General features: G+C 37.1%; 3 protein-coding genes across 3 annotated transcripts; 2 read left to right on the plus strand and 1 right to left on the minus strand.

Annotated features, from left to right (window-relative positions):
* Positions 1 to 37,196: 37,196 nt before the first annotated feature.
* Positions 37,197 to 111,938, minus strand: LOC129248712 (zinc finger protein Elbow). The gene is made up of 2 exons (XM_054888339.1): positions 111,840 to 111,938; positions 37,197 to 39,412 (listed from the first exon to the last, which is right to left on the minus strand). Exons 1-2 carry the CDS (start codon positions 111,936 to 111,938, stop codon positions 37,820 to 37,822), a joined length of 1,692 nt encoding a protein of 563 aa, XP_054744314.1. The 3' UTR covers positions 37,197 to 37,819.
* A 3,587-nt stretch (positions 111,939 to 115,525) lies between these two features.
* Positions 115,526 to 116,293, plus strand: LOC129248713 (histidine-rich glycoprotein-like). The gene is made up of 2 exons (XM_054888340.1): positions 115,526 to 116,096; positions 116,148 to 116,293. Exons 1-2 carry the CDS (start codon positions 115,526 to 115,528, stop codon positions 116,291 to 116,293), a joined length of 717 nt encoding a protein of 238 aa, XP_054744315.1.
* A 4,253-nt stretch (positions 116,294 to 120,546) lies between these two features.
* LOC129248714 (histidine-rich glycoprotein-like) lies at positions 120,547 to 121,376 on the plus strand. Its single transcript, XM_054888341.1, has 3 exons — positions 120,547 to 120,558; positions 120,633 to 121,179; positions 121,231 to 121,376. The coding sequence occupies exons 1-3, from the start codon at positions 120,547 to 120,549 to the stop codon at positions 121,374 to 121,376; spliced, it is 705 nt and encodes a 234-aa protein (XP_054744316.1).
* The last annotated feature ends 22,803 nt before the right edge of the window (positions 121,377 to 144,179 follow it).

A 144,179-nucleotide genomic window follows, 5' to 3' on the forward strand; every position in this document is an offset into this window, starting at 1 on the left:
GACAAATATACTATAATATTGCCTAACTTCCTCAATAAAACCTCCTCCTCTACCAAAATATGTTTCCTCAGATGCTTGTTTCTCTTGGATCCAGCTAGACCTGAGTTGATTGACTATATAACTAGATCAAAGCTTGACGGTAAAGTTGGCTTTAGCGTCTACTGTAGGAAGCCAAAGGTAGGCGTTGCAACTCGTTTTCCTAATTCTTCTTCTTAATTGGCGCTATAAGCGCTTGCACGATTTTGGCCGAGTTTAACAAAGCGCGCCAGTCGTTTCTTTCTAGTGCTAACCGGCGCTAGTTGGACACACCAAGTGAAGCCAAGTCCTTCTCCACCTGATCTTTCCAACGCAGAGAAGGGTTTTCCTCTTCCTCTGCTACCACCAGCTGGTACCGCATCGAATACTTTCACAACAGGAGCGTTTGTATCCATTCGGACAACATGACCCAGCCAACGTAGTCGCTACATCTCTATTCGCTGTGCTATGTCTATGTCGTCGTAAAGCTCATACAGCTCATCGTTCCATCGCCTGCGATATTCGCCGCTGCCAACGTGCAAAGGTCCAAAAATCTTACGCAGAATGTTTCTCTCAAACACTCCAAGGGTCGCTTCATCGGATGTTGTCATCGTCCAAGCTTCTGCGCCATACGTTAGGACGGGCATGATGAGAGTCTTGTAGAGTGTTAGTTTTGTTCGTCGAGAGTGGACTTTACTGCTCAGTTGCCTACTTAGTCCAAAGTAGCACTTGTTGGCTCGTTTCCCTAATTAGTAGCTGTCTGGATAGGCAAAAATTTGACTACCTTTTGAGAAGTCTTTATTTATATCTTTCTTTATCTTTATAGCCAAGCGTCGATTAAATCTCTTGGTGCGATTATCCCTAATTAAAACATTATTTCGAAATGCCGGGCATCTCTTAACGAGGTGGTGGAACATTTCCGCATCCACTTGATATCGGTGCCAGGGTATAGTGTCATACAAGGAAAAGAATATATATATAGTATAAAAATGGCGCTTAAATCCTTGAAGTCATCGTCCAAGAATTTTTGCGCTCGATCGGTGGTGCTCCGAACAATCTTTATTGGGTGTTTGGTCGCCTTCCTTCTCCTATTTTTGGTGTTAGCCTTGATGTTGTTCCACAAATGGAGGGTCCTACAGTTTTAAGCCTACTCCGGTCGGAAAATAGTTTTTTGTGAGGGACTTTTTCGTGGTAGAAATACACTGGGTGGTCTTCCATTGTCTGCCGAGGCGCGTTTTCTATTATTTGGTGTTTCATGCTCGGAGTTTCGAACCTGTGTACTTCCCTCCCTATACACGCACAATTCAATTTAGCTACGAAGGCTTGTAGTACCAATTCGTCCTTCAAATCTAATCGTTAAATATTTTTATGTTGATATTTATATAAGGTGATTTAAAATGAGTCAAACTATCGGAAGATATATAATTTAAATGACGTCATATGGCGATAATATTTGACATTTGTGAACAAGACAGCTGCAGTATACAAAGAGGCAATTCGCGCTTTATTATTGTACTTTATTATAAGGGGTTTTCCATTAACGTTTTTTTATGGCCGGAATTGGATGGTAATGAAACGTTGTCCAGCGTTTATTTTCAACAAGATGGCGCTACGTGCCACACAAGCAACGAAACCATTGATCTTCTATGGGAGAAGTTTCCGGACCATGTTATCTCTCGAAGAGGTGATCAAAATTGGCCACCGAGATCGTATGATTTAACACCTTGTGACTTTTTTCTTTTTGGGGCCACGTGTAAGAGAAGGTGTACGCCAACAGCCCAGGGTCGATTCAAGACCTCAAAGATGGAATTCGTGAGTCTATCGAGGACATAGGGCAAACACTTTGCAATTTGGTTATGGAAAATTTCATGAAAATGATATTGTGCTGTAAGCGTGGTAGTTGTGGTCAATTGCCTGATATTATTTTCAACTATTAACGGCATACCTTCCTCTTTATAATGAAATAAACATCCGATGATTTATATACAAAAAAAAAATTTTTCTTTGAATAGCAAAATAACTCCTCTTATTAAAAAACGCTTTATTTTATGGTCAAAAAACAAGGATTTGCATACTTAAAATAATTTTTTTATTTCTTTTATTTTATTCTTAAAAAAATTGCCGAAAAGTTACCGAGGCTTATACAGTGGTCTATAAGGGTCTTAGAAGAAGATTGTAACAGCTACTAAATTGTAGAAAATTTTTGATTGATTTGTTTTTATGATACGGTGCTAACTATGGTGAAAAATGTATTTTTGGCAAAAAGGTTTTCAAAAGTTGAATTATACTCGGATACAATTTTGGGGATGCGATAGCCAAAAGTACATCACCTCTATCCAACGTCTGCAAAACAAAATTCTGCGGAGCTATTAAACGAGTCATACTACATACATGTATAAGGAGTAACGACCTTCAGCGTGATCTTGGCACACCAAGTGTGACTGAAGTAACGAAGCAATTTGCCATAGCTGACAAACAGTGATCAAAAAATCATATAAACGGTGTAGCATCCAGCTTTATTCGGCTAAATTCTTCTCGAAGACCTTATGGTCCTTATGGAGAGCGACTAGCGATTATATTGTAAAATGTTTCTTAAAACAAGTTAGATTATCAAAATGAAAATTGTTTATTAGTATCCTTTAATATATCCTAGGTGCAATTTCTAAAAACAAGTTGAATAATGAATTACGAATGCACTTGCCACCATCTACATCTGCCCTTTCTTAACGAAATCGGATAATTTTACTTTCATTGGACATCAAAGGTAAAAAAATCGTTCAGTTACTATGTAAATTTTGTGCTATACAGATTTGGCTTTGGAATTTGACAGAAGTAGAATATTCGCGATTATCCGATGTTCAGTTTTCCAATGGCATTTTTTTTTATATAATAAAATCTAATAAATCCATAAGCTGAATTTTTGCTTCCACGCATTCACGCAGATCACAATCGAAATGTTCATGTAAAGCAGAGGTTTGTAGTATTTTCGATATAAAACGCAAGAACACAGTGTTACATGCAAACATAAGGACGCCGGGGGCAGCACCATTCAATGAGCATACAGAGCTGGCCAAATAACTGGAATAAATGAAAGCAAAATTGTGCGGAAAAAAGAAGTCAATAACATTGGCATGTCAACATAGAAGTGCACGGCTTTGGTGCCCGTTATGATAAACAAAATGTTGTTAGTTGGTGACGTTGTTGATATGCCGACTGACGTTTATGGTGTTGCTGTTGGCAGTTGCTGATGTAATTGGCGACAAGCAACCACAGTGACCGAGAACGAAAATTATTCGCAGCAACATTGGCTTATAGAGATGAAGACTGCTACTACATAGTAACTCTCTAAGTTGTGGCGACTCCTTAGTTTGTGAAAAATGTGCTACTTGTTGTACGAGCCGTACGGGTTTTGTGGCAATAGACTACGTCGTCATTAAATATGCATAAGAGAAAGACATTATAAATAAATTTGCGTTCATTCGTCGCGTTTCACGATTGCTACGCTTTGTGCTTTCGTTGCAGTTTTGCATTTAGATTGAAACCAAACCAGACAAAATGAATTGCCAGGCAGAAGGTGGTATGACACATGCGCCAAGGTGGCCGTGGCTTATGGTTAGCGGTTGCTCTGTGGTTGTGTGCGAAGGATAAGTGGCGTCGTGCAGTCGTGCTAAACCGGCAGGCGTGGCAATCAAATGAGCAACGACGGTAATAACAAGCACCAGCACCACCAACTAAAACAAAAACAGTTAGATTAAAAGTAAGCGCAACAGCATAACAGTATTTATCACTATACCATTCTCGACAGGTTTCAAAAACTTTTTTTTAATATCATTTCCTATCTGCATAATTTCCAATAGTTGTTCAATGTCATTTATATTTCAGAACAGTCAATTGTACTTCAGAATGCGTTTGATATATTTTAGAAAGTGCGAAATGTACTACTATATTAGGATTTTTCAAGATTATATTGGTCAAATCCAAGCACGCAGTCAGGAAGACCATTGTACTACCCTCGGATAGATTACAGTGGAAGGAATAGATTGACAGGATAGATTTTATATGGATGGTAAGACTGGTCCGGAAGATAAGTCGGTATACACTTTATCCATACTCAGAACATCGCACCCCAATAGCCTAAGTCTGATTCTAGAAAACGCCGGACAGCTACAGAGAAAACCCTCTGCAGTGTCCTCATTCTCATGGCTGGATGCCTACCCTCGTCAATGGTTCCCATTACAGCCATATGCGAACCATAGGCGTTGTGCACTGTGATTGCACCCATCAGCACTCTCAGATCCTTTCTACTAAGTTTTAGGAGAAAGGTCGTTATTTTCCTGTTTGGTTCTTTTACAAATCACTTGGCTACTCTGCTGGAGTCCAACTCAGACCAATGACTTCTATGAGTACACCTCAGGAAGTCATCAATCCATAGTTGGATCGATGCAGTCGGTGCAGAATTGAATTCGAGGAAGGGTTCAGGGCCTAGTGGTATGCTTGTTGAGCTTTCATTAGTCAGTTTATCAGTAAACTCGTTTCCTGCAATACCTCAATGTACAGGCACCCAAACGAAGAAAACTTTCTTGAACAGTGTAGTTTTGTCTTTTATTCAGCGACAAATTTCGAAGAACAGCGTGGATTAGCAAGGTCTCTTAGTGCAGCTTGACTGTCACTACAAATTTTAATACTACTGCCACTCCACTTTTTATCAATTAGCCAGTATTCTACATTAAAGTTGGCATGGACTTCCTGTAGCGTTGGAGTACATACTTAGTGTCTTCAGCTAAGTACCCTCCAGATCCGCTACCATCAGTGGTTTAAGGGCCGTCGGTATAGAAAGTGTGCTGAAATCCTCTTAATAAGTGCTTTAGACGTAACCGTTCATCTCTATCTGGAATCAAAACATTATACTTCGTACCGAAGCTAACATAAGGCATTCGGTTTTTTTAAGATAGTACAAAAAGAATAACAATGTATGGTAACTATTAAACGATTTAAAGTAGAGGGCAATTTAGGTTCTAGTTTCTTTTTAACAGGGGTCGGTTGGGAGGACAAATATAAGAAAATATGACATCCATACCAAACCTGATCTTAAAAAGGCGATATTTGAAGAGCGGCACAAAATTAGTCCAGAATACACAAAACAATTGGTTGACTCGATTTCACGTAGACTTCCAGCTGTACTTGATAATAAAGGATACCCAACAAAGTACTAAATATCTTAAAGCATTAAAAATTATAAATAAATAGTTGCTCTTTTTTAACTGCATAATTTAAGCTGCGGCGTGAATTCTCTGTGTGGTTTCATTTTTGCGTTACAATGAAATGAGTGAACACTTTTTTGTATTTTATATTCAGATTGTATCTGCATCAAATAAGGTGTGAGTGACTGAATGTATGATAAGTAGATGGGATACTATTTACTGAAATGAGTTCGATTCTGCTCGAGAACCGCATAATGACAACTAAAATGCACCACAATAATGTTGGTTCTGTGAAAACGCATGACACCGCAAATTGTTTTCATTTTCGGTCATTATACTTGGCCAACACGGCCCGGAATAAAACAATTTGCTGAAAATTTTCAGCTATAGAACTTGAAAATATCAGTATAGGATTGTCTGGCCAGTTAAATAGCAAATATTGCTACAGGGTTTGATTGAAAAGTAATGAGCCTTCCCGCGCGGAGCGTCTGCCAAGCGATCAACCGAATCGGCTGGTAGGTGAAAATGATCATTGGACCTTCCCCTTCCACTAGAAACCGGTCCCAGTTCCTGGCAACAACGGTGCAGTCAACATCGCTCCGCGCGTGAAAGCTGTTTTAAAAGTGTGTTAGGATTTTGCAGTGGCGAAAATGCAGCGATCATTGGAGCAACCATGCTGATCATCTATTTCGACTCTCGAAGCATCGCCCACAAGGAGTTTGTACCTCCAGAAAGCACTGTAAATGCGGCATTTTACAAAGAAGTGCTCCTTCAGCTGAAAAACCGCGTCGCCCGGGTTCGACTCGACCTCGTCAACAATTGGACCTTTCATCACGACAATGCGCCGGCGCACACCGCCTTCCTCTGCACCTCTGCATTGGCCAAGATGGGAGTTCCGGTGCTTCCCCACCCTCCCTACAGCCCAGACCTGTCCCCTCCGGACTTCTTCTTGTTCCCGCGCCTGAAAAGAAAGCTGAAGGGGAGGCGTTTCGACTCCATCCAGGCGATCCAAAAAACTGTGACAGCCGAATTGAACGCGATTCTGGCGGATGAGTTTAAAAAATGTTTCCTGCAGTGGAAGGACCGCTGCCAGCGGTGTATTGACGCTCAAGGGTTCTATTTTGAAGAATATTAGTTGTATAAGCCAAAAGGTTGAATAAAAGAGGAGAAAAAAAAGTAAGCTAACTTCTAAATTATAATTTTATGCGACACTCTGTCAAATGCCTTAGAGAAATCTGTATAGATGCAATCGTTTTGATGTCATTCGACGACGAGACACACAGAATTTACTAAACACAGCAAGATTGGTAGCTATAGAACAAGCAGAGACAAATCCATGTTGTGCAGCATTGATTAATGACTTGACCGCAAAATAAATCTTGTATTTTCAATGGATGTCAATGCATTCAAAAAGTTTTACCACTTTTGATGGTAGTAAAAATCCATTCATAAACGAAAATACCAAAGGATAAGGTATTATTGAAGATAATCTCAAGAGGCATTGCTAAAGCCGGGCAGTTGTGAGCAAAATATTTGAGAGCGCCTCAGCATCTGTTTGCGACGGAAGTTTAAGGGAAAGCATCCCATTGGGAAGACATTACCATGAATGAAATTACCATGATGAAATCTGTCATGTGAAAATTTTGAAAAGGAGATATTTCAAAAGAAAAGTATTCAATCAGAAAGAATTTCTATAATTAGCATGCTTTGGACCCTCAAAGATGTTAATCATTATTTTTGCATATTTAGAATGGCTGATGTTCTGCAATTACACGTCCAAATTTCAAGCCAATCAGAGTAAAGCTGAGTTATAGTACTTCTAGTGGAAGGCTGTATGTCAAAGTTTCAGGCCAATCAGAGCAAAGTTGAGGGAGTTATATATATAGCATTTTAACCGCATTTTGGATGCTCTTCGGAGTCTTCGAAGCATATACCAACGCTGGTGCCCAAATAACTAAGTCACTTTAAACTTTAAAACATTCGTAATATTTTTCATGCTAAATTTTGTTCGCTAATTTTTTATAAAAACATTAAAAATCAACCAAAACTTCATCAAGTTCCTCACTTGGTGCAATATTCACAAAAATTTAATAAATTCAAAAAAAATTTAAATTTTCAACATTTTAAGTATATACAACAGACGATGAAAATGTCTTCATTCACATAATATGTTATAACTTCTACAATTTTTCGTCGATTCAGACAAACTTAGGCTTAAAATGTAGGTGTCGGTATAAAAAAATTTTTTGTTCCAGAAAAAAGTTAATAAACTTTGATAATTTAGTAAAAAACGTCAAAAATGCCTTTGTTTTAACTTTCAACAGCTGTTTGGGAAAACTACGACTTCCATTGACACGAATTATATATTGTCATGTAGGTTATATGTGTGCCTTTCGAAATTTATGCACTTCTAAGAAATGCGCGCCATATCTTTTCGAGATTGCAGGTAATAACTGCACTATTGCACAAAAAACAGTTTTTTTGGGAATATCTCGGAAACCGTTATTTGAAAAAAAAAAAATAAAAGTCATTTTTGGGGCCAGCGACCACACTTTTTGGTCGAGGACCATTTTTGAAACAGAAAATTTGTAAACTAGTGTTATTTGTCATGCTTTAAGTAATTTAATAAAAATTCGTTATTTTCTTTTCTTTAAATGGTAATTTTAGTGCTTTTTTATATCCAAACCTAGGCAACACTGCAGTTGCGAGAGAGAGAGAGAGAGATTTGGCTGCTTGTAGGAGAAGAAGAAGAACAAACTTGCAAAAAAAAAAATGAAAAAGCAAAGAAGCAAAAAGCAAAATGCCCTACACAAATAACACAATACGATTTATCGCAAATACCAACAATAATCGACATCGCCGACAATGGGACAAGATTATAAAAAAGTAAAGGTGAATTGAACTGAGTGAATTATTGAACTAAAACTAAAATATGAAATTTTAATTAAAAAAGGCTAGAAAAATGTCAGGAAAAAATAACTACAACAACGGTGCTAGAGAAACAGAAAAAAAAACAATGCTAAATCATGTTACGAGAAAGGTAAGCTGGTCACACTGACAACCAATTATGCACAGGTGACGTCATGAAAATCAGCTGATATTGTCAAATTTGCTGAGAGCACAGTAGTCGTACCACGATCGGCGCCTTGTTCCCTTCATTGTGTGTTTTGGCTCAGCAGTTGAGTTTTAGCATTGAGAGTCGGCAACAATTATCGTGCGATTCTGCAGGTGGGCTCCTTACGCCATTTTTCATTCACTGCAATTTTCTCAAAAACAAGTTGCTTACAAATCTGTAAATGTATGCCTATGTTATTGTAAATGAACTCATCAGTAAGCTTGACTCGCTAGTTCATCGGTCCTGCAGCTCCCCTCGATGTCGCAATGGCCAGCAACCCATGTCTCTTTTTGGTGAAATGACTCAGCGGCATCGTTAAGAGATGTGCAGCATTTCATGGCTGCTTTAGAGGTTGTTGACTATTTTGTGAGCGATTTTTTTCCTTCATCGGTCAGCTTGGTGCTCAGTCTAACTACTTCATCGGCATTGCAGTACCCCCTCACACGATTGAGGAGAAATATTTTAATTTATTTTTGGGTAAAATTTGTTTTTCAGAGTCGTCAAATAAAAATATAAATGGTTTTGCCCCATAATACAATATAATTATGTTCTAAGAAAAGTGATGCTAAAAGATTCTCTTCTCTCGATGGTAGTTGTAAATTAAAACCTATTCTACTTCGACAAGTCATACTTTTGGAGCCCGCAGAGGATTTATTGTTAAATACTGATGGGATGCCAGCGCAATATGTTCGAGATGACAACAATGTTTTTTAACTTTTTCCTTAGTTCATTTTATAATGAAGATTTTACTTTTGTTCCTTTTGGAACTATTTTCCATTTTGATATTTTCTACAAAAATATTTTTTCACCAAATTGCCACTGATATCATACTTTTATATATTTTTCATTTCCACTACGTATGATTGGCTTAGATGGTATCAAATGCTGCACTTTTTCTTATGTTGTAGATTTCTGTATCACGTTATTGTCTACTGGGAGGCATGCGCTACCCAAAAAATATATCGACACAGCATACACGCTTCGACTATCTCGGTTACTACTGCATGCCGCACTCATCATTGGCCTCTCAGCGTTGCTAACACCGCCACCGCTACTATCAAGTTTCGTGGCATGTGGCAAACTTGCGATTCGTAGTGTGATGTCAGGGTTTTTTTGCCACCTGAAGCCACACAAAATTTTGTCAACCACAGACGAGTGAGCGTGAATTTACATTTTCACGCTTTTCTTATTAATTCAGCGCTATGTTTTATGTTTTATGTATTATTTATTGGATTTGTTATTGTTGTTTCACTTCTTTATAATTGTTTTATGCACGTTAGGGTAAAATCTTTTATTTTGTGTTATGAATTTGGCATTTTGCATGTTGTCAACAATCTGCAGTCAAACTGCCTTCCAGGCAGCCAGGCAGGTAGAGCGAAGTGTCGGCTCGTTGGCCACCGTTTGCTCGCTACCACCACATTTCGTGTTGCGAATTAATAAATGCCACGATTTTGCGTGCTTCCAGCCACGTTTCCATACAACGTAAATACATTTTTACATACAAACATACATACACACATACTATATGTGTATGAAAACGTTATGTTACTTCAGCTTGAACGTATGATTGCAGACTTTTCTTTATTTAGTTTTTTTGCTTTTTTCACCTGAAAGACAGATGTTGTTGATGCTAATCTGTGTGGCATTTGCTGTATGGCGTTCGTATGCAACGACCAATGTGGCCAACAGTCGCGAATTCGCGGCGGCGACCAGTTAACATTATCAGTTGAAACCATCTTAACGAAAGCAAACACCATTACTTTCCAGCCTACATACGATACATAAGTATGTAGTACGTATGTGTGTGTGTCTATACATGTATAGCGACGTTGAGCCAACTATCGTATGTACGCGCGTACATACATATGTACAAGTATATCATACGATTTATGCCACAACACGGAGCCTAGTGACGGTCAGCATATTAATTGCAGCACTAATATGTATGTAAAATGGTTATGTGTTGAAATTAAGGTGTGACTTAAATAATGTTCCTTATTAGCATTCATATTAATATTTTTATTCATGTCAATATTTCATTCGTGTTATTTTATACTTTCCACTTGAATGTTTGTAATTTGAGCGTGTTACTGATGGGATCTTTGGTTAAGTTCGGATCGGATTAGAGATACAAGTACATGCATGCATGTATAAGTGTAGTATGTGGTCGCATGAAAATGCTGTACGATCTGAAATTCTAAATACATACAAATGAATCTTCGTAAACATATACGTAATATATACGCGTATTTTAGAATAACTTAAAAGGAGCAATTTCTTAAGAAATAATCTAATTGACAACGGAAAAAATTCCGTACACTGCTGATATCCATGCCTGAAATAATTCAGGAGAGTAATGCGTGTTTGCAGGTAAAGCAAATCTCCGAGTACCTGTCTGAAAAAGAATTATAAAGTTATTGGAACTTTCATTTGTAGCATAGCGCACATATCAAGTTCGAGGAAAGTTTCGGTCAAATACTCACCAATATACTTTTACAGGGTCCGGCACTCGAAGTGTAACCAATTAAAAAGGCCATACAATTAGTTAGGAAAATTACTTTTATTCAGTTCAAAGTAAAAAATGTGTGAAAATAATACAAAATTAAGAATCAATTTGCTTTTGCTCGATATGATCACCTTTTGCCTCGACTATGGCCTTGAGACGGTCCAGAAACGAATCGCAAGCTGCCCGAATGTGACTTGCAGGTATTTTGGCCCACTCGCCGACAATAACTTCTTTTAGCGCCTCAAGACTGGTGAATCTTTTAGTGGGGACCTTGCTTTTACAAACTGCCCAAAGAGAATACTCCATGAGATTCGCGTCTGGTGAATTTGAGAGCCATTGTGTGGACGTTATGAAGTTCGAAACGTCGCTTTTTAGCCAATCTTGGTTCACTTGAGCTTTGTGAGACGGTGTCGAGTCCTGTTGAAACGTCCCCTTAATGAATAATGCCCTGATGAGTATCCAATCCACTGCTTCTTTGAAGGCAGCTATTCGAGAGGATTAGATTTATGGTTGGTGGAAAGTTACGTAAAGAAAATATATCTTTTGCAACTTCAAAAGCAGCTGTGAATAATTCAATAAGTCAAAGTATATTAAGGTATTCAAGTGAGCCCAAGCTCAAGCGAAGTAAAGATTCTAGCTCATCTTCCTTAACTTAACTGAGGTGCCAGTTACAGAGCTTTCTCTTACTTGTATAATGTTGTACGATATATACGATAATTGATACGTGCATCCTTTGTTGGGTGTTTGCCCGATCTTTTTCTCGAATTTATAGTGCGCTTCTTGATTTTGTTCCACAAATGCAATGACCTATTCCTTTATCCCATCTCCGAATGACAGATGGTTTTTTATGAGAAACTTTTTCATTGCAGAAACACATCAGAGGTGTACCATATTCTGACGAGGGCAACTGTTGTTAGAAATCGCTTTTACATCATTTGCATTTTTTAGTGCCCACAGTGGGTTTGGGGTAAGTACAAAAGCTTGGACTACAGGCAAAATATTTCATATAACCTTAAGACAAGAGACCCACTGATTCCAAGAAAGCCAATCAGTTATTCCATTTAAAGCTGCCAAATTATATTAACTTTTTGCCAGGGAAATTCATCAAACGAAAATATCTATTAATGTATTAACTGTACTCGCCCACGCCCTGCTCTGGCTCAGACTAAGTTTTATTACTATAATATTATTATTTTGTTGCAATCATAAGACCCATTGTGCCTCCATCCAAGATACAAATAATATTATATTTTTATAATTCCCGTGACAATTCTCAAGTTGTGCAAATACAAGCCAATCTTTAAAGCGTTTTCGGTTGTAAGAGCCCCAAAAATCTCTAAGTGCTTCAAACCCGGTTAATTGCGCCAAAAAATTTAGTTAATATCTTGTTCCTCTTATTTTGTCAGAGTGCATAGTGAGCCCTTGCCCAAGCCGCAGAAGGGCGCCAGACCTCCATATGTAAAATGATAGTTGATGCTTCCTTCATTGTCAGATTGCCAGCAATGCCATTTAATTCAATAATTGGTTCTCCCACTAATTTATTGGCCACGTCAATCTCGCAGTGTGCTAAGATTTCTAAGGTACTCAATCATCAGTTTAGATCTCTAGATCTCTTAGCCGAAAGTGTGTAGATGTCATCATTTGATATCGAACTATTATTGAAAAAAATCATATCACTTGGCGAATTTCTAAATGTTTTTAGTTGTTTTTGTATTACAATATACTCTTCTTTTAGACTTTTCAGTTAATCTCTATATATACTATACATTAGAGAAAGGTACATTTTTTTCGTAACATGTTTTTTTTAAGTTAGGGTTACTTAAATATAAAATAACAGTTGTTATTAAAGTGGGACACCTGCTCAAACATTGTGTTGAATTAAGTTATTTCTAAACACGCTTCGTTTCATTTCCGTCTTAAAATGTCGCAGTAGTTAAGTACTATTTTTAGATTGGCGGCAATGCTATATCAAAAAAGTTAATTGATGCTCAGCTGATTAATTTTTGGAAATTAAAATTTAGTCAGCGTGACTCGACAGTACTCGTCATTCACTCTAACGGCAGTTGCAGAGTTATTTTTTTTTTTCAAAGCAAATTTCCTGAATTTTGAAGCGTTGTTCTGGCATTGAATAATTCATGATGGCTTACAAAGCCTTACTAAATAGATATGTCAAAACAGCATTATCAGCTATCAAACCATAGTTATCGATATCGATAGTTCTCATTCAGCTAAAAAGTAGCTGATATATAGATTTTCATTATAACTTTTTTATGCCTTCGCTGGGAAATCGCATGTAGGTATGTATGTATATTTTGGACAAAAATCATATTTTCGTATAATGGCAAAAATGCCAAAACCAGTCATGAGTCTCGAACTGAACGGTGAATCGTACTTCAGCATGCTCTGGGTAAATGTTTTTTTTTAGAATTTCTTTTTTCTTATGGATGTTCAGGGCCATTTTAATACACGCATAGATACATATGTACAAACGACATTAATTTTTATTCCAGTTGAAAATAAAAAATTTAACAACAAAGGATAAACACCGGCTTACGTTGATATCGTTAAAAAACTAAATTTTACTCAAATGATTTGGTTGCAAGGCAAATTTTTCCTGTATTGAATTTTAAATTGATATATTTTTTTGGTTCATATCAAAGTGAGGGCTGAAAAGACGCCTATTGCATGCAGTAAATAAATCTTACTATGTTAGTTCCGACTCTCAGTTAATTTAAGGATTTAATGATTGCTGCAAACAGAACATTAGTGAAGGCAAAGAAGGTACTACCAACTCTTTTATTCCTGGTTCAAACTCTGGCCTACTTGCATCAACATTATTATTAAGTTTTTTATCATGATCGTAAAAGTGATTCATGGATCAAAATATCAAATCCTACGTCAAATGCCTGGAAAGCGGACATCGTTTGAGGTGTCTCATTCGATCTATAATAATCTAGTGAGCTTAGAGATGTGTGTGGGGTCGAAGTTTCTCATGACACAATCCGCACAATTATACTTCACGAGTTGGTCTCTGCACCGCATATCAAAAATCGGTTATCTTTCGCTAGAACGTACCAACCTTAGCCAGATAGCTACTGAGATGATGTGATATTCTGCATTGAGACTAAACTGATGTAAACTTTCAGTCATGGTGTAGGATGCATATCCAGCAGGGGAATGGGTGATTTGATGTTTATAGAAGATAAGGTGCATATTCCATATTTGAATATTCTGCAACGCCATATAACAAATAATGCAATAAAATTCGACTTCATGGTTGACAACAAACCTCAGTTTGAATTCTACCAGGACAACAATCCAAAAAATACAACTGACCATGTAAGAAAGTGGCTTTTTTATTGCAGTAAAGTATTGGATACACAGCTCAAAGCTTGGTAAGATTTAGGGATATATTTGAAGAAAAAAGTTCAAAAAAACACTGAAAAGGTTGAGCAGAGTTGAAAAAGTTATTTTAGAGCAATGGCACAAGATACCCCAGGAGTACGATGCTCAAAAATTGATTCGTATTATAAGAAGTAGACTACGAAACCATAAAAAAATACACATTTTCTTAAGTAATATGTCTGAATTTCAATAGATTAGTAGATGTCAAAACACTTCCTTGACCAACTGTACATAATAATGTACAGCCTAATTACTTAGTTCATATAGGTTTCTAAAGATCACGATTTGCTTACATAATATCTAAGTGTAGTGCAGATTTCGAGGAAACGGGTGTATCTCCGCGATACCTGACTAACATACAATTATGTTGCGTCCAAGCACATTCTTCTCCACCATTTCGTAAAGAGATTAATGAAAAAGATGAGCTGATTAGACAGGAAAGAGAGGTTTCTCTGGCCTTCTCTTGGAAAAATGTGCCCCGAGTCAACTCAGGGAGCATTTACCTTCTTCTTTCTGGCGAAACTAGAGCCGGAGGTGCTTGAGTGAGCTTACATGTTTTATCACTCACTTCTTAACTACTTTCCATATCCACACCCCAAAGAACGAATTAGAATCACCTTCAGAGGGGCCCTCTCCTTGGGACAACCATCCAATCTATTATAATTTAGCCTAAGCTTCGCGGCAATATTTAAATTAAAATAATACTTTTCTAGTACTACTCGGTATTTTACATTCTATCCTCTAATTTATTACTAAAAGCCGAGCCCATTTGCATGCAAAATACGAACACCAATCCAACAGCCAGTGATTTAATCCATGCAACGGCAAGCACACGCTGTCAAATGCAACTGACAGTGTCAAACTGCCGGTAAATACTCACATTCATATTGCGAGCGTCGGGTCATTATTTATTTCTGTATAATGGAAAAATAAGCGCAATACAGCAGGAAGCGCTGACAGGCGACAAAAGCATACATCACTTCGTGTCGCTGAATGGACGGCTGCAATCCAACGATAAAAAAGAAGTGTCGAAACCACCCACTGCTTGAACTTTGCATAAACAAAAGCCGCAGAAGAGATAAGGGAGGGTGTTGGTGGAAAGCGAACATGATAAGCAGACATATTCGAAGGTGAAAAAAACTCAAAAAACAGAAAATGAGCCATTGCATTGCAAAATACACTGCATATGTACCTTGCCACAAGTCACATGGAACATTTGTATTGACACAAGTGAGATGTAGACATGCAGCGTTTTTTCAGTCATGCAAAAGTCAAAGCAAATCAAAGAATAAAAACGCATCTAGCATTAAATGCACGCTCAATGAACTTTTTGATTGACACAAACGTGCAACTGACTTTATGCAACGGGCAGCACATAACCTGCACCCTTTGCTTATTAAAATGTCATAAGCAGCCAATGCGGTAGTTCGGGCAATTAAAAAAATGTTTACTTTAGTGGAAGTTGGTGTATGTTGTACCCACATATAGGCATACAAATCAAGGCAAAAAAAATAAGCAGAAAAGCGTGGAAAATGTGTAAAAAATTAATTTGTGAAGCGTGCAAATTTTTTTAAGAAATATGCGTTGCTGCTGGCGTTGCCTTCAAGAGCTGATAAATATGTTGCACAGTGCAACATATTACAGTTATTTGCAAAACAATTTGATTTGATTTTTTTTTTAACAATAGTATGTACTCCGTTGAAACAACAAACAAAATGTACGTAAGTATGAGGTGTTTCATAATTGAAACCCTTCAGCTGTTTGCATTTCTCGAATTGCGTGTAATTCACGGGCGTTGTAATGGCGCCCAAATACATACACTTGCGCTCACATAATTAAGGCACTATTTTGAATATAAATTTTCCTTTCACTTAATTAATTCTTAGTACAGGTGGCACTAATAGGTTTTAAATTTAAAGTGTCTCCTAATCGCTGAGCGATAACTTCTTTATTCGTGCGAGTTATTTAGTCACTATGTGGCAGTGGGCGGGGAACAGCGTGCGTCCGCACTCAAAACATATTTAGAGACCATTAATTTCTGTGCAATTGCGCATCGCAAATTTTGTTCACATTACAATATTCGACGTTTACGTGATGCCCCAAGTGAAGATTTGATTTGTTCATGGGTGCGAAGGTTCCGGGAAACAAGTTCAGTGGTAAACAGCCCATGACTGAGGCTAAGCTGGACATCGAGAACAAATGGAAATATTGAGTTCGTCGCTAAAAGTTTGCACGATAATCCACGTTAGTCTGAGCGCAAGAGCGCGGTTGCCCTGGAGCTTTCTCAAACTATTGGGCATGAAACATTGAGGATCTTAAACTTCAACGCTTCAAAATTCAAATCGCGCAGGCGATTAAGTGTAACGATTACAATTTTCGTGAAAATTGTTCATGAAATATTGAGGAATGATCTTAGACTTCAACCCTCCAACATTTAAATCGCATAAGAGTTCCAGTCAAACGATTACAATGTTCGCAAAAATTTCTGCTGGATTTCGTGCACACTATTTTTTGGGGTGATGAAGCCATTGCCATTTAAATGGAAATGTAAGTGTAAAATCGCCATTACTGGTCACTTAGAGCTCACTGTTAAAATATCAACAGTCACCTTACAGTACCAACATTTGTTTGGATGGTTTGGTGTGAATTATCAAGCAGTGAAATAATTGGACCAACTTTTTTTTAAATCGTCGAGGTCAATCAATTTCTGTGGACGGTGTATCTTATAGCCGCTTACTGAACGACTACATATATTCTGCCAATAATGAGAAATGAGGGAGCTTCAATACACACACATGGTTTCAGCAAGATGGTGCCACGCCCAAAGAGACCATGGCTATACTGCGTAATTCTTCCCTAACAAACTGATAAACCGTTTCGGTGACAACTTCTGGCAACCCAGGTCACCCGATCTTACACCCAGACTTTTTTATGTGGGGGCATCCGAAAAGTAAAGTATATGAAACAAACCCAGTGAATATCTCAGCACTAAAAGGAAGTATAGGTCGCGAGATTAATGGCATCGCGATAGCACTTCTCCAGCGAGTAGTTCGGAGACCAGATTCCAAGAGTGTATACGACATAATGTTCAACATTTAGATTAAATAATATTTAAAAAATAAAATCGCACTTAATATATTATTCTAATTGCTATTGAAATACATTTTTATCATAAGTAACTCTTTTTTAATTTCACTTTCATCTTCTAAATCTGCCACCGGACATCCTGAATTAGTTTTGTTTTAGAATCTGTAATCTAATATTCTTTTGAGAATTAATAGTTGAGGCCTGGAACTCGGAAAACTTCTTTGCATAACGATGACATTGGGTGAATGTACCAAAACCCCTAAAGATTTTAACTCCAAGAGGTAAACTTTTTCAAGCTAGACGACGATGACAACATCCGATGAGGCGTCCTTGGAGAGTTTGAGAGAAAGATTCTGCAGAAGATTTTTGGACTTCTGCACGTTGGTAACGGCGAGTATCATAGCGATGGAACAATGAGCTGTATGAGCTTTGCGGCTACATAGTGCAGGGGCATCCAGCGGCTGCGTTGACAGGGTCATGTCGCCTGAATGGATATAAACGCCCCGGCTCTGAAAGTATTCGATGAAGGACCAGCTGGAGGCAGGAAGAGAACTGTTTTAGCAGCAAGAAGGCGAGGTATACAAGGGCCATCAAGGGCTGAAGATAATTTGAGTGATCTATTAAACTATGAAGGGAATTCCAGTTCAGTTGTGTACGGGAAATATTAATTTTTGGAATCTATACAAGTTTGCCAAAATATCTGTGTGAAATAAATGTTGTTCAACACTTGAGTTAGAACAAAATATTTGGATACTTTTGTTTTTTTTGAAGTGAAAACTTGTTTAAAATCGTTGGGAGTGATTTGAGACTCGATGAAAAGAAAAAGCGACACTACGAAGCGTTATATGTTGATATACGTATATGTGTGTGGCTGCGTACTGCTGAGCCACGCTAGTATAGTGAGTATTGTAGGATGTATACTACACTGCCTATTACTTGCTTAGACCAAGCGTCCTACGAATGTTTGTGTGTATGTTAGTACGTCTGTGTAATATACGCGTTACGACGCTCATAATAGCAACCGCGTGTGCTGTATTGCGTCCGTATTTTTATATTAGTAAATATTTTCATTTTTAACCTTCATGTTGCTCTATCCATTGCTGCTTCCTTGCAGTTCTTTAGATGAAGCTGTTCCAGGTCTTCTTTCACTTCATCTATCAACCTCGATCTTGGTCCTCCTCAAGCTTTATTTGTATATACATTCGCCTCCAGAATATTACTTCGTACTCTTGAACTGCCCATTCTTATAAAGTGGCCTAGCCATTGTATTCGTTGCTCTTTAATTAAACGTACTAACATACATGTTCGCCTTTAATAAGTTCGTCCAGTTCATCATTCTATCGTATACGCCCATCGACTTATTCAATTCTGACTGTGCCACATATTTTTCTTAGAACTTTCCTTTGAAATGTTTGCAGTTTTTTCTTATCTTTTTCATCAACGTCCATGTTTCAGCTCCATTACACAGCACCGGTCGAACTATGGTTTTACAAGGTGGCGCAAAAGTAACCTTGCGATGTTTTTTGGCTGTAATTTAAAAAAAAAATCAAAAACTTTGATTCTTCTTGTGGATTATTTTTATTTGGTCTTTCAATTTTTTTTACATCAAGTCGAGAATATGATGTCATGTAAATGGCCGCCGCCACAGTTTATTGCCATTTGAGCCCTTTTTATGGCATTTTCCATCACTTTGGCCAAATCTTCCGGCGATAGGTCCTCACATTCTTGATGGATATTGTCTTTAAGAGCTGCAAGAGTCTGAGGCTTGTTGACATAAACCCGCGACTTCAAAAAGTCCCACAAAAAGAAGTCTGGAGCGGTCACATCAGGCGATCTTGCTTGAAAAATCATCTTCCTCTTAGTGGTGATTAAGGATGGCTTGAGCGTATGTTAGACGCGATTGGCGGTCAGCAGCTAACAGCTGATGTACCGTCAGGACTGTATAGCGAGCAGTTCTGCCTTATCACTCCTGAGCGTTTAATTTGACAGCAACCTTTCTAGGGGGCTGAAGTCTATCGAATATTTAGGAAATTCCTCTACGCTTAGCCTACATTAAGGCGCATTAGCTCACCAAAAGCTATTTTCATACCTGTCATGACAGGCGCTCCTGTCTCTAAGATATTGAATAGTCAATAAATAAGCGCCTTTACTTATATACTGCTATAATACATGTGCACATACATATGCAAACAAATAGACACACACAATTAAATGCTTTTCCATTCTATTCCAACCCAATGCTGCTGACTCATTGCTACACGGCAGAGACTATCGAGACATTTGATAATATAGAAAAACTGAAACCACCTTAAAAATTGATGAAAAGAAAAATGGTGGGTAATGTGGCCCAGGGTATTCGGGTAAAGTGGGCCACTAGATAAAATCACCGAAAACAATTCTAAGAGTTCATGATAAGTTAATGAATTTATTCATATATATTTTTTAAATTTAATTAATGACCAAGAGACTATTTGAAAAAAAAAGATTAAACTTAGGTAAATACAAATCCACATTCTGTATAGCAGATGGTGGAAATTTGTGTTTCTCATACTATTGCTCAAGTAAATCGAAAAACTTCTTTTCATTTTCCTTTGTGAAACCCATTGCTATATAAAAAGACGTCCCGTTGGAAAGCGAAAACTAAACTAATTTTTTGTGCCTGCGCAGGAATCCATGCAGCCAACCTTTCCCTGCACATTTAAGGACCGAAAATTTGTTTGGCACTTTATTTCTTTCCACCATTTGAAACGCCAGGGAACGAATATCGTGTCTTGTGAGGCCGCAAAGTTTTGATTCCATTTCTAATGTATATTTTACAAGGCCTTTTTCTGTGGCTTCGTCCAGTATTGGCTTACGTCCAGGTGGGGTTTTTAAAAGCAGGCAAGGGTTGCATTACTCCTTGCCATTCTTTGCATTGTAAAACGCGGCACAAAAAAAGTCTTTGATGCAAAAAGTGTGCCCATCTCCTCATTCCTAACATCTACAATGGCTTTTTGCATCATACCTGAGTCCCGTTTCCTTATGTTTCCATTTGGCTAGTCTAAATATGTATAGTTGTGAAATACATAACAGGAAAATTAATGAGAATTAGGAAAGTACTAAGGGAGTAATGTGGGCTACGAGTACACAATTCCCGACGCTGACTAGACTACTTACAAGAAAAAAGTATTACAAACTTTTGTTTAAATAATGTAAAAAGAGTTTCTTACCGCATTAAAAAATGCTAATAGTTTAATAATTCTATCTGAACTTTCATACTCCAAAAATAATTACTTGCTAAAAAATACCATTAATATTACAATTCATAAAACATTTTGATCAACTGCTCATCAGCAAAGAGTCCAATTCAAAAGGCGAGCAGCGTAAAACATCCGTTGTATGAATTTTGAAGTTCATAAGCAATCTTTCTAGTGCATGTTCGTTGTTATGAAAAATACAGACGTTGACCACATTACCCGAATATCCCACAATACCCGATCTTACTCTACTATCATTCATTTTGTTGTCATCGCTTAGAAAGCCATTTACTCGGCAATATTTATTTATTTTATTAATTTTTCTTTTCTTCAACAGACATTATAGATGCGATTATTTGTGTTAAATTATTTGATTGTAATAATTTTCAGTAAATTTGTTCGCTTCTCATACCACTGTAGGAATTTGTAGCAGTTTTAAAGTGCAATTCATGTGCATATTAATTTTTCTACTGCAAAGACCTCACAAATCGTTTGTCACTAATTGCAATTCGCACTTGGTAAGGCACCAACATGAACCACTCACTTGCCTCTTCTCAGTGTATCCCTTCAGAACACTTATAATCGCAACCCCTAGCACAGGCGGCCCCAGTCGCTGCCACCGCCACCTTGCGTTGCTGCCACATGACATTTTTGCAATTAGTCAAGCGTATTGCATGCATTTGCTGCACGGTTGCATTAATGTGATTTGCGATGGCGCGATTGTCACGCCACGCATATGTTGCTGATGGTGTTACTGATGTGGTTGGTTGCCACGCATTCGCACATTGCTACTTTGAAATATTGTTGAGCATTGCATTGCAAGTTGTTGATGACTCTTGTTGTTATTGCTACCATTGTTGCTGTTGTTGTCCTATCAACAGAGCGTGTATTTTAGTTGTTGCCTTGGGACTTACTAACATTTATCGTTAGCTGTGACATGGCAATATTTCCTGTAAGCAGTACACAAGTGCTGAAGGTAAGTAAATACCTGATATTAGTGGTTGTAAATAAACATTCGGATGTATTGGAATGTTTGTACCACGTTGGTAACTGTTGCAAGATTTTACAGACGACGGTGCTGAAATGTTAACGCACTGTGGTGTAACTAATCTAAGCGCATGCAGCGCATTAATTTGCAGCCAAGAAAATCTCGAGTGCCATATATGTGCCTTTCGAATTCAATGGAGGGTCAAATAGTTTTTTAGCCCCTAAGCAATGATCTATCCAATAAAATGACAACTGCATGCACAATTTTCGAAAGCGAAATATAATTTCTTGCCTAAGTTTGAGTGGAGAAGGTATTTCTCTATTAATTGTTTAAAACGACCCATTCCAGAGATACCATAACAAAGATTTTTTGATATGAAACTCCAGAATTCTTATTGGAACAAAACCAAATTAGAGAACCAAGGAGTAACCGATGCACTACTAACAGGCTTTTAAATAGTGACCCAAAAATGCTGTACTCAACTATGATTTAGCAATTTCAAGATATCTTTTAGGAATTAAGAGAATTATATACAAATTACTACCGGGACGCTGAACTGATGAAGCCCACTTTAAGATCACTTACCCCAAATTTCGCTCATCGTCCCAAGAGACAGGTTTCTCATGCACTAATGGATAAATTAAAGTCGACATTTTCACGATTGAATATTCCTATTCCCGTGAAACAACGGAGCAGCTCAAGTTCCGAACATATTACAGTCGCAAGTGTTTCAATCAAATCAATCGATCCCACAGACTAAATTGTGGCGAATTTCGAGTAAAAATTCTTATAAGATTAAACCAGTTCAATAAGTGAAGCCTCGCGATCATTTTCCGATACTTCTCGTTTATTGAAACCTCATTTAGTATCAAGCGAAAATGGCAGTTTTACTTCCTAAAAACTTTAAAAAAGATTCAAAATTTCCAATTAATGCACATGGTAGCCGGTGCAGCCGGATGGGCAGGTTCTTGACAACCATTCGGTAACGCCCGAGCTCGAAACCTCGAGCATGAAACACCAATAATAGAAAAAGTTTTTTTCTAATAGCGGTCGCCTCTCGACAGGCTATATCAGGCTATCTGCTCATAAAAAATCACCTGTATTTCGAAAGCGGCTCTGCAGGTCTTCCATCTATGGAACAACGTCAAGACGCACTCCAAAAATTGGAGTTCCTGCTCGGTCAAAGGATGTAAGTCCAATTTTATATTATTTTTATAATGTATCCACATATCCACACTATATATGGAAACGACGTTACTAAAAAAGATTAGATTAGTGATAGATTAAGTTCTTGTAAGACTCTGAGTTTTTTATCACTTAAGCTCTTGTTTCCCATATTTGTAAATAAATATGAGCTAATCTGTTCACTGGGTCAACACATGGACTCACAAATGTGAGTCAGCCATGCAGATTTTGCTTTATAATCACTGCTATATTGGGTGACCTAAAAAGTTCGGCCACATACAGCCAATAGATGAAGCCAAAGAAATAAGGAGTCTCTTGCAATGAATCTAAATTTAAACTAAATACATACATAAATGGACAAGGTTTATTTTCAACAAGACGGCGCTACGTGGCACACAAGCAACGTGACTATTATGCTTTTACGGGAAGCCCAGGGTCGATTCAAGACCTCAAAGATGGAATTGGTGAGGCTATCAAGGACATAAGGCAGCCATTTTGCAATTCGGTTATGGAAATTTTCATAAATAGGATATTGTCTTGTAAGCGTGGTCGTGGTGGTCATTTGCCTTACGTTATTTCCCACTATTAACGGCATACCTTCCTCTTTATAATGAAATAAACATCCGATCATTTATATTAAAAAATAGCATTTTCTTTGAATATCAAAATAACACCTCTTATTGGAGAACCCTTTATTTATCACCATCCTCGTTTCGGTAGATGGCACTTACGAGGATTGCCATTTATATTTTACGCATTTGACCATCTAGTGTGGTGTGATGAGCTGTATTTCGATATTTTTATAGAATTTTTATAGCGTAAATTTACATATAACATCTTCACTCCTTTTGTTTTACTCCTTCATTTGTTCTTTTACAATGGAATTAACTCGTGAAAATATTCGTGCGATGATTTATTATGATTTTCGAGTAGATACGAGTAATCGAGGCAGCAGTGCATTGATCAACTTACTTCGACTTTTGGCATTGAATCACCACACTTAGCCTCTGTGAAGCACTGTTACAACGAGTTCCAACGTGGTCGTCGATCCTTGCAGGATGAATCTCTTGAGGCCGTCCAAAAACGGTTGTTGTGCAAGAAACAATCGATGCTGTGCGTCCACGGATAACGTAAAATCGTCATGTGACATATCTTGAGGTAGATGCATTCTTGGGCATTAGCAGCGTACATTGACGATTGCCCAAATGCACCCATGTTGAAGAAATTCAGCATTCAAAGCAAACAATCGACAGTATGGGTGTTCCAAGGTGAGCTTAATCCAACAAAAGTTGTTCGCGGAAAAGTATCTCCAAGCAAATGATCACCTGCTTTTTCGGAAAATCTGGGCATGTCGCAACTGTACCACTAGAGAAATTTAAAGTGGTCAATTCTGAGTAGTGCACAATAATTCTTTTGGCAGAATTTTCCGGAGTAAACCCAACCGCTGAAGACGGATCATCATTTACCACCTTCACCAAGCCAATGTGAGCTCTCTCGCATCGGCTCACACAAGAGAGTTTTTGAGCACTCAAAATATCTAATTAATGGGTCATCCACCCTACAGCCTTGATTTGACACTCAATGATTTCTGATTTCTTTTTCTTCCCGACCATCAAAAATTAAAATGCGAGGTCAAGGTGCTTTAAACACCTGAAGAACCTGTTGAAGTCTTTAAACCGCTCGTTTTGGAGTGACAAAAGTGATGAGTGGCAAAAGTGCTTTGGAAATTGGTTCAAACCAATGCACAAGTTTATTGACTTCCAAGGAGAATATTTTGAAAAGTAAATAAGCCATTTTCGTTATTATTTTACTGTGTTTTCAAGAACTATGAACGGACCCCCCCGAAAAACGGTTGGACCACTAGATCTCGGTTGTGTATACAGAATTTACGCATATAGATTCATAATAGGTATGTGCTATTATGTGCCCCAAGTTATGTGGATTTTTTCAATGAAAACTCGTTGTGGGGATCGCTGTATCGCCCATTGTTAAGTAAATGTAAATACTTATACCTAAAACTACTTCATAACACTCTATAAAGCATGGTAAATCGTTGCATTTTACCTTACTAACTTTGAAATTAGTTCAAATCTGAAATAAGTCAATTCACTTCCCACAAAATAAGAGGGTCCTTAGAAAAGTTCGTGCAAAAATAAAAAATACTTAAGTGTTTGGCTACGCTAATACACTTCGCCCAAAGCTGTTCTCGCCCCTTCCGCCCCTTTCGGAAATAGGATTTGTTAAGTCATTTCTGCAATCACCTCCTGGTTTGAATAAAATATTTTTCCCTCCAAACATTTCTTCAATTTGACGAACAAATAGTAGTCCGAGTGATCCGAGGGAGGCAAGTCTGGACAATAGGGGGAATGTGAAAGGAGTTGGAACCCTATTTTCATTAATTTTGCAGTCACAACTACTGAGGCGTGAGCTGGTGCGTTGTCGTGATGGAAAAATAAAATAACGCGATTTCTCGATTCAAACGAATGCCAATCACAAAGAATTGACCGATCTGACTAAAACTTGGTGTGTGCTTTATTGCAAGGATGTTACTAACTAAACACAACCTCTTTGCACGGACTTTTCAAATAACCCTCGTAGATGTTTAGATATCTTAATAAAACTTGGTACACATATTGCCTTTCATATAAGACAGACTAACATATTTAGCCAGAGCAGTTGATGTAGTGGAAAATATTGATGGGATTCAGGTTGGCGCACTGCCCCAGGTTGTCGAAGAAAGGAGTCCCCCAGGAGTCGAAAAAGGAGTGACTTCGCTAAAAAAATTTATCTGAAAAGGGGTTATCTTTAACCAAAAAGGTTAGAAAATGTCCAAAGCTTTTACCTATTGCCTATTAAAATTAGTGACTTTGTTCAAAAATGGAACCAATTCGGTTGTATAAGAGGTGATGTTAAACATTAAAAAAAATATCTTGAAAAACAGGCTCTGTCCAGCCCAAATTTATCTTTGCATTAATTTCAAAGGTTTCTAATTCAAACTTCATACTCTTGTTTCATGTAAATTTATCTTATAGTTAGGACGAATATAATCTAAAAAGCACACCAACCACGCTCAGTTTTTCCCCTCCAATATTGTTCAACTCTTTATTTTATTTTTGACTAGAAAGAAGCATAAATTTTGAACAAGTTTGCCATTATGCTTTCATTTCCTGTGCTACACAAAAAAAACCAGCGAACAAACAATGTATCGGTCATATATTTTTCGGCACTGATAAAAAAGTCCCAATAAATTTGTGGAAAAACGTTTGTGACAGCTCCACCGCACGAGTGAAAGAGCATTTTTTCTGCTGCAACTAAGGTGAAAAATGATAAATTACGCTTTAGATTGCGGAAAGCAGAGCGAAGTCATATACGAATATTCTGAAATATGATTTACAGATGTATGTAGGGACATATGTGTGTGTTTGAAAGAGTAGTGAAATTAATAGTTGGGTGGACAGCAGTCTGACTCGGTGTACATTTTGTATGCAACTGTACAGTTCCCGACAAGCTTGTCGCCTAAGAGATTGCAATGCGGCAAAGCTTACTGAAATATATGACCGCTGATGACTGTGAAAACAAAACGAAAGAACAAAACATCTGTATAAGTGAAAGTGAATGTTATTGCTACGATTCGAAACGTATATGAGTCACAGGGCTCCGAATATACCCTTAATAACAATTCAAAACAGTAGTGAAAGGTATTCTTCCCCAGAAGAAATGGGAAATGGTCTAGTTCAGTATGCAGTGAAAAACTTGACCACACGTCTCTCTTGGTGGAGCCGATGGCATAATGTTGCTCATAACATGCACTCCTTGTATTTTTCAGAAAAATTGCTTAGATAGATTTAGTAGAAGAATTGGTTTGTTTTGAAGAAAAATTGTTTCTTTTTGCAAAAGATATTCCGAGCGGTAAATTACTTCATGTTCAAGTTCTAAAGCAATATAGCGATGAAATCCGTGCCACTGTTGGCGTGAATCACTTCAGAACAGTTATATAGTAAAAAATATTAAAGATTAAATTCCTGATATAATAGATTTTAGCAATTCAGAACCAACAAAACTGCTCTAGCATTCATAGTTAATCCTCTTAAAACAAATAGCAACGAAGTTCACATTGAGCCTTTTGGAGTTGATACTGGATCTCTAGAAATAAAAGTGATCGAGTTTGAAAAGTAAAACTTTGTGGAGTGGAAAATTTACAGAGTTAAAAAGCTAGATATTTATGTACCTAAAGCTACAAAAGTGGGCAGCTGTAAAAGAAATAGCGCGTGTTGAGGCACTTATATTCGATGTAAGGAATAGTCTTCCAGATTGCTACAGTGAGGTGAAGAAGTTGGCACTTGGAGTGCTGACTATCTTCGGATCGACATATTCGCGCGAGCAAGCGTTGTTTTGCATGAATATAATTAAAAGTAAAGTAAGAAGCCAATTAACAAATGAAAATTTATAGTCGTGTGTGAAACTTAAAACAAGAAGTTATGTGCCAAATTTATCCAAACGTTCTAAAATCATACAAGGCCATCGCTCCCATTGAATTTGTTTGCTCAATTATTTTTTGTCTAAGTGCAAGATAGCGATGTAAGGAAATGTTTCACTCTTTCAACTACTTACTTAAATATTAAGCTATTATCAAATAATGCCATATACATATACCTATGTATATTATTTACTTATAATTTGGTGTGAGAAATACTACTACTGTTTACATATGAATAAATAGATATATTTTATTATGAAAAAAAATAAAATTTTTTTATCAAAAAGTTTTATTCATACGAGTACTACTTATTGTTGGCAAGAAAAGATTTTGTTGCTCTTTGAAATTTTGTAAAATGTTTTTTTTTTGACTCTTCCGACTTAGACGGTTGCTGATCCTGGTCTAAGTTATTTATTTGCTTACTTTTGCAACTACTTTTATATTCATCAAAAATACAGTAAGACATTTTTAATCCTAAAATACTAACACTAGTCTGTTTGACCAACATAAGGGGTACATACAGCAATTCCATTACTTTGGCTGTTGCTTGTTGGCAGTTCAGTAAATGGTTGTTGCTATGAATGACCTTTTTGACTTATTTGTGTTAGTGTGGTTTGGTTTACTCTTTCGCACCGGCGACAGACAAAATTAATCATCCACATTTGTTTTTGAATAACTTTAATTTTTTTGTTTTGTTTTTTCCTTGTTCACTTCACTCGGGAGCATAGGGCCTCGTCAAGACTCAGTCTTGCGCTGGTTTCGTTAATCTATTTCAGCTTCCTGGCAGGGTAGGTGATTAGCCTGCCGCTACCAGTCCTAAGTAATGGGAGTGTCCACCTGTCGTTGCTTAAGAACAACGCCTTCTAACTGTTTAGAGCGCCATCTGTGTTTTATATTTTTCTGTAAGAAGGATCATACAGGTGGTTGAGGACTTCGCTAAATTTTGGTGTGTCTGCGCTATTACCGCGATTGCTCGCACCCTCTTGCTAGCTTAATTGATGCAATGTGTAACTGTGCCTTATTTTTGGTTCTTTTGCTCGTTTTTTTTTAGCAGCCACAATGCAAGTCATGCGCTGACTTTTGTGCGGGAGTCCTTACTGGAAGGATACGGTTTTTGGGGTTGAGGAATGAATTTTTTTTTTTTTGTTGTTTAGAAACTAGGGAAGTAGGTAAGTTTGGAAAAGTGCGAGAACCATGCTTTACGTGGGTTTCAAACCCACAACCTCTGGGATGGGAGGATAGTGCGCATACGCTAGACTACCGAGGCCGCAAAGAACTTTTATACTGAATAAGAAATAAATAATTTTGAGTGATGGAAATCTTTCGTTTGAGCTTTACGTGGTCTAGTGCTTGTCTGTTTGTATACTGCACCTGTCTAGTTCACAGATGACGAGTATTAATGACGTACGATGGCATTTGCAAAATTTATAAATCTTCCGATAGGTTGATTAATTTTGCGCCACCTTGTACAAAAAAAAAGAATTAAAAATGCCGAAATATAGCGAGAAAGCAAAAATGGGCTAACAATCAATATGAATAAATTACAAATTTCTGATGCTTGTGAATTAGTTTCGTTTCATCCACTGGAAGAAAATATCCTTGAAATATCAAATATTTGATTTTCAAATTTAAACTGCACGCCTGACCATCAAATGCTAATTGTCAAACAGCCGATTGTTATTTTGCCAACTACCGATCAAACTGCCAAGCCTGTCACTGCGGCGCTTCGTTACTTGGCGCTTAGACGCTTTCGTTGGATTTAGAAAAACAAAATATGCGTAAAACTGACAAGTAACGAAACAACGGCTAGGTGTGAAGACCCCCATAGTTTGTATATTACAGTACAGTTTTTCTCTGAATTTTTCGAAAGTGTGTAAGAGGCAATTATATGTAAAGAATGATTTTTTAGCTCCTATCTTTTTAAACAGTTGGTTTAAACAGCTAACGCACGTTTCGTGTTTTGTTTCACTGTCAAACATCTTCAGTTTGGTCTATAATTTAACCATGAATCGTCTTACAAACGAACAAAGCTTGCAAATCAATGGGTACGTAAATAAGCAGAATTGTCGATTTTGGAGTGAAGATCAGCCAGAAGAATTCCAAGAGCTACCAATGTATCCAGAAAAGGTCACAGTTTGGTGCGGTTTATGGGTTGGAGGTATCATTGGACTGTACTTCTTCGAAAATGCTGCGAATGGTAACGTAACTGTGAATGATGAGCGCTACCGTGAAATGATATCCAACTTTTTTTTACCCAAAATGCAAGAGCTTGACTTGCATGACATGTGGTTTCAGCAAGACGGTACCACATGCCACACAGCACGCGGAACAATGGACTTGTTGAGAGGCGAGTTCGGTGAACATTTTATTTCACGTTCGGGACCTGTCAATTGGCCACCCAGATCGTGCGATATAACGCCTTTAGATCATTTTTTGTGGGGCTATGTTAAAGCCCATGTCTACTCAGACAAGCCTGCTTCAATTAACGGATTGGAAGACAACATTAAAGCATTTATATGTGAGATACCGGCCGAGACATTGGAAAGAGTATCCCAAAATTGGACTAAGCGGATGGACCACTTGAAGCGCAGTCGTGGTCAACATTTGCATGAAATAATCTTCAAACATTAAATTATATGGACTGTACTATCGATTTAAATAAAAATTTCATGCATTTTTCTGAATTTTACGTGTGTTTTTTTGAAAAACTTTCCTATAGATCTTAAAAAATCACCCTATATAAGTAATTGCTACGATTTTCCTTAAACTTGAACTCAAGGCATCCAGGAGTTCCGGAGATCAAAATGCGTAAATGTTGATCAATAACAAAAAATCACAAACTCTCTGATTGTCTACCTTCGTGAAAATATTTCTTGTGTTAAGGGTATATGAAATTATTTTTCGTTCAGACATTTTTGTTTTGTTTTTTCACTCGTCCAAAAAAAAATTGGCATAGCGTTGTTCGACTTGAATTGATGCCCATAAAAATGTCTGCTCACCACCATACTCTTCATATACTTTTCACCTCACCTGGTGGTGTTTGAGGCTGCTACTCACATATTGACTGCCACTTGCAATGCACGGGGCCATCAGTTTTCCAAAACGTATCGCATCCATCCGCTCATCCCAACCCAGCTGAATGGTTGTGGCTTTCGAATACGTGGCGAAATGGACATTTATGAAAGAATTATTGGCATTTTCAGCAATGAAAAATTCAAGCTATTGGGCTTCCAAAGGTATGTGCGGTAGTAAGTGGCCTTCAGTTTGAGCTTCTGAAATGGACAATATGGGCACTGAATTGTACAAGTAGAGCTACACCCTGCTTGTCGAAGGTTAGGAAGAGAATGCTGGTTTTGGTTTGGCAGAGAGCATAGTTATAACTGGACCTAAAATAAGATCACAACAGCCATACTGGTTTTGCTACATATGTCTCAAATCGAATCATAATCAAAAATATGCACTAGGGTGGTAAGAGGGGAAAATATTTATTTGCGAATAAAAGGCTGCTAAATGAATGGTGCAGCTCATTGAGCATAATTTTGGGCTTAATTGCGTGTTATGAAATCGATTGAATATAAATACTTGTACTAGTATTTCCTGAGATCAAAGGTTGACATAAAATAAAAACTAGATTTGTTCACATCACTTTTTGAATATGACTCTCACTCTCAAATGGCTGCTTTGAGCCTATACGGCGTATTGTGCCCGTTTTGCAGCATTTTCCATAGTTTTAGCTAACATTTCGGCTGGAATAGCGGCTATTTCCTCACGGATGTTATTCTTGAGCTCTTCTATGTTCTTTGGCTTATTAATACAAACCTTTGATTTTAAATATCCCCACAATAAAGAGTCAGGTGGCGTTAAATCGGGCGAACGCGGTGGACAGTCAAAATCGCCATTTTTCGACATCAAACGACGAACTGCCTCATACGCTTTCGACGAACAATTGGCATCATAATTTTCATCTTTTCTTCTTCTTCTTCCCCTTTTCACAATTGACTTCTTTTGTTGAATGTACATTTCAACAGTTCCGTGGTAAAAATCTGCTTGGACTGACGCTTCCAACGCGGTATGTCATTAAGCTATCTGACGTCCCTGTCAAAAGATACAGGGTTGCCAGATGGGTCCGTCGAATATATAAATATGTATGTAGGTAAATGGCTTTTCCAGAAATTATTGCAAAATGTGGGAAAAGTTTATAATTTTAGATGTTTGTTGATCGAATGTCTTGCAAACACCAAATACAGCGAAATTCAATTAAAATCACTTTGTTTTCCTTAAGAACCTTTAAAAAAAAAACAAGAAAAAAAAACCCTAGAGGATATTTCTTTCCATACTGTCCAGTCTGACTAACAAAAAGTTCATCATTTAAATGCAAAACAAATTTGAAATTTGAATTTGAAAAATTGAAATGCAAATGCAAAATTCGATTAAATTCACTGCTTCCTGAATAAAAAACAAATATTCGGAAAATATGTAGCAAAGTCGTGTTATATAAAATGAATAATGCGTTCAGTCCCCAAATTTATTTATGAATTCAAAACTGCAGTCATGCATCAAAGCAATGCCTTTTGAAACTCCAGACGGATTCTAGACCATTCTTTTATAATGACGTTGCGTAACTCCTCTAAAGCCTGGAACTTACGTCTTACAGTCTATAGTAAACGAGAAAGATTGTCCCACATGTTTTCGATCGGGTTTTAGTCCGCGGATTGCGATAGCCACGCTAATACTTGAACTCGCTTCTCCTGAAGCCAACTTCGAGTGGCGCGTGCCGCATGCATGGCAATCTAATCTTGTTGAAATAAGAATTAGAGTTTTTCTTTTTTCATTTGCTTTTTTCGACTGTATCATTTAAGCTGCGTCGTGACTTTTTTTTTTGCATTACAGTGGAATGAGTTGGCCTTTTTTGTGAAACTTCTTAGGCGTCGATGGACGAGCGAGAATGGAGAGTAAAATTTCAAGGCCATGCAACGTTTTGGGCATTTTCGTTCCGCGAGAGAGAAAAATATATAACGTAGAGGAAAAGGAGAGAGAGAGCTATGCCTTATATATATCTTAGATACACTTTAGGCTATTTTTCCTGAGTTTTTCCTTGTGGTTGCTAATTTCTAGTGAGAAATAACACTGCCAACTTTTTGGCGCTTGTTTGTTGGTGCAAACTTGTAGGAAATACATTTTTGGTGCCTACTGTTTGGAGCGTTTTTCTGGTCCCAATTTTTTCGGCGTTTTCTTTTTGGTGCCTACTGTTTGGGGTGTTTTTTGGTCCCAATTTTTTCGGCGTTTTTTTTTTTTGATGCCTACTTTTTGGCGCTTATTTCCGTTTCCTGGCTAGTGCTTGTGCGTACTATAAAGGGCTATTCATTCCGGCGTCGGATTTATTGGTATTACCTTGCGGTAATTTGGGCCGTTGCTGGGGTCCTGGACCCACTGCATTTGTACGAGTGATAAACTCTCGGAGTAAGGCGCGTTGTTGCCACGGTTTGTGTCCGGCGTTTACCTACACCGGTCGACCCTTCTCCGTTTTTTGTAAATTTTGTCTATTTGTATTACCTGCAAATGTTGGGAATTTATTTAGATATATATTCTTTCTCTCTCTCTCATTCTCTCTCGGGTCTCTCCTTCTTTCTTTGTCTGCCTTGAAAGTTTCACTCCTGTTATGTATACTACGCTACACGAACTTTTTTTTCTATTTTATGTGTTCAGACGGCTACATAAATGAGCTGATTTTTACCTTAAACTGGTGTTAAAAATGGAACATCGAAATTAAAAGGACACCCATGAATCGATTAGGGTTGGCAATTCTGACCTACATTTTGATAATAAAGCCAAATATCTCAACATAACACTCGACACCAAATTAGACTGTCGGGAACACATAAAGAAAAAGCGAAATTAAATCAAAAATCGCTTTCAAAATCTGTACTGCCTCAATTCAATTTATCATTGAAAAAGGAAGTCCTTATTTAGAAAACGAAAATTGCACCGATCAAACTTAAGAATTCTGCAAAGAGTCCAATCCAAAATATCTACTGACCATAACTAATGGCCGTGGTATATATCTAATGCCAGTATTCATCGTGATATTGTGGTCGATACTATTGACGAAGTAATAAAAACACAAGCAAAAGTCACATAAGCAGGTTATTGACGCACGCAAATCTTTCCAAATATAGAGAAATAACACATGGACTGAAAAGCCCCGGGCCTAACAAAGAACCACGTTTTTTTAAGTTAAAGATTAGCTTTATTCATCAACTTAATTGCCATCAATAACAAGATCACTGTAGCGCCGCTCTAATATTTCAAGACCACTTTTGTAGAAGGATTTATTTTTTGCCTCAAAATAGGTCTCAGTTTTAGCGATAACCTCTACAATCGAGGGAAATTTCTTACCGGCGAGCATTTTTTAGGAATGCGAACAGTCGCTGGGAGCAAAATCTGGCGAATACGATGGATGTGGGGGCAATTCGAAGTTTAATTGATGTAGTTTTGCCATTGTTTTAATTGACTTGTAAAGCGGTGCCGTTGTCTTGATGAGACAAAATAGTTAGCAAATACAGCACCCACTTTAAACAGAGCTTTCTCGTAGATCTTGCATAATACAAATAAAGGGTGAACAGATTGGAGGTACTTTTTTCAATAGGGGTTTTGTAACAGATCAGGCTACCGACAACTTTCAAACTTAATACATAATTTTTTTTCAATATTCATTTACATTTAATTTACGCCTCAACAATGTTTACAAATTAAATCCACTGAAAACAACCATTTCGTGCGGCCTATGGGCTGGAGGAATCATCGGCTAATATTTCTTTAAAGACGAGGCTGGCGCCAATGTAATAGTGAAAGGCGAACGCTATTGCGCCATGATAAAAAAATTTTTGAATTTTTAATGTAGAAAATTGAAGCTCGTTATCTCCACAACTTTTGGTTTCAACAAGACAGCGCTACTTGTTATATATACATACAACCTTTTAAAAAAATGGATTTACTGCGTCGTCGTTTCAGTGAGCAATTTACCTCTCATCTCGGACCATTGGATTGGTCAGCAAGATTGTGTGATGTCACACCTTTGGTCTTTTATTTGTGGTTCGTGGACAAACCGGCTTCGATTGAGTCATTGAAAGTCAACATTACTAAAGTTATTCACGAGATACCGACCGAAGACCGCCAGTGAGTCATTCAAAATTGGTGTTTACGGATGACCGATTAGTTTTAAAAGTACAATAAATACATATATCATGAATGGTTCGACACAAAAAATAATAAAGATAAGCCAATCAATTTGAATTTTCATTGTTTTATTTTAATTTAAAATCCGATACCTCTAAATTCATCACCCTTTATGCAGTCTAATTGTATAGTTATTCTGTAAACATTTTTCGTTTTCGCTTTTGTTTGTTTACCCTATGATCAGGAAGTAACGGGAATGTTTAAGTTAAATTTCAGGCAAATTTATTTTATCTGCTTCAAAATATGACCCGTCGGAAGCAACACACATGTGCCAATGTGGAACCCAACCCTCCATGCCCCTCAGGTAGGCCGACGAAGCGATGGCCTTCAGCTCCTTCGTCGCATTCTCTTTGATCTCCTCTATTGACTGAAATCTCCTTCCACGAAGTGGTAACTTCAACTTGGGAAACAAAGGCAAGTCGCACGGAGCCATATCAGGTGAATACGGTGCTTGCAGGATGGTATTTACTTGGTGTTTGGCCAAATAATCCAGCACAATTTGGGCTCGGTGCGATGGCGCGTTATCGTCATGCAAAAACCAAGAACTGTTTGCCCACATTTCCGGCCGTTTGCAACGTACAGGATCGCTCAAACGCTTCACAACAGTGAAGTGACAGATGTGTGTCTTATAGTCCTACCAACATAAGAAATAAAATATGGACCGAAAAATTAAACATTACCGGTACTTTTTGATAATAGTGTATGCCATTAATGCTTGGTTTATTTAGTTAAATGATGTTGCGGGCAATGGTCTTATTAACCTATTCGGCTACGGCGGTCGCTAGTAATGCCATAAAAATAAATTTATGCAGCATTTTGCCTTTCCACCTAAACTTTCAATCTCAGTTCAAAATGACGAACATTAGTTCATTGCCTCACCCATTTTGTACAATTCCTTTCTTTGTGCACTCTTTCATGCTCGAATTAACATATTTGGAAGAGCTTCAAATTTAGAGTGCAAGTATGCCTTTTTATTACTCAAAACTACTATTTTTTCATGATTAGTAGTTATGATTTGCAATACTAATCAAAAATATTCAAAAAAATTTGTATGCTATTGCGCATGTTTTAATTGTTGTTGCTTGTAGAGAAATACACATTTACCATTGTCACTAGTCATTAAGCGCATTCTTGAAGAAACAGAATCCAATTAGCAATCATTGAAATTATTCGCTATTATTTGAAAGGTATACGGTATACGGTATACGGCCGCCGTAGCCGAATGGTTGGTGCGTGACTACCATTCGGAACTCACAGAGAGAACGTAGGTTCCAATCTCGGTGAAACACCAAAATTAAGAAAAACTTTTTTCTAATAGCGATCGCCCCTCGGCAGGCAATGGGAAACCTCCGAGTGAATTTCTGGCATGAAAAGGCTCCTCATAAATGAATTTTTGAGTAAAAAAAACCTGTTTTTTGGCACAAAGTGTGAAGTGCTCAGTAAATATTGACAAAAAGTCTATTGAGACAATGTTTTGATAAAGATTTCTATTGAAGTTGCCTTTTTGATGAGATCATTACCTTCCCACACAGCGAAAGTTATGTTTTCTTGGACTTCGTCTTGAAAATAATCGGCAATTTTTTCGACTATTCCATTGACTCCCGTGCATTCATCGCATTCTTTAAATACGCATGCATCGCTGCTTACTGAACAGACTCCGACAGAAAGGACAATATTACGCAAATTCAAAACTTCGACACCATACCTATTTAAGCCATTCTTCAGGCCCACTAATAGTAATTCAAAATTAGTGCAATAAATGCACAAACAAACTTGCTTCATAGGTGAAAGGACAACCCATTTCGGTCGGAGAAAGTAAAATTTGGAATGACCGATTTTAAAGACCGAATTGTCGCGCTTGAACAATTGAAATTGATATCACAATATTTGAATGTTATTAATAAAATCATTAAGTTTTTCTGTCATTTTTTTTGTAGTGTGGATACTATTTTTGTCAATATTTACTGAGTACTTCACGTTTGTGTCGGAAAAACAGGTTTTTTACTCAAAAATGCGTTACTAAAAAACAATTGATTTTAGCAACTGGGCATTCAGCGCAATCGAAGTTTGAGGTGTCCTCTTGATTTGGAAAAAGTTAAAAAAAAAAATACACTTTATGAAATATTGAATTTCGAAAAAATTTCGCACTGTTTTTTACAAAATAAAAAATGTTCAAGTATTTGTTTGCTATTGTTTCTACATGAAGTCGCTCGTGCAAGTAATGACGAACATTTTGAACCCAGAATCTTTAAAATCGGTTCATTTTTGACTAAGTTATGAGCAGTTAGAAAAATTTTCTTATATAAAATTAAAAACATCGATTTTGAGCCGAAAAACAAAACTGCCGATAAATCTTGAAATACATTTTTCGGGCGAACAAAAAAATACGCGTCTCATTATTTTGACAAGAGGGCAACCTATTTCAGTTACATCGAAATCGAAGAACATGTCCCGAATAGCCCGGTTGAATTGAAATGTAAAGCGTCATATATAATATATTCGGTATACGACGAATCGGAATCGGAATTGTTTATTAGCTGCTGTCCTTTCTATTGCATAGGCTTGGTTAGTTCAGGATACATCGCTTGTTTATCATTCAATGTACCCTGAGTGTCAGTGTATATATTTGATTCTTTTATTGCTATATCGACCATAGGGCCTCAAGTGTCGGTATATACATTTTTGCAAAATCTGCTGTACTCACCTCAAAGATTTGGTGCAAATAAAGAAAAATCATGTTCAATGTGTATTTTAATATTTGCCGTGGTTTTATTATTTCTTTGCTGATGACTTAACTGAACCTTAAAGTACATTTATTTGTAATTTTATTACAACATAGACGCCATTCGTAGATTACACTTTAAAATATACAACAACGCTGTTTCGGCTTAAATTTTGACATTTGGATTATTCATACATACATTTTATAGTTTATTTAGTTTTTCTTTGATAAACATTTTAATTATTGAGTTAATAAAATAAATAATTCTTCAGTTATTTAGAGTAGCATTGGGCAACAGGGCACAAACGCTCTATACAATTACAATAATTATTTTTTATTATTTTAATAATTATAATTACATACAGTACAAGTATTTTTCATTATTTGTGCATATGTGTGCAAATGCGCACATACATACATACAACACATACGCACAATATGTTACATCACTAGCACTTTACGCCACCTCACAACTCGCGCCTCTAACATTTGCAATATTTTCTCCACGATTAAGAGAGTGTAAGATGAAGGACATTCAATGCCAAAATTGACTGTAGATATTAAAAATCCATTATTCAACCAATGAGTCCACTTACTTCAGGTGTGCTCTGTAGACATCACGCGCTTTTGCGCCCACTGCGTTCTACTATGGATGTGACGAGCCCATGCGTGGCGGTCCGTAAAGGGAGTAGGGCGCAAAGTATTGCGCCAGCGCCGGATGTGGTGGCATAGGCAAACCACTTAGTGTGCTAGCCGCAGAGCCGAGTGGTGGCGGTAGCATGGACGGTTTGCCGTAAGGATGATAGCGTGCGGCGGACAATGGACTCAACGGTGGTGTGGGGTAGGTACGCTGAAAGAGCGGATGTGTGGGTGGGATACCGCCTGCGGCTGCGGCGCTCAGCACTGAATCAGGCAACGATGCGGTGTGCGTACGCAAATGTTGAAACAGCTCATCGGAGGTGCCGAAACGCTTGCCACAATACGCGGCATCTGCACTAATCCATGAACAGACGTACGGCATTTGTGAGGCAGCGGCCAGCGCGGCCAATTGCGCGTGATATGATGAAGCGGCCGCTGCTGCAACAGCGGCTGCTGCCGAAGAACCGCCTGCTCCCATCGATGATGATTTAGCGGCGCTTCCCTCACACTGAGGACAACCTACAGGACACGATTGGCCGGCGGCTTTGTTAAGAAAGTGGGGCGAGGATGGACAACCAGTGCAGTAGGGATCACGACATATGTTCGGCGTTATCATTGTGGCTGGATCGATTCCCTTCAGACGCGCATAATTCAAATATGGATGCAAGGCGGCGGCCTTAAACATTGGATGATGCTGTGACATTAGAGCGCTCGCTGTCATCACGTCCATCGGATATGGCAGTCCACTCGAAGGATTGCCGCCCGGATAGCCTGCATAATAAGAAGAGCTGCCTTGTAGCGAACCCGCGCTCGTCGTCGGCACTCCAGCGGCTGCAGCTGCAGCATGTAAAGCCTTCACATAACTGGCCTCTTTGGCGGCAGCGATAGCCGAGTCAGTGGCAGATTGCAGTCGTGAATGGCTAGCAGCTGCCGCCGCTGCTGCAGCCGCAGCACTTGGACTAATTTGTGCACTGTTGGTTGTGTGACTCAACGCCGCCGATTCCTTGGAGGAGACGCGTTGTTGCGGACTACTACTATTGCTCATACGTTGTTGCAGATCCATCACAGCGCCAGCGGTGCCAATGGGTGAACCCTTATGCAAACCGTTCATGCCGATCGCTGGCGAGTCGCGCTGTGAGGTGGCACTTTGGTTTGAATCACAACGTTGTTGTTGCAGCTGTGCTGCCTGCTGTTGGCCATTCAACAGCATAACGCTGCTGCCATTGCTCTTTGGTGTTCGCACTCGGCCGCTATTGCCGATAAGATTTAAACTGTTCACAGGCGTGCCTGTACTTAGATTTGTGGCACGTTCCGCTTCCGCGTCAAGTCTGTCACGTATATGGTTGTTGTTGGTTAAATTATTATTTGACTCATACGGCTTAAAGCTTGATTTGATGTGCTCGACGGAGCCGGTTGAAACGGACGATGATTGACTGCTGACAGGTGAAGATTTGTCGCGTCCGTCTAAACCGCCGGACTTCAGCGATGATTTTGTAGATTTCTCAATATTGGCGGCAAGCAGTTTCGGATTGGTAGTGTCCGCACCGATTGCGCTGCACGTCTGTGCAAGCAGGGCCAGCGGACTGCATTTGGCGTCCAGCTGTAATGAGAAAAAAATTATAATTAAATTATTGTATTAGATTTACAGCCAAACGTAAATCGAATATTGATGTAGTTTTATTATTGCTTATTTCTATCAGAAAACGTAAATAATTTACCAATTCACCAGTAATTTAGAACCAACTTAGTGTTGTGGCAAATATTTGATAAAAAAATTTTATTACACATCATTTGTCTGAAGCGTAAATTTCTTTGTATTCTAACCAAGCAAACCTTTTCTATACTAAAATTAGGATATTTTCCAAAGTATGGGAATCTGACAAATGATTTCGTGGATTTAGTAACGCATGCGAAGGTTATAGGGTAGCAGCAACAAAATGGGAAAAATGTCCTTATCAAAAAAATTATGAAATGCATTAACCCCAATATTTCCCAGTTTCTTATTCCATATTCACCGGAGGAAGGCAAAACTCTTCTTCTTCTTCTTACCATCACAGTTCTTAGTGAACCATTGCTTCATTCACAACCTTTCGCCGCCTGTCCCTATCTACGGCTACTTCCTTCCACCGCCGTATATTCAGATTTGCAGGGTCATCTTCATCGTCTTCGAGCCATCTCTTTCTAAGAGATAAGACTTGTTTGCCCACATTTCTGGCCCATCTCTTTCTAAGGAATCCTCTTCTTCGGCCTCCAACAGGGCGCAATTGCCTTCAACTGCCTTTCAAGTTCTTCTCTTGTTGGGCATTCTAAACACGTGTCCAAGCCTTTTTATCCTCTGATATGTTATAAATCTTGTCACAGTTTGTTTTTTTACTAAAAGTTCCAGCTCGTGACTATTTCTTATTCGATAAATACCGTCCTGCAATCTTATCGGCCCATCAATTTTTCTCAAAATTTTTCATAAAATTTTTCTGTCGAAGACCATTAACTGATTAGTGTCAGTGTTCATAGTACGCAACCATAGGTAAACACAGGGTGGATCAAGGTTTTATATATCCTTAACTTTTGGTCGCAAAATTTTGACTTAACCAGTTTCAGATTAGAGTAATAAGATTTATTTGCTGCTAAAACTCCGTCAAAAAATCGATAATCTGAAAATATAGTATCTTAGGAACATATTGTGAAATTTTCATGCCGCAATTCTCAATATTATAGTTTCTACAGCCCACTAACTAGGTAGGGAGCGGTCCGCGCGCTCCTGTACCTCAAACTTTAAACTCAATTATCTCGAAACGCCTTTTTTAAAAACTGTTGTGGTGTAACTCAAAAAGTTATCGGCCGATTTGTTTGAAGTTTGGTGAGGCCTTTCTGTACATTACTATCGGAATCTGCATCTAAAATTTCAGATATTTCGCGTTGATAAATTACTTTTTGGGGGTTAAAAATGTCAATAAAATAGCCCTCAATTCTGACTTTCTTTTCAAAGGCTTATTTTATAATTAATTTTATACTTGTTTTTTAATTTTATAGGTTCATCGTTTCCGTTATTATGTTATAAAAAACAACCAATTTCATTTTTTTGTTTCAGATCGATAGATTAAGAGTAATAAATAGAGCAGTTTGGGACCTCGCGCCGTAGGCAGCTGACAAGAAATGATCCTGAGCCGCCATTTTAGAAAAAAAAAATGAAAACACGTTTTTTTGTACTCTCGAAAGGTTAGATAAAGTTGTGTTAAAGCTTCAAAATAATCTAATTTTTTTATCACCTTTAAGAATAGGTTTAAAAAATTACCGATTTTGTGGCTTCTACATGAAGTTCCCCTCTTAAACCAAAGCTGGACCGGACCATAAACTTCGTTTTTTCTGCATTAATTCTTAGCCTTTTTTTCGAGTTTTTTAAACACACTCTGCAATTCACTCCTGCTTTTCGCCATGATAAGTATATCATCTGCTCATTATGGTACAAATCTGCTCATATTCATTGTCGTCAGATGTTATCGTTCTTGAAAGCAATAATTTATTCTTATTCTTTAATGGCATTGTAATCACTTAATCAAGGCGACTTAATCAAGTGACGACTTCTTCAAAATTATATAATAACTGTGGACAGTGGATGCCCATGACAAGACTCGAGTGCACCGGCTGTTGGTTTTTCAGAAACACTTTGTTCACCTTTACCCGGTTGTAATAAAATCAGAAGCAATGGCGTGGTTTCTGAAACCGATGATATCAGTATTGTCGGCATAAGCTGGCAGATATCAAGAAACTTCGAGCCATCTTTCCCAATTCTGCAGGTGCTAATGGTACTAATCAATGTAATTTTATGCAGTCAAATTAGTCATGGGATGCCAAATTCAGTTAATGCGGCTTATGGGCAACAAAACAGGTTTCGATTTTTCTCAAATATTTTTTAATATTTAGCTGTTGTGATCAACGTACAACTGTTTCTCGTTTCCCTACCAGACCCAGCGCACAAGTAACTCTTGATAAATGATTTCGGATACGTTAATAAGTGTAAAGAAAGTAGCTTTTTCCAACATTGATGAAAGCAAATTAATCAAACATGCTTCTGGATTGACGCTCATAATAAGTTACTCGTACATTCGTTGTTGGGTATTTGTTAGAGATCGCCCTTAAATTTATGGTGTGTCTCCTGTTGTTTTCCCCAAATGGAGGTGGCCGATAATATAGTTCATTTTGAAATAAGGCAACCTCCAACCTTCTCGGGAATGACCTCTACTTAGATTAATCTAAAAAGTAAGAAAATGCAGAAATTAAATTAAAGCATTTTCCGAAAAATAATATGTGCACATCATATAAACAATACTTGAGGCATACTGGAAAAATCCATCAGAATTATCGAGGCCCATCAGTCATCAGTCAGTCATCATACCGGCTCAGCGTGAAAGATTTCAGACATGCTCCATTGAGTTGACAGATATTTCTTTGCAAGTTTTGGGTGACTGCGTTCCACAATAAAGTTAAAAATGATCAAAGTAAAATGTTGAAGCAGGTGATAAAAAAAATCTCTTCATCTAATAAAGGACCTTGCAAAAAAGACGCTTAAATTTCAGTAGTGAATAATTCCGAGACGATACCCTTTTTCATCTTTCACATTTTTCAAGCAGACATTGAATGTAAAATTTGACACAATAAACAACTCTCGTATGCGATATACCCAAAGTCCGGTGTAAAACAATGATGCCACATGTCGCCATTGTGTTTTCTTTTAATCCTCGACTATGTGTTGTATAAAGCGCTAACTTGCAAGCGAGGCGTGCCTTGGAACTTCTATGAACACTTAGAAGAGTTAGCGTACGCAAATGTCATAGAGTTCCTCTGCGTCAAAATGTCAGATCTGCAAACAAATTTGGATAAGTTCAGTGCTGTTACAAGCGAAGTAGGGCTTAAAATAAACGTTAACAAGGCTGAATGCGTTTCAAATTGTACGCAAAATGAGGAAATTTGCAACCTCGGGAGTAAAATAAACCAGCAGGTGGAACGATTGAAGACAACTCACACCGCATCAACAAAGCTCGTGCTGCGTTTTCCCAGTTGTAGAACATATGGGTTTCGAATTTCATATCAGTCAAAACTAAGCTACGCATTTTTGATTCCAACGTGAAAGCGGTTTCCCTATATAGCTGCGTTTTCTGGTCACTTATATCCGTGTTTGTCCGAAGGCTGCTAATATTCGTCAACGCCTGGTGGCCTTGTGTTATTTCAAATCACAAATTTCTTAATTGGAACAACGAACTTTTAATGTAGCTCATCTTTAAACGCAGACGATTTGCCTGGATAGGCCACACTTTGCGCAAAGCTGCCGGCGATATGGTATGCCGGCGATATGCAGAGCTGCTCTGTGGTGGAATCCGCAAGATATTAGGAACCGTAGATCAAAGACAAAAAACCTCCTGGCGACACATGGTGGATGCGGACTTATTAAGCTCAAATACAACCTGGAATTCATGCTCACAATCGAAATGACATCAGGATTTTTGTTCTGACCCTACTTTCCAACTGGAGTTAAAGGAATTTATATACATATGTATATAAATAATTTCCAAATTATCTGCGGTATCTAAATTTTTTGAATGTCTTGTCATTGCCCCGGCCCATATACTCTTAAGATATTATAATATATTCTGCGTTTGTTCGGTCAAATTAGATTATGTTGCTTTTATTTGGAGGCCTTGTCATGCAGTCCATATAAATCGAGTGGAGAGGGTTCAACAAATTTTTATGCATTTTGCACTACATTCACTCAATTTCTCAGGCCCGAAACCATCATACGAATCACGTTGTCTTTTGATTAGTCTCTTTCCATTGAGTGACAGAAGTACTTTTCAGGCAGCATCATTTATCTTTGACCTCATTAATGGCAAAATTGACTGCCCGGTCCTTCTAGAAAGAACACAGTTTAATGTTCCTTGCAGAAATTTTCGCCGTTGGCTTTAGTAGGACATTATATAGTGCCAATGCGTCTCTCGATATAACGTTGTCTGGCCTTAATTATGTCTCAACCTTTTTGGATTTGGACCTTTCTAGGGCCAAACAAGTATTTCAAATGCAACTAAAAAATTGCTTTCTATGTAAGGAATCAAAATAATACCTTTTATGTATTTGTTATTTTAGTTTTATAATTATTAATTTCGTCAAAATTCAATTGTAACTTGTATATATTTTTAGCAATTTAATGGTTTCTTATGTTGATAATCTAATTTTGCCACACTCTTTAATATTAGATATTGCAAATTTGTATTATAGTTCTGAATTTATATCTGAAATATCTGTCCTGAATTTTGTTAGACATTTCTGAATAAATAAAATAAATAAATATAAGTATAGTGAAACATACACGGATTTGTATGTGTATACATGTAAAATAATTATATAAGTAAATAAAAAAAAATTACTTGTTTAAAGTAAGAAGATAAATACTCTAGTACTTAATAAGTTAAAAAGCTTATCAAAGTCAAAGAAAAACTTAAGTTCTGGTGGGAGGGCAAGGGATGTTGCAAAATTTTGCCGCAAGCAAGTAGCATAAAAAGTTAACGACACAAGATATAAAGATAAACAAAATATAAGAAAAAAAGGAAGTAAGCGAGACACTGCAGTCAGTCCGTAATAATAGGTATACACATACACCTAAGTAGTACATACATACATACATACATACAGCAAATACACACACTAACATACGTACATTCGCTTACATACGCAAATATTTATAGAGAAAACAGCATATCCGCAGCAGACTGTAAAAACTTGCAAAAAGGGGAACACTTTAACGCGTAATGCATGCGTTTTTGCATCAGATAAACAAAAAGCAATAAAGCCAGAAAGCGAATGTAGGAAATTCACTCAGTAGTGCTAACAGAGTGTAAAAAACACATAAAAATTGCACTTTGTGGCTTGTTTAAGGGCAACAACAAAAACGAGATAAAACAAATATACAAGAACATACAGTTACTAAGTATTTACATACTTAAGAAGGGGATGCCGCCAACAAGATGGCCGATATGACAGTTGCCTATTCACATGTCACATACGTACATATATGTATACAAGTATGTAGATGTATATGTATGTATATATACAAAAGCATATTTATCTTTATATGGTGGAAGAATGTTAAGACAATAAGTGACTTGAAAGTGTCAACAACTGTTCCACTCAGTCATGTTTGTAGGTGCGTGGCTAATATGTCTGTAGCTTTTATGTATATTTGTAAGTATAATAGTTTTGTATACGTCTTGGGGGTTTTTTAAGTACTTCTGACCATTTGACTTCTTTAGAAATACTTGCAATAAGAAAAAATATTTCTCTTAAGACACGAAGCCTACAAAAACCACTCACTCCAATTTTAAGCCCGGCCACTCTGATATGAAGTAGAAAACTTGAGGCTCCAAAGTATAAAATATTGGCACAAATGCCTTTGTAATACCTTACGGATTCTTGTGTATTCTAGCTCTAGTTTACTATTCGCATTTTCTTTACGTCTGCATAACCCGGTAAGCAAATAGGTCTTAGACTTTCTTGATCAGTCATCATACCAGTTCGGCGGGAAAGATTTCAGACGTGCTCCATTGAGTTGACAGACATTTCTTTGTCAGTAAGAGCTTTTAAGAACGGTCAGCATTTACTAGCAATGAGAACACTTTATGTGAAGAATAAGATGAATTAGGTAAACAAAAATGTTTCGCTAAATGTCTTAAGTGAGCCACATCTTTCCGATACACCCTAGACATGTCATACAGTGATTTAAGGATGACATTACGCTAACAAAGGGTGCTTGATTTATTGTGCTTAGTAAAGCAAGTTTTGTGTTGCTGCGTTCCAAAATCAAGGTAAAAATGAGACAAATCAGTACAAACTTCAGTATCGCTAAGATCAAAATAAATAGTCGAAGCAGGAATTTAAAAAAAAAATACTTCATCTAACCTTCATACTTCAATACTTCATCTAAGACGCTTTTCAAAAGACACGCTTAACTGTCAGTAGTGAATAATTCCGAGACGATACCCTTTTTTATGTCATCTTTGACATTTTTCAAGCAGGCAGATATACAATTTTACACCATAGAACAACGTGTTAAAACTACTGAACCTTATTATGAAAATGTTCGAAATGTTCGATCTTTAAGAACAACATATCGTCCAATCCTCCAACTAAGTCGACATTTTAAAAGTTGGTGAAAAAATTTCAACAAACTGCTTCTGTCGCGTATAAAAAAGGACTGACTGACTAAAAACTGAACGTTGTGCGGAGAATATTGCTGCTGTAGCGCAAAGAGTTGCTGAACAACCTTCAACATCGATACCTCAACGTTGTCAACAATTAAGCATTTCATGAATCGACTGTAGACGACATTTAAATGATGTAATTTTTTCACATATAATTGCCAAGAGTAGTATATTGAACGGAAATAGTGAAACCTCAAAGAATCTAAATTTTTTAACATTTTATTGAGTTGACCACTCACGATCACATCATACGCAGACAAAACGGTAATGCACATGACATTATCGCACCTTTTCAAAGTTCTATCTGCTTCATAACGAAAGTAATGACATAAGTCGCAGACATGCATATAACCTCCTTAAGTCATAGGTAGAAAGCATGGACGTAAGTTTCTTTTGTGGTTGATAGACACAATCACGGCTCCAGACTCGATAAAGTGCAATGCGGTCCCGGGTTGGAAATCAGCCGAAAAGGGGAGGTTTGTTTTAGTGGAGACATGCCTCACGTATCTTTGGTATCACTTCCCAAAAAAAAAACCCGATTTATATACAAATATTTTAAAGAAACATCGTAGAAATGTTAAGCATAACATAATTGACGACCGGTTTAGTTTTGGACCACATGCAGAATATGTAAGTAATTATTATATAACTCACAAAGCATCAAGAAAGTTTGGTGCGCTCTCCAGAATGCTTCCGAACGTGGGCGGGTCGTGGCGGTCCGAGAAGCAGTAAACGCAGGCTACTAACTAGCTTCTTCATATCCACTCTGCTATATGCAGCACCAGTATGGGCGAAGTCCGTGGAGGTAAAAGCGTAAAAGACGAGGCCTTGTACAGACTTTGCGCATTGAGGGTGATCAGCGCATACAAAACCTCGGCCTCATGAAGAGGAATATACAAGTCATGCGTTTTTTATATGCCTACGATTTGTGACTAGCAGAGGTGATTTAGATTCATCGGAAGATCCAATATTACCAGAAAACATAGTCGACATCATGATGGCTTCAAAGGATGCGTGGGATAAGATTTCCTCAGCAATCACCGATATGAAATATCCGTTAAAACACGCAGACCTCGACAAGTTCAGCGGCTGCTAAACAGAGAATACTTGACAAAGAAACAAACTCTTAAGTCGACGTGAGCCAAGTGTTGTGAAAGTGGGTGGGTGGACAGGCCCAACTGGGCTGGTTTTCTTCGTAAATAAACAAAACTGTGGGAGAACTCTGTAACTTTGGATGGACTGTATGTGAAGAGTAAGAGACGTAGTGCTTAGTGCTCAACCGCCTCCGATGAGTTACGTAATGATAGTACCGGGACTGAATCGGTACATGACGATAAGAGTTCGGGTTAAAGTCCAACACTGTCAGGTTAAAGGCTTTCGATGCTTCCTTCTTCTAAAAACAATATACAAAACATTGCCAACTCTCACTGGCTTTACACTTGCACATATTTAAGTATGTGTGCAGTGCATAAGTGACTAAGTTCGGTTTTACGAGTCAGCAACTTAAGAGACAGAACGTGACTTTACTAATCGACGTATTGGGTGCCCTGCAAAAGTGTAGTGGAAACATACATTTAAACAATGGAATATAAGAAAATAGTAAACTAAGTGAATGGGATGCCAAGTTGTATATTCCCTGAGTTGGAGTCATTTAGCTAAACGACAATTCCAACACAACAAACAATTCCAAACAAAACGACGGAAGGTTCTGGCCACAGTTAGCCAAAAGAGTCATGTGAGATAAAAGTAGTTAAAGGAAGTCAAGGTAGTAATAAGTCAACATAATGTTTATGACTTCAACGTTGTCGGTGTTGCCAATCCCATCGAACGCCATCAGCAATGCGCAACTCCTGTAAAACTCCTGCTGCTACTCCTTCGAATTGTTGCAATGAGCTGCTCACTGCTATTAACAATAAGTGCGTAAGTCCACCACCACTTCACGTGCTTCACGTAATGTTCCTTGTCATCTTCAAATTCAGTTTCATTGTTTTTGTTACGGCTGCTGCTGGCTACCAACTGCGATAAGAATTTATGATTTCGTTAATGTGTTTTTATGTTTTTTCTTGGACGATTTTGAATTTCGTCTTGTCTTTGTTCACATTTGGCTTTTATTTATTTGCATTTTCTTTTTTCTTTCGCATTTTTAATGTTACCGCAATTGTTTGCACATTTGTGCACATTTAAGGATTGTGGCATGCAATTTTCGCCGCTTGCCGCCACAAAGATAAGATATTTACGAGTGCTCATTGCGTTTCATAAGCTTTGGCGTTGGAAAATCTCATTTGCTGCAAATAATTCTTTTTTAATGTGCTTGGTGTTGCGAAGTTTTTATTTTTATTGCTCTCAAACGCTACAGGCAAATATGCGAATGTATGTGTATGTGTTTGGGCGCGCATATAATCGCAATGCTGCCACATTAGCGGCTGTTGTATGCCTTGCCGGTTGTATGCCACATTGGGTGGCGTACAATATTATTTTGGCTAATTTATGGTGCTATTATTCTTGCAAAGTGTTGAATGTGGTGGATATTCATAAAAATTTACAAATACTTGCAAGTTTATTACCTTCTACAAATATTTTAGGGCTAATTTTGCTTAGTTAGCCTGGGGAAAAAGCTGTAATAACTGTAAAGTGAAAGTATTTAAGTGGTTCTAACTGGCTAAGGTATTTTTGGACATATAAATGCTGTGAAATCAGTTGCTCAAGCAAACACGTATTTTTGACATTTATGTGCAGCATCTCAAACTCTAAGCTATAAACCTTCAAAATATATTTCTATTGGGCATGGGAATAAGTTTTCGTCCTTTATTACTAAAGTTACGAATTATTTAGCAATTATTATTTAATATTATTATTTATTATATTATTTGATATTATGTGAAGTATGTGCCATAGGAAACTACAACTTTACTCCATCTTTCAGGAAGCATACGAATTCCACGGACGAAAAATTCCAGTTCTTTTGACTTGATGCATTCGTTAAGCCACTTTGCGATGCTCTCGTAAGAAGTGATCCGGTCTCCAATAAGGGCTAACTCCATTAATCAGAACAGATGGTAATCCGAAGTGCAATGTCTAAAGAATACTGCGGGTGGGGCAAGATTTCCCAATTCAGTCCTCTAAATATCTCTAGACCGATTTAGCAACGTGTGGCCTGTCGTTGTCATGCAGCAAAATCAGTTTGTCGTGTCTACCGTCCCATTCGGGCCGCTTTTCTTTGAGAGCTCGATTCAAACGCATTAGCTGCAGTCGGTAACGATCGCCAGTGATGGTTTCAGATGGTTTAAGTAGTGCATAATAGATGACACCCTTCTGATCTCACCAGATCTATTTTTCATCGCCAGTGACGATGCGCTTCAGAAAACCTCTTCTTTTCTGCCGTTCAAGTAGCATCTAGCATGTCACCAAACGTCTCTCGATATCCCTCTCCATCAATTGATGTGCCACCCTGCTTTCTGGATCATTCCCGTCGGTTGATCTGTCAACATCCAACTCCTTGTGATATCATTAAGGGTTCAACATACGTCTTCATCCAATAATTGTTGTAGTTGAGTGCCTTTGAGTTTTTTCGGTGCCCTTTCGCTCGTTCGATCTTTATCACTCACGTCGAAATTGCTACTTTGGTAGCGTCGAAAGCACTCTTTACAAGTTGTATTTTATGGAGCGCGATTACTGTAAATATTGACCAATATATGACGCGTTTCAGCTGCACTTTTCTCTAAAAGGTAACAATGAAGCATGACTTTCGGCAAATGCTGTTTTTTCGGGACGAACGTAGACATTTTTGACGTCAGATAAAAAAGGATCCTTACGCTTCAAACGAATGTCAATTACTGCGATCGATACCTCACATATACACCTTCAAAATCACCAATACATTACTAGAGCGAACACAAAAATTATATCAGCAGCGATACCTCTTTTACGAGGGCGAAAACTTATTCCCATATCCGATAAAACCCGGCTTTAGGGAAAGATTTTTAAAAGAGCGAGTGATATTCAGTGATCAAGCTCACTCGCGCTCATTGCCTTTGTGAATAAGCAAATTGGTGCACTCAGAGCGAAAGCAAGCCACAAGAGGTTCTTCAACTGTCCTCCGGTGTGATTTGCATGCAGAAAACTTTCAGCACCAACGATGGAGCGTACGTTAATGTTAAACGTCAAAGTATGCAACGGTTGGCAATACTAAATCTCATACAATGGCGCCAACTTCTGGTTTACCACTAGGTAGCATTCTTGGTCCTATCATGTTTATACTTTTCATTGAAGACGTTGGTCGTTGTACATATCAAGTTTTTTAAGTATTTACTCTATGCAGACGTTTTAAAACTTTTCGGTAGAATCTCCTATCTATCGAATACATTGTTATTACACGAGGACTTAAATGCTCTGGGCTCTGCAAAGCAAACTTCGTCGTAATACTAGTAAATGTTATCACCTGACGCTCTCCAAGTCCATGAATCCATTTTCCTCAACTTATCATATTTCAAATGTAACTCTTGCCTCAGGCAAAGAAATTCATAATCTTCGCGTTATTTTGGATTCATCTTTTACGTTCGTTATCCATATTAACTCTATTATTCGGAAGGCAGAGAAGCGCACCATAAATAGAAGGAGGAGCTTGGCCAAACACCTAACGGAAGTGCACGCGACAATTTCTTATGTTTTTTAATTCGTGCACTGCGTCTTGAAAAGATATATTGTGCGGCCATGTAGCCTACTCAAACAGTTTTAGGCTATTAATAAATCCTAAAACTTCTGTAGGCTTAACTTCTACCAGGAGGTTTGGATCTATTACCCCGCTTTCCAGGTAATTTAGTCTGCGACGTGCCGCTGCTTAACAGCCGCATGAAACATGTTCTGTTGTTTCTTGTGTCACTTTACAGATTCTATAAGAATCATTTTCTAGCACACCAATTTATTTCATGTGGCAATTAAATTTACAATGCCCTTTTAATAGTTTGGTGTAAAGTTTTATGCCATTTCTTCTGGTTTAGGATTGCCTATACCTTTATACGTTCTTGAATCAATGAGTCTCTTTGCTTGCCGCATGCCGGTTTGGGCTCTCCAGTACTCGACTAGTCCTCGTTGTTCCCGCATATTTAGAAAGACACTTTTGAAGCTGTTATTTACCCCCGGAAAGGTTCAAGACCTGTGAAGGGAGCGTTTTCACACTTTTTCGCTAAAGAGTCTGCAATTTTATTCCCTTCGTGCACCTCATGCCGCGGCATCTACATCAGAGTAACAAATTTGTTCTTATTCCCTTATACCAATTTTGCTTTATTACAAGGAGAAGTCCAAGTAAACAAGACTGGCGTCATAAAAATGTTGTTTTACCTAATATCACATTCTGTTTTAAAATCGGTAAAACGTTTACTGAAACATTTGAATTGATGAAAACAGTTTATGGCGATGATTGTCTATCTCGTGCCAGCTTACACGTTTCAGAGATGGTTGTGAGGACATAAATGACAGTTGACATACGGGCCGCCCAAAATCAGTAATCACCGAAAACTCCATCGAAATTATTTGTAAATTTATCAAAAATGAACCGAAATCGTCGTTGAAATCTATGGAATCGGATTTGAATATCTCCAAAACATCGATTTATCGCATTTTAACTGATCATTTGGACTTACGAAAGGGCTGTGCACGTTTTATTCCGCACGAGTTAACTGAGGACCAAAAATTGCTCCGAACTCAACATTCGTACGACCTCATTAAAGAGGCGAGAAAAAACGAGAACTTCCTTCAAAACATGGTAACTGGAGAAGAAACGCGGTGTTTTCAACATTAACCTGAAACTAAACGTCAAAGTGCCGAATGGAAGACCCCAGACGAGCCACCACCCAAAAAATCGAGTTTGGAGAAGTCAAACATCAAGTTGTTGCTCATTTGTTTTTCCGATTCCAAGGGAATTGTCCACAAGGAAATCATGCCACTGGGCCGAACCACGAATGCAATTTTCTATCTTGGCATTTTAAATTCGCCTTGAATACCGCGAAGGAGGAAGCTGGCGCTTATTGCATGATAATGCACATCTCATCGATCCACTCTTGTGACTGATTTTTTGACCAGAAATCGCATTTTTACCATCAATCACTCACCGTATTCGTCTGATATGGCTCCCTGTGACTTCTACCTATTCAGAAAATTTCATTTGCCCATGAAAGGTAAACGTTTTGCGTCCGTAGAGGCCATCTAAAAGGCTTGTGCCGACATCCTGAAACACTCTTCCGAAAAACTTTCAGATCACGCAAAACAGTGTATCGGGAAGCAGTGGGAACTATTTTGAATAAATATACTCGAAGTTATCAGAACAAAACTCCAGTCGTTTCTATTTTAGCTCAGTCTTGTTTAGTTTGGACTTCACCGTGTAGTTCCTTCTTCTTTTCACAATCCGTGGTGGACCATAGCTTCATCAGCAATTTTTTTCCAAATTTTTTGAACTCTTTTCTAAATCACATATTTTAAATAGAAACTATAGCTGTAGAAGGACTTCCTTGGCTACATCGATTTTACTCGCCATTTGAAACATTTTAATATATCTATTAGGTTTATTTTCATTCCAGCGCTAATGAAATACGCATATTTTTATGTTATCTGTGATAATCCTAAAATAGACCTGTTTACAGTGTTTTAATTCCAGATATTAGTGTCCGTCGAAGGTAAGTGTTTCCTCATATATATTAGATAAAAAGAAATGACATTTTGAATGTATACCGATATAGTATGTATATAGGTATATAGAAGGTATGTAAGTATATATCTACATATGTGTGCATGTACGCTTTATATATTAAAGTTTATAGAATGCAAGCTGCTTGTGGATCTGATGCGTCAGCACTCTAAATTATGATGTTATATATTTGGATATACCCAAATAGAGAGAATAAGAACTAAATACGTATACACATACATATGTACGTATGTGAAATTTATAAGCTAGCTAAAAACGGCCGAAGGGCTTTCAACTTCAAAGCAATACAAAGCAGGCTGCCGACAGTGATTGTATTTACAACACTTACATATGGTCGGCATGCACACATACACATGCACAAGCAAATATAGGCATATAAAAAGGTTTATGAGGTTATTGCACAGATAATTTAAATAGATATTTTCATAAAAATTCACACTCGTAAAAATTTCAAAGCATTATTTTCACTGAATTCGCGAAGTATTGGAAGTTCTCAAAATACTTCAGAAACAATTAGTGGAGCAGTGTGTGCGCAATGTGGACAGACAGTGCTGGAAAATGCTTTGTAGTTTATATGTGGATACTCATAAATTACTCGACATAACGATTAGGCTCATAAAAGCAACACTAAAATTCAATCATAAATTTAATTACGAAATTGCACACACAATTTAGGTCATAAAAGAGGAACTGATATTTATTCCAATGAATTTTAGCTGAGTTGAGTGGTGCTGCGCCAAGCGAGCGCCTACATACATACTTATATGGTATAACTGTACAGGGAGGGCCAAATAAGACCTACTAATGTTAAGCACAAATAACTTTTTTAGTTTTTGACATATTTATTTTTCTCTTTTTTTAGATTATAATTGAATTGTTGGAAATTTATTATGGAACCCTACAGTACAACACAACGCGTTAAAATTATCGAGTTTTTCTATTCTTACACAATTAGCCACACAAATTGATTTTTTAAATAATGTTTTGATGTCGGATGAAGCGCATTTCCATTTAAATGGTTATGTCAACAAACAAAACCGTAGATTGTGGGGATCTGAAAATCCAAGGGCAACACACCAACACCAGTTGCACCCATCTAAATGTACTGTTTGGTGCGGTGTTATGACCACTAAAATTATCGGTCCATATTTCTTCGAAAATGAGGATGAAAAGCCGGAATCCATTTCAGGAGCTTCTTACAGAACATTGATTGAAAACTTTTTGCGGCCAATGGCGGAGCAGTATCCGAATTTGTGGTTTCAATAAGATGGTGCAACTGCGCATACTGCTAGGCAAACTATGGACCTGCTGCGTGAAATTTTTGGCGAACGTCTGATTTCCAAAAATTCAGATTTCCCTTGGCCACCTCGTTCGCCAGATTTGACTGCGCCCGACTTCTTTTTATGGGGATTTTTAAAAGACAAATTGTATCTTAATAAACCAGAGACTATTAGACAGCTGAAACAAAATATTCGAGACGAAATACTGAGCCTTCAACCAGAAACATTATGTGGTGTAATGGAAAACGCGTTAAAAAGAGCCAATATTTGTATCGAGAAAAATGGTGAACCTTTGTCTGATGTAATATTTCATACATAATTTGCATAAAATATATTCAATGTATAAAAACAATTAACCAAAATAAATAATTATTGCAAAAGTTATTTGTGTTTAACATTAGTAGGTCTTATTTCGCCCACCCTGTATATATAAAATACATATTTATACATTTGAAGGAAAGTGCATATTTGCGCTTGAATTGCTACATACAACTAAATGCATATATCAACAATCGAGACTTATACCAATAATTGCACATCTTAGGACATTTTTATTAATTCTTTCCCTTATGAAGGATCTTTCAAAAGACGCGCTTAGACGTTTTTTTTTAATAAGACATGTAAAAATGTATATTCTTTCAGGTTCCACAATTTTTATCATAACAATTATATGTAAAAAATAACATCATTTAAATGTCCACCACGAATGTCATTTAGATGTATACCAGTAAATTCCGCCAAACAGTCAATTCATGGCTACCTAATAGATGATAACGTCGAGATATCGATGTTGTTGGGCAGAAAGGCATATGATTTTTTTATAATGAGTTTTTTCATGGCAGAAATACGCTCGGACTTGTCATTGCCTGCCGAGGGCTGACTGCATCTTCTATCATTTGGTGTTTCATGTCCCCACTGGACACTATCGAATTGTAGTCACGCACCAATCCATTCTACTACGGCGTGGACAAAAATGCAAAATCTTAAGTCTTGGAACTTGGAAAATGGACTTTTAGGTATCATTTCAAAGCTTAAATTTCCATTACGAAATCTCTATTTTGCGATAAGGTAGACCCTAAGCCTTAAATATTCATCACCTCAAATCAATAGTAATTTGTGCAAACCATTTCACTTCCGCGCTGTGGACATAAAAGTAGTTGTGTTAATAAATTTGTTAAAAATATGTTTGTTTGCCCACGGTTTCAAAGCAACATCCAGAATACTTTCTCGATAATATTTCCCATTAACCTTGGCAAGGCTCGATGAAAATGATTGAAGAGCGCTCATCTGCGGTTACAGCGACGCAAACCATTATCTGTGATGGGTGCTGTCTCCTGATGGTCAATCGAGGACTCAAATTCTCGTATGAACGGTCGGTCAATTAACAATATCGTTTTGGGAGTTTACGAATTGCTCAATTTGAAAAACTTGAAAAATTTCCCCGTCAGAAAACACAATGTTCGAAAATTGACCGCTTTCAGCCAAGCGAAGCAACTCCATCGCTCTCTCAAGTCTGACTTGGTGCTGCTTTGGTGTGAGATCATGCGCCTTTTGGATCTTGTAAGGCTTGATTTTGAGATCACTTTTCAGTATGCGGCGGATGCTACGGTCAGATATTTTCAATTCTTTCTCCATTTGATGGGCACTTCGTCGAGGATTTCACTCAAGTCGCTTCTTCACTTTTTGAACCATTTCACGTGACGGTGTAGTATTTTGATGACCACCTCCATGACGTAGCGCGATGCTACCAGTATCATTGTAATGAGTAATGGTGCGATAAACAAAAACTTTATTTACTTTAAGGTGCTCGAGTTCACGAACAATCGCTGGTTGTGATTTTCCAGCCAGCAATTTAAAGCAATCGCACTATTACGTTAGAAATCTATTCTCTACTACAACTCTACTCTCGGCAAAATGCATCCGCGCGCTAATAAACAAAACTCTGGACTGTCATTTAGCCAACTAACAGACAGCTGATGCCCGTGCATGAGCTGCGCGAGCGGTCTGAAGTTGGTTACACTTCGAGTGCCGGACTCTATATTTTCGGAGCTATTTATTTATTACGATTTTAAAATTTTAAATAAAAGTTATGTTCAAAATATTGGGTAAAAATTTAACACAAAAATATGCGCCATTAAATTTTCTTATCAGCTCTGAAAGACAGTATTAACCCTTTGAGTATGTCTGCTCTCAGTCACCACAGTAAGGAACCATACCAGTTTTATACTGAATTTTTATTATAGAATTAATAAATCTTGTTTGCCAATCATAAACTTACATGTTCTGCATCACTGCATAATTGCAGTTTTATTCGAGTTTTCCAAATAATCTAGCACACCTTGAGACAATTTAGAAAAATTTTAAAACACATTAGGAAAAATGTGTCACGTTTAGGGACAAACCGATAAGAGGTTCAATACTATACAGCTCTTCCTCTTTCATAATTTCGATATCGCTTTCTTGTTTTTTTCGTATCAGTGTTCTTTACAGGCTTACCGTTTTCTCCGTGGTTCTTAAAAATTTTATGTGGGCAAAACAAAAATATTTATACGAAAATTAGCCGCCATTGGCCTCTATGAAATTCAAATGTCAGTCATACAATATTAATCAATATTTTGGATATTTGCAGCGGATTTTAAAATAGCACTCAGAATTAATTACGAGAAAAGTGAAAGCTTGAAAGTATACATAAACCTATTGGTTGAATCGCATGTCATTTTGGCAGTGGGTTTGTTGGTAGTGATTTTTTAAATCTTTCAAATATCAGATCCATAAGCCTTTTAAATAGATTTTGAAAACTAGGTTGACTGAATGAGCTTCTGGCAAACCAGCCGAGCTAAACACGTGAATCAATAGCGCGAAGATTTTTTCTTCTAATAAGGGACTAATTTACCAAAAGGAGTTGTATGTATATTAGTTTGCTTATTTCATATATCTTTTTTAAAATAAACTACTATTTGGACCACCCGATATGCACATTTGTAGACATAATTTGTTTCTAACTACCGAAGCAGGTATTGGTTAGTGTTAGCAATAAATAAATAAATAAAAATCCTTTAGTTCCCACTGATGAATAGTTGCCATCAGTAAGACAAGAGGACATCAGACAGATGGGTCAGTAATTGGAAAAATGGTGGCGGTGGTGTTGTTAATTGTGTCACTCCCATTCACAATATTTACTTATACATATAAAGGGTGCTTCAAAGGACGCGCCTAAATGCTGTTTTAAAATAAAACAGATAAAAACTTAGATACGTTCAGGTTTCACTATTTTTCATTCATTTATTCAATTTAAATGTACACCAAGAGCACGTCTACAGGCTGTCATACGAGAATTAAAATTATCAAGCACTCGCTCACACATTGTGGCATTGAGTTCAGCAATCTCGATGCGAATGTTGTGTTTCAGCTCTGGAATCGTTGTTAGCTTATTCACATAGACTCCGCTTTTCAAAAAACCCCACAAAAAGTAGGGTAATGTAGTTAGATCGCATGATCTAGGCGGCCAGTTTATGTCACCATTACTTGAAATTAATCGACCGGGAAAGTAAGATTGCAATATCTGAAATCATCACCCAATGCCTTACTGTTGAGAACGTCGAGATAGCGATGTTGTTGGGTGTATGTAGGTTGTTTAGAAACACTTTGTGCTACGACAGCAATATTCTATCCTCGATAGAACCAGTTTTTTCAAACTTTTTCACCAATCTTGGAATAGTTGACTCACTCGCACGATTATTTCCATCAAAAACATCACAAATTTCGCAATATTTTGTTCTTAGGTACCGCCTAGGAATTATTCACTGCTGACATCTAGGCGTCTCTTTTAAAGGACCCTTCAAATGTTTGGTTATGCGTGCTTCTACTCTCCTGGTAATCACATCATATTCCAACATTCACCATTCGTTATCCATCCAGACACTCTGTCTCAGCCAACCTCCCGCTCACTTCTTCTTGCAGTTTCATTTTCGTTTTCTGTTTCAGTTGAAATCATAAAACCAGCTGCTGCAATAAAACCGATTACGCCGCATGCTATAAATTATAACGATGTTATATGCCAAATAGTGTCATAATTCATTGGCAGTATAAAAAGGCGATTGAGCATGAGTAAACCATATGTAGCTCGCGTCTCCACAAAAAAAAAGGAAGTAGTAACAGTGAATGCCCGTTGAAAAGTTTAGCACAGTTAACGTAGCGAAATTTTTCAAGTACCTACATGTAATAATTATGACGAGTGTGATATATAACATATATGAGTACCACTCATAAATTTACTAGTACTCCTATACGTTCGGAGATGCTATCGGGCACGGCAAACAAGACCAATTTAACAACCCAAGCAACTTAGCTCAGTAAAACAGTCAGTCATCCAGTTCGTGAGGGATGTCATAAGTCATCCACTACCACGTACATACACATACGTAAATATATCTATGTGTACTTAAATTTTTATGACATACAATGGAACTATTATAAATTAAATGGAGTGATATGGTAGTAGGAAGATTGCAGCGACAGCGGTAATAAAAGAAAGCAATAATAACCATAAAAGTATAAAATCATTGTGGCATCAAAGAGGTTAAAAATTAAAACAAAAAAATGAAGGAGTACGAATATGCAAAGTGCGGTCATAATTTTATGAGTAAACATTAAACAGAGTAATACAGTTATAAATATCACTGTCTGGATGGTGTACTCGTCAGCATTTTAACTAAATTTCCGTGTACTTAACGTCTCCGAGTCATGGTAATTAGTCAGTATTTGAGAATCACGAATGTTGTTTGCGTGCTGATGGCATGCCATTAGATAGTGAGGGAAATTTTTAGTCTATGACGAATCAGGTGCTAATGATTAACAGAGGTCATAAATACTTAAAGCTTCCAGACAAGAATTTTTAAATACAGCGATAATGATATATAAATATGTATGTTTATAAAATAATAATAAACGAATATATCTCTTAAGCTGTATGCTTAGATATTTGGCCTTGGTTAGCCTTTTTATTTTTTATAAAGAAGAAAATGCACGCAAATTCATTTAATGCTTACAGTCTAGCCTTTCAGAGTAGATTTATAATATTATTAATTTCTGCTTCAAGTAAGGTCATTTTGAATGGGTTAGCAGTAAATTAAATATAAAAGTTCATGAAAGCAAAATAATGCAAAATTAATCTATTTTAATTTAATTCTTGAAAAGGTGATAAGCAGAGTGGATCAAAAAGGCGTACAATCTTCTGCAGCAAAGAGAAAATAAATACATTTGCGTATATTAGGTGAAGTAAGAGAATGACGATGAAATGAGGAAACCCTTATGTAAACGGATTCAAACAATTTTCCGACTAATCTTTAATTCGTGTGGAATGGACATGGCCCGGTTCCTCGAAGCCAACCCCTCATTTCGAAGGTAAATAAGAAAAAGAGGCTAGAATTTGCTAATCAACATTTAAATAGGCCCAACGCTTTTTGGAACACCACCATAGTTAGTTATGAATCAAAATTCAATTTGTTTGGGTCCGATGGAGCACAAAAGATTTGGCGAAGAGTCCAACCTGCTCAAAACACTTAAACACGGTGGAGGAAATGTGATGGTTTGGGGGTGTTTCGCGGCATATGGTGTCGGAAAGCTCGTGTTCATAGGTGAGACAATGGATAAGCATGTGTATCGCGACATTCTTAAAGCAAATTTAAGTCCAAGTGTCGAAAAACTGGGCCTTAATATGACAACTTGGCAATTTCAACAACATAATGACCCAAAATATTTCTCTTATCTTATGCAGGAGTGGTTGGTATAACATTGCAAACAGCGTAAAACACCCCCCAATCGCCGGATTTCAATCTTATTGAGCATATATGGCATCTTCTGGAACGGAAGATACGACCCCACTACATAACGTCAAAGGATTCTCTAAAAGAGGCACTAATTGCTGAATAGAGTAAAATAGCACCTTCTGAAACTTCAAATCTAGTAAATATGATAATATAAAGAGACGTTTGCAGGCCGTTATTCAGTGTAAAGGAGGTCACACAAAGTACTAACGCATTACAGCTGCAATGGAGCAAGCAGCTTACGCTACCTGTGCCAACACTTTTTTGATGTGAATTTGTGCCTTATTTTACCTTTCAAGGTTGGGCTTGTAAACCTAAGTCGAAATTAATTTTTTGTTTGTTCAGATACATAATAAATAAATACATTTAGAAAATACGGTTTTCTATTTTTTTATACTTTCATTAGACGAAAAGTTATAGCACTGAAAACTTTGATTTTTCGAGTTTGCCAATACTTTTTTGACTCACTGTATGTAGTATATATGATATATTCCTATCATTCCGATAAGTATAAAATGAAGACACTGAATGAAGCAAAAAATCAAAAGTATGTAGAGAATGGGCTCAAATAAAAACTCATATACTGATGGCTCTATTTGAATTTTTGTGCTGAAAAAACTTAGTGAAGTAAGATTAAAATTCGATTGTAGAAAGTTTTGATTTAGTTTTTGTGTTTTACGAAGAAATTATTGCCGATTAATACAAATTCTTCATAAATTTTAATATGATATACTTATGACAGATATACATCAAAACCTCCTCGAAAAAAATCTTGGGCTATTAATTAATTGTGTATTTGACATCCAACATAAATTATCTCTCTTCTATCTCTAAGAACTTTACGGATTCTTTGGCAAATCTGAAAACAACCTGTAGCTTGAGAGAACGAATATTACTTGTTCTCATGACATCGGAACCCAAAAATCGTAGCCTTGCTTTAGCAAAAGCAGGACACTCACAGAGAAAATGGTCAGTGCTATCCGCCTGCTCTAGGCAAATCGGGTCCTTAATGATTCCAATGGTGGTCATATTCTGACGTCATTAGTTGTGTCCTGTAGTGCATAAACAAACACCTCTTTGCAGTCTGTATAACTTCCGATGTACGGACTTAACCATGGTCTGTGGGCACCAAACCACAGAAGAATAGGTGAGTCTAATAGGTTTATTTCAGTTCCATTTCTGTATCGATTGGTTATGCATACTACAGTTTCTCTCTGAAATTATAGGTTTTCGAAGAGAATAGAAGGTAAATTTCATAACGCATTTAAAGCGTTTTCATTGAAATATCAGCCTTTTCTGTTATTTTTTTTCACTACAAATTATTCTGTGTTATTATATATAGTAAAGGTTCTTCCAAAAGTGACGCCTACATATCAGTAGTGAATAATTCCTAGACGGTACCTGGTTTTTATGTCATCTTTGACCATTGTCAAGTATACAGATGTGCAAGTTTACACCGTGGAACAACGCGTTAAAGTTATTCAAACTTATTTTGAAAATGGTCTATCTTTAAGAGCAACATATCGCAAAGTTCTTGATTTGTTTGGTGGAAATAATCGTCCGAATGAGCGGATAATTCAAAGGTTAGTAAAAAATTTCAAAAACTGAAAGTTGCGTTCAGAATATTGCTAATATAGCGAAACTTGCTTAAAAACCTTCAACATGGATACGTATCTCCACGTTCTTAATAATTAGCCATTCATGAATTAACTCTAGGCGCGTCTTTTCAAATATCCTTTTATTGTGAAATATACACTGTTGCAATGTTTTTGAACTGAAATCTTTTTACAATATTAATTTAAAAATTGTAATTGGTTGTAAAGGGTGTTTTTTTTAAAGATTAGGTTTTCAAGATGAAATAAAACGTATATAATTTAATGTTATGGCCAAGAATTTAGCTTTATTATAAAGATAAGGGTTTGCCATTATGTTTTAAAAATGATTTCGGGCAAGTGGCCGCCGCGGCTGGCTCGAATAAATTCCAGCCGAGAGGCCCAATTTTCGACCACTTTTTGCAGCAATTGGGGCCGTACGTCACCAATAACGCGCCGAATATTCTCTTCCAAGACGTCAATCGTCTCGGGCTTATCTGCGTAGACAAGCGACTTCACATAGCCCCACAAGAAATAGTCCAGCGGTGTTATATCGCACGATCTTGGAGGCCACGCCACAGGTCCACGGCGCGAGATAATGCGCTCACCAAAAGTTTCCTTCAATAAATCGATTGTTGCGTTGGCTGTATGGCATGTAGCGCCGTCTTGTTGGAACCAAAGGTCGTCCACATCAACATCGTCCAATTCAGGCACGAAAAAGTCATTAATCATGGCTCTATAGCGCTCTCAATTGACTGTAACATTATGGCCGGCTTCATTTTTAAAGAAATATGGACCAATGATTCCCTCTGCCCATAGAGCACACCAAACAGTGACTTTTTGAGGATGTAACGGCGTCTCAGCAATGGCTTGTGGATTATGTTCACTCCAAATGCGACAATTTTGCTTATTGACATACCCATTCAACCAAAAGTGAGCTTCATCGCTGAACAAAATTTTCTTGTGAAAATCGGGATCGGTGGCCATCTCGTTTTGGGCCCATTCACCGAACGTGCGACGCGCTTGATGGTCGTTCGGCTTCAATTCTTGCACGAGTTGGATTTTGTAAGCCCGCAAACCAAGATCCTTCCGCAAAATCTTCCAATTGCTGCGCGCGATGGCGGATGGACTCATTCGGGTCTTCTTCGATACTCTGCTCCACAGCAGCAATAGCGTCTTCGGTGCGCACTGTACGACGTCTCTGAGGATGCATATTATCCACTAGAGCAAACGTGGTGCGAAACCGATCCATGGTTAATCGAATTAGTGACTCTGATGGACGATTATGTCGACCGAATATTGGACGCAGCGCGCGATGCGTCGCGCGAACCGAACCATTATTTTCGTAATAAATTTGCACGATTTGCAAACGTTGTTCAGGTGTAAGTCTATTCATTATGAAATGACAAACCAAACTGAGCATAAATCAAGTGACAGCTGTCAAAAAGAGCATCTACGAAAAAAGTAGTGCTAACTTGAAAACCTAACCTCTAAAAAAACACCCTTTAGTTACAGCGGACTTCGCATTTTTAGTATATTTAACTACGAATATTTTTTTATTTATTTTTATTTCTTAATTTTTTTTTTTATCTATTGAAATGCTATAAGTGTAATTATCGTCCATCGCTTAAAACTATTAAATAATTTTCAATTAACAAAATTCAAGTTCAAATCTTACAAAATTTACAACTAAATTTCGAGATTTTTTCTCTTTAATCTTTTTGTTTAACGGAAGCTTCTGCATTTATGTTTGTTTTTATCTTTTCATCAGTTTTTATAGCTAAATCCGTGAGCAAAGCTTCATTACGTACGTACCAGGCAGTTTTAACGATTCTACTGATTGCTTTGTTTTGGAAACGCTGTATAACACCACTGTTGGTCTTTACGGCACATCCCCATGATTAAAGATCATAGACTGGTTTTAGCACTTGGTTGAAAAATTTATAAAGCTTGAGCAGCTTGTTTTGAGTTGAAAGCTCAGAGTTTCTGCCAATTAATCAATGAAGCTCTTACATGCACTTTTAAATTGAGTTCAACGGCTTTGATTTTGATGTGCTCTCTCCACTTCAGCTTTGCATCAAAAGTTATGCTTAAATATTTACTTGGCACTATTGGCATATTCACGAATTGCTTAGGTGCAGTAAGCAACAACTGATTCATTTGGAAATGCGAGAGCGGAAATGGAGATGGTTGGCCATACACTACGGAAGCCTGCTTCTGAAGTAGAGAGAATGGCGCTCTATTGGAATTCAAGAGAATTGCGCTAAAGCGGACGACCCCGAGGCTTATGGAGACGCAATTTTAATGATGAAATCAGCGCCACTGTGACATGATCTCAAATTAAAGCAAAGGCTGAAAGCCGAAGTGATTTCAAAACTTTTGTGAAGGCCCGCTGCACCCACCAGATGGCGCTATAGCAAGTAATTATAATGCATATGCCACTATCGCTGACAAAATATTAGTGAAATCCACGTGAACTGATTTGGTTGCATTAAATTAAATTTTTTTTTGTATAATAATATTTATATAAAAAATTAAAAATTCTGAAAATTGAAATTCAGCTACGAAAATTTTGTAGCTGCTTTCTACATAGCTCACTCCCCTTTCTTTTTCCATTTACCCTTTCTCAAACGCTCTTATAATTTGTTACATTCTTACAAATAACATAAAACCTTCCTATATAATGCAACAAATTTAATATCGCATGGATTTGCATAAAAAAAAGATGCGCAAACGAGACGCGCCATAATAAAATAGTGTAGAAAAATAATAAAAACGGAGAACACAAGGCAAACGTGCACTTATGCAAAAATATTTGGCATAATCAAAATCATAAATGTCATTAAATTTCCATAAACGATTTTGTCTGCAAGAGTCAGCGCGCCAAAAGCGCGGGTGGTACGCCAAGGAAGCAAAAGAAGAAGAAGAAAAAACGACCGTGCAGCCCTCGGTACGGTTTACGCCAATGAGCGACGGATATAAATATGTGTAGTATGGATGAAAACATTTTTTACGACATCTGTACTCACATATTTATTTACGTTTTTACTTTTATTTTTTTATGAGTGAAATTGGTTTTTTCTATATTCGCTTACTCGTAAATATGTATGTATGTATGTATATATTTTTTTTGCTGGCAACCCTACGCTTAGTAAAAAGAATATACAATTCCCCCTGCGCTTAAAGCAGTTTTTCTTTTTTAATGCGATTTTATCGGTTATTTTATAATTCCAACTCAGTTTCTGCAATGAGGAAGTAAGCAAAGGAAATAAAAATAAATATGTACATAAAAATGCGCTATCGTTTGAGCTTAAAAAGGAAGTTTATGTGTGTGCCTCCTTAAGCTCGCTTGAAAGAGCGGCGGCAAGGGCATGTGTGAGTGTAACTTCAGCCTACCTTGAAGGATGTAGGATGTTCATGTCGAGCACTGTACACTTCATAAGAGCGGTTGCCTTCTCAAAGTGTGCGATATATACTGCTCTTGCTGCTTCTAGTTGGAATGTTTGTGCAACTTGTTTATACCGTTGCAGATATTTAAAGACACAATTTCCGTTTTTATGCTTATCCTGTAATTCATATTTATAGCAGCTATTTCTTGCGATAAAGTAACACCCATACTAACCCACCCACTTTCTTGACAATATTAGCATTTTTTGCATTTCTTAATTTTCGTTTCATCCGCTTGCAAAAAGTTCTGATAGAAAGTGAAGAAGTTCGCCGGGAGGTAGTTGGCGCAGCATAGCGAGGTGTAAAACGACAGACGAAAATTAAGTGTTTGTGCAAATAACTTCACTTTGGTACATTTTACATCTTTTTGTAAACTCTTACATGCTTACGAGTTTCTTTTCTATTTCTATTTTAAATTTAATGTTTAGTTTTATTAGCTATAACGGTTTTTACGAAGCGGACGGTAGTGCCGAAGAAACCTGAGAATGTTACTTTATAAAGATTATGGAAAAATAAATCTCGCAGCTGTTCATATCTAAGATTGCCTGCTTCAGTGCATATACGAGGGCGGTTCAATAAGTACTCGTGTTTGATGACAGAGGGCGTTCCTAAGGGAAGTTAGTGCTAACATCGTATGCTGCCATCTATCAAACGACGGCAAAACAAATTTCAGACTGATTGATGGGTTAGTTTTGATTAGGCAGCTATTCTAGTAAGACGTGTTTCGTGATTTTCGCTAAGATGGAAAAAAGGGCAGTATCGTTCGGTAATTTGCTTTATGTTTGTGGATGGGAAAAATGCGAGAAGATAAAAACAAAGTTTGATGCTGTCTATAAGGACGCTTCGCCATCTATGACAACAGTTAGATATTGATTCAACGAATTTAAATGTGGGCGAACATCCGTTTTTGATGAGGAGCGACCAGGACCCCCGGCAGACGTCGTTACCGAGAAAATCATTGAAAAAGTCCACGACATGATTCTCGCTGATCGACGAACGAAAGGGCGCGAAGTAACAGAGGTCATAGGTGTGGTGTCGACCGGAATGGCAATTAATATTTTACATAGTTGGCGATGAAGGGTGCCCCGAAGGGGTGATGGCGATGGGTTGGCCAGATGGGTGCCCCGATTGCTTACAAGCAACAACAAGCGGATGCGGCTGTTAACTTCGAAGCAATGTTTGGTGCAATTTTAGTGAGGTCCGAAGGAATTTTTGCGTCGATTATCACCGTTGATGAAACCTGGATTTATCACTACACACCAGAAAGTAAGCAACAATCAAAACAACGGATTTCTCCCCGTGAATTTGCTCCAAAGAAGACGAAGACAGTTTTATCGGCCGGAAAGATCATAGCGACGATTTTTTGGGATGCGAACGGCGTCATCCTCATGGATGTTTCAGAAAAAGAAAGAAAGATCACTGGACAATGCTGCAGTGAGCTATTGAACCGCTTTCACAAAAAATTTAAGGAGACGCGACTGCATTTGGGGAAAAAGAAAGTGCTGTTTCACCACGATAACGCACCGGTATATTCAGCCGGAGTTATCGCCGCCAAACTGCATGAATTGCGTTGTGAATTGCTGCCTCACCCCCGTATTCACCCGATCTGGCTACAAGCGACCTTTTCCTTGTTCTTTAACATGAGGAAATGGCGGGCGGGAAAAAAATTTAGTTCAAACGAGGTAGTTATTGCCGAGACAGAGGCGTATTTTGGTGAGTTCAACAAATCCTATTTCTTGGAGTGGTTAAAAAAGTGGAGAAAAGTATCTTTCAAAAAAAAAAAAACTATTTTTGTATAAATTGTGTCTTCATTTCTAACACGGGTACTTATTACGTATATATATGTATATAATTGGCACTTATAACCTCTATTGAATATTTGTCCGAGCTCCTGCTCCGAGTTTAGGTGTGCATCTTGATGTTTTTTTACAAATGGAGGGACCGATAGTTTCAAGCCATCTCCGAATGCCAGATATATATTTAGTGTCGTTTTGAAAGCAGAAATACACTCGGAGGCTTGCATTGCCAATCGATGTGTGGAATCTATTAGAAAAAATATTTTCTGTCAGTTTGGTATTTCGTACTCATAGTGGGTTTCGAACCCGCGCATTGCCGAATGATATTATAGAAACGCACCAACCCATTCGACTACGATGATGGTCCATCTCAGAGTATAAGAAATAAATTTATTGGTTATGGTTTGCAGATTACTACAGCAAATGTGGTTCTCCACACCTATTGGGTGGTCTGAAAGATACCTAACTTTTGCTCTTTACCAAATAATGGTAAACCTCCGATATCATTTGTGTCATGAGACGACTTGTCATAAGCATCTTTCGTCATTTATAAGTGCGGAATTGACATTTGTCATTTACAAGTACATAATTAATTGTATTTCTCGGCATAAAATATAAAATATTTATTGTTTATTCATAATAATAATCCAATCATCAACACATTTCTCAGATGCATTTCCAAAAATCAACTTCAGTTCTCGTCGTGAATGCTCTTTTATGTATTCACTCAACGAAAATTGTGGTAATTTGAGTTTTTAGAAAGGAGGTAGGAAAAGATTAATCGGGGACGTATCAAATGAATGCGCTGGATTTTCGATGCTATTTGTTAAGTTTTTGGCCAGAAATTCGTTCACAATGAAAGTCTTCTCAGATGATGTTTTGTAAAATCCGAAAATCTGGTCGGTTTCAATGACACCCAGATAAATATTATTATTATTATTTATATACTGTTCAATCTTTTTTAATTTTAAAAATCCCTTTAAGTAATTTCTTGTCCTTTTTTCAGAATTCAGGTATATAAACTTTAGGAAAACATTTTGAACACGCACCATAAATTGAATCAGGAGGTGGGTATTTCCCCACCTCCGCCACAGATTTCGAATAAAGCTGTCAGAGTAACGGAAATTGCTTGCGCTTTAGCCATAAAAAATGGTGCATACATGCATGTACATATACAAGTAGGTATACACATCCCCTTGCTTACCTTATACACGTTTTTTATTGATGGTGATTTCATTGCTTGTGATCGTAAACTACTTTACTGCATTCAATCCAATTAACCACCTCAATTCTCACTCACCTTGCCATAAGTATCTATTTGCATAATATTTCAATATGTTAAACGTGTCAAAGTGCATAACAGTAACAGTAACAGACATTTTGCGGTTTTGTCGGCGGCCACTTTAGCAGGGAGGCCTTTTTCTAACTACATATATCGCTTTCATAAAAAATTATAAATCTGTAATTTCAAACGAAATTTTCAACTTTCAGTAAAATGCTAACACATATGTAAATATGTTTGTATATCTGTTTTAATTCGAGTTTTTTACATTTTCACTCTCTTCAATTTGTATCAAAACATGCCGCCGAAGTCAAAACGTCAGTCAAAAAGCCGTCAGTTACTAAAGTGGATTGACGTGTGAAGATATCCACTCGAGAAATCATATGAATGGAGTGGAGAAAAAAAATTTAAAGTTCATTTCTAACAATTTGATCGACAATCTTCACTTTTCAATTCACAGCCACAAACCGCAACCGCCAACGTTGGCGCAAGCGACTCACCTTAGTGCTCGTCTGCGCATTGTATGCTCAAGTGCTCATTTTCATGTGGATTTTGGGTGTTTGTTTGCTATATTTGAACGTTGTTTGTTAAATAAAAATAACTTTTATAACATTTTCCCCATTTACTGGCAAATATTAAACCTATCATAAGCGCCTACCACCTCATAAGCAATTTTTGATAAGTATTTTGTTGTGTTATCTTGTAGGTGGCTTTCTACATTGTGCGCATGCAAACACGGAGTCCCATATTAAGGTTATACATACTTAAAACAAACATAATTGTTTTTTATATGGATAAATTATTTCATGTCAAGTTTTAGCGTTATGAATTTATTTTTTATGGAAAAATAAGTTTCAATTTCCTTTATTAAACCCGCTGCATGAGTTTATACTACACCTGAGTAATTTTTGAAAATTGAAATTTGTGCAGTTTCACATGCAATGTTGGTCCCCAGCGAAGTCAACGAAACTATACTAATCTACTAAGAAAGGAGCATATAACTCCGGCACGCTTGGGGCCAATAAGCAGGCAAAATAAGCTCGTTTGCTGTCTCGTGCTCTAACTGCCTCGAAAAGTTTTCTCTCATTATTAATAAAAAAATACGTTCCACTGACTGCCGAGTTTCTCCTGTCCTTAATGTTGCCTTGCAAATGCAGAGCTTTTAAGTTTTATGCCACCCACGACCAACAGATGGTTTTTATGATAAACTTTCTTTTGAGAGAAAAAAATCTGAAGTTTTCCATTGTCTAACGAGGGACGACCACTATTAAAACAAGTAAAAAAGTGGTAAACTCGCTTTGTTTGAGCTCTGCTCACTTGGTGAAAAATTTGCATGTCAAAACGACAACAAAGTTATCGAGCAAGATTCACCACTGACGAGTATGTTTATTCCTTATAAAACTGGCTTAACTCTTTATTTTCAATGTTGACAACTCTATTTTCTGATATTAGGCAAGTGCCATTAGACTTTGTTGAGATATGGCAACTTTTGCGCAAACTCGCAACTTGTCGTAGAAAGGACCACGGGGTAGGGAGAAGGGCACCTAGTTACTCGAGATTGGGCAACAAGCTTTGTGCTCTAGTTCTTCTCAATGTTGTTGTGGAGTGTAGACTAAAAAATGCAAACAACTCGATTAGCCTTGTCTGAACGCGGTCTTACTAATACTCAGTTAGTGCTCCCAAATGAGTATAATTTTTGGCAGCTCTTTTTTAGTGCTACAAACATATATGTATTTATTTATACCAGTGGCTTATCGGAAGGATAAATTTTTTCATATAGTCAAGCAGCCATCTTAGCTTGAATGTCACCTGCAATCAATTCAAAAATCGTCAGTTAATGTAAAGAAGAACTCAATGCATTAGCGCGCGCGACAGACATCTCTCTCATCTGGGTACGTGGCTATAGGAAATCAGAAGGCTGATGAACTGGCAAGACCGGGGCATCTTATAACAAATCCGAAGCGGTGAAAATAGGCTGTCTCCAAGGCATGCGCAAAAGGGAGATCTTCTCGCTATTGCAGAAGCGGGCGGTTGACAGATGGGCCAACACGGATACCTGCAAAATAACTAAACAAATGTGACCCAATTTCAACAAATCCATAACTGACGAGTTGTTAAGAAAGCCACGAGCAGACATATTCAGAATTACGTCAACAATAACCGGCTACTGGCCTTTAGGAGACCATACCAGGAAGATGGGGTGGTCGAGCCACAATAAATGCAGAAACTGCAATCAAGAAGAATTTAGGCTGGGTGCTCTACGACATAGAATGCGGGAGGAGTTCTTGGTCAATTGAAAGAAATTGCAGAAAAGAAAATAGATGACATAGGCAGATTCACAGTCAAATCAAGATGGTTCGACTAATAAAAGGTACTGGTTTAAGAAGAGATGTATCAAAATAGTTTCTCTTGTGCTAATTGGTTCTGGGCTGGGTCATTCAGACAACAGCTCCACCACCACCACCATACCAGTGGTTGCATCTATTCGCCTCTTGCTAACGCTTGGAGAATCGAAGACGCCTTTTTAAAGCTCGCTCAAATTTGGTGCATGCAATGCTTGGTACAGTTTGTGGTCAGATTGGAGAACATGGCCTGTCGAAGACCTAACAGAAATTTGGAGAATCTTGAACAATCTTTGGTTCGAGAAGCGACGTCTATATCCATGGAAACCGTACGTGCTGCAATAGCTGAATGGCCTAATGGTTTGAAGTCTTGTGTCAAATCAAATGTTGACCATTTTTGTTGTTTTTTTTTTAATTTTTTTTTTCCTTGTTCACTCCTTTCGGGAGCATAGTGCCTCGACAAGATTCTTCCTTGGTATACGGTTTCGTGCTGTTGTTTTTGCACCGTCCCATGAGACCTTCTACAAGCGTTTTTTGGTCGACCACGATCTCTACTGTTTTGCGGATTCCAGTCCAGTGCCATTCTCGTGATGCTATCTGGTGGTTTTCTCAATGTGTGATCTTTTTGCGTTTGATTTGCCTAAGGATGGGTTCCTCGATCGTTAATCTCCACAGTTCGTCGGTACTGCTGGTGTTTGGCCAGAATATTCTGTAGATGATGCGGGATATAACGGATTTAACTTTGAACAGAACTTATATCAGGACTCAGTATACCCACATCTGTCTCGATTCCTGTAAACTACTATATATAATCGTTATGCGAACAAAATTGGGTATCAAAATTTACTGAACTTAGCTGAAAGTAACTGAAAATTCGATATTCTCTTTAAAATTTAATGTAGCCTAAGTGGCTTAAAGCCAAAAAGTAAGATAACTGCGAGTATAACATTTACTTTCGATGTAAATAGGAATATTGTTGACATAAATTGTTTTTATTTTTAAACCTACCGTAGTGTTAATTTTATTTACAAAATAAATATAATACAAACAAAGATATTAAATAGTTGTTCCATCCAGTTCACATTTGTGTATACAACTGATTTTAAACGTTTACCGAATTGTTATTGCACCAACGGTTAATCAAACATTGAGGTCGGTATTTATTGTACAAAATATGTTTCAATTTTATTTGTCAATATTTATTTGCCAATAATAGTTATTTATGGTACCATTCCGTGAACGAATGAACCTGTTTGACGAAATTTAAAAATGGCTAAACGACTGCTAATCAACAAGCTAATAGAATTTGTTAGCGAAAAAAGGCAAACATTTTTTATTAAATAATTAAACTCTTTAATAAACAAAATTTTTATATAGACGCATTTATGCTTTGTAAGTTGTTTAGGCCAAGCTTATCATTGAATTTGTGGAGTACGACATGATTTCTACAGATATGGAGGAACCTACAATTTTATGCCGCAGGCCTGTCTAACTTTTTGATGTTTAATGTTCATAGTGGGGATCGAAGCCAGCACCTACTCTCGGTGCAATCATACAATCATACTAGATTAGAGCGGCCGAAAAGCTCTTTAATTGCATTCACAAATAACTGTAAAGCCCCTTTGTACAGTAAGCCTTCGAAATACATGCAAAAGTGCTACCGAAGGTGAACAAATTCGCTCGATTATAACAACGCCAAAAGCAAATATGTATGTACGTGGCGTAAAGCGTGAACGTTTATTTGTGTGCATAATTTAATTTAATTTTATTTTTCTTAACTGTAGAATAAATATGAACAAACTGTGCAAATAGCAAAGTAAACTAATTGTCATGAGTTGACCCAAAAGAAAAGTAATGAATCGAAAAAATAATAAAGTAACTACAAAGAAAGAAAATAGATAACAAAAAGGCGTCAAAATAAGAAAAATGAATAATGCAGAACGCTAAGGAAAACAACGCAACTCAAATTGGATTAGCGATAGCAGCAATGCAGCCTACCTGGTAGTTTTAAAGGATAAATAAACGGCGCTAGTTTCCCCAAAAAATAATAATTGCTAATTAAGTGAGAAAATAAAATGCGGTGGTTTTAAATTTTGTACCAGCCGCTCAAAGGCCCCAATAAAGCCTTTAGCATCATATATTAGCAGCTTCTGGTTTCAATGAAATTTTTACACCCTCAGTTGGATAAGGTTAAGTTGAGGTATTTGTCTACTGTGGGACGCACTTAGGCTCATAGCCCATTGTGTGTACTTTTAATGACAACGACGACCTCGATTCTTCTATACTGATGCGAAATATGAACAGATTCGCTCACGGTACAATGCCGGGGAAAAACTTTACAACCTGTGCAATGCACCTGCGCTCTCAGAGTGGCTTTTTCATACAGAACAGTATTAGAAGTAGCGGTTTTAGTTATCATCTCTATAGATATTCTAGCACAAGAGCGTAAACCGAGATGGGAGGCAAAACTCTCAGGAATTCCAAGACTATGCTTCTCCAACATTAGAATTCAAACGATCACACTTTGGCATGCAAGATGGAACTCTGAACGGTACGGTAGATGGACAGCAAGACTAACACCCGATCTAAAAAAGTGGGTAAAAAGAAACCACATTGAAGTTAACTATTGCCTCACACAATTTTTGTCCGGACACGGGTCGTTTTCCAAGTATTTGTGGCGAATGTGAAAGGTGAATCTACGAAATTGCATTTATAGAGAAACTGAACACAATGATCCGGTGCACACCTTCTTTAAATGCGATAGGTGGACCACAGAGAGAACAGCTCTGCAACGAGATATTGGTGTACTTACACTTGAAGAAATAATCCGGGAAATGATGATAGGCGAAAAAAATGGAATGCCGTCGCAAATTTCGTTGAGAATATTATCCGAAAAAAGAGGATGGAAAATTATGCTGAAGAGGATTAAACATATGTTTTTCAAAACACGCGACCCTAGACGCAGGAGTAGGTGAATGTGACCTTCTTAGGACGGCATCTTGGACCCCTACCTCCAAGAAGTGCGGAAACAGTCCCGCGGTTGAAAAAAAATGCAAGAGAAGAAGAGGAATGTTTTTAGTGGAATCACCACATGCGTAGTAACGGCGGTTACTATATGGTGCGAAGACTTTTTTAACCCAACAAATCCCAAATTAAAAAACAACGAGTGTAGATTGATGAAATGGTTAAAATACCTCGCTGGTACTCCCCAAGTAGCACTAAAGCGCCGTTTTGATATCATTATGAGACCTCCGACAGGAAGATATCTACAACCAACCAGAGCTGTTGCAGCACAACCCCAGATTTTCCAAGAAATGAGCACCCAGCCAAATCCAGTCCGGGTTTAAAGTGAAAGTTCTCAACAGTCTACTTCTCTGAAAGGTCCCCACAGCTTCTTAATGGGGGTTATATGGTAAGCGTGTACTTTTCAAAAATTTAGAAGATCCCTGATTTGAACAATACTGAGATATTTCAATTCATTAAAAAAAAATTTTCTACCGAAAATGGGAAATCTAGCTCTGGATAGAGCAGAAAATTGGCATAGGAAGTGCGAGATTGTCTCTTCCTCTTCTTTCCTCATCTAGATAGCTTCTGCAGAAGTCTTGTGTTTGCACGCCCATCCCACCCTAAAACAACATTTTTATATACTGAAAGGTCTCTTTTTATGCTGATTATTTTTATGCGATTTTGAAGTTTTGCGGTTTGTATTTCACCCAAAAATTATCAATATAGGCTTGTTTAGGAAGCCCGCATATAGACAGTCTCCAGAAATCGTGGAGCCCACACCATTTGTTCCACCGACATATAATGTTTATGGATATAAAGGACAGCTAGATCCATCTTAACTCTTCATATCCAGATGTGAGTGATTTATTTTTAGAGTGAGCCTTTGCGATTAGGGGATTCCCCTTATAAATGGTACTTACCACCGACAAGTCGCTCTTACATCACTCTGAGTTTCGCATTGAAAGGTATAAACTGTAATTGTTTTGAAATTAAATTTTATGTTAGCGATGCTGTGTTCGTTTTTGTAGCGAGTTTAAATTTTGCTGATTTCAAGTTGCATTAATACGCAGCACGTTTTGATTGCGGAGTGAAACGTTGAAAGTGAGCGTCATGCATTATTTTTCATTAGAAGAGGTTTTTAGCTTCTCAATATCGTAAGTCTAAATTTTTCTAAATTCATTACTAAGATTTATTTGGCCTAATGGAGAAGAAAACAAATCAAAATTGCAATTATAAATTGCTTAGCAAAAGGAAAAGGATCTACGGCGATTGAAAAATATTCTAAATTAGCAATAAGACCTTAAGCTTGTATATGCATTTTTTGACTTTCGAAGTAACTTTTTTTTTGCTTATTTCTTTTAATTTCTTTAAATTTTTTATGCGGTTTAAAGTTAATTTTAACTTTTTTTTTTTTTTTTGGTTTTATGCGATTTTAGAAAATTACGAAACGTATCCTTACTTTTTCAAGGCATTGAAAGTCTTCTTAATGCGATTTTTTTTATGCGCTTTTCTATAGAACGTATCCACCGCATAAAACGAGACCTTGCAGTACCTTGTTTTTCAATTTGATATATTTCTGTACATATATGTATGTCAAATAGTGTTTCTATTTCTCCGAAAAGTTGCAGTTGTAACTTCTACCGATAGTGAGAAAAATCAGTTTTTTTACAATACGGGCAGACCAATAAACAAAGTAGCACTAACGCAAATATCTTTTCTCTTCATGCCACAGTCACGAAGACTTTCGAAAATGTTCACTTATGCCACTCAAGTAAAAGGCTAAAAACAAATACAAATAAATATAATATTTTTATGTAAACTCAACAACGAGTAATAACAACAAATGTGCGCAACAATAATAAAATAAGGCAAACTAATAAAAGCGGTAAATACTTAAGCCAAGTCGTAGAACACACGTTGCGCAAATAGTATGTGGCTAAGTGCCAACAATAACCCGACATATGTACATAAGTATACGAGTAGTTGGAAGGGCGGCTTAAGAGCTAAACAGGCGTCGAGACGCATGTATGTATGTATAAATAATATAATATATATATCTGTGTATTTATGTGAATATGTATATGTTTGTGTGCGTATGTATGTTTGTTGACTTCGAATGTATGCGCTCGTGTTAGCTTAACAAATTAAAACTCCAGCACTAACTGCTTGCGCAAACATTGACGCAGCATACGAGTAAGTATGTATGGATGCGAATATGTGTGGTAGAAACTCATAAATGCGGCGAGATGCCAAATCCCAACAACAAATAGCTGGGGACATAATACAGCAGCAGCGGCAGCAGCAATGAAATGACACTTTGTCAGCTTATTTGGCTTTTAGTCGAGCAATACCACATTTCCTTTTTTACTGCTGTTGTTGCTTTTTCTTCTTGCTAGTCGCTGGCATCCATCAAACATACTGACAATGACATATTTTGACAGTGACAGCATGACATGGCAAATTCTGTTGTGACAGTTACATAACTTCACTTCGTTCAATCTTGTTATTATCGAGGGGAGTTGCATGAAAATCTATCTGTGTGTGCGTTTAATATTTAATAGAATGGCGGTAGCGACATCATCATCTTCTCACTTTTGGTATGATTTTCGTATTAGCAACAAGATTTACTAATTCTATTGGTAAATTATTTGACTTAAATGGTAATGTATTTTTTTTTATTATTTGTAACTCTTTAAAACGTTTTTATTGTATTTTCGTATTAGTACAGCGATAATTGGAGGTTTGCGCAGTGGCTTACTTGAGTTATCATCCTGATATGTCTTCACAATATTTCGAGTACACATTTATTGTTAACTCTGTTTGCATAAGTATTTCATAAGAAACAATTTTTTAAATAAGGAAATTCACATGTTTTTATTAGAAGTAAAGGCTAATTTTAAGCGCTTTGTAGGCATTCCTAATTGCTTACGACAAATAGAGGTAACATGTGACTTTCAGGAAATATTATATTACGTGCGAAAGTGGTATAAACCAGTTTTTTGAAATATATTATTTTGTTGTTGATGAGCAAGCCAGGAAGGGGACTGAATTGGTCTCAGAGACCTCCTACACTATCATCGACATCCCCCTGACTGTTGTTTAAGGGGAGTTGCTCAACTTATTTCTCAGGAAAGCGCAGAAAAGATGTAGCTCCATTTATTCATGTGCTATTTCGAAAGCGGCCGCCGTAGCCGAATGGGTTGGTGCGTGATCACCATTCGGAATTCACTGAGAGGTCGTTGGTTCGAATCTCGGTGAAAGCAAAATTAATAAAAACATTTTTCTAATAGCGGTCGTCCCTCGGCAGGCAATGGCAAACCTCCGAGTATATTTCTGCCATGAAAAAGCTCCTCATAAAAATATCTGCCGTTCGGAGTCGGCTTGAAACTGTAGGTCCCTCCATTTGTGGAACAACACCAAGACACACACCACAAATAGGAGGAGGAGCTCGGCCAAACACCTAACAGAAGTGTACGCGCCAATTATTTATTTTTATTTATTTCGAAAGTTCTTTGGCACTAGTACCATAGATGGAGGGCGCAGAAAGTCCTGGGGACTTCTCGCCATTCAATTTCCAATTGCCATTTAACCCCCATTGCACAAGCTGTGGGGGCCCTTCAGAGATGGAGACTGTTGAGCACTTTATCTGTAAACGTCCGTGTTTGGCAACTAGACTATTAAGGGTGCTCATTTCTTCGACAGCCTGGGGCGGTGCGCCAACCTAAATTCCATCAACCTTATCTACTACATCAACAGCTCTGGTTCGCCGTAGATATCTACTCATTGGAGGTCTCAAAATGGTATCAAAACGGCACTTTAGTGCTACTTGGGGGGTGCCGATGTGGTACTTCAACCATTCTATATCTTTAATTTTAATTATTTAGAGCATGGCAATGTATTGCAGACTAATCACCTACCCTTTCAGAAATCAAATAGATAAACGAAACCAACGCAAGACTGAGCCTTGTCCAGCCTCTATGCTCTCAAGTGGAGTAATCAAGGAAAATAAATGTATTGATTAGATCAATTATAGCAACACACACACTTTTTTTAATAAAATTTTAGCCACTTTTTTCATTTTCTTCGGAAGTTAAGAATAAAAAAAAAATTAAAGAAGTTTATCGGGAGAGTGGTACAATAAGTTAATTAAATTGCCAAATGCATATATTTTATATAAATATTTTATATATACAGCCCTTGAAAAATATTTAAGAACGACATCCAGTTTTCTTCATTTCAAACTTTTTTCAATAAAATCACTTGAATGTTTTACATCTTAGGTTTTATTTTATAAATTTATAAGGTATTCAATCCGTAAAATTTTTTTATCTAAGAAAAATGTAAATATTTTATTTCAAGTTTTTTTTAATCTTATTATCTAATACCGACCACAGATTCTGAATGATATTCAAATCTGCCTATGGCTTTGGTGTTTGAACGATATGGAGGTAATTCCATTCAATTCTGAAATTGTTCCGTATATATCAATTTGTGGCATTTAGTAGTAAATTTCCATTAAAATATCCAAATACTAATGCCTATCCATATTATTTTCAATAGAAGTTAAATCTCCGGTTCCTTCAGATTTCATGCATCGCCATACCACTACGTAAACTCCACCGTGCTTGGCTGTGCTGCCTAGACGTTGTGGTTGTAGCTCTACATTTGATTTTCCCTGAGCAAAACTTTTGCCGTCTGATTTGAAAAGGTTAATTTGCATTCGCCAGCACAAATTATTATTAATATTATGGTGTTCCTGAAGTTCTCATCCTTAGTGTGATGGTTTCTTGCAAGCTTCAACCTGGCAGTGCGGTTTTTGGCATCGATAAATGGCTTTTTGCAGACTGTGCAGCTGTTTTTAATACTCTGCGGGCAATTTCAGAATGGCAATTTTCAATGCCAAAGCCAAAGTCGTACATTTTCAGTTTAATTTCGTTGCCTATAGTCCTAGACGATGTTCTTGCTAAATCGGGGGATAGCTATCGTAGAGGTATACATTGAAACATCCACGGACATCTAGAGGATCTTCAGACATGCAGAATAGGAGCGATGACTTGGCTCAGGAAATTAAAAGGGTCAGACTGAAGATCAATGCGGAAAGAGCTAAATCACAAAGAGTGAGTGTGGCGGATCGTGTCAGCAGTTTTAACGCGACAACTACCAATATTGATACTTCACTTACTTGAGAAGCATCATATCTACATACGGCGGTACAGCGGATAAAATTCTAACTAGAATCGCCAAAGCCCGTGGCACTTTTGCCCAATTAATAAAGTCTGGAGTTACTCAACGATTTCCACTATTACTAAACTGCGCATTTTCAACTCCAACGTCAAATCGGTTATTCGGCTGCGAAACATGTTGACGGACTTGCGCACCGGCAAACTACAAATCAAGCGGCAACCGCGGATACTGCGCATCTGGTGGCTCAGAGCAATCTCCAACGCAAATCTTTAGGATCAGGGCAAACAACTAACTGTCCAGGCTGAGATATAACTTGGAAAGTGCAACTGGATTGGGCATACCTTACGAAAGGAAACAACTGAAGTCTGCAGACAGGCGCTAGAATGGAAGCCACAATTTAGCCACCCTTGGTGTACATGGGAGAGAGCGCTTGAAAAGGAGATAAGTGATACCGGAAAGTCGTTTAATTAAAGTCATCGCGAAGGACTGTAAACGATGGAAAGGCTTTGTAGAGGCCCTCTGTTCTATTCGGAACAAAAGGTTTCGGTGATGATGAATAATATACGAGCACAAATATAGAAATAATTCGCATGCATTCAACTATCCATTGGCAGTTGGCAAAATCTTTCGTTAGGTAAACCCAACTTACTTTTTCATATACAGATTCATCAAACCTATCTACCGCACACAACCATTACCTTTTTATTATTATTTTCTTTGAAAACAGAGCCCACATATCAAACTAGATGACATTCGAACAAGTAAAAACAAATATTCAATGAAATATGTCAAAAACACTAAGCTAAAAGCAACAAATCAACGCTAAGTCAAGCAAAAACTCTGGCAAACGCATAAATACTTATATACATACACACACATACATGCATATGTGCATAGTACATCAATTTCGAATGAATGATGACGTGCATGTACATATGTAAGTATGTATGTACGTCTCGTTTTGGCAACAACAAAAGCAATGCCACTGAAAGCCAACAACCAAGAAAACACGAATAACAAAAGCAGTCACAGCCGCTGACATACCTCAAACTGACAAGTGAAAAGTGCAAAAACATCACATCAATCAGCCAACAAATGAAAATGGAAATGAAAAGACAGCAAAAGCGCCAAAACAAATCGATGAGAAGACGGGAGGAGGTGAAGCGAAGGGAAGCAGCTAAGGGATTCGCACATCCATACGCTCGCGCATACCATTGATAAAAATTTTAGCAACAAAATAACAGCGATTTATTTATTTATTTTGTTTTTTTTTGGCGGTAGCTCGTATATCACGCACGTGAAAATTACTAAACATATACATACATACATATGTATATATGTACGTACATAGTTGCGCACATAAAAATCCGGACACCATAAAAAAAAACTGCGAATGCTTGAATGAATTTTTTTAGTCCTTATTCCAATCCTTATTTCAAGCAAATAATTGTCTACCTGCAAAATAAAATAAACACTGTTTCCGGAAATTTTCAAAATAGTGTGTTTGCACTCCTGCACCATTTGACTGCATTGTATACCTGTCATTGGGAGGGAAAAGCAAAATACCTCATCTCCGGAGATGGTCGCATATGGCTGTGAATAGTGTTTTCAATTGAAGGGATCAACCTTCGTCAAGTAACCGTCGATAAATAATGAGCTTAATGCATAATCTATTTTCTAAGCAGAATAAAGAAGCGAACTAAATAAAAAAGCGAATAGTTCTGGTGGCGAACGAGTTCAAGACGAAGTACCGCCTGCCGTCAAACAAACAGTCAGTGTACTCGCGTATCGGCAAAGGCATTAGTGCTGTAATTGACAGTTGACGCTTGTAATTTTGATATATTATATTAAGTGACTTCGTTTATCTAGGAACCAGCATTAGAATCGATAAAAATGTGAGCCTTGAAATCCAAAGGAGAATCTCTTTAAGAAAGTAGGCATTTGAATAGTAAAGCCCGCTTTGAATAAACAAAAATTCAAGTTTTATAAGTATCTCACCATGTCCGTCGCTCTACATGAATGTATGTAAGTATATAGCGTGGAAGTGTGGACTATCGTAACATCCAAGAAGCCAGGCTCTGGAGTGGCAACCACATTGAGTCAAATAACAAAAAAATTTTACTCAAATTCTTTAAAAAAGTGAATTTTTTTTAAATATTACAAAAAAACAAAATATTTCTGAAAAATGTTTAACAAGGAAAAAAAAAATGTTTAAAGCACTATTTATTCTACAATAGTAAAAAAAATATATATCATCATCATTGTTGGTGTGACGGCCCGGGTTGAGCCTTAGTCTATCAGGTTTTCCTTGGGTAATCGCTTTTATAAGGCACATACAGCTTATTATTGTAGATTTTTTTTTGCAATTTCGTTGGGGCTCATCCTCAGAATATGCCTAAGCCCACTTAAGACGCTGAAATTCGACGTAAAAAAAAAATATAAAAACATTGCAAAACAAAACCGATGATATTTCATTGCAAAAAACTCTATACCAAAATTTTGTTATTAATTTATAATACTCTAGACTGCAATTATTGTATTAATTTACTCAAGCGTACAAATAGGTAAACCAATTTGCGGAATAATTGACCACAATGTCCAAAATACGTTGATCACATGAAATCGCTCAACTCTTAAGTTCCAGGCAAATATTCTCATAAGAGCTAGTTCTTCTTATGTATGCTGGACCCGTTCTGTTCTTCGCAAAACTGCTCCTATTATAAGTTATAGGTGTTGATCCTCCTTCGGGCTAGCTCTTCTGACAAGAGTTAATTCCCCTATTCACACACCCTGTTTTCTCACGATACTTCAAGAAGTATCTGGCTATGTTTTTGCTTCCTATTTTTTCACCTACTTAGTGAATAGTAAAGGGTCTTTCAAAAGACGCCCTTATATGTTGCTTTGAAATAAAATATGTAAAAATGCATATTCCTTCAGGCTTCACTATTTTATTAAAAATAAGGATCTTAAAATGAAAAACGATTTCATTTAAACGTTTATTAAATTTGAGAAAAAAAACAGTACTGCACTGCACTGTTTTTAGACGTAGTAAATGCATTGCCGACGCCTTGCGGATAATTACGGAAGCTCCATGGTATATAAAGATCGCTAACATTCACAGAGACATTTGCATACCTCGTGTATTCGATGAAATAGTACGGTTGACCAAAAAATACCTACAAAAGCTGCAAGAGCTTTCCAATAAACTAGCCCGAAATCTACTTCTAAATGAAGGTCACACACGATTGAGAAAAAAATACATCTTCAAGTCTGTACAAACTTAATTATCTCATCTCGCACGAGGGTCCGTCCACGACGGCATCGTAATCTCGGCCATTACGGCTTTCAGTACAGCCTCATCGTCACGAGAGATAAAGGCAGTTTCAAGGGAGACTGGACACTAGGCCTTACCGGTTACCTGCACTCAACTTCATCACATCCAAAAAAACAAAGAAACAAACATTCGCACGCAATCGTCGTGAAGGAGAACGGAAACTTTAAGGAAGACTGGGAATTAGGCCTTGCCGGCTTCCAACTGCCGAAAATCGGAGACTTGAAACTCGCCGTTTTCAGCTCCCTACATCTACATCTATCACACGCGAAAAAAAAATCTTGTACAATCGACATGTAGGTGTAGGTTGTTCAGGAACACTTCGCGCTAAAGGAACAATACTCCCAAGAGAGCGTCCAGTTTTTTGTCTAACAATCATTTTTCTATCCTCGACAGAACCAGAATCAGTTTCTTGAAATTTTTGTCACCAACCTTTGACAACACTCGGACGATTATTTACAAAAAAAAAAAAATTTTAAATTTTGCGATATGATGTTCTTAAATATCGATCAATTCCGTAATAAGTTACAATAATTTTAACGCATTGTTCTATCGTGTAAAATTGTACATTTGACTACTTGAAAAATGTAAAAGATGACATAAAAATAAGTACCGCCAAGGAACTATTCACTACTGACATCTAGGCGTCGCTTTTAAAAGATCATTTATATTTTTTAATAAAAAATAGAAGAATATTTTTCTTTACCAAAAACTCATATTTTGCTCCAGCCACTTTCTGTAATTTTCTTAAAAGTAGGTTAAATTCAACTACCACTCGAATTCTGACACCACTTTTCGTAAAGTCCGTGACTTAAGAAAGAGACCATTTTCAAGGGATCCACGACCGGATTTTTATATCTGCAACTGTATTTCTTCGTCTCATTAAATGCATATAAATGTACATACAAGTATGTACCTTAGCACTGCTGTGTGTCTGTCAAAGTGTGCGTATGTGTATGTTTGGAAAAAATATTGCTTCGAAAAAATGAATTACTGCCGTGAAATACCATTTGTATTTGTACAGTGATAAATGGCAGCATGAAAATATGGCGAAGAAAAAATTAACCGGCAGACAGCCGGCAAAAAAAACGCAAAAAAAAAACAAGAATAATAATAGCCAAAAAGCAACGGCAGATGACAACAAGTGAGTGATTGAAAGGTCACTGTGTTGTAAGAAATGGAACGCAATACGACTTGTAGAGGTGTGCAAGGTAAACGGCCAGCTGTATGAAGGCTGCACGAGTCAACATTTTTATTTTTTAGCGGAAAGGAAAGATGCAAAAACGAACGACGGAAGAAATAGCGGAAATGTCACATAGTTGAACTGACATCTCACTGACGTTTAAAGCAGAAATGTTTGAAATTGATTCTTATGATTTTAAAAAATTGTGTATAAGGAATTTGGAGGAGATACAGAACATTAAGCCATTATTTAAAATATTTCTGATTCAACTTACATTTAGGTGGAATATTGTAGGCAGACTGATGCTTGGCAAGTCTCCTGTCAAAGAAGATTTTCTGTAAATGATTGGTTTTGATTGGACCTAATTTTCTACCGGACTCTTTGAATTGATGCGCATATTTGGAGCTTATGCGAACTGAACTATTTGTAGTATTGGAAGAAATGCTAATTCTGGAAAGTCATAGGGCAATTATTTTCTAAAATGATATAATCTGGAGCACAACTGTATCAGTGCTAGGGACTACTTCGATAATTATTTCCCTAAGAGTTGGATTGCTACAGAAAGGGAAGGTAGCTTGGTCTGTTCGATCACCTGATTTGACACCAATGGCTTTCATGCCTAGGGTCTGCTCAAAGAATTTGTTTATTCAGTAGAGGTTGAGGCTGAGGCTCACAATATTAAATAGGGACAGAAAATGTATTTGAAATCAAGTTTTACATTTCGAAAAGGAATAGTAAAAGATATCATTAATTATAAGTCGTTTATTTTTTCATTCCATATGAGTCTTTAGATAATGTCGTTAAAGAAATGATTAAATATATTAGTAAGGGAGGAAATTAAGAAATCTGAAGAAAAGATGTGAGAATATAAGTAGGAGAGGTAAGGAGGGAATGAGTAAGGAAGTGTGAGGTGTTCTTAGTGAGAGCATGGGTATGTGGCTATATCATATATTAGTTCGGAGTAAAGAAACCCATTATTTTCTCGGCAGATGTCTGTAGTGATCGATATCGCGTAAAGTATCGCTCAAGCAAGGTCAAGGTGACATTAAAAAAAAAATCATTTGCTGTTTTTTGTTTGTTCCATTCAGTTGTGGGTTACAAGGTATTATAAAAGTCGTGTTAAGAAAGTCAAGAAAAGAGAATATTCGGTACACTTTACAGTTTTTCTTTGATAAATGCAAAAATGCCAGGCCGCTAAAATGTTGAATGGTTTTTATGGGGCCGATACTGCAACAGCTAATTACGTGTAATTTTAGTTTCGTCGATTCCGTTAAGGCATTTTAGATGTTAAAGATACATTTCGTGCAGGCAGGCTCGTCGTCAAAAATCTTGATAAAATAACTGAAATAATCAAAGTTGACTGGCTTGAGGACTATTACCGTAGCAACGCCCAGGAGCTAAAGATCGACCATAAAACAGTTTTAAAATATTTGCCAAAAATTTTATGCAAACACAATGAATTTTTTTCTCCCCATACTAATATTACATTTTAACAGTGAATGCCTCCAAATAAAGGGTTTTCCAATAACAAGTGTTATTTTGAATATCCCGCTATTTCGGTAGATGTCACTTTTGAAGCCGTCATTTTTTGATACTTGACAAGTAGAAACTTCGCCATTAATAAAAATGGAACGAAACACGCTTAAACAACGCATTAAAATTATTAAAATTCACAAAAAAAATTGTGAAAATTTGGCAGAGACGGTTCACAAAACTCGAACATTTTTGGGTCTTCGTGAAGCACCTTGTCGGACCGCAATACAGAAATTGGTGTAAAAATTCGAGCTGTTGGGACAAGTTAGTGATGTGAAGAATAAAATCCGTCTATGTCGCTCAAGAATAGCCGAAAATATTGCCTTTGTAGCCGAAAGTGTGGAAGAAAACCCAGATTTGTCCATTTCTCGCCGTTCTTTGGAATTAGGCATTCCACAAACGTCAATACACCGTATTTTGCATAAAGATTTGGGTCTTAAGGCCTATAAAGTCCAGTTAACACAAGAACTCAAGCCGGTCGATCATCAACAACGTCGTGTCTTTGCTGAGTGGGTCATTGAAGTGCATGAAAATGATCCAGAATTCCATCGAAAAATCTTCTTGAGTGATGAGCCCCATTTCCACCTCAGTGGCTTCGCCAACAAGCAAAATTGTGGGATCTGGGGCTCAGAATATCCAAAAGTTATTGTTGAAAAGCGTCTCTATCCTCAACGTGTGACTGTTTGGTGCAGTTTATGGTCCGGCAGAGTTCTTGGACCTTACTTTTTCGAAAATGAAGCTGAAGCAACAGTTATGGTGAATGGATTGCGATATCGAGAGATGATTAACAATTTTTTATGGCCGGAATTGGTTTATTTTCACCAAGACGGCGCTACGTGCCACACAAACAACGAACCAATTGATCTTTTATCAAAATAACACCTCTTATTGGATAACCCTTTATAAGAAATATGGAAATAGAAATACAAATGTGTGAGTTTATGGGAAATAAATAAGAAATCGTTTGGAAACAAATACAAAAAATATGAATCGTATCGACAAAACTATTTGTAATGTTCCTTAGACATGCATTTTCGAAAGCAATACTTAAACAAAAAAAATATTGTATATTAAGTTGTTCCAACCTTTTACGCCCGCCGTTGCTGAGTGGGTTTTTGTGAGACTACATTTTTTTGATACTTGGTGCGACGTCAACTATGGACATGAAACATCAAATGATAGAAAAAGTTGTTTGCAATAATCGACGCCCTTCGGCAGGCAATAGCACCATAAACACCAACTGCCTTTCTAAGGTCTCATAAAAATTTAGATCCCCCCATTCATAGCACAACTCAGCCAAACACCTAACAGTGGGTGTAAGCGCCAATTATATACTTATAATATGTATATGTGGATATATTTTTATCAACGCATTAGCCTCTCGCCCTTATATCGATTGCTTTCATATTTCATTCTTCATATGCGGTTAAATGTACGCCCATAGATACATGAATAATTACACGCTTCCACTCCCCATTGATTGACGATGATTTTTTTATTTGATTATTTTTTTCATTTCAGCTCTTACAGCCACGTGTACGTAAGCAACTAATGCGTGGCATTTCAACATATGTCAAGTACGTTGATTATTGTCATTGTTAGTTTGAATACACTCTCAACTTGCGCTGTTGCCATTTTGCCGTGTCCTATTATTGAGCTCATCACTCAAATGTTTTTGCGATTGCACTTTTATCATTTCGCTTGTTTTATTCGTCACTACACACACACACACACACTCGATGTGCTTTTGTTTCTTGGCAAGCCAAAAGTTAGCATAGATGCGTGTGACAATAGCGCCTATGAAATTTATATGCATGCGCACATATGTACATACATACATACATACATATAGTATGTATGTATATGCATAATTCAATATTTTTTGCAAGCGAAAAGCACGCCAAGGTTAGCAGCTGTCAAATTGACTAACCTTCGGCTGAATGTCTGATTAATGGCATTCTTCTCTTAGGCTTAACAAAAATTTGAGCATATTTACCGTTTTTTTTTGCAATTCTCTTTATGAATGTCTAGATTTCGTATGACTGTCCTTATATGTATCTGTGCTTATACAGATGTATCATATGTGCATTAAAAAATTTGCTAAAAAATATAAAATACAATGACAGTGGGAATGAATAATCGCTGCTCGCTTCGCTTTCAATCATTTGTACATCAGTCAAATCATCTTGTTGTTTTGACGACAATCATTCATTTTAATGACAATTAAAAACATATGTACATATCCGTCTTTTTTATAGCGCTTGCATAACTGTCCAAAAAGCAACGGGGCTTAGGCGAAATCATTTTTCATTTGAATGACTAATATGAATACGCATTATCGGGTTCACTATACTTCTAAGCGTGTCAAACAAAATTATAGCTGTGGGCAATCGAGCTGATCCATTGGCTGTTCTTAGTCTCCCTGTTTATAAAACATATACATATGTGTGTATGTACGGGTATATGAACATAATTTGATAACACGAGGATATATTTACTTGCCCCACCAAAGTATACTGCATACCTATGTATGCACATATGACGAATTATGAAAAGCTATGGCATTGTATAAATAATAAAAAAGCTGTGGAAGGTATTAGATTTCCAGCGGACATGCAATATATGTACGTATTTAGACCCTAAATCTTCAAATGCGGAGTCGATGAGACAACAAAGTGCGTTATTAACTCATATTTCGAATAAATTTGCGTGCACGATGCTGCCCATCTGGAATTAGGTGTACTCTGGCCAGACCAAAGAAAAGGTGATCCTGTTTTCTGAGCCAACTACAGTGGGTTAGAATAGGTTGAGCTGATTAACTTGCAGTCACGCATAGACCGGTTCAGTCCTTAGCGATACCAGATGGAGTTGATAAGTTATGCGTTTTCAAATAGTCCACCCGCAAGGTGCCTGTTTCTATTGCGAATTTAAGGGGACATTTCCAAAACACTGCCGAGATATTTTCCAATTCATCAAATAGTGGTGCCCCCAGATATTTTAAGTCGTGTTTTGAATAACGCAGGACATCCTTTGAGCTCTGTTCCCTACATTTTCTTCATTCCTTACTGGCAGAGATTCCAATCTTATAAACATTCTCTGCTATTGGGCTATATCCCGTCAGCACACCCGTCATAGGTTTAAAATTACTTCGAGTTAGTGATAGTATAAATCGAGTGATGATCTTAGCATTCTTGCAAGTGGACAGACCATCACATTTTGTCCTGAATTTCAGATCACGTTTTCGTCTAGTTTGTTGTATTAAATTCCCCGTGTTTCGTTATATCGTCTAGTATCTCGTTCTCTTCTATGCCCTTATAGCCTGGAACCCAATAATGCTTTAATGACTGCCTGACTAATTATGTAAAAGTTAATCTTGGAGTTGGTCCCGTAGTATCACAAGCTAAGTCTGCTGTTATTCCAACCGCGAAAATCTTCGTCTGGAATATACTACAGATATCTGGAAGTCAGCGGCTTTTCCACAACTCATTTTGGAATCGTCCGTAAAGTGTATTGAGTTTGAAGCTAATTCCTTACGCCATCCTGCTTTTTCTATAGTAATCTGGGGCCTTTTTCTCTTTAAAAAACCGGAGCAATATAGTGAATATGGACTATATAAGTATGGCTCCGGTTTATTGAGCTATGCCCACAGGTCCTGTATGAGTGTTCGTTTAGGGCTTTTAGTATTCCTGTAGATTTCGCTGCAAGGTTTTTTACAAAAAAAATCTATCAATGGTAGGTGAAGTATGTATTCGAGGGCTGTCATTGGAGTCCTTCTTAGCGCTCCCGTAATGTATAAAGTATCGCTGACCCGCTCTCATGGGCGGCATGTATGAACATTTTCCAGTCACGGCCTCACACACCAGAGTACCATAGAGATGTACTAGTCTGACCACTGCCCAGGTTGCCCTATGCATTATTTTACAGGCGTAGAGGGCGTTGTTGGCCTTTTTACCCTTCCCTCTACATTTTTTTTCACAGTAGCTTGCTGTCTAGTATTAGCCCAATGTACATACTTTGTGTGTTATTTGAGAGTAAGTGCAGCGCCGTTTAGTATTGCGGGCGTCCACCGTGGGATCTTATATTATATTTTCTTGTAAACAGTTTCGTATCCATTCTGTCGGATGCAACGGTATAATTTTTATATTTTATGTTTCTGAATCTTTTTTTCGGCGATGTAAACAAGCACTAGAATTGGGAAGGAACTCCTAAGCCTAGGGAAGAAACTCCATGAGAGATTTCATATCGAAGAAGTTAATTCGAGTTGCATCTCCAATCGAAGCACCTAGAGATAAAATATCGTATATTTGTAATAATAACCCGCAATATCCGTCTCGCTTCATCAAACCAATAGTCGCGAATTCGTGTCTCGATACTTATGTCGCAACTGAGTTGCAGAGTACTTTGCTTTCTGGATGTAATTGTCGGCTATCGAGAATAACTTCAGAGCTAAAGTTCAACAAGAAACCAGTTTTACTTTTATTAAGTCCCTAGTAAGGGCAGTAGGGGATTGGCCTTCTGCATCCGAGCCTGGGTCTGGGGTTGCCAATTTGCCTCTAGGCTGCCAAGGAGAAGGAATTTCCTCCTCGTTTATGGAAAGGTTATCCCGGCTTTACCCACTCGTCAGAGTCTCGTTCATTTTAAACAAGAACTATCACGTGAAGGTCGGGTTGACATTGAGGTCCTATGCTCCACAGAGGGGGGAAAATATATATATAAGGGCGTTAAGAGCCAATTGTGAAAGCGCACAAAAAGGTGGCACCTTCTCAGATAGCCAACAAGCACTCAGAATATTCCGTAAATGCAAGCCGATACCTGTCTTTCCCGTCGAATCGAAAGATATCTACCGTTTAAGTTCACGGCCATTGGTTACGCAACGAGTGAGCTGGCGGATCGATCTGGGCTGGCGTATTTCTTAATTAATCCACTGCTCTGTAACCTCGTAGCAATAAAGAAAACTACGCGTGGAATCAACACGAATCGAACGCTGAATCCAACCAGATTAGCATCGCAAAATTATAAACCGGATTTTTGTACAATTAAGACAAACCAAAAATAGAATAATTTCTAAGACGGCAAAGAAAAGATATTTTCAGACTAACATTGCTCTCTTGATGAGTATCTCTGTGGATGACCATACTTGATCACTCGATGATAGATACCCGACACTGAATGGGTTTCCAAAACAAAATCTAGTGAAAGTCGAAAAGTGCACTTTGGCGAAGGTTCAGTAGTAAGTACAAGTGGTTTAAGTATTGTATTAAGTGAATCGTGAAAGAAGACGATATTAGAGGTTGCATGAGAAAGCATATTAAAGTGGCGCTAATTGCAGGCTGAGCTATTTAACTATGTAACGCCACTATCAACCAACTAATAGGCGAACGTATATATGTACCTAAGCGAAAAATGTCTTCGTATTTCGCTGACTGAGATCAGAACTCTCTTTAGGAGTTATTTTGTATAAATAAGATTTTAGATTCGGTATCGTGTTTTATTATTAAATATTAAATAATACAAATTTTCAAATTATCTAGTGCTGGTATTTTGCGGCTATATTTCGCTTTATAGAAAATCAGCTGAAGGGTTTTGTTGTATAAAAATAATTCGATCTGATAAATTAGCGAGCTTTTGTGCGAATGCTTTGTTTTAAATTTTGTTGGTCATATTTCAGTAAGTAGGCGGCTGCCGTAGCCGATTGAGTTGGTGCGTAACTATCGTTCGGAGTACGTATGTATGTTTTAATCTCTGTGAAACACCAAAATGAAGAAAAGGTTTTTTTAATAGCGGTCGCTCATCGGCAGGCAATAGCAAACCTTCGAGAGTATTACTGCCCTCAAAAAGCTCCTTATTTGCCGTTTAGAGTCGACTTAAAACTGTAGGTCCCTCCATTGGTAGAACAACATTAACGCACGCAACAAATAGGAGAAGCAGCTCGGCCAAACACCCAAAAAAGGTGTAAGCGCCAATTATTTATATTATATATACGAGTATATATTCTAGTATGGATTTTTAAATACCTGACAAAAACTTTAAATTTTAACCAGAAAATGATACTCGTATGAGTTTTGAGCTACATTTTGATTACTGAACTCGACTTTTTAAGTGACTTAGGAGTGAGACGATTAAGGGCGCGTAATACTAAATAAACTCTCATTTTACTGTTATAGGCTTTTGTCATGAATATGGACCTCAAAGAAAATCGATCGAAGAGAAAATTTTAATGAAAATAGACACCGAACTTTAATTCGATTGTAGACTTGAGTTCCAAACTCTCAGGCGCACCTTGTTGTGGAGACTATTGCCGTATGCTAAAACGTATACCTATGCATGTGACACTGTACTTGGGCCTGTGTAGGTGCACGGCTTCATTTTATGTGTGCCGTACACACATTGCTTCATTGTCAATTCATTTACGTTGATTGACAATTCAAAAGAATTCGTTGACAAGTTGTATATTGCTTTTGTTCTTCACTCGACTTTGTGTTGAATTTTGCTTTGTATTGCCTTGCGGGTGGCTTCGCGGCTAAATTACAGTAAAAATGTGTAGATACTTTGTATGTGGGTGTGTGGGCATGTGTTTGGTTGTTTTGTTGTGTGTTTTGCTTGCTTCTGCTTGTACTTATTATGCTCGTATTACATACAAGCAATAATAAAGCAATTCAATGGTGTTGGCGCCATTTTGACAGCGCGTGGAAATCGTGCGCTTTGAAGTTGTTAAAAGGTGAGGTGAGCGCACCTCAACAAGGTGAGGAAAACAAAAATAAAAATTGAATGCCAATAAATGTATTAAAATTAAGCTTATACTGTTTGCTAAACAATATTCAATTTTGGGATTTCAAAATATACTTGTACTTACATACATATGTACCGTTGTTTGACCTGCCGCGAGCTGAACGCATCGCTTAGCAATTTGTTTGTGGGTGAATACATCTACAGACTTATTTGCAAAATGAATGTTTGTCTGGTTTTCTATGTTTTTAATTTATTTATTATTTTTATAATTTTAATTGATTGTGCACAATACTGAACATGCATAATTACTTTTGATCGGTACTGATGTATCCAGCGCTAAAATATCAAATTTTACATGCGCCGCTACTTTTTTACGAGGATAAGTTTAAATATTCAGTTTTTAAATACAGATGTATGTATGTATGTATGAAGAAGCATGCTGTTAAATGTTTTTGAGGAATTTCGTCATTATTTATGTTATTCAAAGCTATCATTTTAGCGTAATTACATGTTAGAGCGCGTATTTCTTAGTTAACGGCACAGACAAAAACCTACGCAGATATGAGAGACAAATTGACATGACATGTCACTATCTGGCGGCTTTGTCAAAATTACAAAAGCGGTTTCCTTCATAAATTCAGAGTTAAATATATATTTATACATCAGTTTTTTTATACATTTGGAAACCAATAATACGATTTATATAGTGAGTGCTACTACCGTAGTCGAGTGGATTCGTACATAACTACCATTTGCTGCGTCCAGGTTCGAAACTCATTGTGATAGAAAATATCACAATATAGAAAAAGTTCCTTCTAATCGCCTCCGCTCATTGGTAAGTATTTTAAATATTCGGGTGTATGTCTGCAATCCTAAAGATATTTCCAAATCAGTCTCCTTTCGAAATGTTTGGAGTATATTTAAATAGAATCTTTATTTTATTATATTATATTTTATATATATTTTCGTATAATAATTTTTCTATTGTGTTTTATGTAATTGATTTTACTTCATTTTATTTTATTTTAAATATGAATAAATTTACATATTTAATTAATTTACTTTTTCTTAATTTTTGCTTACTTAATTTGTTTTTGTTTTTCCCTTTACTTTATTTTATTTTATTTTACCTATTTAATTTTTGTCAAATTTTTGAATTTAAGTTAATTTAATTTTACTTAATATCATTTATTTATATTTACTTTATTTTATTTTACTCCCCTTTATTTTGCTTAATTTTATTTTATTTTAGTTCACCTTATTTTTAATTACAAATTTTTTAAATTTAATTTTACTTTATTTTGTTTGGTTTTATTTTACTTTGACGATAAATAATTATTTTACGAAATAATCTAAAGCTGGTTTATTATGTAACTTCAACTAAGACTAAGCGATCAGGGGCAGTCGCCTTGCTGGTTGTAAAAGAAAGGGGAAGAACGTTAATAATCGAAAGATGTAGTTGACGTTTGAGTATCAAATAATTTTTTTTTTTACCTCATTTTTTGATTTATTTAGCTCATTTTATTTTCTTTTACTTTATTTTGTTTTACTTCATTTTATTTTATTTGACCTTATTTAGTTTTTAAATTTTTTTTATTTTATTTTATATTAATTTTCTTTTATTTTATTTTATGTGTTCGATGTCACTTTATTTCATTTCATTTTATTTTATTTATTATAAAAAGGAAAAAAAATATCTTATCTTATTTATTTATTTGTACTTAATTATTTAGTTGTCTTATTTTATTTTATTTTGCTTTATTAAATTTTTAAATGTTTTTTTTTATTAAATTAAATTAAATTTTATTTTAATTCATTTCATTTTTATGTTGTTTTAAATATTTGATTTTACTTTACTTATCTCTTTTTATTTCCTTTTATGCTATTTTTTTGTGTTAATTTTTTGTTTTTATTTTATTTATTCGGCTTCATTTTCCCTTAGCTAGTCCAAATAACAAATCGAACAAATGAGTTTGCAAGTGGCATACGGTATTTCAATGTCTCGAATTTCGTGAGAGACCTGCTTTTTCGTACCTTACCAGGAATATCCACATACCGTTCAATTTGCCTCTACGTCTCACTGATAAGGGACTCAAACGAGGTTGAGCAGAATTCACTCTAGTCTTCTCCCAAACAACGAAATCAGACCAAAACGATCCATGCTGCTCGGGAAAGAGCTAATGTGGAAGGGCATCGGCAATTCAGATCTCCACTGGAGATTTTCTCTTCATCAAATGGTAATAAGAGTATGAGATGATCAGGGTGTCATCCCGCGAGGTGCTGATCATCCCACTTTTTAGCTATGGCTATAAATATAGAAAGCTAGATCAGCTTCTATGTTGTCGTTCGGGTACAGATTCCTAACCAGAACTTGACCTCATGCTTATGTTCATATATTGTCTTACTATCCGAACATCCCAGGAGCTTTTGACTATCTGGATCTTTTAATGCTGCCGATACAATCGATTAACTGAACACTCTGGGTAATTTTGAGCGCCTTTTTCAAGTCAGTAGTCTAACGCAGGCAAGCGAGTTCTCCAAAATCTTGGAAAAGGTGGTCGAAAAACTATGAATCATAATTCATATTTCCCTGGCACTTATATTTTTGTATTTCAAAAAAATAGCCTTAGAATAATTGCAGCTGTGGTTATGGCTTTCAATTCAAAGCGGAAATATCGCTTAGCATCTCTTATATAGGTGAACACAAAATATATTTATTTAAATAGGTATCAGCATGTATGAATTCTTATGGTCGTGGCAGCAGTAGGAAAACAAGTAGTTGAAATGTTTGTTAACCACTTGTCCAGCTGTCAATTGCGCCTCACAGCTAGTGACAGCTAAGTATTATTGCCGGAAAACGTTGGTGGTTCTGGTTTCAAATGCGCAAAATATATTTATCAATAATGTTGCGCAATTCCGTCTTCCTTCAACTGTGATAGCTCAATTAAAAATTTGAAATACGTGCAAAAATATTTCATTTAATCATATTTCGTTTTTTTTCTTCAAAATTGTGCGCACCTCAAAGTTACTAAGTACCCGCCAAAACCATCACAACACAAATTCATTGTATAGTAAATAAAATTGTCTGCCTTATCGTTTCCCTAATATGTGTTTGCATGATTAATATCATGTTGTTTTTTTGTTTTGGCTTTAGCTGACAGCTGACAATATCTTAAATAGACTAGCAGCCCAATCAGTCGAGCAAAGCGAACCACGTGTACTCATAAGATCTACAGAGCAACTAAAAACTTGCTAATACCTCCCGAACAACTAAGTGCTGCTGCTATTTGTTGGTTGCTTTTCTTGTTGCTGTCTGTTATATCTTACTGCTGTCTGTTGTCACCCAGACAAAATGTGGCACATTAATCAACCTCAAATTTTTGACAGCTGCAACTTTGCATGTGGCGGCAGCAAAATGTCAACTAAATTATGTAAAATTACTACAAATACTCGTATGCTTGGGTGGCTGAAGGAGACCAGTTAGGAAAAATTGCCATATACAAAGTGAATTATTCGAAGACCAAACTTTTAGATGCAGAGTCTACTGTCTACAATAAAAGAATTGGGGTAAAATTTCAGATTTGGCTCTGTACTGCATCAAACAGCTGGGTTTAGTGGACCCTACTCTATTTTTCCCTGCATTCACCTCCGAGCATTGTCTTTTATTTATATAAAGATATCTATTTGCCTCAAAGTGGTCCACTTTTCCCACTGGGTCACTCCCGACTAATCTCCCATTTCGTGTGGGCTTTTCTCCTTGTATAGCTTGTCGCTTGTCCACTCTCTTATGTAGTAGTTGATCAACATGCAGCTGACTGGTTACTGCATGCTGCTATTACTGATTTATAGGAGTCATAATTTATGCGGTGACAAATGTTGCAGCAAATGCTTGCAAATGTTGTACTTAATATCTGGAAAATTTTCAACTACTGATATTAAATAATACAAGTAATGACTGGCAGGTAGGCAGTTAAAAATGACTGTCATTATTATAATTCGATAAGCCGCAGCAACAAGGACGCGAGTGTATCTACGAACAATTTCATTGATTTAATTAACTTTTAAAAGGGGGAACGAAAAAAGTAAGACATTGAGCTCTGTAACCCATGTCGAATACTTGCAAACCGATGGTAAAGTTAACCGAAGTTTATTGAATGTGCACCACGAAAGATTTACCAAAATCGCCATTTTTTAGATTTTTGCACTATTTTAATAAGTAAAAAAAAAATTTTTTTTTGAAATTTTCGGCACAAATTCTAAAGAATATTTTTCACCTTTCGAAGCATTTAAGGTACTTTGAAATAGGAGAAAAAATTACATCACACAGTCACATTATCATCCACATCACAAATTGGTGGTGACGAAAAATGCATGGCATCATTATATAGGGTGTTTTTTTGAAAGCTTAAGAACTTTAAATGGTAATAGGAAATAGAAATATTGTTGATGTTGAATACATTTTTTTTGTTTTAATCTGGTAGATAATAATGGTCTTGCCATTACTGCCTTAATGCCTAACAGAAATGTCAGCACAGTTTTACATTTTCAACTGTCAAACCATAGTTATCGATATTGATATTGTAGTTCTCGTGCAGCTCAAAAAAACACCCTATACATACCATCTTCTTACAGGTACAGGTACATTTTTGAATCCTATTTTATTTTGTCACTGAGAGATTTTTCCCGAATGTGGCTGCCGTGTGACAGAAAAATCGACTCGCTATCAAACTCAGCAAAAAAATATCTCAGGTATCAACTTAATGAGAAATTAACACACGGACCTTGAGTTATTCACTTACAAAGTCCACCTGACTCGCCAATTAAAGGCAAACCATCCGCTTCGTTAGCGCATCTAAGTTAAACATCGAAATTTACGGAAAAGTAAGCGCATTTTCGTCAAGGCGGTTATGCTAACGAACAAAGTTGCTGCACTCGTGACAATTGCTACAGATAGTGACAAATAGTAAGAATTTTGGTTTGGTGTTGTCAATGGACGGTGGATAGAAGAAAAAAACATCTCAGTAGCAGAATAGCACACCGTTTAACATATTCCACCAAAAAATCAATCTACAAGAATGTTAAACTCTTTCGGTCGGACATTAAAGACGCATCGATTCTCAATACTATCCATATTTGGTTAATAAACAAACAGTAATTTAGGTTAAGTTAAGTTGAAGCGGTTGTCCATTGTAGGGCACACTCAGGCTCATGGTCCATTGTGATGCCGTATGGGGAACTAGCCCTTATCCCTCCTGAAACCAATGTGTACTATTCAAAAATTTCGCAAGATCCTTAATTTCGACAGAGCCGAGGTCTTCTAATTCGTTAAAGAAATGTTCGTCTACATCTGGATAGAGCAGCACAGTGAAACAAAAGGTGCGGGATCGTCTCTTCCTCTTCCTCGTCTAGACAACTTCTGCAGAAGTCATGTGTTTGCACACCCATTATCTGGGCGTACCTACCGATTAGGCAGTCCCCGTAATAACTGAAATAGGGTGTTAAGACTATTCTTATCTCTTCTTAGTAGAAGTTCTGTGCCTTTAGCATTGAGAGTCGACCACATCTGTCGGGCTATTTTGCCAGTGGCTTCGTTACGCCATCTTTCATTCGCTACTCTTACAATTTCCTCGCGGATACGTAGTTTACATGTTTGCAAGGGTATACCTATATCATTGTCTATGTACTCATCAGTTAATTTGGTACCGATTTTCGCTAGTTCAGGGGCTCTGCAGTTCCCCTCAATGTCGCAATGGCCAGGAACCCATGCTATCATTAGGTGAAATGACTCGGCCTTCTCGTTAAGAGATGCGTGGCATTTCATGGCTACCGTGGAGGTTGTCAACTGTTTTGTGAGCGATTTTATCGCCGCCTGGCTATCAGTGAAAATGTAGATATCATCTCCAGGTATCGCATCACACAGTACCAGTGTCGCGGCTTTGATTATTGCCATCAGTGCAGCCTGAAAGACACTATAGTAGTTGGGAAGCCGAAAACTGAAGGAGATCCCCAGATGCTCGGAATATACACCTCCGCCCACCCTGCCAAACCGTAATTTACTCTAATCGTATTTTCTTATCCTTACGAATTTTTTATTTATTATGTACATACCAGTATTAAGCATAAATTAAGAACACTCACCTGAAAAGAAAAACAGAAATTGTACATTAGTTTATATAATTACTTTCATTATTTATTTACACACACACATGTAAGTGAATAAAAATCGGGTAGATGTATAAAGATGATACATCAACCCTCAATATTTATATTTATTTATTTACCTAATGCTGCACAAATGTAGCCTAAACACCTTAATCGCTTTCATAATAGAATTTTTAGCATTTCTAAACTTTCCGTCACCGCATTACTCATTTTTCATTTTTGACAACCGCTTTTGCTTTAGGCTTGCATTTAACAATACCGATAGCAAATTTTCTGTTAAACGAAAACGAGGTCGGTTTTAGTCAGGCTTTAATAACATCAAATACCCTACCTAAAAAATTCTCCCTTAGAATGCCCACATACAGCATTTCACAACATTTAAACTAAGCTCGTGACGAATTTATTAACACCTATTTACCACAAATATATTGAATTACACAAATAAGTAAAAAAATAACTCAGTAATGTAATATTCACTAACAAATGGAAGCAAACACAGCTCCGCAAGTAAATAATGTGGCGTCAAGCGGGCATCGATTTACGTGCTAATTTCGCCCAAATGTCATTATTGGTCCCCTAAATTTTAGTTAAATTGCCGCACCTAATTTTTGAAATTTTCATTACGCTCGCACCATTTTAGCTCGAGTGTCACTTATTCACGTTGCCTATTGAATTTGTCACTTAAATGGAAACATTAAATATTTGTACATATTGACTTTTTAATTAGCTGTTAGCGCAACAATTGTGGCTAACTGTTGAAATGCTTTCTGAAATATGTATTATACCTGTAAACATACATATGTATATATTTATTACAAATGCATTAATGTATATAGGTATATTCACAGGTGCTTATGAATGTTAGCCCTGCAGGAAATCGGACTTTTATTAAATCAGCGCGGAATGGAATGCTTTGGAATGGTATCAGTCTGTATTCCAACATTAATAAATGATATTTAAAATTTGATATGCTGTTAACTAGAGCCCGGGCTTGCATGTTGTCGCATCTTAGACCGGCGCGGACCGGCACTTGAACTATCGCCTACGTTACAACGAAGATTACTAGCTGAGCTAAACGACTTTTATATTGCCAGCTACATAAAGCTTCAGCGTCTTAAGTGGGCTGGACATGTTCTGAGGCTGGACCCAACCGAAATTACAAAAAAGAAGTACAACAGAAAGCTGTATGTGCATTATGAAAGGGGTCGCCCCAAAGAAATCTAGATGGACATCGTTAATGACGACGCGAAAATTTTTTGGGAAGAATGTCTTGCATCGCCAGTGTTCAAGGCAGATAGGTTTTACTGTATGCGAAAAGAGATTTTTGGAAGAAATGTGTTGACAAACAAAAATCTGAACTCTCTAACACCCATCAAAATGAATAAAAAGAAATCCGAAAGGAGTATAAACACCGCTAACCCATGACGGGATATTTTCAGAGCACGAGTGGTTGCGCAGTTCAGATTAAAAAGTATTTATAAAGTCTAGGTTAGACATCACGTAGCGTGAATTTGGGTATTTAGATGAAATGGTTGCTCATGCAAGCGCTCACATGAACGTGAAACACAAATTGCGCGTATTGTGATAAAAGAGGAAATACTCTAAAAAAGCTTTATACCAAAAATTTCAACATTGAATAATTTTGAAAATTATTAAATTTTTTTCAAAATTTTTCAATTTTCAATACTGAATAAATAAAAATTACTAAATTTTTTTTATTTTTCAAATTTTGAGTCTGAAAGTAATACAAAAATTATTAAATTTTTTTCAAAAAATTACAATTTTTAAACTGAATAAATCTAAAAAAAACATTTTTTCAAAAATTTTTAGGTTTCAATACCGAATAAATCTAAAAATTATGAAAGTTTTTTTTTCAAATTTTTTTTTTTTTAATTTTGAAACTGAATAAATCTAAAAATTATGAAATTTTTTCTCAACAATTTTCAGTTTTTAATGCCGAGTAAAACTAAAAATTATAATATGTAATATATTTTTTTAATATTTCAGTTTTCAATGATGAATAAATCTAAAAACTAACATTTTTTTAAATTTTCAGTTTTCAATACCGAATAAACTAAAAGTAATTAATTTAAAAACAATTTCAGTTTTCAATACAGAATATGGCATCGGAGTGCCACATAGACCGCAAGTTGGGTCCGTTGTTTTGCCCTAGAGCTCATTATAATACTGAATAAATAAAAATTATTACAGTTTTTTTAATTTTTCAATTTTCAATACGAAAGTAATACAAAAATTAATAAATTTTTTTCAATTTTCTATTTTTAAACTGAATAAATCTAAAACTAATTACATTTTTTTCAAAAATTTTTACGTTTCACTACTGAATAAATCGAAAATTATTAATTTTTTTCAATATTTTTTACTTTTCTGTACTGAATAAATCTAAAAACTATTCAAATTTTCCAAAAAATTTTAGATTTCAATACCGAATAAGTCTAAAAATTACTAATTTTTTTCAATATTTTTTACTTTTCAGTACTGAATAAATCTGGAAACTATTAAAATTTTCCAAAAAAGTTGAAGTTTCAATACCGAATAAATCTAAAAATTATTAAATTTTGTTTTCAGAATTTTTCAGTTTTCAATACTGAATAAATCTAAAACTTATAAAATTTGTTCAAAACTTTTTAATTTTGAAACTGAATAAATCTAAAAATTATTAAATTTTTTCAAAAATTTTCAGTTTTTAATACCGAATAAAACTAAAAATTATGAAATATTTTTTTCAAAATTTTTCAGTTTTTAATGCTGAATGAATCTAAAAATTTATATATTTTTTTCTTAATTTTCAGTTTTCAATACCGAATAAAACTAAAAGTAATTAATTAAAAGAGAAAATTTCAGTTTTCTATGCAGAATAAACAAAAAATAATTACATTTTTTTCAAAATTTTTTCAGTTTTATCAAGTATTGAATAAGTCTAAAAACTATTAAATTTTTTTCCAAAAATTTTTTGGTTTCAATATTTAATAAATCTTAAAATAATTAAATTTTTTTTGCTTTAATTTTTCAGTTTTCAATCGGAATAAATTTAAAAATTATTATATTTTTTTTTAATTTTTCAGTTTTTAATACCGAATAAGTCTAAAAATATCAAATATTGTTTTCAAAATTTTTCAGTTTTCAGTACTGAATAAGTTTAAAAATTAGTAAATTATTTGAAAACTGCTCAGTGTTTAATACCAAATAAATTTAAAAATTACTAAATTTTTTTCAAAGTAAATAATTTTTTTCAAAATTTTTCAGTTTTCAATACGAAATAAATCTAAAATTATTAATACTGAATAAATTTTAAAATTATTTAAATTAAATAATTAACCTTCAACACTGAATAAATCTAAAAATTATTTGAATTTTTTCAAATTCTTTTCAGTTTGCTTTTTATTCGTGTTTTTGAATAAAGTTTTTACCATATAAAAAAAAAAACTAAAAAATTATTTGATTGATTGAAAACTTTATTTTGACCTTTACGCGCTCCATTGCTTGTCTGTTTGAATACTGCAGCTGTCTAGTTCACAAGCGTCAGATATGATTGACGTACGATGCCATTTGCGAAAATTCTAAATTTTCCGATTGGGTGACTAATTTTGCGCCACCTTGTACATACAATATAATTATACAAATTTGTATAAACACCTACACTCACACAAAACCCGACTGGCCATTTTAATGCTGCCACAAGTCATCTTATTATTGCTTTTGTTGCTGTTATTGTTATTATTAAAGCTGTCACATTGTTAGCTAATAAGCGTGAACGCTTTTAACAAACCAAGCATTAGAGCGTTAAAACGTACGTACATACAAACATACATACATACACATGTATAATCGTATGTATTCTCCAAACATACCAATTTTGCATGCTAATTTCAATTTAATTTTCGAATTGATTTTCAAATCACAACACAAACCCATCGTGAGCGACTGGCTTGCACACAAACACATTGTTGACACAAATGAATGCGTCAGCTAAATTCACTAGATCGCTCTATTGGCGACGCGATAAACAAATTAATATAACAAATTTTTATATGCCTCGTCAATTGACAAGTGGATAGTCAATTTGTGGTAACCAACCAACCGTTTTGCATACAAAAAAGTGTGTATGTGTGTGTGTGTGTGTGGGGGGTAAGTGTGCGGTGAGTGTTTTTGTTAGCTTATATTTGCATGCGATTAACGGTTTCACTATATATGTACCTGCTATTAATTTATGTAAACACTTAATACACCACAAATACATACAAACATATTTAGTATATTTTAGCACACACGCGTGTGTTACAGCGCATATAAATTCGAGTGACAACTAATGACGCAAAAGGTGTTAATGCGTAAATGCCTGAAGGCATTGAGAGGCAATTTAAGCGTTTGAGCGCCCAAATTCAATTCACTTTTATTAAATTACAGAAAATTTACTTAAAACTTCAATCCCAAATTGCGTGCAACAAGTGTTAGCTGCTAATTGGGGACTTAACAAAATTTGCTGGCAGCTGTAGCAGTATTTTTAATTAGGATTGCCACAGAGTTTGCAGAGGCACTACAGAGATGGTTTTCCTGATTATACTTATACTTATAAATAAATAAAAACGAAATCGATTCTCACAGTTCAAGACACTAAGAGTGCAATGCAGTCTCAAGTAATAAAATTGAATTACGAATTATTTTTTTTTTTTGGAATTATTTTCAGTTTTGCTTGAAATCCGATCAGATGCACCCCACAAAGGGAGGTGGCCAAATTCCAAATACACGATGTAAGCGCCAATTGTTTAAATATGTGCCCATAATTATGTAAGTGGTCTAAGCCAAATTTCAAAAAAATAAATTTATTTTCACTTATTTCACATCTACATTTTTTTATACATATATTTAAGGGGTTACATCTAGTTAGAAGCCCTGAAAAATGAGGTTTTTAAAAAAATTTTCCTGAGAAAACTTCTGAATTAATTGTTTTAAGCCTTTGTACACATATTATGGTAACTTTGAATAATATTTAAAAAAAATTTATTTGCAAGAATAACAGTTTTTATAGCTGCTACAGCAGATTTCCAGGAACCCCTCCAAAAAAAGACGTTTTACGGTGACCACTATATCTCCGAAGTGGATTATCTGAAATGAAAAAACCTAACGGATTTGATTAAAGTATTGTATATTCTTGTAATTAATCGAAGGAATAAGCAAAAAAAAAATTATTGACAAAATGGCGGCTTCTCAAAAACAAAAATCTTTTTTTTGGAATAGTTTTGGCCTTAAATTGTGTATAAACAAAAAAATGTTTATCGGTTTTAAAAAAGCTTCGATTAAGTACTAGAAAATATAGTTCATAAGCCGGTGTAAAAATTTCAGACTAACCGGTTTAGCCGTTTCCGAGAAATCGTGGTCACCGACTTTCAAAACACAGTTTTGAGAAAAACAAGGTTAAAGTTTTAAAAGCTAATTTAAAGTGCTCTGACGCGTCGTCACATTTATACGTATAACTTCAAAAATAATCTTCGGAATGACTTGAAATTTTCATAGTGTTTACTTAAATATATGTACATTACAAAAATGAAATATAAAAAAAAATCGATTTTTTGAAAATTCTAACTAGATGTAACCCCTTAATGTAATTTTCACGATATCCTCAAAAATAAATCTATAGATAGTGGGTGTAATTTCAACGTTATACGGATATCATTTAATGTTAATTATCAAAAATTTGAAGAAATTACATATTAACTCGTGCTCTCAATACTGAAAGACCTGGAACTGATCGTCGTGGGAAGATGCCTTCACGAAAAACAGATGAAATTAAGATAAAAGCTGTAAGAGAACATATTTTAAGTTTTCCAGCATATGAGAGCCACTAGACCAGAGCTCGTCACACTCCTGGTCGAAAATATTTGTATAGCCTATTTGTATAGCCTATATGTATTGAAATCTGAGGAAAATAAACAATCTTTTGTTAAGGAATGGATTATGAATTGATAGAAAAGTGTAGAAGGAAAAAGTCATTTTCAGTGAAACGACTGCCGCAGTCGGATTTTATATAGACGAAGTCATTAGAAGAACCAATCAATCATCATCAATCAACAGAAAGAATATGGCTGAAAATGCAAAGGATGCGTTTCTTAAGAAACGAACCCTATAAAATGTTCCACAAAACTTTTTTAGATGATTCTAAATTCCACGTTTTGGATCTTTCACCTAAAAGAGGAATTACAAAACTATTAAATTACTTCCATTATACACCACCCATAAACCAGTAACGGTAGAAAAACATAAAGATATTATTTGGTTCCTACCATACATCCCACCATGAACATTTTAAGGATTTTAAAAACTAGAAAAATGATAAAAATGGATAATATTTTTAAAAATGATTAATAAATGTTCATGAATTAGCTGATTAAAGTTATTGTTTCAAATAAAACTCATCATTTTTTATTGCACTAAGTCACTTATAGAACATTCAATTAATTTTGAAAATGGTCTAAGGCAATTAGAGCTTTAAAAACAATATTTTTGTATGAAATTCATACAAAATTTCATATCTACGAGTATATATATAAAAATGAATGTTTGTCTGTATGTCATCGATGAACTCAAAAACTACTCGACCGATTATTATAAAAATTGGTATATACATGTATGTATATTAGACTGGTCGTAACTTTTTTTTTGTGGAAATCCATAAATTTTCGGGTCTTAAAATATGAGGTTAGGAGTAATGAAAAACGGTGTAATTTTTTAACGATCCGATGATGTCTAACCGTGCCCATTTGATCCCAAAGTATGGACAATTTCAAAAAATCACAATTTTTACAACATTTTTTTTTGTTTCCAATTTATATAATTTAATTTAATTTAATTTAATATGTATATACTTAATATACAATATTATATATATAATTTAACTTTATTTATATAATTAACTAGCAAACCCGGCCCCCTTCGCTGGGCACACTAAAATAGAATAGATATGGTTTAGAACAGAAAATATATGATTTTCATATTATTTATTTCTTTATTCTTTATTCAAGCGCTTTGGCATAAACAATATTTTTTGTTTTTCTATTTGTTTTTGAGTAAATATAAAATATAAATTGAAAATCAGGAAAAAAGAAGATTGTTTTTAAATGTCAAATCAACGCATATGAATAAACAATCGTCTTTTTTCCTGATCCATTGGAGCTTTTTTAACCATTATCCATTTATATTTAAAAAAAAAAACGAAAAAAATTTTTTTTTCACGAACACATAATTTCATTCGGATTTCACATTAAATTCTCAAATTTCGTAAGAAATTATTCACTGTTCCAAAATCCACTCCAAAAAAATTCACAAACAATTTTTACATGTTGCACTTACGTTTTTTCTTTATGGCATCCAAATCAGAAAGAAATATAGACCCATTGTAACTCACACTGTCAATTTGACAGTTCAGTTCCGCCCCAAGCGTTAAAAAAGTAAGCGACATTATGGATGGTTCAAAAGAACGCTGTACCCGTTGCCAGTGCTCCGAATTACAACCAAACTTTACGAAACCCATTTTCAATACTTACTTAACAATGTGCGTAAGTTTGGTTTAATTCGGTGCAAAGACACGGCGGGTCCACGTTTTGGCATATATTTCGAGACCCTAGTCATCAATAGGTATGAAAATTACCCCGTAGTAAAGCACTTATCAACAGCTTTCATTTGATACCCATATTGTACATACACAACCAAAGGTTACCCGGGTCCACGTTTTGACCCAGTCACGGAGCGGCATGAAAAATACTCTGTACTAAAGCATTCCCCAACAGCTTCAATTTGATATCCATATTGTACAAACACATTCTAGGCTCCACGTTTTGGTCTCTATCTCGAGACCCTAGTCACGGAGTGGCATGAAAAATACTCTGAACTAAAGCATTCACCAACAGCTTCCATTTGATACCCATATTGTACATACACATCCGAAGGTTACCCGGGTCCACGTTTTGACCTATATCTCGAGACCCTATCTACCAATAGGTATTCAAACTATACGGAAATCATCTTCAATATCTACTTAACAATGTGTGTAAGTTTGGTTTAATTCGGTTCAAAGACACGGCGGGTCCACGTTTTGGCATATATTTCGAGACCCTAGTCATCAATAGGTATGAAAATTACCCCGTATTAAAGCACTTATCAACAGCTTTCATTTGATATCGATATTGTACAAACACATTCTAGGGTCCACGTTTTGGTCTCTATCTCGAGACCCTAGTCACGGAGCGGATGGAAATACTCTGAACTAAAGCATTCACCAACAGCTTCTATTTGATACCCATATTGTACATACACATCCGAAGGTTACCCGGGTCCACGTTTTGACCTATATCTCGAGACCCTATCTACCAATAGGAATCCAAACTATACGGAAACCATCTTCGATACCTCCTTAACAATGTGTGTAAGTTTGGTTTAATTCGGTGCAAAGACACGGCGGGTCCACGTTTTGGCATATATTTCCAGACCTTAGTCATCAAATTACCCCGTATTAAAGCACTTATCAACAGCTTTCATTTGATACCCATATTGTACATACACATCCGAAGGTTACCCGGGTCCACGTTTTGACCTATATCTCGAGACCCTATCTACCAATAGGTATCCAAACTATACGGAAACCATCTTCAATACCTCCTTAACAATGTGTGTAAGTTTGGTTTAATTCGGTGCAAAGACACGGCGGGTCCACGTTTGGCATATATTTCCAGACCCTAGTCATCAATAGGTATGAAAATTACCCCATATTAAAGCACTTATCAACAGCTTTCATTTGATACCCATATTGTACATACACATCCGAAGGTTACCCGGGTCCACGTTTGGACCTATATCTCGAGACCCTATCTACCAATAGGTATCCAAACTATACGGAAACCATCTTCAATACCTCCTTAACAATGTGTGTAAGTTTGGTTTAATTCGGTGCAAAGAGACGGCGGGTCCACGTTTTGGCATATATTTCCTGACCCTAGTCATCAATAGGTATGAAAGTTACCCCATATTAAAGCACTTATCAACAGCTTTCATTTGATACCCATATTGTACATACACAACCAAAGGTTACCCGGGTCCACCTTTTGACCTATATCTCGAGACCCCAGTCACGGAGCGGCATGAAAAATACTCTGTACTAAAGCATTCACCAACAGCTTCAATTTGATACCCATATTGTACATACACATCCGAAGGTTACCCGGGTCCACGTTTTGACCTATATCTCGAGACCCCAGTCACGGAGCGGCATGAAAAATACTCTGTACTAAAGCATTCACCAACAGCTTTCATTTGATACCCATATTGTACATACACGTCCGAAGGTTACCCGGGTCCACGTTTTGACCTATATCTCGAGCCCTATTTCCAAAATAAAATATAATCCATGTTACTCGTGGATAATGTAGCTTTCGAATGGTGAAAGAATTTTTAAAATCGGTCCAGTAGTTTTTGAGCCTATTCGTAACAAACAAACAAACAAAGTTTTCCTCTTTATAATCTTTATATATATATTTCTTATGTTCGTGTGTTTGTCACTGAACTCCTCCTAAACGACTGAACCGATTTTGATGAAATTTTTTGTGTGTGTTCAATGGGATTCGAGAATGGTTTAGATTCACAATTTGGTCTCCTGGAAAATGTCTAGGGTCTCGAGATAGAGACCAAAACGTGGAGCCTAGAATGTGTATGTACAATATGGGTATCAAATGGAAGCTGTTGGTGAATGCTTTAGTTCAGAGTATTTTTCACGCCGCTCCGTGACTAGGGTCTCGAGATAGAGACCAAAACGTGGAGCCTAGAATGTGTATGTACAATATGGGTATCAAATGGAAGCTGTTGATGAATGCTTTAGTTCAAAGTAGTTTTCATGCCGCTCCGTGACTAGGGTCTCGAGATAGAGACCAAAACGTGGAGCCTAGAATGTGTTTGTACAATATGGATATCAGATGGAAGCTGTTGGTGAATGCTTTAGTTCAGAGTATTTTTCATGCCACTCCGTGACTAGGGTCTCGAGATAGAGACCAAAACGTGGAGCCTAGAATGTGTATGTACAATATGGGTATCAAATGGAAGATGTTGATGAATGCTTTAGTTCAGAGTATTTTTCATGCCGCTCCGTGACTAGGGTCTCGAGATAGAGACCAAAACGTGGAGCCTAGAATGTGTATGTACAATATGGATATCAGATGGAAGCTGTTGGTGAATGCTTTAGTTCAGAGTATTTTTCATGCCGCTCCGTGACTGGGATCTCGAGATATAGGTCAAAACGTGGACCCGGGTAACCTTTGGTTGTGTATGTACAATATGGGCATCAAATGAAGACGTTCTAATACCGAGAATTCCAATGATTCCACCTGAATTGCCATTTGAATTCAAGCGTTTGCAACTACCCATTCGCTTAACATTTGCAATAACTATCAATAAATCACAAGGGCGAACTTTAGAAATATGCGGGATGAATTTAGAAGAACCAGTATTCACCCATGGTCAACTATACGTTGGCTGTTCACGTGTTGGGAAGCCAACAGCATTATATATTTACTCAAAAACAAATAGAAAAACAAAAAATATTGTGTATGCCAAAGCGCTGGAATAAAGAATAAAGAAATAAATAATATGAAAACCATATCTTTTCTGTTCTAAACCATATCTATTCTATTTTAGTGTGCCCAGCGAAGCGGGCGGGGTTTGCTAGTATTAGTATAGATTTATATAATTTAATAAAATTTTAATTAAAGAATTAGATTTAATGAGAGATGTTTTGGTGTAAGACGGATAAAATTGCCTGTAGTGCTCAACAACTTGCAGTAAGTACTGTTTATCTTCTTCATTATAAGTAAGCGATCTGTTGTAGTCTGTGATCAATTTCAATGCTCTCTCTGCAGCGTCATTAACTACAGACAAATGCTGACAAATTCGTTTTCTCGCTATATAGTCTTCACTTTCTTGCCATGTTGAAGGATCTAATTCCAAAAAACTTGTTTCAATTCCTAAGCGGGTAAAGAATGTTTTAGTTCTTGAAGAAATAAAATCATTTATACTCTTGCTGCCGTAAAGCGTTATTTCTGACATTGTTGCAACAACTCTCTTTGGAACAGCATCTTCCTTCTGGTTATCGCTAGTAATTGCTTCCAACATTTTTCGCTTAATATGTGAAGGAATTTGATCATCAAAAAATGAAAGGCCAACCGCCGCTTCCGACAAATACCATAAATGATTTTTAATTTTATGTAACAAGGCATTGGATACTTTCTTATCGAAATATACAATCATATCTTGAATGAGCTTAAGGTCATTTTGTGCAGCAGCTAACCAATATGGAACGTAGATGCAGGTTAAAAAAATACAAACGCTTCTTAGACTCTTTATCTCTGAAGTCGTTAACACGAATTGCTCGCGAAACAGAAACATTTTGTAGCAATATAGCCACTTCGACATAAACCTTGCGTGTGATGTTGCACCAGGTGACCGTACTTGTGAAAAATTTGGTACGTGTTCCCCAACAAAAAGCAACGATAGTTGTAGTAATTCTCTATAATCGGCACGAGTGTGGTGACTATTTAATGCAGTTAGACAAAAATTCTTAAATATTTCCACTTCAGCTATTGTAAGGACTTTCCGAACTTCATTTTCCGATATTCTACTTTTGAATGACTTAGAATTAATGTTTTTCCAGCTGTTAGAGAAACGATTGAATAAGGGAACTTCCGGTGCTGATGATTTGCCAAAATTTAGTTCGAACACTGATTTGACTAGCAACTCACTAACATGGTGACGACAGGGAAAGAAAAGTAGATTTCGGCCCAACCTTTTTTCAAGCCAGAACCTGCTCCATTATTAACTCCCGTATTAGCAGCTGTTGTATCAAATGATACAATTTCCACTAAATCATCGAGCTTCCACTTGCACAAAAAATTATGTATTTCTGCAGCTATTGCATCTCCCGTTGAACTTTCAATTTTTGGTATCCCCACCAGTTTTTCCATATTTTCTCCTGTGACAACGAGAGACAATCTATCTTTCTTTTCTGTGCCTCGGATTTCTGCAAGCAGCTTGCCATCCCAGTGAAGGACAAAAACGTCGGGGATCTACAAATAAGTAAATGTAATGTTGTTCGATTAAGAATTAAATCTTCCATTTTTATTGACGGCGTTCCATTAACATTTTGCATGGTATTTATGAAGGCAGCAACCGTTGCACTCACCAAATGCATGGCATCTCTTGTTGAGAGGTTACATTTGTCCATGCATACAAGCATTCTATCATCAATAAAATTAATTTTTCCTCGATTTGACTTTTTCGGTAATAAATTAATGTTACTTCCGTCTGTATCTTCGCCTTCATTCATATCTTTTGCTGCATTTTCTTCGCCAGCTGAAATATCCTATTCAGCTTCCTTGGTATCAGAGACTTCAAGAGCATAATTAGCTTCAAATGGGATCAAAATTAAAAAAAAAGTTCCAGTAAAGCTTAACTTTAATAAACTTACTATGAACTAAATGCTTTTTACCGCGCTTTCTTTCTTCTTCTATTCGTTGCTCTTTGCGTTTTTCTTTTCTTGTGAGTACAGAATCGGCACCATACATACTACCTGGACGTCCTCTATTTCTTTAGAGCAAAAGAAAGTCTTTATCTTCCTGCATTTTCATTATACCTAGGGCATCCATGGCTGCAATGTCAAATATGAAGTTTTCAATTTTATCCTTAAACTCTGCTTCATTTTTACGACACTTCTCGTTAGGAGTCTTGGAATGTTTTTGTAAATTTCTCCCTTCCTCGTAAAGATTTTTAAGTTTTTAATACAATTTTTTTCTTGCGCCGTGAGAATTTTAGCTTTTTTCCAAAATTCAATCGTGGCACCAATCGTGTATTTCATACTGCTTTCCAAAGTTAAGTTTTCGTGCCTCATTTTGTAAAACAATAATTGGAGCACCTGTTTCATTGATGGCAACTTGGCCCCCAAAATAACACTTTCACATTCACCCACAAGAAATGTTTTTTGCTCAGAACGTAATCTTTTTTTCGGAATGCCTGATAATGATTTTGAACTCATTACTTTTGTCACTAACTAATTACTTTTGTACTATTAAACGCATAAGACAACAGAAACTGAATAAGAATGCAATGTCAAAGGCTACTAATTCAAATGTCGAGTAAAAATTCAAAACTTTTAGCGTATTCAGCGAACACAACAGTTGATGCATTGTTTAGTGATCACCAAAGTGTTGATTATGAAACAAATTTTTATTTTTATTATTATAGTGAAGTGTGAAAAATTATTTAAAAAGTACCTTTGCATAAAATTTAAAAATAATTGTTTCATTTAGCAGCTGGCTCAACACACCGTTCATAAAACACAATTTCTACAATATTACTCAACTGACGGTGACATATTTTCCACGTATCACTAATCAGTTATGTGTGCTGAAAGCGCCTTTCGTCAGGTGGCTTTCGCGATATGAATTGGGCCATACCGCAATAAAGTAAACAACATCATTAATTAAAATCGCATCACATCAATAAATATAAGATTCGAACATAAAAATTGGAAACGAAAAAAAATTAGTAAAAATTGTGATTTTTTCAAAATTTCCATACTTTGGGATCAAATGGGCACGGTTAGATATCATCAGATCGGGCTAAAAAAATATACCGTTCTTTATTGCATCTAACCTCATGTTTTACGACCCGAAAACTTTTGGATTTTCAATTTTTATTTTTCTCCATACAAGCTGCGGCCAGTCTAATGTATATGTATCTTTTACAAAACTGTCCCTGGACTTTCCGATTTTTCAGCAAATTGGCAACTCAAAGTATTACAATTTCTTCGAACATAATTGCATAAATATTCCTTCGGTGACACTTGAAGCTGTCAAAACAACGTTGTCAAATAAATACAAAAACACACATACATATACATACTTATGTATGCTTGCTAACCTCCACATCTCACACACGCGCACATTAATTTGCAAGTGACAACTTAAATTGCAACCGACAACTTTCTCTCACCCATTGGAATGCAACACTGTTGCAAAAATTTCCCACCAAGTTTCAGCGACAACTTGATATAACTTTATGTCATTACAGTGAGTGCAACAACGGAAGTTGCCACTTTGTCATGAAAGAAAAAATAAAAATAGTGAAACACCAATATGAAACAAATAAATGATTGCATTTCACGCTGAACTTGTTGACATGATTACACGATTTTTCCACTAGCTGTTGTTGTTCTTGCTGCAATAATCTAGAGACGACAAATGAATGCTTGAACGAACGTGTGTTGTTATTACTGCAATCGCACATTTGCATTCGCATTTCATTTCTGCGAACGATTTTTGACAGTTGCACTCACAATCTCACCCAGCTTTCTATCCTTTACTTCGCCCCTTCTGTTTTCCTTGCAATACTTCTGTGATTGCTGTAATTGCTGTAGTTTTTGTTGTTGCTGCATGCTTTCGCTGACATCACTTGTCAACGCATGTGTTGTGCTTAATTATAAATAAAATGTAATTAACGCCCGGCACCCCAAATGGGAGCAACACCAACTGATGAAGACAGTCATAGCCGTAGTGGCACTGGCACTGCGGCTACAAATGTTGTAGTTGCGTTGACAAGCTGCAAATGCAAATTATGCGTTGCTGATTTGTGCACGTTGAGTGCGTTGGTTGACAGTGAATATGCGTGGATTTGTCACGATTTAAGTAAAAATACACATTGCCAACATATTTACGCACATTAACATGCGTGGATACAAATAAAGCGAGTACAGTTAACGGGATTGAGGGGAGCAAAAATATTAATGTAATCGACGCAGAATTCTTTGCTTTCATGTGAATCATCTTTTGGCGGCAGGGAGATGCAAATATTTTACGATGAGTCGAATAATATTTAGTGTGGGCAAGTAGTAAACAGCTTACCATACAAATTTCAGGGGTTTTTTACGCGGAAGAAGATCGAAAGTGTGTACCGCGTCAATGCGATACCATGGATTACCTATCCAACCACCCGATACTTCCATTAGGAGGTAGTATTGACACTACCATATCCATGCGTCACTGTTCTAATATAGTTTGTCAAAAACCAATCGGCTTGATATCATCCACTGCTTATATGAAAGAATGAACTACACCAATCGCGAGCCCAGTCGTTTATTCTTTTTCATGCTAACTGACGCTAATGTTCTTCCGATAAGTTTAGAATAGGTTAGGATAAATGGCTGCCCAGACGAGGGTCCACTTCTACAACGAAACAAATTCGTCCATTCTAATGTCATACAGAGGAAAAAACAAAAACTGAAAAGTGAGGAAAGAAAGAAGATGATGACCAAACGGTGACTAATTACGTTAACCAGGCGTAGCAAAAAAGTGAACGCCCAGATATCTGAATCTTATCCCGACGAGAGTAGGGCAGCTGAGGTGAAGGTTCTGCTGAAAGGACTTGAGGAAATCCCAAGTCTCCCCGCAATACCCGGACAATACCCGGTAAGGATATCTACGAAATTTGAGAAATGAGGCTTTGCTAGGCTTGGAAGCTACCTGGAGCGCCCCCGATCTACACGTAACCAGAAGGATCTCGCGACTTTACGCGTCTCCACACTAACTCAGCGCTAACTAAATTGACGCTCATCTGAAGCCCATCTCTCCAGAAGGAGACTAAAGGTTTTCAAGGCAACCCCAATCCTCTCATTTTGCGGCGAAATTGTTTCGAGGGTCACCTGTCTCGCTAGCTCATCAGCCCAGCAGTTTTCCGCTATGCCCCTGTGACCGGTGACCCAAATGAGCCTAATATCGAAATATTCCAACGCATTCGAGAGAGAAGTTAGGCATTCCCATACTATTTAGTTTCGAAAGCACAAGCAACGAGCCCAAAGCCCTAATTGCCGCCCGGCTGTCAGAGTAGATATTTACCTACCTTTCAGTAATTGCAGAGATAAGTAATCGTTCCACTGATTCTTTAATTGTGCGGAAAACAGTGCGGTGATACTGTATACTAAATTTGAACTTCCCCACTAACCCTTTCGTCCTGCTTCGAGTTATCTGCTCTGTCTCCAAATGTAGTAAATCGCCCACAGCTTCCTTGGAAATGCAAATGCACATTGCAACAAAAATACGAATTTTCAACTTCAATGTTAAATCAGTTCTGCTCTACGTCTGCGGAAATTATATAGAAGCTTCAAGTGTTCGTGAACCGCTGCTTGAGACATATTCTACGTATCTGGTGGCCAGACAATTGGATATCTAATACCGAACTGCATCGACGATGCCATCAAAAAGCAATCGCAACTGAAGCAAGAGAAGGTAAATGTAGATAACTTGGCCATACCCTACGGAAAGGTGACACTGAAATCAGCAGACAAGCGCTACACTGGAACCCCCAAGGACAGCGTAGAAGAGGCAAACCTAGGGGCTCTTGCCGACGCTGCATCGAAGAGGATCCACAAAGCCGTGGACAAAATAATAGCCTGTCAGGAAGTCACAAATATTTATATCCGGGAATCGCACAAAATGAAAAAAAAATTTACTTTGGCATACGGCTGCGCAACGTAGATTGAGGAATGATGATGGTGATGATAAAACAAACACTGCAAAGCCAACACTTCTTTCTCCACTTGGCCATTTCAAAGCAGAATGGCTCGTCCTCTGCATCCATTCCGTTGCAATATTTCAATATCTTTGTAAAGACCTTACAGCTCGTCGCTACATCAGCCGATTATATTTACCGCCGCCAATGTAAAAAGATCCAAAGTTCTCTGCATAATCTTTCTCTCGAATACTCAAAGATAAGATGGTTCTTCTTCTCTTGCAATCTTCTTTGCACAAAACCATAACCTCTCACAAGGAAAAGCCTAACTGATTAGAAGTAGAACTGACACTTGAAGAGGTCCGCGATATGGATATAGTGAAATGGCTTAATTTATGGCAAACAGAGAAAGCCTTGGTCCCAGTAGAACGGTGCCATAGTGCAAAATCATCTACTTATGTAAGGAAGTTTTTGATGGTGATTCCCATAAGCGCAAAACTATTTCTTCTACTAATGCCTTCAACTGATTACTGATTAAAAATATAACATAACACCAAAATTCGATAATATTCTCCCAATTTTCTAACGAACTAACTTCGAAGACCCATCTTAGCGTTAAAAAATAATATGGTGTTGCTTTATGGAACTTAAAATAAAAATTAAAGGCAAAAAAGTCAAGCTACCAAAGTATAAATTGCTGCTATTCCATAGAACTTTTCAACCTTAAAAATTTAAATGAAGAAACCAAGACGTGTCAAACCATAATCGGACTATATTGTAAAAAATCTGCAATATTCGTTTGCACTTGCGTATAAATTTTGAATCTATAAATAATAAACACCATACATTGTCCCTAAATATAAATTACATTTGTTCTTCTACTGCACCGTTTGCCACTTGCAAACAGAATTAATTCCCACTATTGGTTACCTATGAATCTGAAGGTCAAAATGGTAGTTTGCTCTTCACCCACTGAAAAAATGAAGCTTAATGCACAAAAATTGGAATTAACCTATCTGTACGTTAACTGTATGTATAATAAATATTTTGTATGTAAATAAATATTTGGTGAAAGTTTGCCCCTTTTATGACTCAAAAATTATGAACAATTGTTATATAAATAGAATATATTAGAAAAAAAATGTAAAAAGAGAATACCAAAGTCAGCTAAAAATTTGTAGCCGGCAATCACTAATTGCGAATTTGTTAGCTCATTTGCTAAACTCAGTTTTGCAGTTCGTACTTTGGTAGGCGTTGTCTTTGTTGCAATTACCGAATGGTTTCACCATCAGCTGTTCGAGGTGCATTGGGCAGTGAGGCACAAAAGTGCAAAATGTATCTCGAAAAAAATAAAACAAAAAAATGCGTATTTTCGGTCATGGTTTGGAGTATAAAAGAGCAGGTCAGTGTTAACTTAAACACAGTCCGTCAAGATCTATCACAGCTCATTTAGTTTGGAACAATGGCCATTAAGGTGAGTTTAGCGTAATATTGTTTAAACTGTATACTCTTATCTGTATGTACTTTCTTGCTTTCATCTTCTGCCAGATTTTCGCTGCGCTCACATGTTGCCTCGCACTGACCGCGATAACCGCTACGCCATATGGTCATCATGGACATGATGGTGGTCATGGAGGATATGCTGGTGGTCACGGAGGACATGATGGTGGTCATGGAGGACATGGTGGTGGTCATGGATTTGAAGTTCATAGTGGTGGATCCAGCCACGCTTCTGTACATTTAGTTTCACATGACGATCATCATGGTGATCATGGACATCATGGTCATCATGGACATGGTCACGATGATGGACATGATTCACATGCTGAGTATCATTTCAACTATGGTGTTAAGGATAAGAAGACGGGTGATATCAAAGAGCACAGCGAAAAGCGTGATGGTCATAAAGTATCCGGTCATTACGAGTTGATCGATGCGGATGGTCATAAGCGAAGTGTACATTATACCGCTGATAAACATAGCGGCTTCCATGCCGTGGTCCACCGTGAACCTACACATCATCATGTTCCCGATCACGGACACACCAGCTACTATGGTGGACACGCTGAGGTCGAATCTCACGAAGGAGGTCATAGAGGAAGTGATGGTGGTCAAGGGGGACATGATGGCGGTTATGGAGGACATCATGGTGGTCATGGTGGACATGACGGCGGTCATGGACATGGCGCCGGTCACAGCAGCCACTCTAGTGGTTTCTCAATCAAGCAAGAACATGGTGTTGCTCTCCATCATCATGGTGGTCACGACGGTCATGGAGGTCATTAGATAATTTAGTTATTTACTGTTCAAAACTGCGGCAATTTTTCTTCAATCTAATGTGACAAATATTAGCTTTAAACTTTACATAAATCATTTTGAAATATTTTTTTGTACCAATAAAGCAGAATTAAATAAGAACTAAGTTTTTTTGCAATTTTTACAAATTTCCCAGAAGTTATAATATCGCCTTTATGATATATACGTGCGATTATACGAATGGTTTGATGACCAATACTCACAGAGTGAGCATTCATAATGCATACATATGTACATATATAATTATTATTATTATCACATGTAATCGTATTTATAAAAAAAGTTATAAAAGTTATAATATAATAAGGTTTGTTTCACTGGTAAGAGCTTGCCTTTGCTCGTCTCGAATGCTGTTGTAATGGCCGTATTCTCGAAATCATTATCTGTAACTAATGTAACTAATAATTAGAAAAAACTTTGAAAATATTCTCAACATTTCTAACCAACTAACTTCGAAGATCCCTCTTAGGGATTAAAGAATATACCATCAATCGGCCAAGGGATGTGTTCTTTCGCCCCTACTTTGGGTGGGGTTAAGGTAGTAGCATACGCCGATGACTTGGTCCCGATGGTATCGGGACCGTTTCCCACAGTCATGGCTGAGATTTTGGAAAGGTCACTGGCTGTACTCAGTCGCTGGGCTGCCACTTGTGGCCTCTGCGTGAACTCTGACAAAACGGAGCTGGTGCTATTTACCAGAAAATATAAACCTCCACCCTCGATTTTCTCAATTAAACAACCAAACCCCATTGGAAGCTCCAAACTCCATTGGAAGCTACACATTGAAAATCGGGTAAAGGCTATACTGGGCGCCTTCTGCTCCTGCAAATCTATGTTCGGTAAAAAATGGGGACTCGAGCCACAGGTCGTGCTGTGGGTGTACAACGCAGTGGTTTTGCCAATTTTAACGTATGGGTGCCTGGTTTGGTTGGAAGCTCTTCGGAAGGGCTATAATATCACTAAACTGGGGAAGGTGCAAAGGACTGTATGCATTGGCATCACCAGGAGACCATCTCCCAAGGGATATGGTAGCATTTTCGGGCAGTTAACAGCGTATTTGTCGGAACTTCGAACAGATTTCTCTATCCGCAAACTGGAGTTTGAGGGTCGTGCTAGAGCAATCTTTCCAAATCTGGTTGGCTGTAGATATCTCCCTGATGGAATTCTCATAATTGGTATGAAAACGGCGCTTAAGTGCTATTTGAGGAGTGGCAGGTGCACTTCAACCATTTCACCTACCTACCTACCTACCTAACTGTATTAGAATGCTTCATAGAATCCAAAATATAAATGAGGAGCAAAAAACGTGAGTCGTAATATTAAGCGACTTTAGTGCTAAAGAAATTAAGATGAAAAAATGAAAGCTTGTAAGGATTTAATCAGACTATATCGCAAATGAATATTTTCCAAGGTATAAAATTTAAAATGTGTTTGCTTTAGTCCATATAAGAATTGCAGATGTTATCAGTTTCACTAATACAAGGCAAAAGTAATTAAATCAAAAATTATGAACTGGTGAAACTCAATCAAATCGAAGCAATTCAATTGTTCCGAAAAGTTTGGTCCTTTTTGATTATTAAAAATATTTTTTGTAAATATATTCATATAAATTAGAAAAAGCTCTTATTATAGACACTTAAACTCTAATAAGCCACAACCCTAAATGTTTATCCCTAATATCAAAATACAACTCCGCAACTAAAGCAAGAAGAAGTTTAAAAAACTCAAAAGCATTTGGCATCTTAAAGACTTTTGGAGATCAAATTGCGGACAAAATACAGCCAAAAGTCTTTCAGACTCCCTAATTACTGTAATTCAAGCTGAAATCAATACCGCAACAAAAGCAGCTGAATTATCTTTGGAATGAACTGCTCCTAATACTCGGATAAACATTTTCACTGATAGTCAAGCGGCTATAAAAGCAATTATAGCTCCTTGCACTAACTCGGAGTGCAGTCCAAAATGGATGAACTCTGCGGAAATGGAAAGGTCACTATTTAGTGGATAACAGGACACAAAGGAATACTTGCAGAATGAAATGAGAGAGCCGATGAGCTCACTAAGGTAGGTACGTCAGACATTTACCTATCACTCTCCTTTCTGAAACGAAACTGAATGAGGAACTAGCTTTGGAAACACAGGCGATATGGTCAACCTCGTACAAAACTGGCAAAACTATGCTAAGAAATTGGAATACGAAAACTACAAACTTTATTTTCTCACTTTCTATGAAAGACTGTAAAATATTGCACGGGACACTGTCCCACCCAATATCACCCAGTCGAAATGGGATTAGTCCAGAGCGATGCATGTAATGCTTGTAACGAAGCGAATGCTAGGGGTAATTTACTTCTTCGCCACCGCCCTGCTCTTTGTAGGACTCGACAAATGTGTCTCCTTAAGTGTTTGGTTGAAATGCTGCCACCATTTAAGCAAAAAGAAGGGAGTCTGCGCGCGTCTACTAAAAGTATACAAATTGTGTAGTGACTGTTTGGAATATCAGTCTTCGCACTCCGTTCTATTCAACCCAAGGCCATGCAGGCACCATCGGCTGCTGAGTCTTGAACCGTAACATCGCAGTTCAGTTCTGATGGAAATTGTGCATTTTCTTTCTCGCACAACAATGCAGTACAGCCCGATCAAGGAAATATTTACTTGAAATGTGGTTAATCCCCAAACTAGTGGACTGTTGTAAATTTTTGTTTTTGATAACCCAACAAAATATAGTTTTATCAAAAATAATCCTTTGTGTTTGGGTTGGCTTCGAAAAAGTCGCATGCCACCAAAGTAAATGATGTTCTGTTGGTGAACATAAGCGTAAGTTCCTCGGGCATTACATCAGGTTGCATTACAGCTGCATTCACCCCTGAAAAATATCTCTCATGGTAGCACCTTTTAAGCCATTTCTATGAGAAATAATCAAATCTTTAAATATGGTCACTCTATTTCATCCAAAACGAAAGCATGTTTTATAAAAAAACATCGATTACGTTTCTAAAAGAAAACGTCGCTGTAAAATAAGGTTTTCATAGCCAAAATATACTTCTCATTTTGCAATGATATGGTGAGAGTGAGCTTAAAGAAACTTCTGCAGGAGTTTCAGTCACTAAGAGCAGTGCTACTGAGTTTCATCCCAAAAATGGCCACACAGTGATGCCATTAAATTGTCCAAAGCAGTTGTTCGATAAGGAACATTTTACTCATTTCTTGTTGTTGCTTACAGCCAGCTACGTATTATAATACCAAGTGAACTTACTTGATCTAGATAACAGCTGCCTTGGTAAAGCTAACAAGATGGTTGACGAAAGGACGATTAAGGCAATTATTATAACCACGCGGTTAGGTTGGGTTGTATTGCCAGCCTAATGCAATACATACTCGTGAGTCACAGTGACTCTAAACATTGCATAAGTTAGTTATCAAGTATTACTCCGCATACGACTAGATGCTATTTGATATACATACCTATTATGGGTAATTAATCTGAACGAACTCCCACTGGTATTCGACGTCGCCAAATCGGTGCCATCTAGAATGTTTCTTTGAATTTAGTTTGGCTCAATCGGACGGATCCTGCACAATCACGCAATGTCATCATCATCCGCTATGGTAGCAGATGAAGTATGTAGATGTACAAGAGATATTTTCACAGGTAATCAGAACTCAGTGTTATATGGCATGGTGGAGATCCTGTGAAGTCACTCAACCATATGTTATGATCCCAAATTCGCTCAAAACTGCAAATCTTGCATTTTTTTTGTTTTTTTTTTCGATTGCTCTTTCGAACCTTGAATTGCATTTGTAAAAAGATATTTCTTGAGAATTCGAATGCGGCACATTGTTTTAAATAAACGCCCAATTTTATTAAATTAAATAAAGTTTTTTTTTGTTTTGGAGTCTTTATAGTTATTTAGCTACAGTAATAATTAGGCAAATACATATTCATGTATGTATGTATGCACATTTGTAAGCTCATTTGCTAAACTCAGTTTTGCAGTTTGTACTTTGGTAGGCGTTGTCTTTGTTGCAATTACCGAATAGTTTCCCCATCAGCTATTCGAGGTGCATTGGGCAGTGAGGCACAAAAGTGCAAAATGTATATCGAAAAAAATAAAACAAAAAAATGCTTATTTTCGGTCATTGTTTGGGGTATAAAAGAGCAGGTCAGTGTTCACTTTAACGCAGTCCGTCAAGATCTATCACAGCTCATTTAGTTTGGAACAATGGCCATTAAGGTGAGTTTAGCATAATATTGTTTTTACTGTATACTCTTATCTGTACCTACTTTTTTGCTTTCTCCTTCTGCCAGATTTTCGCTGCGCTCACATGTTGCCTCGCACTGACCGCGATAACCGCTACGCCGTATGGCCATCATGGACATGATGGTGGTCATGGAGGATATGGTGGTGGTCACGGAGGACATGATGGCGGTCATGGAGGACATGGTGGTGGTCATGGATTTGAAGTTCATAGTGGTGGATCCAGCCATGCATCTGTACATTTAGTTTCACATGACGATCATCATAGTGATCATGGTCATCATGGTCACCATGGTCATGGACATGGCCACGATGATGGACATGATTCACATGCTGAGTATCATTTCAACTATGGTGTTAAGGATAAGAAGACGGGTGATATCAAAGAGCACAGCGAAAAGCGTGATGGTCATAAGGTATCCGGTCATTACGAGTTGATCGATGCGGATGGTCATAAGCGAAGTGTCCATTATACCGCTGATAAACACAGCGGCTTCCATGCCGTGGTCCACCGAGAACCTACACATCATCATGTTCCCGATCACGGACACACCAGCTACTATGGTGGACACGCTGAGGTCGAATCTCACGAAGGAGGTCATGGAGGAAGTGATGGTGGTCATGGTGGACATGATGGCGGTTATGGAGGACATCATGGTGGTCATGGTGGACATGACGGCGGTCATGGACATGGCGCCGGTCACAGCAGCCACTCTAGTGGTTTCTCAATCAAGCAAGAACATGGTGTTGCTCTCCATCATCATGGTGGTCACGACGGTCATGGGGGTCATTAGCTGATTTAGTTTAATATATTTAAGATTACGGCAATTTAACGTGGATACCAAAAATGTACTTTATAGTGTTAAAAATATTTCTTTTCCCTTTTACTTAGTTTATCGTAAGTTTTTGTTTTGCAAATGTCAATAAAGCCAATGACAAAATTGATTTTGTTTTTTATTTTGTTGTGGAAGTAGTCGTATCATCTGCATAGGAACTTTCCTCGCTGGCATCTATGGCATCGATGGCTCCAAAACAAAAACCTACTTTAGAATTGGCGCAGATCGTTACTTAATATTGTTGTTTTTAAAACATTTTCAACAATACTTATTTTTTGTAGTAGGAGGCAGTAGTATTTCTCAATTACCCACTAGATCTAGCTAAATTCATGTGAAAAGCTTTTTTAATCGATTTAAATGTGCGGCCTTCTAAAATTGCTGCGTGATTGGTCCACCTCTGCTAGAATTGGGGAGGATTTCACCGAGCAGCTGTATATCGAATATGAGTTCAGACAGGAGACTCTTCAGTGTTTCTGATTCCCTCAGATCCGAAGTTGTCGATTGCTCTGCCTTTCATAAATTTAGTAAGTAAGTATCTTAGCTAAGGCTGGTAGCCAACGAGGACAGGCAAAGTGCCCCCTGTCATCAAACAAGCAGACAATTTAATCGTTTTTAGGCACCCGCGCCACTGTTGAGGGTTATTATTTTAAAGTAGTGGAATATTTCATTGGAATACAAGGAAGCATGTCTCTCTAATGAATGCTACCTTAAACTGAGTAAGCAACAACTTTAAGAAGAAGGTATGCGCTAATTGCATATGTATATAAATACTGTCAGCATCAAAAGAAAGTGTACACCACATATTGATAAGTTTTGACTATTTATTTATTTATTTTCTAATTTATATTATTTTTTTATAAAAACATAGTTTATACTACAACAAAAACCATATAAACTAAAGTATCGAACTTAGTGAAAATTCAGCAAATTTTCATCAAAGTTGAAACCTTTTACACAGAATTTTTAGAAAAATTTCGGGTATGCAATTTTATATCTCGTTTTTGTGTAGTAAAGTGCATGTTTTGAGTGGTTTAAAATTATTTTGATTTTTGGCATTTTTTCTACTGACGGGTGGTTGGGTTGGGTTGGGTATTTTCTTCTCTACAAAAAAAAGTGGAGTGGGTGTGGGTTAAATGCACAAGACCACGACCGATAAATTCTCAAAAAGCAATGTGATTATTAACCTACGTGAAACTTGCACCTTACTACACCAAATTGTTTTTTTTTTTCATATCTTTTTAAGAGAAATTGTAGAGTTTTTACATATTTTTTTTGCCCTTTGCTATTGGTAAACAAAAACTTGACGAACCCAGTATTTCATAAGTTAAAAGTTGATCGGAAAGAAACAGTTCAAAAACGGAATTTAAGGAACAAAATTTAGGCGCCAAGTCATTTCTTCCCTTTCTAGTACTTCCCAGGCAACTCGTTATACGGGATGGTCCCATAGGTATAATCATATGTTTATATCTGTAGGGTGGCCAATAGCCGACACTTCCACCTAAAAGTTCTTTTGTGTCTTACAACATTTTTTAGAAGTAGTTAAAACTAGTCCTATTGACTGGCACTACTACCTTAAATGTATTATATCAGGTTCTTTTTAACGAAGATATTCCCTGCCTCAGGTTGGGAATTGGTTGAAATTCTTATTCTTTCAGTAAATTTTCCGCCTTTCAGAAATTTTATAATTTCAGAATATCTGTTCATTTGCTGTTTCAGGCGCGGAGATTCGAACTACTGCACAGATCGGTAGTCACGCACCAAGCTATTCGGCTACGTCAGGCGCTTGGTTATGGGACTTACGAGATTGGTTTGCGATATGATATTGTACGTTGACTACATTTCTGGGTTCCAAAAGTGCCTATCAGGCAACAAATCTGGCGTGTTAGCGACTACAGTCTCTACTGAAATTAAAACTTGAATCATACACTGTAAAAACCATGTATGCAACAACAAAAAAAGAAACAGAAAATAATAAAATTGCGTGCTTTGTCTCTTTAAGGGGGAAGCCTCATGTAGAAGCCTCAAAAAATCGATTTTTTTTCTATAATCTGAAAATATAATATCTTAAAAATACCTATATTGTGAAATTTTCATGCCGAAATTCTGAATATTATAGCTTCTACAGACCACTAACTAGGTAGAAATCGATAGGTTAAGAGCAATAAATAGAGCAGCTTGGGACCTCGCGCCGTAGGCAGCCGACAAGAAATTCAATTTTGGAAAACAAAAAATGAAAAAAAAAAATTGTTTTTTTGTACTCTCGAAAGGTTAAATAAAAATGTGTTAAAGCTTCAAAATAATATAATTATTTTATCACCTTTAAAAATATGTTTAAAAAATTACCGAATTTGAGGCTACTACATGAGGCTCCCCCCTTAAGGTTCATTGAATGCGATCGAATTCCAAATTAATAAACTGGGATTTTTTTGAGGTCACTAAATACAAATCTAGTGTCGGGGCTTCAAATTGTACAAAGGCGGACGCAAAATTACTTTATATCTTCAAATTAAGCAATGATTTTGCGTCCGCATTGTAGCCGTACGCCCCCATTCATCTTTTATTTTCTACGTTGGGAGCTCCTGCAACGGCCCTCCACAAATTCATCTCCGAATGTCTTCACACAGTTGCATCAGATAGACATGTTGGTGTTGATAATTAACAGTATTTTTAATATTTTTTTATTTTTGTATCTCACAAGTGTCACTTGCCATAGCCGTGTATTAAAATATTTGTGCGAGTACGCACTTACGTACGTTCGTATGATACATACTTGAGAAAAAGTTGCAACCTTGCCTTCGTGGAAGACGTATAAATGCCATGCAACAGTCACCCATACTCACTGCGACACGTACAGATTCGAATTCGAATAATCTGCAACAGACAAGCCAGCCAGCCGTCAATTTAGGTGAGTGGCGTGGATGAGTGAATATGCGAAAGGCAACACGGCAAGTGACAGCATCTAAGGCAGCTGCAGCAACAACAACTCAAGCGACAGTGGCAGTGGCGTGTACAGAATATTCATTAGCGTTGACAGTTGAAATGCTAATTATTGTCAAATTAATTTAGCCAGCTGTCAGCTTAAATGCATTAAGCGTACGAACTCGTACAAAATAAATGAATATATTTGTATGTATGTGTGTGTGTATATATGTAAATGCATACACATGCATATGCACATGGTGCAAAGGGGCGTACATTTGTATGTATGTATGTTTAAATATGCAGCAGAAAAAAATGTAAATGCATGCAATAAAATGTGAGAAATAATTGCAAGCAACCGAGGACTGTGAAAAAATGCATTTGTATGGATGAATGTGAGGCATTTCGATGGAGGGCGGAACTACGAATTTGTACAAGCGCATGTATAAATCAATGAGTGGCTATGACTATGAAAATAATATGCAGGTGTATAAAAAAGTTATTCACAAGTGTGGAATAGGGTGCGGCCCGTCAGTTCGTTCACTTGACTGTCGTTTGACATATTTCGCACCAATTCACTGCAAATTAACTCAACTGACGAATAGCCATAATGCCGCACTTGCCGTTCACTGGAAACGTGGGCGCAGTGGGTCATCGTCGTTTTTCGTATAAAAATGTATACATTTCGGGTGATTTTTTTAAAAGGTTGAGAAATTAAAATCATAATATTAGGTGCGCAACTAAATTCACGCTGTTTGTCAATAGATGCCGCCAGCAGTGTGTGCTAGTCGATTCTAACATAACCTAAGCGTCATAAACCAAGCTTAGACATATGGTAAACAAACTGCTTCGACACATTAGTGATTTTGTTTTGGTATCATATACTTTTGGTTTTGTGGAAATGTCTGATTTTGTGCCGAATAATCGTCATTTGCGGGAAATGTTGATTTTCCTCTTTCATTCGAAAAAACGGCGGCTGAAGTGCATTGAGAGCTACAAAAAGTTCATGGAGATGCTACTTTAAGTGAAACAACGTGCGAGATTGGTTCCGTCGCTTTAGAGACGGGGATTTTAATGTGGACGACCGTCCGCGTGAAGGAAGGCCAAAAACCTTCGAAGACGCTGAATTGGAGGCATTGCTCAATGAGGATACGTGTCAAACGCAAGTGTTAGAGTTACCCGCCAATCCATTTCCAAGCGATTCCATGCTTTGGGAATGATTCAGAAACAGGGGACTTGGGTTCCTTATGAGTTAAAAGCAAGAGATGTTGAACGTCGTTTTTTCGCCTGTGAACAACTGCTCCAGCGGCAAGGAAAGAAAAAGGAAGGGTTTTCTTCATAGCACCGGGACGGGTGATGAAAAATGGATTCATTACAGCAATCCAAAGAAAAGAAAGTCATGGAGTCTGCCCGGTCATGCTTCTATGTTGTCGCCTCGGCCGAATATTCACGCTGCGAAGGTTGTATTATGTATTTGGTGTGACCAAGTTGGTTTTATTTATTATGAACTGTTAAAACCAAGCGAAACCATCACTGGGGATCAGTATCGACTTTAATTGATGCGATTGAGCCGAGCACTACGCGAGAAGTGGCCGCAATACGCGGAGAGACATGGAAAAATGATTTTACAGAATGGCAACGCTCCATCTCACGTTGCCAAACCCATTGAAACCTACCTGGAAACACCGAAATGGGGATTCCTTCCCAACCAGCCATATTCTCCAGATATTGCGCCGTCCGATTATCAGCTGTTCCGATGGATGGCACATGGTCTAGCTATCCAGCTGGATCAGCAGTTCCATTTAAATGAAGACATCTAAAAATGGCTTGATCCATGGACATATTCCAATTTCAGACGATTCGTTAGAATAGTTGTTTTTTTTACAACACCAAGCCGAAAAAAGTCGTTTCGAGATAAATGAGTGTAAAGGAGCGTGCGGACCGCTCTCTACCTAAATAGTTAATGGGCTGTAGAAGCTATAATATTGGGAATTTCTGCATGAAAATTTCACAGTATATTTTTAAGGTACTATACTTTCGAAGTATTTGAAAAATATCGATTTTTTGAAATTTCTAGATCACCGGGTCCCCTTAACTACACCTTTTGTATTCAATTAAATAATAAAAATTACGACATTTGCGTATTTTGAATGACATTCTAGAATTCTTAATTATTAAGTGAAATTGATATGGTTCCTATTTAAAACCCCGTTACTGATCAACATTCGCTAGATTGCTTTGAAAATATTTTTTACACACTCGTGCGCATTAAGAGTTGACCGCATTTTGAGTGAGCGCTCGTAAAAACTAATCAAACGCCACATCACGCTATAACTTAATAAATTTTGCATATGACAAGCGCTGCCTACTGCCATTATTATGCTGCTTCGGCCATGCACTTCAAGTGGGCGTTAATGCGTTAATGAATGTGTAAACGTGAAATGGTAGCTTAATGATTCTTTTTTCCACCTCTTAAAGTGAATTTATAATTTTTCCTTGTTGTGACGCCTACGTGAGATGCTTCGTTAGTTTTTTTTTAATTCATAAACATTTTGCTTTATATGCATGCAAGTGCGTTTTGGCTAAGAAACTTGTTGATCTGTAAGTTTGGTATAATGAAAATAAAATAAATTAAATAATTTATGTCTCTGATGAATAAAGCTTTTTTCGATTAAAGTTTTAAATTTAACACGGAAGATCCCGCACTGAAAAGCAGAATTTAATCTAAAAAACCGTCAATATTAATCGTTTTGATGCGTGAGCTTTAATGTTCGAGCCCAGGTTGCAAGCTATTGACATGATCAATTAATGTTGGTTAGTTGGTACTTGCCAGATAGCTGACCACAGAATTGTTATCGCCAGAGCGAGCCAAAAAATGGAAATACTTGTAATTCTGTTTGAATTCTACCAATACATGGGGAATATTATGTACCTCGTCCTTTTAAGTCAAGACGAAGAGACAAATCCTCAGTTGTCCTCAGTAAATCATGTTTCGGAGTTTCTTTTTATACTTTTCATGTTAGACGCCTTACATGAGCGCATTCAAAAGAAATTTGTGCGCTTCGCTTTAAATTATTTACACTTTGCTCTCCGCTATGCCTGATAGTTAATTGACTTGAATTCCTTTGGTGAACTCTTGAATTTATATAGCGAATATCATTAGTGGCAGAATTAATTGCTATAAGTTATTAGAGCACATTTTGTTCATTGTTCCTCTCAAATACTTGTGGCACAATAATTTGTTTTATAAAGGGTGGTTAAGTTTCAAGGGCCGGTGTTGATTTTGAATAAAATACAATTTTTTTAGGAAATTATTGTAATTTCTCTTTATTATGATAATATTGGTGTGGCTCAATGAAACAAAATATCGGCCCAATGGCTGCTGCGGTCTCGGCGGCACCCCACCATCCGATGGCCCAAATTTGCGATGACGCTGAGGCATAATTGAGGTTCTATGCCGTGAATGTGCCGAATTATCCCATCCTTTAGCTCTTGAATTGTTGCTGGCTTATCGGGGTACACCTTTTCTTTCAAATAACCCCAAAGAAAGTAGTCCAACGGTGTCGTTGACGTTTAGGTGTGGTTCACGTTCAACAGCGGACGCAAACGGCTGGATAATGGAGCTGATGATAATAATAAAGCGAATTTGAACAGGAATATGCAAGGCGCTTGTATTAAGACTGTATCTCTCGTGTCGAACTCACTTTTTACCGTTAAGAAAACGAGATTATTCCCTCTCACTAGATGATTGTTGATAGTAAGGCACTAAATTTTCATGCAGCTTATGCATTTTTTCTGTAGCTGAACAGTTTTAGATCTCGACGCTTAAAAAAATAAACTCCATATCCGTCCAGCGTTCAAGCAAAACTTGTCCGTCAGTCTTGCAGACTGCGCCACTCGAGGAGGGCAATCGTTAGATTTATTATTAGTAAATTTCACATAGTTTTATAAAAATTGGTTAGTTTGAAAATTTTATTCTATTTTATTTGTTTGTGTTTCACATTAATAAGGATCATGAACCCGCGTCTCTGTATTAAGTAGCAGACATACTCAGCACCATATACCCGCTGTCTCTTATTGACTTTTCTAACTAATTAGGTAACACACTTTATTAAAGAAATACAATTTTTATTATCAGAGATTTGCTTAAGACAAATATGCCTATGCAGTTGTAGGAACATCTTTTATCTTATTAAGTAAACACATTTGCATTTCAATTATTTTGTTTTAAAATTTTTTAAATATGACAACATTAAAAGTGCGTAAATGCGTACACATTTATTACGGATGTTGATCCCGAAATCCCGAAATACGTGCTCATATATTTTTAAATACCGAAAATTTCGGTTTTGCTGGATATAAATCCCGATGTAGTTTGTAAATTTAGGAATTTTTTTTGGCGTGAAACCTTATTGGAAAAAAGCCAATTAGCCAAATTATAAAAATTTCACATTTTGAAGAAAAGAATCGTCTACAAGTTTGCAGCATTGCCAATTCGAGAACATAGGCAACACTTACTGTAAAGTAGTGTTTTCATCGGCAGGTGTTAAATATAATATTATACAATGTGTTCAGATAATGGCTAGCAAACTGAAATTTAAATGTTTTGTTATTAGTACAAATTAATTTTAATTATTTATAATATAGCACAACATTTATAAGAACTGGTTGATGATTTAAAATATCTTTATTGGTCTATTTTGAATATAAAAAATAAGTTTCAAATTTATTACGTTTAATTTTCAGACAACTTTTCTTGCATCATAACGTAAAATCTTCCTAGTAATGTTTTGTAAGAAACAACATTTGGGTTATTCAATTTTTACGGACGATAAAAAGATATGGTCGGTAGGAGCCAAGTTCCACAAATGTTAACATAATACAGACATACGTGCCTACATACAATATGCAAATATATGTACACATATATATTTATGTATCTTTCGCAAATATGTTTCATACATTTTGCTATCGCATTCGCATGTTTTCACTCACAACGAGTTTGAATGTTCAACGACAGACATACTGAAATACATACAAACATATGTATGTAAGTAACAACGCACAAACTCGTACACACTAAACAAACAAGCGGGCTTGCGAACAAATACAGTCAGCCATTGCCACCCATTAACTGTCAACTCAATTTTAAATGGCACTTGCCACATTGACAAGTGACAGCATCATTTTGCTGTCACACCGAAAAAAGACAATTACGTACATATGTAAGTATGTACACATACATATCTACGCAAACAAGCGAATATGAATGGCAAAGCCGCACAAAAATGATGAATGCGAGAAAATGTGTATGTATGTGAGTGTGTGTGGTAAGCAAACAAAATGGTTGAATGCCTAAAGTGAAGTATGGAATGAATGAGGGGATGCGTGACTGGTTAAATACAATATATTTCGACTTTTATGTGTGTTTGGAAAATATAAACATAGATACACAAGCATAAATGGCCATTGAAATAGGTACGAATGCGTTAGAGCTAAGCTTTCGCAAAACAAGTTTTAATTACGCGGTTTAACCCTCTTTGGACACCGAATTAAAAACCTTCGGTTCCTGTTTGAGCATCCTTTTTAAGGGGTTAGTCAGAACAAGGACGGCGATCTGGTGACCGACATCCACCGCAATCTTAAATTATGGAGGGAACACTTCTCGAACCTGTTGAACAGTGATAGCTGCGCATGTCACAGAGAATGTGAAGATCCCGATACCCCAATCGTCGACGACGGAATTGACGTTCCGCTACCCGACCATGACGAGGTGGGAATAGCAATAACGCTTCTAAAGAACAACAAAGCCGCGGGCGCCGACGGACTGCCGGCTGAGCTATTCCAACATGGCGGCGATTCTATGAAAAATATGGGCGGATAAAAGCACGCCTGCCGATTGGAATTTAAGTGTGCTCTGCCCAATCCAAAAGAAGGGTGATCCTTCAATCTGTCCGAATTATCGCGGGATCAGACTTCTAAATATCACCTATAAGGTACTACCGAGCGTATTGTGTGAAAGGCTGAAGTCCACCATCAACCAACTGATTGGACCTTATCAGTGCGGCTTTAGGCCTGAAAAGTCCACCATCGACCAAATATTCACAATACGCCAAATCTTGGAAAAGACCCATGAAAGGAGAATCGAGACTCACCATCTTTTCGTCGATTTCAAAGCCGCATTCGACAGTACGGAAAGGAGTTACCTGTATACCGCGATGTCTGAATTTGGTATTCCTGCAAAACTAATACGGCGATGCAAGATGACGTTGCTCAATACGAGCAACGCCGTCAGAATTGGGAAGGACCTCTCCGAGCCGTTTGCTACCAAACGAGGTTTCAGACAGGGTGACTCGCTGTCGTGTGACTTATTTAACCTGATGTTGGAGAGGATCGTACGAGCCACAGAACTTAATCGCTCAGACACAATTTTATAAGAGCGTAAAATTGTTGGCGTATGCCGAAGATATTGACATCATTGGCCTTAACAACCGCGCTGTTAGTTCTGCCTTCTCCAAACTGGATAAAGAGGCAAAATGAATGGGTCTGGTGGTGAACGAGGCCAAAACGAAGTACCTCCTGTCATCAAACAAACAGTCGGCGCACTCGCGTATCGGCACCCACGTCACTGTTGACAGTTATAATTTCGAGGTTGTAAAAGACTGCGTATATTTAGAAACTAGCAAAATAACACTCTACAAGGCTCTCATCATGCCCGTCCTAACGTATGGCGCAGAAGCGTGGACGATGCCTGGTGAAGCGACGCTTTGAGTGTTTGAGAGAAAGATTCTGCGCAAGATTTTTGGACCTTTGCACGTTGGCAACGGTGAATATCGCAGGCGATGGATCAATGAGATGTATGAGCTTTCCGACGACATAGACATAGCGCAGCGAATAAAGATCCAGCGGCTAAGTTCGCTGGGTCATGTCGTCCGAATGGATACAAACGCTCCGGCTTTGAAAGTATTCGATGCGGTACCAGCTGGTGGTAGCAGAGGAAGAGGACGGCCTCCTCTGTCTTGGAAAGATCAGGTAGAGAAGGACTTGGCTTCACTTAGTGTGTCCAATTGGCGCCGGTTAGCACGAGAAAGAAACGACTGGCGCGCTTTGTTAAACTCGGCCAAAATCGCGTATGCGGTTATCGCGCCAATTAAGAAGAAGAAGAAGGGGTAGTCAGAATTTTCAAAAAATTGATTTTTTTTTGCATTTCTTAAAGTATATCTTAAAAATATTTTGTGAAAATTTGAAGTGAATCCGACAAATACTTTTCGAGTTATTCAACAATTAACAAAGGGCGCTCGGGCGCTCCGGAGCGTTCGCAAAACTTTAAATGCGTTTTTCTTAAAACTATGTTTTATGAACTGGTGATCACTGTAACTTAAAAACCCCTTGGTGGATTTCAATAAAATGTATATTGCTTTTGAAAAATATAAAAAACTCGTGCCTGAACGAAGTATAGTTTTTTGAAAATTTCGATATTTTTAAATAATTAATTGTCGGGGTTTTTCTCGAAAATCTGAAAAATATTTCTTGAGGCCGCCATATTGTTAATTTTTGCTTCGATCAAGCACAAGATTGTCTATTAATAAAACTAATTTCTTTTGTCCAATTGATTTAAGATGAATCTCCAAGGAATTGAGATGATCACCGCAAGGGACTTCTGGAGAATACGGGCTCGACACAAACACCGATTACTTCTACAATTATTTTTTGTTTGCTTTAATTTTGCTAAAGTCAAGTCGAAATATGATGTATTAATGGTATGTTTTTATTTTTGTAAAATAAAGTAATTGACTAGCAAAACAAAAAAATTTGAAAATCATCCTTTTTTCGGGCGTCTGACTGTCCCTAATTCCTTAAAAGGTTTTATGCATAAATCGATAGAAAATTAAATTTTAGGAAGCTACCTGAAAGCTGAAGTCGTCAGCTATAATAGAATATGTTCAATTCACGTTCAAAGTCGGAAAAGCCAGTCTGACCAGACCTGGGTGCCCAACGGAGAGTTAAGGAAGAACATACAATAAAATCTAAATATGTATGCATTACAGTTCTACATAGCCGCGTATCGGGCTGTGCGAGTAGCTCGATTCTGGCCCGAAACTCGTTCATTGTTCAACCGGTTGAACAATTTGAGCAGCTAAATAAAAATTTCCAACTTTATTTGTCAGCATTTCTTTAGTTTTCCAATGACTTTAGCACTGGGTAAAAAGAATTTGTATGAAAATTAATAAAATTTCTGTCAAAATAATCAAAACATGCAACGCTCAAATTATTCACAAAAACTTAAGGCGCATTTGTTAAAAGTGGTGGCACAAGACCAACAACAATGTTCTGTACGTTTGAAACGTACGTACAACTAAATAGAAAACAAAGAATGAATTCGCCTTGTTTTATTCTAGGCTGACAGCCACATGCACATGGCGAAAAAAAAAAAAAAAAAAAAAACAAATCAGCTGATTTACCGCTACCATCTTTAATAGATTCGCCTTGCCAAAACTTGATATAACATTGAGAGAATTTAATTCGCTTCCAAAACATCTATTGCTCAATATGTTGTTAAATTAATTGCTTAACTTGATTCTAAAAATTCTTCAATATTCTTTCTCAGTAATGTAACATTTTTTTTTTTAGACATTAAAATATGTATTGTATATTATTAGCATTAATTTGTTTTTCATAGCCTGTAAAAAATTTTGCATTTTAGATTATTAAATAAATAAAATCATCAAGCCCACGCTCGAAAGTTTTGGAGTAATGAACATCGAACAGGCGCGCAAGTACTCGTTGCTCATTTGTCCGGGCGCTTCGAAAAAGTGCGAACAAAATCGAGACTTCTAGTATGTACGGCTGACTACTTGTATGTGGCTGGAACGAATTTTGTAATAATGATGGAGTTCGCTGTTTAATGAACTAAAATCACACTCAAGGGAATAATACATTTGTTTTATTAATAAACGAAAACTGATAGTCTGATAGTCTAGAATATCATTTGAAGCCGATAACAAGTCTCTTACTCCCATTATTCGGGGCATTTTCAGTTTCGCTAATGTAGGGTAAGACAACTTTGCATTCTTAAAAGTTGTAGACTCATCTATCCTTTTATAAAAAAAGTTATGGTGATACGGCTCAGCATCCTCCAGATATAGTAAACCTTCTGTTTTAGTGTGTAGATCCATCAATGCAAAGGCGAATGAAGTAGCTTACAACTGGTGAGACAACCCCCACTAAAGAGGTTGCCCAACAAATTTTGATTACCTGATGCACTCCTGTACTTACCCCGCTCTGAGTATACATACATATTTATCAGCCTCCTAGACGTAAACCAACCAAGCTATAGAATGCGGATAAGCATAGCATTATAGGGGAGGCTCTCTTCTAGACGCTAGAATTTACTTTAATAACCAGTTGTCTATCTGAAAACGCGACAAAAAATGTCGCCTCTGAAAATTGCTATAATTTGAGTCCTAATTACGGAAAGTCACAGGCGCATCGCCATAGATAAATGGCTGTACTTATACAATATAACTCAGATCAGTAAATATCTGAGCTCGTTCCAATGTACATATATTTCTGAGGCATCTTTGCGCCAATATGCATGTTTCCAGTACTTTTTTAGTGGACATTTTTTAGAAGCGGACGAAAGTTGTTCTATCTTCAAGGCCTTTATTTGGAAAACGTAGTAAAATTATAGCTTAGGTTATATTTGACTCCTTGCCATTCAATTTCCAAACTAGAAGCTGTGTTTAACCACTCTTTCGACGGCCAGCACACACGCAGGAAAGATGGGTTTACCATTTAATCGCTGTCCCAGATGATGTGGCGACCTTTCAGAGAAACAGACTGTTGAGCACTTTCTCTGTAAATATCCAGGTTTGGCAGCTGGACGATTAAGGTCTCTGGGTTCTCCTTTCTTCAACTGCCTGGGGCAGTGCTTCAACCTAAATTCCATCCAGCTTATCCACTACATCAACAGCTCTGGTTCGCCGTAGATATATGGTAAGCAATAATATAGCTCATTAAATTTTAGTATAACAAAGTGCAAGTTTCGAGTTGTTTTTGCGTGCCAAGTGACGCATTTTCGTCCATATAAAGTACTTTATCGAATTTTTTAGACCTGTTATTTATGGTTGAAATTTTTTTTCTTCGTGATAACAGCTTAAGCGATTTTAGCCGAGTTTAACAAAGCACGTCAATCGTTTCTTTCTCGCGCTAACCAGCGCGACACACCAAGTGAAGCCAATTCCTTCTCTACCTAATCTGTCCTACGTATAGAAGACTTTCCTCTTCCTCTGCTATCATAAGCTGGTATGACAAGGAGTTCTTTCAGAGCGGGAGCCTTTGTAGTTATTCGGGCAACATTGCCTATCAAGCAGGGGCGCTGAATCTTTATTCTCTAACCTATGTTTATGTCGTCCCCAACGACAATCAGAGATCTAAAAATCTTCTGCAGAGCATTTCTTTCAAGCACTCCAAGGGTTACCTCACCGGATGTTCTGATCGTTCAAGCTTCTGTGGCATACGATAGGACCGGCACGCTGAGAGGCTTATTCGCCAAGAGAGCACTTTAGTATTATATTGCCACCTTAGTCCAAAGAAGGAGTTGTTTGCAAGAGAAATTCTACGTTGGATTTCAAGGCTGACATTATTACCTTTGTTGATGCGGGTTCCTAAATAAACGAAGTCTTCCACAATCTCGACTTCATAAGAGTCAACAGTGACAGGGTTACAGCTACGTGATTGCCGATTATTTGTTTGATGACAACAGGCATGATCTAAAAGACCGAAGCACTTTATTCGACATGAGAACGACCAATTGGTAGGAATATCAGAAAAGGACAACAGTTTCATACAATTCAGGCAGGAGGCAAATGCATTTTTTTATTAATTATGTTTTCATATGAACCTCCTTGGCTTTTTGTAATGACATTCAAGTTCAAATAATAAAGTTTTTAGTTTTCTAACGCTTAGCGAAAAGAAGAGGCCTTATGTTAGTAGGCGTATATATTTCAGTGACCGTAGGTGTAATTACAAAATTTCCATTGTCTAAATGTATACCATAACTACATACTCGTATACATACATAATTTGGGACTGTGGCATAGGTACTATGCTAAATGGAATGAGCTCTACGTGGAGTGATGAATTTGCGGTTGCATTCATTTGAATGTTAAATTGACATTTATGACCGTAAATATGTAAGACTGCAACATATAGTAAGTACTTATTCACATATGGAAATTTATGTGCCTGGTTTGGTGGGTCAGTGGTGGGTTAATAAAGGGTGAGCTGGTTCAATGAAATGCACAGCAGCATGCGTCCACAAGGAATTGTTACAGTTTATAAGGCCACTTGGCATATGCAAGTAGATACAAAGAAACATACACTTACACTTACATTTACAATAGTACAAATTTATATGTTTGACTGGATGTAATTTGGTGCGCCATTGTGAGAGTGACAACTTCGAGTGCTTACAAATTTCGCAGTACGTTGTTGGTATGAAGTAATGCCAGCAAGTGCTGACAAAAATAACAACAACTGTATAAACAATGTGCTCAACAAAAGCAACAATAATAACAGTGAACGTAGTAATGGTGGAATGGTGGAATAATGGTAGCGGCTGTGTCAATGTGACAGTTGCTCACCGCACCAACTCAGCTCAAATCTTCCTGCCTTTGGTCACAATCTCCCTGCCATCACTTACCTGCCTTTGCATAATTGCACTGCAATTTCATTTTACTGCCACAACTTATCCGCCTACCAGGCAGTCAACGAACCTAGGCCAGCACTTGAGCTGACAGCTACGACTGTCATTGTGTCGTTTGTTTGCTTATTTGCGTCAGCTGGTTACATGCACTGCTATTATTGTTATTTTTATTATTCTCGTATGCGTTGAGTGACATATTAATGTCATTTTCATATTTTAGTTGTCATATTGTGGCCCGCATTGCTGTGTACGTACGGGGGGTAAATGCAGGTTAGTGGCCACCATTCATATTTTTGTTGGCTGTTGTGTTTTTATTGTAGCTGCAGTATGTGGAAATATTTATGCACTTACAATTGTGCATGGGAATATTCGCACTCTTCTCATTAGCCAATTTATGGGTCACACAATGTTGATTTGTAGTTAAAGGAGTGCGATTTGACAGCTGTCAAATTAATTAGTAAGAAGCAGGAGCAGAAACGTTAAAAACAAGTTATGAAAATCTTTGTTATTTTAGGTAAGCTTCTCAGTGTATTTTGCGTACTCTTTAGAGGATCCACACAAGAGAGTGCTGCTCTAATTTGTAGAAGTAAATCAGTTGCGAACTAACTTAACTAAAAATGGAACTTGGGAGTTGCTAAGATTCACTTATTCCATGCATCTCTCAGGACCACTACGGTCAAACTGAAAAGTCGGTGAATGCATAAAGCAATGTTTGCTATTTCTGGACCACAGTATCGAATACAACAACAAAGCAGCGATTCAAATGACCCCGTTTTGGCTAGTTATAATTTTTTTTCCTTGTTCACTCCTCTCGGGAGCATAGGGCCTAAGCTAGACTTGTCTTGCGTTGGTTTCGTTAATCTATTTGATTTCTGACAAGGTAAGTCCTATCAGTCCTAAGTAGTGGGAATGCCCATCTGTCGTTTCTTATGAACAACGCCTTTTTACTGCTTGGAGCGCCATCTGTGTGTCACATATTTCTAACAGAAGGCTCGCACAGATGGTTGAGGACTTCGCTAAAGTGGTGTGTCTGCGCTATTACCGCTTCCTCTTGCTGGCACCACTGATGCAATATGCAACTGTGTGTTTTTCTTTGCTTTAGCAGCCACAATGCAAATAATGCGCTGACTATTGAGCGGGAGTAAGGATGAAAAGTATAAGTTTTTGGGTTTGAGCAACGAGTTTGTGTTTTAGAAACAGGGAAAGTAGGTAAATTTGGAAAAATACGTGGGATTCGAAACCACAATCTCTGGGATGGCAGGTAGTGCACTTACGCTAGACTACCGAGGCCGTAGTTTTGGTTATTAGTAAATTAAAATTTAGTCTTCAAAGAAATAATATAGAATTGTGACTTTCAAAATTATCAAACAAAATTGAAGGCGAGCAGCTGAAGCGTCCGCTCGGAAAAAAATTCCACCCAGCTTCCAGGCAATAGCCGTAGAAAGGCCCACAAGTTACGTTAAGCCTCGAAAAATATCGGAAGTTGCGGTTTTGTCAGCTCGCAAAACTCCTTCGACGCTATTATTGTTATTGTCCAGCATCGTTGAATATTCTCGACGCGCCCTTTCTTAAAAGCAGAGAAAAACCCGACTTTTAATTTACAAGATTTCTTTCACTTCACGTTCACAAGAGCGATTCCATGTCAAGTGATTCAAGTATTTTGGATATAGGCTTAAATGTTTCTGAAAATTGGTTTATTTGTAGTAAACTGAGCAACTTTTGAAATAAATTTTATAGTTTTTAGATTTATTCTACGTTGAAAATTTGGTACGGGATTTATAAAGTCAAATATCTGCGGATCTTCTAAAATTTTTATAAATTTATATTTTTTAATTTTTTAGGACAACATAGTTTAGGAAAGTTTTAAGGTAGGATACTTAAAAAACAAAAAACCTTTGGAGAAAATTTTTAGTTTTTTATTCAAAATTTTTGGATATTTTGATATCACCCCAATTTAAATAGAAAATTTTTTTTTTTCAGTAATGCTTATAGCTGAGACATAGTAATCCCTGAAAGTTTCGTAGTGGAATTCCATTAACTTTTCAAATACGAACCAGTGAAAAAACTGTGCAAAATACTGCTGCGTAAGTGAAATTGATCAGCCAATAAAGCGGTTCAATACACTGAGCTATTAGAAAGGATGCGGTCTAGGTACAATTAGGAAAAAATATGGCGCTATTTGTAAGTAATGCGGTACTATTTACACCCCGCTCAAGTAATTGCGGGTTAAAATATGCGATTATTTTTATTTCTTCAAACTGCTATAGAGTGGGAACAGAGAAATGCATATCCGCTTTAGAGTCAAAACCGAAGCCTTAAAGGTGAACTTTCGAGATGTCACAAAAATATCTCTCTGTGCAAGCATTGAAAAACTTGTCTGTCAAATACTTAAGAATAAAGTATTGGGAAAAAAATTCAACCTAAAATGCGGCCCAGAAACATAAAACATCACCAACGAAGCTGGGCAAATTGAACTTTTATTATTTAAAAAAAATTTTTTTTTGGTTAATAATAATCTAGAATTTCAGTATTTTTAAAGGCTATGAAATCGGAGCTTTGTCAGCATTATTAGTTCTAACCATCGCTAACCAGAAAATATAATATCAAGATTTTGTAAGCTTTGCTGAGCAATACTGAGATCAATTTTCCCGAGTAACGATGGAGCCTCATTTATCAAATCGAAAGTGAGAGAGAGAATAGTTCTTCTACTATCTAGAGATTTTAGGTTAATAAAAACGCAACGACCTTTATAGGATGGAATTGGATCAATGAAATGCAAAATAGTTAAGCAAAACATGACGAAAATTTCTGGACACGTTGAAGCTTACGAATATGGCATGCAAAAATTTATTTGACAACTGCAATGCAATGCACAATGCATCAGTGGCGCCAGCAGGAGTAAGCGGGCAATCGCGATAATAGCCCAGACATACCAAATTTAGCGAAGTCCTCAACCATCTGTGTGCTCCTTCTGCCAGAAAAATCTGAAACATGGATGGCGCTCAAAAGCAGTAAGCAGGCGTTGTTCCTAAGCAACGACAGGTTAAGACTGGTAGCGGCAGGCTAATCACCTACTCTGTTAGAAATCAAAATACATTAACTTAGTCTTGTGTTGAGCCTTGTCGAGGCCCTATGCTCCCGAGAGTGAACAGGGGAAAAAAAACAAAAAATGCAAACGGCTTATCCCAACTTCGAACACACAAGAGATAACAGCTTTAGAGTACAGGGATAAACATAGTCTGCAGTGAAATGTCGAATAAAAGGAAGTGCAAGATGTGAATTTGGGACGGTGTAATTTAGATGTCTTTTACAACTGAATCTAAAATTATATACCACACTTAAATTAATAATTTCACTTTGATTGGATAATTTTGAACCACTTTTGTGGTAGGTAAAAAAGAACGGCGGCCGCCGTAGCCGAATGGGTTGGTGCATGACTACCATTCGGAATTCACAGAGAGAATGTTGGTTCGAATCTCGGTGAAACACCAAAATTAAAAAAAAAATATCTAATAGCGGTCGCCCCTCGGCAGGCAATGGCAAACCTCCGTGTGTATTTCTGCCATGAAAAAGCTCCTCATAAAAAATATTTCGGCTTGAAACTGTAAGTCCCTCCATACGAGGAGGAGCTCGGCCAGACACCCAAAAAGGGTGTACGCGCCAATTATATATATATATTAGGGCGGCTCGATTTAAAAATTGCTCATTGCTCTGTGAAAATCGTATTCTAGGGATCAAAGTAAGAAACTTTGCCGAAGGAATCATACCTCTAAAACGAATTCTGATGTCCCCCAATTTGGGTCGAACGAAAAATCCCACTTTGACCCAGAGTGCTCCAATCGAGTCCAAATGTATGACCGACCCCCACTAACACTGGACGGCCGATCCACCCATGCCAGTGGCACACCCCCTGCAACTCCCATGGGGGGTTCCGCACACAATCATTTCAAAATATCACCATTTTTGGCCTTTACATGAGAAAATAAACTAAAAAGTTCGACCCAAATTGGGGGACATCAGAATTCGTTTTAGAGCTTTGGTTCCTTCGGCAAAGTTTCTTATTTTGCCTCTAGAATATGATTTTCACAGAGCAATGGGCGATTTTTTTGCCTCCCCACAAAATCGACCCGGCCTAATATATATATAATATATAAAAGAGAACAAGATTTAGAATGTGAGACATAAAAAAAGTTGCTTACATTTAAATTTAACCTGTTTTTACACGCATCAACAACGTTATCTAAATTAGATTGAAAATTTATAGAGTCTGCTGTAATCGCCCTCAATTTAGAAATTAAAACCGTGTGGCTCACTTTGTAAAATGCTTTTTCCAAAAATATATACGACAACTCTTAGCTACTTTGATTTTAGTTTCATCTATCGCCAGTTGGTTATCAATTTCATATTTAAACTAACTGCATACACTTTTCTTATATCACCACCAGAGTTCCCTCATTACCCAAAAGCAATCTAAGCTTAACTGCACAACTTTCCATCAATTTGGCTTTCAACTGTCCTCAACTCTCTCTCTTAATCTCTCACACAACAAACAATAATTTCCTTTTCAAATGCCGAATTTGTTGGTCTTAACTGCAAATTGCGCCATACTATAAGGTGTTCCAAACAGAAGGTGGTTCTTTGCAAATCTAGACATCTCTTAAACAGCTATCATGGCCACCGCCTCACTGTCCGTCTGACTATTCAACAGAAGTGCGCTTAACTTGTATTTGAATCGCACTAAATTGCTTCACTAACTGGCTTTACTTAAAGGTTTTTGTTTGTTGCTTGCACACTCGTACATTTGTGTACACCCATGTAAATATATATGTACATATGTATGCACTTGTATTTACATATTGTAAGGTGCACAATTGTGATAAAAAACATCGCCATACAAAGGCCATAGAGAAGCAGCAAAATTGCCAAAAGATTCTTCACGCCGATAGGTGAGCGAAAGCGAGAAATGTATTACTCTAGGCGAAAACGGACAAGTAGATAACGCAGGTGAAGCAAGGCGAAGGACGGAATTTCAAATTACAAGTTCAGCAATTGGGGCAAAGCAGCGCCACTGACGAGATATCGGTGGAGCTAAAGTGGCAGCGGCTATGGAAGAAGAACGCTCAGTTGGCTTTAGGCGCGACGACCGGGGAAAGCAGTGAAGCCAACACCTTGCAAGGTGTTGTTGTCCATTGATTAAACGCTTTAGATAAGCCCAACATGGAAATGAATAGCGTTCAAAAGGAAAAGTGCATACAAGCCGAGGGAAAATAATAAGAGAGAGAATTAAATGAGAAAAGGTACAAAAAAAAATAAAAATAAAAAATGCGGAATCAAAAAGGAAATAAAGCAGGGGTCGAGTAAGGAAGGAAAGCGTTTGGTTGCACTTGCAAATGCGAAATTTAAATTGCAAATGTGAAGTGTACTCATACAAAATAAAATTCGTATACATATGCACGTATACGTATACACACATATATATGTACATATGTATATGTATAAGTGTACATACACTCAATGTTGTGATAGCAACAAAGTGGCAAAGTGCATACGCCTGGGAAAACAAGTGGCAACGCTGCAGTACACTCAATGCGAACTGCGTGCTGGGGTTTTGTATGTGGAAATTTCGCTTCAATGGCTCGGCACACGTTCCGGTGTGCTTTTTGTACTCTTTTGTTGGATTCTTTCTGTGGCTGCTACTGCTGTGTTGTGGCAATTCCAATTGTGTGCAAAAGTTGTCGTTGGCGCACAAGAAGTGCTGAAGTCGCAGACCCCCCACACACAACCAAGGTACACTTACATGCACGCAAACATACATACGTATGTTGAGCGCCCCCCATTTGGGTTCACATCCCACCCGTCACCCTCCATGCACGCTCCATCCTTTGTTGCTGCGCATACAAATTGCACTTTTGTTAATGCCACAAAATTGCAACGTTGTTGTTACTCTACATTGTTGATATTGTTGCTATTTGCTTGATGGTGCCACCAACGCCATTGTTGCCGCCATTGTTATAGAGTTTGAAGTGTTGCAAATGAAAAGGAAGTTGCATTGCAATTTGTTGCTTTTGCATTACATTATTTGTTTTTGTGTTTCGTTTTTTCTTCTTTATTATTTTGGTTTTATATTGTTCGTCGACTATGACCCAGCTTGTTGTTGTGCTCACTGCTGGCTAGATGCCTGTGGATGTGTGTAGATATGTAGGTGTTGCTCTGCGATAATTTCTGCTATGTGGCATTGGAGTTGAAGATGGTTTGAAGTGACTTCAAATGTGGTTTTCAACGCATAAATAGCGGAAGTGGGGCGTTAAAAGCAACACATTTATTCCGGCAACTTCAAAGGGCGCAAATATATGAGATTTTCTTTATGTAGAAGGGCGAAGTGGTATGAATTTGAATGTACTTGCATAAGCGCTCGTATTTAATGACACATACCAGTACATATACACATACATATACACGTGTGTATGTAAGTACATTTATGCACTTTTATCTGCACTTAAATTTGCAAATGAGAGTGGCGTGTCAAAATGAGCCATAAAGGCTGGTAATTAGAGGAAGTTTTTATTGAAGGCAACCTCAATGAGGTTGAAGCAACTATGCCATGTCATTATGTAATAAAACTGATATGTTATTATTAAGAGACGAACGCGAAGTATTATGCAAAGCGGAAAGTGAAATCAGGGTCATTTTCATATGCAAGTATCGGCAGCTCATGTGCCAGTATGCGAGGAAAAACATAGAACTTGCAATTTAAAAAAATTTAATAACAAGAAAATTTAAAATAGCGCGGGTATACAGGTCGCCGTAGCCGAATAGGTTGGTGCGTGACTTCCATTCGGGAGTGCGCAGGTTCGAATCTCCATGCATAAAACAGCAAAATTATGAAACAAAGTTTTTGCTAACAGCGGTCGCCCTTCGACAGGCAATGGCAAACCTCCGAGTGTATTTCTGCACATGAAAAAACTTCTCATGAAAAATATCTCCCATTTGGGGTCGGATTAAAACTGCTCCATTTGTGGAACGGCGTCAAGACACACACCTCAAGTAGAGGGAGGAGCTCGGAAAAACACCCAAAACGGGTGTAAGCGATAAATACGTCCGGGGAAGTAGTGTTAGTGAAACCACGTCTCTTGAAGTTGAATATATGTGGGAGGCGTTCTTGATGAAAGGCGGATGAAAAAGAGAAACCAGGATTAGTGGCATTGCTGGATGAATGTAACAACGACAACGCGGTCTGGAGTGACTTAGCAAATGAAATAGGTTAGGTTACGTTGAAGCGGCTGCCCACTATGGGACACACTCAGGCTCATAGTCCATTGTGATAGCGCGTGGAAAACATTTCCTGATATCACTTAAAACCAGTGTGTGCTTTTCAAAAATTTTAGAAGATCCCTGATTTATCCAGTACTGACACCTTCCAATTCATTAAAAAAATGCCTACCTAAAATGGTAAATCTACGTCTAGGTAGAGCAGGACAATTGCACGCAAGGAGCGAGATCGTCTCTTCTTCTTCATCATCTAGCCAGCTTCTGCAGAAGTCATTTGTTTGCACGTCCATCGTCTGGATGAGTCTGCCTATTAAGCAGTGCTCCGTTACAACTGAAATCATTGTGCTAAGACTACGCTTATTTTGGTTTAGTAGAGATTCTATACGTTTAGCATTGAGAGTCGGCCGCGATTCCCGGGCATGTGGGTTCTTTACCCCATTTTTAATTCGCTGCTCCTATAAATCTCTCAAAAATAAATTGCTTACGAGTCCGTACGGATATGCCTACTATTGTACTGTGTCTCGTTAGACAACTTGGTGCCAAGTCACGCTAGTTCATTGGCCTTGCAGTTATCCTCAATGACGCAATGATCAGGAACCTATGTAACCATTAGGCGAAAAGACTCAGCCAACTCGTTAAGAGATGTTCAGCATTTCATGGCTACATTTGAGGTCACCGATTGCTTTGTGAAATGTAGATATACCTCCAGGTATGGCATCACATAGTACCAGTGTCACGGCTTTTATTATTGCAATCACAGTTCAGTCTGAAAGAAGATCCCCAGATGTTCGGATTATATACCTCCGCCCACCCTGCATTCGAGCTGTAAGCCATTTTGAGTATGGACGGATGGACTTGCTCTATCT

The sequence above is a fragment of the Anastrepha obliqua genome, chromosome 5 (assembly GCF_027943255.1).
Source record: "Anastrepha obliqua isolate idAnaObli1 chromosome 5, idAnaObli1_1.0, whole genome shotgun sequence".
In the NCBI taxonomy this organism is placed as follows: domain Eukaryota; kingdom Metazoa; phylum Arthropoda; class Insecta; order Diptera; family Tephritidae; genus Anastrepha; species Anastrepha obliqua.

Coding starts and splice junctions, on each gene's coding strand:
- LOC129248712 (XM_054888339.1), bottom strand. CDS start 111,938: ATGCAGCAACAACAAAAACTACAGCAATTACAGCAATCACAGAAGTAT. Junction 39,413..111,839: donor ATAGAAAGCTGGGTGAGATT/GTGAGTGCAACT, acceptor TTCTCATTACAG/CTGGACGCCAAATGCAGTCC.
- LOC129248713 (XM_054888340.1), top strand. CDS start 115,526: ATGTACTTTCTTGCTTTCATCTTCTGCCAGATTTTCGCTGCGCTCACA. Junction 116,097..116,147: donor GGTCGAATCTCACGAAGGAG/GTCATAGAGGAA, acceptor GCGGTTATGGAG/GACATCATGGTGGTCATGGT.
- LOC129248714 (XM_054888341.1), top strand. Junction 121,180..121,230: donor GGTCGAATCTCACGAAGGAG/GTCATGGAGGAA, acceptor GCGGTTATGGAG/GACATCATGGTGGTCATGGT.